This window comes from Centrocercus urophasianus, unplaced genomic scaffold, assembly GCF_019232065.1.
Source record: "Centrocercus urophasianus isolate 14NV4802_14NV808 unplaced genomic scaffold, USGS_Curo_1.0 seq_17, whole genome shotgun sequence".
In the NCBI taxonomy this organism is placed as follows: Eukaryota; Metazoa; Chordata; class Aves; order Galliformes; family Phasianidae; genus Centrocercus; species Centrocercus urophasianus.
Window position 1 is genome coordinate 27,848,687 of NW_024884722.1, and position 144,179 is coordinate 27,992,865.

At 39.3% G+C, this 144,179-nt stretch overlaps 1 protein-coding gene across 3 annotated transcripts; it reads left to right on the top strand.

Moving 5' to 3' along the window:
• The first annotated feature begins 2,383 nt into the window (after positions 1–2,383).
• On the top strand, positions 2,384–73,281 carry CCSER2 (coiled-coil serine rich protein 2). Of its 3 annotated transcripts, XM_042818165.1 has the most exons (11): positions 2,384–2,460; positions 18,351–19,827; positions 20,690–20,892; positions 32,587–32,677; positions 35,787–35,949; positions 36,586–36,781; positions 45,700–45,786; positions 46,712–46,798; positions 47,909–48,007; positions 58,201–58,285; positions 68,030–68,211. In XM_042818165.1, the coding sequence occupies exons 2-11, from the start codon at positions 18,390–18,392 to the stop codon at positions 68,122–68,124; spliced, it is 2,544 nt and encodes an 847-aa protein (XP_042674099.1). In that variant the 5' UTR covers positions 2,384–2,460; positions 18,351–18,389; the 3' UTR covers positions 68,125–68,211. The 3 variants fall into 3 exon arrangements, with proteins under 3 accessions (XP_042674099.1, XP_042674097.1, XP_042674098.1); XM_042818163.1 differs by lacking the exon at positions 58,201–58,285 and having other exon boundaries at positions 68,030–73,281; XM_042818164.1 differs by lacking the exons at positions 2,384–2,460; positions 58,201–58,285 and adding an exon at positions 2,998–3,061 and having other exon boundaries at positions 68,030–73,281.
• Positions 73,282–144,179: the final 70,898 nt, after the last annotated feature.

A 144,179-nucleotide genomic window follows, 5' to 3' on the forward strand; every position in this document is an offset into this window, starting at 1 on the left:
GGATAGTATTATTACTTAGTAATGAGGTAGTGTACAGCAAGTCAGCTGAAGATGAAGGAACAAGCAAGATTATGGCTGGATACTCTCAAAATACTTGCTTATTACAGGGAAAACTAGGCCTTCCTACTGCTCCCTGCATTTGCCGAAACCTGAACAAACCAATGGGAACATCCATCTTTGGATAACAAGTCCCTGATCTGCAAACTGATGGAGGGTGGCACAGTAACTGTGCAAATGGCACACTCTACTCATCCAGCTCTCACACTCTTCTCCGTGTGTTCTTCACATCTATTGCCACGTCTCTGGTTTTTGGAAGTAGCAGCACAGTTCTGCACCACGTGAAGCGGATGAATGAGCTCCTAGTCCATCTCCCCGGACAATAACATCACTTTAAATCAATTTAGTATAAAATCAATTGAACAGAAAGTCCTCAAGATGAAGACACATCAAATATTAAACTGATATGGAAAGATAGCGCGCTTGATCATGGCTAGATCTTAGTCTGTAGTCTGACAGTAGGACTCTCAAGACTGTCCGTTTACTTCAGTAGTCAGAAGCTCAAGTACAAGTAATGTGTCCCCTTCTGAAGTTATTCGAAACAGCTATGAGTTTTGCATCTTAATTATGAGGCTCTAAAAGCATTGTGGCAATTTGTTAAATGTCTGAACACATAGTAGAGGTTCTCAAGTCTACCCTGAATTATCTCTAGGCTATTTTTCTTTTATATATATATATAAATAGATATTAATTTAGAGTTTGCCTTCATAATAATTTTCGAATAGTATGAGTTAACAAGATGATTCTACCACCATTTCCAGGTCAGCAGACAGTGTATGTGCTCTCCTGTGCTGCTACAAGTGTTCCTGGTCCTCTGATCTGGCAGAAAAGTGTGATGATAGGGAACAATTTGTTCCTTAATCAGTTTCACCTAGAGCTGCACCACTGAAGCTCCACAGTTGTTTTCTGAGCAGGTATTTACAGTGCTGAGGATGAAGACATTACTTGCCAGGGCCTGAGAAAGGCAGTGGGAATTTAAGAATACTCTGGTCAGTCTGTGATATAATTTATCTTAATTTTGGGAAGGAAATTGAGAAGTTGAAGGAAATTGCAGTGGGAACAGTAAAGTCATTCTGTACAAAGTAGGAACAAGTCAAATCTGTGCTAATGCTGTTGATGTTTACATCATAGCTCAGAAGCTGAGAATGACTGAAAGAGGATGACTGTGTGGTTAAAGCAAGGCCGCCTGACTCAGGAAATCTGAGCTCATTTCCTGGCTTTGCTATCTCTTCAGCTTTGTGCAAGAGATTTAATCTCTCCACTTATGATTTTTTTTTTTCTTCCTGTACCATCGGGGAACAATTATGCTCCAAATTGTTCTAAGAATAAATGCATTAATGTGATGGGTACATTCAAGTTCAGGCAAAAAGACATACAAAAGCTTTGGCTGGTGTTTCTTACTTTTAAGAAGGCCTTTACGCTGCCTATGGAGCAGATGTACTGGAGTTCTCAGCCCATGTGTGCAAAGGTGCTGGTGGGGCTGACACTGCCAGGAAGGCTCACCCAGGGCAGCGTGCCTGACTGCTAAGGAGGAGGCTGTACCAAGTGATGCTTATCAGCAACAGGGCTTTTTTTCTTCCACAGGAGCACAGCTTGAAGTTACTGCATGGCCCTCCTCTTCTGGGAGGGCTGCAAAGCAGGTGTACAAGGGTTAAGAAATTATGCTAAATTTCAGCCAAAACAGAGAAATGAAACTTTGAAAATCTGAAGCTCAAGCACAGAAATGCAGATGCTGAAACAAAAATCCCCAAACAGGAGAGAAACAGAAACATGTGCCCCAAATAAAGGCACGTGTAGCAAATGCTGTGGATTATAAACAGAGCCACTACAGTCACCGAAGCAAGCGTAAGGAGCCCCAGGGAAAGAACCGTGTAGAAGCTTTGATATTGGCTGCTGGTGGGACATCAGGCCAGGAAACGCCACCAGCAGTGCAACAAGAAGAAAGGCCTGGCCCCACCTGGCTGGCAGCACTGCTTCAGGCTCCTCGTGCAGCGGGCACATCTGAGCGCTCTGTGTGCCTCCCTAAGAGCTGGGATACCTGCAGGCCTATCTGCCTACGCTGTAACACACAGCCCGTTATTCCGCCCTGCTAATGGCCACCTCAGGGCAGACGTGCAGCCCCCCCAGGAGAGAGAGCGAAGGTCAGACCGCTCACACCACCTCCTGACGGCCGCAGGGAGGGCAAGGCGCGCTCCGCCCGCCGTGACGCCGGGGTGGGGCGGGGGACGCGGAAGGGAGGCGGCAGGCATGCGCGGCGGGGCTGAGCGCTCCGCCACTGCCTCCCGGGCCAGCCGGGCGGGGCGGCGCGGGGCGGGGCGCGCGGCGGCCGCTACCTGAGCGCGGGGCGCGGTGCGGCGCGGCTTGAGGAGGGGGCGGTGGCTCCGGCCTGTGCTCGGCACGGCGGTGAGTGCCGCTGCGCTGCTGAGCGTCCCTCAGCCGGCGGCAGCGAGGGGTGGTGGGAGGGGGCCGCGGCATCGCCGGCCCCGCAGGCCGTGCGACCGGAGAGAGGGGAGGGGCGCTGAGGGCTCTGCCTGCCGGCTCGGCCCCCGCGGGCACGGCCGCACCCCGGGGCATGCTGCGTGCCGGCGGGGCTCTGCTAGCCGTCAGCCCTGCCCCAGGTGTGCGCGGGGCCGTGTGGGCGGCGGGCGGGCCGGCCCCGTTCGGCCCGCGGTGTCGGCTTCGGTCGGGCGTACTTGCGGGCTGCGAGGAAAGCGCTGGGATGTTATTTTCCGTGATATATTTCAGCTGTGCTGCGGCTCAGATTTTCCTTGCACCGTCCGGAGCGCGTTAGGCGCGTCGCAGCGATTTCTGCGCTGTGACACGGCTTTGCTTTGCATCGCGCGCGGCACGGCGCCGCTGCCCGCGCTTTGACGCGCCGTGAGCGGCCGGCAGCAGCAGCACTCGGCTCGCGGCGCTCCGGCCTGCTCGGCTGCGGCTGCACCGCGCACGCTGCGCGGCAGCTCCTTGCTGTAGCGGCGCGGGGGGAGCCGGGCAGCGGTCTGAGGTAAGAATGGGAGCTGTGGTACGACGGCTTGGGGAGCAGTCGGTGATTACTAGGGGTGGCGATTCCCGTTCTTAGAGGGTTTGTTTCTGTTGTACGTGGGCCTCTAGGCTTGGTTTAGTGCAGAACAGGAAGTTCTGTCGTTATCACGGTGTTAGAAACAGAACGAGGTGATGTCCGACGTCCCCTTTGTCGTGCTTTTGTGATGGGGAACGCTTGAGGCATTTCTTGCAAGTTGGAATATATGTTTTCTGAAGGGGTGAAGAAGTGCTTCATCATGTTAGTGTGACGCAGTGAGTATTTAATCTTGTGCAGTCGTACTGAATGGAACTGAATGGCTTCTCAAGTATCTATTGGCTCACATAGCCATAAACCGTATGGGCCCATTTAGGATTCAATACTTCCAAGCTGAAGAGGTGTCACCAAGCAGATGTTAACCTAGGATCCGTGTCAACATACAGTTTGCAGCAGCTAAAATGTGAGTTTGATCTTTGCTCACAGCCAGCACCTTTCAGAATAACAGTCTCTATGTTTGGGCTCCAGAAATGGCTGAGTAGTGTCTTTAATCATAAGACTGCTTTAAAGAATAGAAATACTTGGGATTTTGGAGGTTTCTACAGTTACTTTTTGTGCATTATGACACCTCGTATTTCTGACTTTAATTATTAGTATGTATGACTATATGAAACGTGAATAACAATGACCACAACTAACATGATGATCTCAATTAACATAGTGTTATACTAATAAGTAATCCTGTTTAATGGAACTGCTCGTGTAAAAGCTTGCTGGAGTAAAACCTATTAGTTTTGGACCTGATCATCCTTTAAGATGGATTGGTTGTTTGGAATAAACCATTTGCAAAGAAGAGTTGGCACAGGCTTTTCTCAATATAAAGCCATGGCACCTTCAGTCTTCAAATGAACTTTGCTTGTGTGCAGTTTTTGAAAGAATGCAGGTCTGTGGAAATGAAGGAGACAAAAGGGAGTGAAAGGTTACAGTTACAGGTGTGGTTGTGTTGTTTTCTTTTTGCCACTGTTGCAAATTGTAAACAGCAGTGCCATCCCTTAATTAGAAGCTTTCAAGAAGGATTAAATTATTTGCCAGCAAGGATGCTAACAAGATGAAAATACTAATGGTGGTTGTGATAATTAGGTTTAAAATCCTGTATTGTGATTCAACTGAAGCGATACAAAGGCTTATGTAAATCTCTGTGTAAATGCGTGTATGTTAAAGTAAGATCGAAACAGCGTTAAACTAATCATTCCGAAGGTGAAGCTGAGCTAGTCAGTGTGGGTCTCTGTATTTCTTCCTACTTCTGGGATGCGTATTGAAGCTTGCTTCTGAACTTATATCAAGTTAGATGCAGTTTTGAGGATGTTCTGAGCATACCGTACTATTCTCAGTCTAAAGCAGCTTGATTCCCAGAGCCTTAGAGATCTGGATTTTACTTTCTAGCTACTTTCCCTCTGTTCTAAAGGGGAGGACTTAGCTGGAACACTTCTGTTGACTGTATTGTATAGTGAGACAGGACTACTGGGACTGGGGAGTGTTTTTCTTTGATTATATGGGGAACTTGTGACACAAGGTCTCAGTGAAATGCCTTTTTCACAGTACAGTTTGTTGGGATTTTCGTGAGCTCTTAGTCTCTGTGATGATTTGAGGTAGTGATCTGCAGAGTACATTTTAATGGCTTTGATTGAAGAGGAAGTATGGTTACTGTTGGCAGTGCTTGCTCTGCTTGGAGTGCCTAGTTTTTTAGCCAGAGGAAGACAACTCTTCTACTTTTATGTGGTGGTTGAACAAGTTTGGGGTCTGGAAGAACCCTTAAATTGCAAACAATTTCTGAATTGCAAAAGAACTCCTATGTTTTAAGCTTCATTGGCTCAGATTGCTTGTGACAGCATAAGTTAAGTTTAACATCATGGGAGAATGTCCTGAATATCCTGGGTTCTCTTGGCTCAGAAATAACGTGTGTGGTTTGGGCTCTGTATAGATACAAAGATTCTCAATAGTCTATGAATTTGTGTGATACTTAGTTTCAATTTGTGAATCATATTAATCATAGGAACACAATAAGAAGAACTTTATATAGTAATGCTATTACATAGTTAATCAATATTTTTTATGAGTGCTTGCTCCCAGCTAATATGCATCTCACCAAGGCAAATTTGCATAGGTTTAAGCTTGGGAGGCCAAAGGTGCTGTTGTTAGTAGCAGGAGACGTGAGGAAAGGAGCAAAATCTTTCATCCTGCATAGCTTTGTCCATCAGGAAACAGATGATAATTAAAAAAAAAAAAAAGCACAAAACAATGCCTCAATCTCATGTAAATGTTGCAGTTGTGAATGTGCTCTGAGATAGTTTGTATAAAAATAGCGCTGTACCACAGGTGAATTGAGACGTTGAGTAAACAAAACTAATCACGTGTCCCCATGCCCTATAAATTCAAGTAAAATGTGAGTACAGGTGACCATCTCTGTGCAAATTAGTAAGCTGATATGGGAGAAATGGCTGCTTTGGCCAAGCTGTCAGTATTCATGTTCAGTTACTTATGTTCCGCATGTCTACTTCATTCAGTTTGTTAGAGAAACAGTTTTACTTTTTGGTTCTGATTGGATGAAAGTATAACAAGTATCTGCAGCTTCTTCGTGTTTAAAAGCTGACCTTGATGGGTACATTCAAATCTGTGTATTGTAAAATCAGTAAGAAAATGTCCAAATACTTACAGAAGGCTGTTAGCCTGTGGTTAAAAATATGTTATTTTTTTAATTCTTTAGCAGACTTGCTAAGTTGTTTGTTCTGGAATATTTTTCGGAGTTTGTTTTTGAGGTGGGGAGCTGATTTGGAGCTTCTGTCTATTATGTGATTACTACAACTGCTCAGCACTAATGAAATTCCAGCGGCGCTTTGAAAATCACTTTGGTTTAGAAATTAGCAGGTTTCAACTGAAAGCTATGCAGCTGATGTGGCTGCAGCATTTTTGATTAAGCATGGATTTTGAAGAGAAGTCAAATAAATACGATGTCAGAGAATGCAAGCAGTCTACTGTCATCTTGGAAGAACATACGAAACAAATGGATCCTCTTAACTAGCTTGTTTGGTGATAATGAGGGCAGAAGTCAGTGGCCAGTTTTTGCAATGTAGGCTTATTTATTTATTTTACGGTAGTGTTGAACTGGAGTATGTATGAAGATTCCTGTAGTTTCAAGTAATCTGGGTAGCAGCGTAGTCATAGTCCCCTCTGCACGAGCTGTATGTTGACATATTTAAGTCTTCAGAGAAAGTATTTTGGTAGGAGAAGTGTAAAAGGATGGTTAGAGGAGGTTTGATGACCTTTCAGGACTTCCAGCCTTGGAAGAGGGACCACTTCTTGTAAAGACACAAAAATCAAGTCTCTTAAAGGAAGGACAAATATGACCCTGCCTGTTTGCAGTATCCTCCTATATGAGAAGTAAGCTCTGTCAAATTAGTCTTTCTAAGAGTTAGCAGCAGTGCTCAGGAACTCTAAAGGCAGTCATAGATAGAATAAGGTTGGAGGCTCGAGGACAGGTTGGGCAGGATTGTGGAGGAGAGATCTGCGGAGAGTTCTAAATCTAAATATATCAAATTCAACAAATCCTATGAACTGGAAATAGTTGAAGTCATGTTATATGCTTGCTCTGTTCTTCTTTTTCCTGGTGTGTTGTTTTGAGACTAACATGGGAGACAGTATTTTCTTATTCATGGTCTTTAAAATAAGTTTTAACTGCTGGAACTGGATGGATGAGCTAGAGAATTGAAACTAGAGCTCTGAATTGCTGGGATCCAAACCCAGAGAAATACAGGCGTTTGTTTACTATTTCAAGCTCTCACAGTTTGCTTTCTTTCGTGAGAGAAGTTTTAAAGATTTCCTCTGTTCCCATATTTAGTGTTGTGGTTTTTTTTTTTTTTTTTTTTTTTTTTTTTTTTATTGAAGTAGTGTCTGATCTGGGAATATGTATCTGTTTCTAAAAGTCTGTAGCCGCAGTTTGATACTTCGTTTTTTCGAGGCCATGATCTTCAGATAAAAACTAGATTAGTTTAAAATAGCATTGGCATCTAGAAGAAATGGAATTAATAGAATTTTCATCTATCTGGCTGCTGTTTTACCTTATGTAGTCTTGTTCACTTTTCATCCCTGAACCTCAGGCTTATCTCAGTCTATATATAGTATCATTATAATGACTATAAACTGCATGTAGTCTCAAGTATCTATACATATTATTCAGCTTAACCTCTAACAAGAGGGCTTATTTAAATACCAATAGGAGGAAGAACATGCATCAGATGGGAGGAGGGAAAGGCTTATGTATTGATGGTAAGTAGAGCTTAGTTAGGAGGTTGAAACTGATGGGAACTGTTGACTTAAGATAGGTACATGGGCAAAGTGCTCAGGTACGGTTGATGCTGGTAGCAGTGCCTCCATCATTATTGTATAATCAATTAAAAATATATTAAGCAGTATCAGTTTGTACAATCAAATAGGGCTTTAGCTTAAGACGATTCAGTGTCCTTATTTGGTGTAGTTTCATCACATAAATGAGTGAATTAGAGGAGGAAAATAGGCAAGGTGGCTGTTTCTATTTGTAATCAGTTACAGTCAAAGTTTTTACCAGCTTGCCTGTTATCAGCAGGGGGAAAGCCTTCCTCGGGTAGCATTGCTAAACAAGTAGCAGAGAAGTTCAACGTGAAGCAGATTCTTCAGTTTGATACTGAGGCAATGGTGGAAAAAATCTCTCGTAGCAGAGTTGGAGGAAAGAGTGGCTGTGTTTGATTCATTGGGTGATGGGATAGTTCTGATGCAGAAGTGATGCTCCTCTTCATGAGTGTAACTTTTTGCTTAAATCAATATGCTTATTCATTAATATATGTGTTTAGGACATCAATTATTTGATGTTGGAAAAAATCACCAAGTCTTTGAGAGTAAACATTTTGCTTCTAGAAACCTTTTATTCTGGACTGTGGGCTCTGTTTGGCATTGCCCAGTCAATCTTAACTACAGAATAAAACTTGATTAGCCTTTATGACATAATCAGCGATAATAGCTTCAATCTTTTTTGAAATGCAGTTCTGTCTTTCATTCACACCCCCCACCTTATAATTACCTTCCAGGATAGAGGTCTTTCAAATACAAAGAAGTGTTAAGGCAGCATGAAGAGTGGCTTAGATAGAGGTGTGTTTTGTGGTTGCGGTGCTTGTGGGAGTGGTGCTTACATAATGGGATGGCCTAACTTTTTGTAGCAGTAGGACTTTTGTCTTTAGGTTCCAGGGCATTCTATCTGTATGGCAGACAGATGGTGCATATCTCTTCATAGCTTGCTTTTCTCCCTTGTGTTTATTGTCCTTGCAAATTTGGTATCGATTTGAACTGAGTAATGTCATTAATGAATTGAGACAAATAAAGACCCTTTATATCTGTACATCAAAACATGTATTGTTTTCAAAATCCTTGTTGAAATGTAAGCTGCCCTGCTTAAGAAACGTGGTCTACATGACTCACTCACCAGGGCTGAGTCTGTTGTGGAGGTTCTGTTCACGAAGTCTATTTCTTGGTATGTGACAAAGTAATCAGTGTATTTTAATTCCTTCTAGCATGAGTGTTTTTCCATTGGAGTTAGGTGTATCAGTCATGAGTGACGAATGTTTGAAAGAATACCTAAACTCATTGAAAACCTTACATCAGTCTGTCTAAGCCATCTGTAGTTCTTACCGAAGGAGTTGCTAAGAATTTTGACAAAACAAGTTAGCTTACAATGATGTTTCACCTCTGCTGTGAGTGGGGGAGTAGAGCTTACAAAGCAGGGGAGCTGATTACTCCGTGTTGACGCATCGCATAGCTGGCAGCTTCAGAGCAGTGTTGTGCCTCTGCAGCACTTGGTTCTGGTTGCTCAGTGGCCCCTGCCCCTGAGAGCCCGCTGCCAGCCACCAGTGTAGAAAAAGGCTAGTCTCACTGGATTTCACTTCTCGGTTATGAATGAACTGTAGTAACTTGTATTCTTCCATTCAGAAAGAACATTAAAATGGAATTGGAGTGAAATGTGTTAATTTTGGATCTATTTCTTCTATTCTTGTTCAGACCCTGAAATGTTTTTGGGAGTAGAGCATTCTCCTTTCTCAGTTTCACCTTTAGTATTTTTGTCCTGAAGCTGCTCCTGAGCTTCTAGACCTTCCCTGCCCTTCACCTCAGTAGTCATTTGTGTAAGACTGCTGAAAATCAGCACAGAATTACCTCTTTGAGAAACCCCACCAAGATCTTCCTTTTAATTGAAACTTGATTTTTTTTTTCTATTTCAAGTTCTGAAGGTCATATGATAATGCAAATCCTAGTTTGGCCTTTTTTTATTACAGTGTTTTTTTTATTTTTGAGAATGTTTAATTTCTATTTTCCTATTATGCAAAGCACAGGTGGGCAGAATAATACAAAGCAAACATTGCTGGCCAGATACCAATTAGCATCCCCTCTTCCTCTTCCCTTGAGGTGCCTGATGTACAATGTCGGTAGCATTAATAACAGAGTGAGTTGTGTGTGTGGCTCTGAGGGATGTGAATGGAGTTCTTTGATTCTGTAAGTATTCTAGTAGCTTTATCCTACAAAAGCAGAGCAGCATTTTTCTGTTTCCTTTACTCTGGTAAGATTTTATGTCCTCTAGCCATACTAAATGTTAAGAAACAGTATTCTAAGTAACAGTAACGCTTATTTCTAATGACTGCAAGGGATGCAGTCTTTAGAAATATCTTTTTGCTATATTGATTGGTGGTATTGTTCAACTTTAGAAAGAAAAAATAACAGTCTTTTTCTGATATCTTGTTCTCTTTTCATCTCTGTGTTATCATCCTCTCTTTATATTCCTTGGCTTAGTGTGTTCGGACCAACTGGAGTTGAAATTCAGCTCAACAGTAGCTTGGGTTCCCAGAATGAACTTTCCATGTCATTGGAACATCAGTGTACCTTAGGATGGTGGAGGAAGAATAGAAAAGGACTTAGTTCCTTGAAGCCTGGAAAAGGAAATCATAGAACTTTAAACACATAAAAAAGGCAGAAGAGCATTAAATGTCTTGGAATTTCTTACCATGCTTTAATCGCAGTACTCTCAAAGGACCAGCTGTCAGGAATGCTGATATGAATCGCCGTGCAGCTTGGCGCTGTAAAGGGAGATGCCAAAAATTCATGGATGCCCTTGTGAAGCATTGGTATTTGATTCAAGAGTAGTGGTGCTTCAGGCTGAAGACAAGGGGAGGAAAGAAGGCTTGGAGGATATGCCTACAGTGTAGATAAACCTTGAAGTTTACAGAAAATGCCTTTTTCAGCAAAACTGATGGTAATCTTCAGGATAAATAACGCTATGGAACATGCAATACCTTTAAATACTCAGAAGTTCAGTCTCTCTACCATCAAGACTTTTATTTGTATTCTCCTAGTTTAATCCATATGGCTCGAATGATTTTCTTAGGATTCATAGTTTTCTTTAATTCCTCAGACAGTCCAGGCTTTATCCTGCTCAGTGCAGGTGTTTGCTGGCCAGATCTTCTGCTGGTTTCTTTCAGGCTGTTCAGCTCTCATGAGTTCCCTCAAACCTGGAAGCTGACTATTGGCTGTGCTACCCATCCTGCAGTGTTCCAAAGTAGTTCCTAAGGACGCTTCTTTCTTTCTATTGTGAGGGCCCCCCTGTGTATTTTTTTTCTGACATGTCATTCAGCACCTCCCTACTTTGATAAATCAATTCATACATAGTACATATTTTTAATGTTACTTTTAAGTAAAACAGTCCTTAAGCTGACATGCTTTTCACTCAGAAACTGAGGCATTGCTAAACGTGTGGTCAGAAGATCTGTATTCTTTGTGTGTCCTGAATATGTATGCGTTGATATAAAGGTTGATGTATTAAAACAAGTACACAGAGGTTATTTCCATAAGCCACGCACAGTGTATGCAGTTGAAATACTCACAAAGAAAAATTCACAAAGAAAGCCATGTATCTAGATCCAGGAAATAATTGAAGTGCAATACAATCTTTTTCAGATGGACAATTATTTTTTGGTTCAGAGGGCATCGTAGTTGTAATGAAAAGCCTTGAGATGTTAGGAGCAGCTATCTTGAAAGCATATCTTGAATGCATTTCACAGCATTCTGAATATCTGGTCTTGTGTACCTGTTTTCAACTGGACTCTGCTTTTATAAGCGTGGTGCAGAAAACAGTTGTAACTGTTATTTAAGGTGGTAGATTTGGCCTGCCTCAAGATATCCATTTGTTACTTTCTATTTGCCTTTCAGTTATTAAGGGTGTATTTCACTCATTTTCCATGCTGCCTGGGTGTTGGTGAACAGTTCCTCTGTTTTTCGTTTTTCTTCAGCTCTAGTGTAGTGGCGTGGCTGAGGAGGCTTTTCACTAGAAGAGATAATTAAGGTTTCCGTGGATGAAATACCTTTATTTCATTTATACCTTTCTATCTGTATTGTTTTCATGGGTAGAAATCTGCTTTTATTTTCTAGGAAAAAGAATGCAGGTCCCTGGAAGTTGCCTTGCCGCATTCTTGGTGCTTGAAATACATAGATGGATTTGGATAAACTATTGTTTCAGGTCAGCTGTCACTGAGCCAATCTAGTGAATTAAGCAGTCTCTTAATTTTTAGGCTTTCTGGAGAAGTAATAGGAGTGTAAGGTCAGGCTTGGCACATGTAATTACTAAACTTCTGACTTCTGTAACATCCAAATTATAGTGGTAGAAATGCAATTAATGCTGCTGAGCTTCGTTGTAGTTGTTCTGTCAGACTGCCCAAACCAAGTATCAAACAAAACTGACTGATCTGCACTTGGTGTTTGCCATATGTGAACACTATTGAACATAATGTTTCTGGATGAGTAAGGAAGCTTGTGTACTGCAGCAGCTGTCAGCTTCTTGTAGGCTGCAGGAAAGTGCTGCTTCTGTTATCTGAAAGTAATGAGGAGATGTTGAGGAGGGTTTCTAACACCATCCTTCCCTTTGAGCTTCTTTGTCTCTAGCATCATGAAAAACTTGTTCATGCTGGAAAGGAAGTTGCTCAAATAAAAGCATTTTAAGTTAGACACTTGATAATCTCTTTATTTTTTCTACTTAAAATTTGCAGGATTGGCAAAAGTTACATTGAAAACTGTTGGTGTAGTGGTAGTTCTGTGGGATTGCTTGTCTGTCACCAATCTGCTGGCTGCATTTCATCCTGCAGCTCCTTATTTCACACTGTTACGACAGTAAGAAGAGGTTTGGTCCCACCAGTGACTGTTTGGAACTTCAGACTGCTATTAGGTCTCTGGCATGGGCTATAGGGACAGCAGTATTCTTAAGCTGTCAAAGATGAAAATGTATATAGATTGCTCTGAAAGTAATGTCTTCCAATTATTTACGTGGAAACTACAACAGATGCAACAGCGCAATAGCACTATTTGATAGAGCAAATTCTCAGCTACAGAAGTCTGTTTTTCTGCATGTTTACTGCCATTCACTGTGAATTTTTGCCTGTGATGAACGAGAGCCTTATCTGCACCAACGGAGGTGACCCACTGCTGCCACTGGTGAAATGCACCATCTGCTGCCTCACTGTGCTCACATTCACTGCTTGGTCTCCATAAGTGTTCAGCCACTGTCAATGAATGGCACTGAGTGCTGTTTCTACTGCATTTTTTACTGTTCAGTGACACACCTGTGCTTCATTCTCACTTCCATGTCAGACCCTGCCATCTGTGACACAACAACATGGAGTGGAATGTTGGTGGGAAGGTTCAACCTCTACTGGATGCCACCAGCATCCATCTCTGATGTTGTGAGCCAACATAATGAAGTAGTAGATATTACTTTCAGAGTAGCACTTACATAAACTTTGTTTGCCTCTTATGTGTAAGATTCAATCTAGAACGTGTAGGGTGGAGTCTCAGATGCAAAACCAAACTTTGCAGAGACAATTATATATAGGAAACTCTTTTTGAAGCTCTTGAAGCAGAGACTATAGGTGTTGTGTTAGTTGAAGCTTGTGTCAGAAGATCTTGCCTTGAGAAACATAATCCTACTTGGAAAATGCCAAGAAAAGTAAAAATGAATATCCTTTCTTATCACCAGAATCTTAAATATCCTTGAAAATAGGGATATAGCACCTTTTTCAGTTGCTTTGGAAGGTTTGTAGATCTTAATTCCTTTTCCCTGGATTATTATGTATGCCTACGCTCTTCATAATTAGTTTAACTCCTGATTAGACTTGTGGGATAAAGCATTTCCCAGGGCAAAATGTGTAAGGCTTGTTTGTTCAAATGTTAATTTAAGAAAAAATCCATAGATTGCTCAAATCTAAAAGTATGTTGAGTTTTTTAAGATACATAGGAACACAATGGAGATTGTAATGAACCTGAGTTTTGTGGAATGCAGAAAACAAACTGTAACTCGCAGGTACTGTGCTGCTTGTGAATGGAATCTTTAGTAGTAAATGTAAGTTGAAACTGAGGAAATTTGAGAGAGAACTTGGGAAAAAAACTTCTAGATTTTGTTGCTTTCTATTTGCCTTAAAATAACATCTGCCTGAGTGTGCTGTTAAGTTTTATTTTGATGGCATTTGTACTTCAACCAAACAAATGAGACCAATAATAGAAAATGTGACAGTAGTTATAGCTATGTAGATAATAAAACATAAGCATGTATTTGTTGTAGGCAGTATTTAATTTAATTATCTGAGGTGTTTTAAGCAATCAGTACAGTTTTCTTGAAGATAATATTTTCTCTTTTCCCAATTAAGGATAAATGAACAACACCCTTCTGAGAGAACTGAGCAGTGTTTGAATTTAATTTGCAGCAGTTGTTGGAGGATTAAAGTAATCTCATTAACTGGCCTCATTTAAATTTTATGGTCACCTGAGAGATGATAGACAGATGTCAAAAGGGATTTAGCCATACAGCATGAAAACAGCTTTCTAGTTAAACTTTCTTGATTTTGAAGATTTCTTTACAAGAATGGTGCTTTTTTTTTTGTCACACTTGGGTACCTTTTGATGGCTCTGTGTTATGTTGCTTGCTGTGAGTCAGCGCTTCATGACATTAAGGATAATGTGCATGATGTTACTTTAAATAATTATAATGTACTTTATTGACATGTATGTGGCATTAATCTTGGAGGTTGATGTTTGATTTTGATATTTCATTTTGATAAGGTATGCAGGGTACACTGTAGGCAGACTGCTTTTTTTGTGGGTATGGACACATGAGTGAGATGCTTTCAGTGCCTTCTCTTACCATAAAATGGTGATCATTGTGTCACCTCAGGAGTGGTGATGTACCTTGTGAATGACTCTGTATATTTTCTTTAAATGTATAGAAAACAGATTGGCTAGGTCATACTAAGGTACAATCTGCAGAGTGACTCTCAGACCAACTACCACAGTTGCACAGTACAGTAGGATTTTATCATGTGCTACGTGCTGTGTTGAGCACATCTAGAAATATATGGTGTTTTACTAGTTCATAGATTGGTTATGTGATGCTTAAATTCGGTATAAAATTAAACTGTTGCTGTGAATGAGGCTTGTATGTTTGTACAACTCAGTGTGGGTTATGTCTTCAGTGTGTGAGAATTCACTTAATGTTTGAAAACTGGGGATCTGTGTTTCTATCAGAGAATATCACAGAATGGCCTGGGTTGAAAAGGACGATAGTGATCATCTGGTTTCAACCCCCTGCTATGTGCAGGTTGCCAACCAGCAGACCAGGCTGCCCAGAGCCACATCCACCTGGCCTTGAATGCCTGCGGGGATGGGGCATCCATAACCTCTTTGGGCAACCTGTTCCAGTGTGTCACTGCCCTCTGTATGAAAAACTTCCTCCTAATATCTAATCTAAACCTCCCCTGGCTCAGTTTAAAACCATTCCCCTCCCCATCCTGTCACTATCCACTCAAATGCATATATGGGTGTGTTCTAAATAGGTGTATGCTACCTGTTGCAGGATGTGGATCCTGACGTTTTCATTGCATTAGGAGCCCTTAAGAAGCTGTGGTTTCTGAGTATGTTTCTTTTAATATCTTTTTAGTTAGACCTACTTTCAGAAGCAGAGCTCTGGGGCATCCTATTCATTTACAGAATCCTGGGGGGTGCCTGATTTTAATGCCACTTTGATTTTATCTGGTGTGTTTCTTATTGAGGTCTTGCAGCTTGGGGAGTGAGTCCCTGTGAGCTAATGCTTACTGTGGTTACATAGGGTATTTCCTGTCCCTCAAGTATAGCAGTACTTGCTGTGTGTTTTTTATCAGTGTGTTTGCTGTGGTTTAAGAACTTTGGTGTTTTTCAGTCCTGCCAGCGGTTTGTGAAAAGTCAAACACAGATAATAGTTTATGGGAATAGAGTAAGAACTAACAGAATTCTGTGGTGGTAACCTTGTCAGACCAGTGGGTGGAACTGACTGATAAATAAAATCAGGGTAGCAAAAGCAACATATTCTTTCACAGCTGTCTTCTACAACAGAAACCTCATTTTGCTAATACAGTGTTTAATGTAAGAGTAAACTTTGTGTTAATATGCAGCATTGAAACTTGGAGACTTTGCCTGTCCTTACTGTCTAAATAGGCTTCAATGATAATAATAACAGTTAGGCAAATTCTTTGTTTTGTATTGTATTGCTGTGCAAAAGGTTGATACAGGTATAGTTATCTGCACAAATAGTAGAATGAATATGCGTTTAAGTGTGGAAGTATTAAAGCAAGATGGAAGCTCTCAAGCCAAGAATTGTTACGGCAAAGATACTGGGATTTTATTTTATGAAGCTGTATTAAGTAGACAAAATGACATTGTCCTAACACATTTTTGGTGAAGATGGTAGTGGAATATTTCCAAGGGGCCAGGGAGCAAAAGTCACGCATATAAGGAAAGGAATAAATGCTGTAAATATCTCAGGACATGGGGGTAGGTTTTAAGTGTTCATGCATCTCTGCACAGAAATCAAGTTCATTCATGCCAAAAAATCACAGAATCACAGAATTGTAGGGGTTGGAAGGGACCTCCAGAGATCGAGTCCAACCCCCCTGCCAAAGCAGGTTCCCTACAGCAGGTGGCACAGGTCGGCATCCAGGCAGGTCTTGAACATCTCCAGAGAAGGAGACTGCACCACCTGCCTGGGCAGCCTGTTCCAGTGCTCCGTCACCTCACTGTAAAGAAGTTCTTGCACACATTTGTGCAGAACTTCCTATGCTGCAGTTTCCGACCGTTTCCCCTTGTCCTGTCTCCACTCACCACTGAAAAGAGTCCATCCTCGCCATTCTGCCCCCCACACCTTAGATATTTATAGGCCTGGATCAGGTCCCCTCTCAGTCTTCTTTTCTCGAGGCTGAACAGACCCAGTTCGCTCAGCCTTTCTTCATAGGAGAGATGCTCCAGGCCCTTCACCATCTTTGTGGCCCTCCGCTGGACTCTTTCCAAGAGATCCCTGTCTTTTTTGTACTGGGGAGCCCAGAACTGGACACAGTACTCCAGATGAGGTCTTACCAGGGCAGAGTAGAGGGGGAGGATCACCTCCCTCGACCTGCTGGCCACGCTCTTTTTAATGCACCCCAGGATGCCATTGGCCCTCTTGGCCACAAGGGCACACTGCTGGCTCATGGCCAACCTGTCGTCCACCAGGACACCCAGGTCCCTCTCCGCAGAGCTCCCCTCCAGCAGCTCATCCCCCAGCCTGTACTGGTGTATGGAATTATTCCTCCCCAGATGCAAGACTCTACGCTTGCTTTTGTTAAACCTCATCTGGTTTTTTTCTGCCCAGCTCTCCAGCCTGTCCAGGTCTCACTGAATGGCAGCACAGCCTTCAGGCATGTCAGCCAATCCTCCCAAGAAACGTGTTAACTTGAATACTGCATGCAGTTGCTATCCTGTAATTTTTCATGGGAACAAAAAGGCAACCAAAATTGGTGTCAGTTTCCATATGAAGATGAAAAATGCCTAGGGATCTTCATCCTGAATGGGAATATGGAAAAAGAAAATGCTGGGGTGAAGATGGATGATCAGGGATTTTTTTTTATTTTTTATTTTTTTTTCTTTTTTGTCTTGTAACATAGAAGTTGGGGAAACAAAATGATCAGCCACTTGATTATCATCAAATGAAAGCAAAGATTTGTATCACACAGTGAATTTCTGGAACTCAGAACTCTGAGACTATAGTACCAGGGATACAGTTGTGTCCAAAGTATGTTGACAAAATTGGTGGAGATAGAAGTCGCTGTTAAATGGAAGGCTATGAATGCAGCTTTTTGCTTGGGAAATTCTGGCATAAACAGAATTCAGGAGAAGATACTGGGGACAGGTCCATGTGGGAAGGAGGAGAAATGTACAGAGAACATTTGCTAGAAGGCAGCTTTTGCCTCCATGTCATGCCCAGGTGACAAAGATGATTTTTTTTTTCTGTTTTTTGCTGATGGTTCAGGGTGTAAATAGCTTTCTTCAGTAGAAACATTTTTCTTCAGAAGATGATCTTCAGGGCTCTGTTCTCGGGGTCAGTGCATTTGTTATTTTTACACCAGCTGCAGTTCCTATAGGCTGTGCTGGTTCTGCTGGCAGAAATCTGAATCACTTTGTTATTCTTGCTAAAAAGTTAAAACAAAAGCACCCTTAACTCTTAACTGTTTCTTTGAATCTTCTATGTGAAATGAAGAGCTAGAGCAATCCCTAAAATAGCAAACAATATTTTTTCAGGTGGCTTTTAATTATGTTTCTACTATTTTTGTTCATACTTGAGAATGTGTGGTGTCTGTCAGAATCTCTTTTCCTCTTGATGCTATGAGGGGTACAGTGTGAAGATTCTTGGCTAGGAAAGATAACTTTGAAAAGAATAGCTTTCGTCCGGTTTTTGGGATGTAGCTTTAGAAGTTTTAGATTGTTGACTACAGGTTTGTGCTATGTTTTCAATTTGTTCTTTTTTAAATATGAAGTCTTAAGTATGTAATTGAATAACTGCAGTACCGTTGAAAAAATCGTTTAGCTATTCAAATCGGTAGATTAAAAATGCGCACCCTTTATAAAGCTTACCTTTAATGATATAGAGGAAGAGAAAGAATAGGCAATTTAGGCAACAAAAGCCTAGGTGGTGGGGAGTGACGACTGAATAATATATTACTGCTCTACTATTATTTCTCTGGATATCATAAAGTGTGAGTTATTTTGTACAGTTACGGTGTAGTTGAGCACATGGATGTAGTAAGCATAGATGCAAACGCACGTGAAATTATATTGTTTTGTGTTATTGCTGATGGTCTAATGCATTCTTTCTTTTTCCTAGATTCACACACCCTCTGAGGACCAATGTACCCAATAGCTCATGGAAGAAAAAAATCAAATCAGGACATCCTTGGTTTCCAGGCTACCAAAATATGGAACGAAAACTTTAGGAAGCGTATTACAACCGACATCAAATGGGACAGCTGTTAATTTAGCAGGGAATAATGGTGGCAAAAATTTCAGCAAGCACAATGGCACTGTTAACATGTCTTCCTTCTCTTTCAACTGGAGAAAATCAAATAAATATCAGCTTCATGATCAAAATGAGAGAGAGACTAACTCTAAACAAAATTGTAATGACAAATTAATTGATTCTGAGAAGTATTCTCAGTCTCAAGGAGCATTGAGTAATGATATGCTCAGGGTGGGTTTGAACAATACTGCTTCAGTTGGGTCAAAAACAGCAAAGCAAAACAGTATGTTTGTATCTTCTACTGAGGAATCAAACCCAAAGTCTTTGCCTGGACTGTCTAGTTCAGCAAAATTCGCCAAAGGTGCCCTGTCAGGAAGGACCTCATATTCTGGACTCAGTGCTCCAAAATCACACTTAAATGGATTTTATGGTAATCGGCCAATGGTAGGTTTGCAGAGACCTAGGGCAAATTCCAATGCCTCAAGGACAAGTTCAGGAGAAAGCCTTGTACACTCTACAGACAATAGCAAGTCTTCTTCCTGTGAAAAAATGGTAAGATCACAAAGTTTTTCACATTCCATTCAGAATGCTTTCCTCCCCACTGCATCGTTAACCAGATCACATTCCTTTAATAAAGCTGTGGATCTTACAAGGCCTTATCATAGTCAAAATCTAGCTGCTAGGACATCTCAGAGGTCAGCTCTGTGGTCAAGAAATGCAAGACAGTTGGATGTACCCAATGGAAATGAATCTGTGAAGTATGGATTTACAAGGCCATACTCTAGTATATCATCTCCTTGCACAAAGAAGTCCTCGCTGTCAAATGGATCTGGGTCAGCACCTTCTTTTGGATACAGATTAAGTCGGCCTTCTCTGTTGAAGCCTACGGGCCAGCGGTTTGCTGGAAATATTATTGTGGATGGTGGCAAAAGTACAACTTCTGACACGTATATAGTGGAGAACTCTGACATATCAACAAATATAAATAGAACAATTGAGAAAAATAGCATTTTAGAGAGTAATGCTCAAAGAACAGAATCTGTTGAAGGCCTTCATGAAAGCATGGGAAAACATGGATCAAGTGTCATGTGTATGAGCGATGATGGAGACGAAATATCTATATCTTCTTTGTCGTCCTCTGAAAAAAATGACTTGAGTGAAGACTTCAGTGATGATTTCATAGATTTAGAAGATCCAAATAAAACAATACAAGTACAGCAGAAGGAGAGCTGCATTCAAGAGTTAGAGCACGGGAGCATAACATCAATAGAGCCATTCGCTTCTCTCAAGGAAAGTGAAGGATCTTGCTGTAATGCTGATGACTGGCTTGATATAAATGTGTCTGGTAAATACTTTGTTGCATTTGATTTGAAATTTTTGGTACTAAAATGAAGATTCTGTAATTGCTATTAAGTTACTGTATATGTTTAACCATTCTGTTTTTTCATACCAGAACTGTACTCACAGTGCATTTTCTGCATGATAGTCATCTTCTTCAAGCATGACTTTTTTTTTAGGAGCTCTTTGGAATAAGAATTAATGGTAGCTCCTTTAGCTACTCTCATGGTAAGGTGGTGGAATTCCTCTTAGCCTTGTTTTGAGATACACTTATTTTGGATTAGTGGTTTCTGCATCTTTCTCTTCTCTATAGGGAGAGAACAGCTGTAACTGCTTTAAGTAGTGGGAATAAGTGCAGGGTGTCTTATTTAATTAGTTAATTTTTAAAGTTGGAGTGTTACTGGTTTTCTTCTAGTGGCATGCTGTATTAACTCCTAAGGGCAATGAGAGAGAGAGAGAGAAGGTACTTTAAAGTCTTTTTCACATCTCTGATGGACTTTCATGATACAAATCTATGTTGAAAGACTTTACAGTTGAAAGTTTGCACTTAACTTTTGAACCCACTTTATTAAAATCTTTGTTAAAAAGATACAGAATTCTGAAAGATGAGTTTTCTTGAGGGATATATTACTGCATTGTAAAATGTTAGCAAAGATGTAGGTTGAAAGGATTCTTAGGTATAACTTCCAGTCCAGCCTGAACTTCCTGGGGTGAGTGGTGTTAATAATATATAATGCTTGTGTTTAGAATTTGTTAGAATATGATTTGGAAGTATTAAAACATGAATAATGCATGCTTTTCTTTCTTTATTTTGGAATATTTGATTGTTTTTGATTGTTTTTCTGTTGGCTGTTTTTGTTTTCTTTAAGCAATGGATGACAACAGTGAAAGCACAAAGCACACTGCCGAGAGCGTGATTTCTCCAGAGATGAATTACAGAGCTGGGTCCTCTTTTGAGCTTTCTCCTTCTGATAGCTCTGATGGCACGTATATGTGGGATGAAGAGGGACTGGAACCTATTGGAAGTGTCCATCCATGTGGAAGTTACGAGTCATCAGAAATGAACAGCATAGTATGTATTTGTGTATAGCCTGAATATTTGTAATTTTTTTATTGTCTATTGCTGAACTATATTTTAGAAATAGAATTAATTAATTTATTTTTACTTGGTAACTGTTTCTTCTCTGTAGCTGACAGATTTCTGAAACTTCTTGTTAAGGAATTTCTGTTTCTAGACAGATGGCCTTGAAACAGACTGTTTACATACATGTCTTCCTCATTCTCAAGTTGTAACAAAATAGATCAATCCTCATGCAATTTCATGGTAGCACTCACCATTTCATTCAGGCTTTGATTTCTTATTTTACTGGGGTTGGCTATGCTAGCCCTCAAGTCAGAACAGGAATTTCTTTATCCGTATAATGCTTAATATCTTTTACCAGTCTTTAAACCTAAGAGTGAAAAAGCAGGATAATAGCAAATATCTGTCTTCTGTTGCCTTGTTTCTATAGTATCTGTATCTGCTCATGATCCTTTTGAACACAAACTTATTTTCATTTGTCAGTTTGTTCTAACGTAGTATCTTTGAAGTAGGTACCTGGCTGTAGTTTGTCAGGTGAGCTGGACTATTTGTATGTCTGGAATACATAAGAGGAACTACTGTTTTTTTTTTTTGTTGTTTGTTTGTTTGTTTTTCCTAAACATTACTGATCTGAATCAGACATCATTCCATCTCCAGTGGATGGAGAGTAGTAGCAGTCCTCCAGCTGACATAAATTAGCCAACCTCTGGATTCTGGCAGCCTTGATGAAAATACTGTTTGTTTTTCATCCCTTTTTTACAGAAACACTGTTCATATTTACTTATCTGAGTTGTTTAAGACTGTTCAGATTTTATTAACATTACACTAATAATTTGAAACTTCTAGCAACATCTGTGTATAATTGATTGGCTTCTCATGCTTAAGTTTTAGGAGTGTTAGGTATTATGTCACCTGTGCCAATAGCAGTACTGTAGAAGCTGTGTACTGTGGAAGCTGTAGTACTGTGGTACTAATTCAGGCTTTTATTTCTTATTTTACTGGGGTTGGCTATGCTAGCCCTCAAGCCAGAACAGCATAGAAATGGCCTGTAACTAGGGCATGGCTATCTAATTATATTGTTAGGTATAACTACATACAAATTTCTGGTGTATTTTCAGCCCCTTATGGTAGAGTTTATTTTCTGTCTTAAATTATGGTCCTGGGGTGTGGTGCCTAAAAGAAAGTTTAGAAATAGTTACTAACTTCTCATGGTAATTATGGCTGGCTTCAAAAAGCGCTGAGATTTTCCCAGCATGAACTTTTTACAGGAAAAAGTTTAGTGTAAAAACAAATGCCCATCTCCCTGACACACACATGAAGGCACCAGGAAAAGTTCTTGAACTTTCTTCTTGGTGAATTTTAAATACAGATATTTGTATAAATTCCACTATGTGTATCGTAACAATTAAGTTACAACGTCCACTTGCTTTTGGACTATGGAATTTGTTTGATACACATGATCTGCATATATTAATTCATGCAAGTGTATGAACTGATGGTCAGTCATAGATGGTCTGTCGGATTAATAGAAGCTGTTGTAAGTCTCGTACAGCTGAGGTACATTAGGTTCTTCTGATATTTTTTCAATACTTTATTGAAGAATAATCTGATTTCAAATGGGTTATGAAATAGTAATTGAAATCTGGCTTGAAAGAGGCAGATGGATTTTTAGCTGCTTTGCTTAAAATTTATTTGCTCTTGATGTGAAATCCACTGAAATCTCAGAGTGAATCTGTTTTGTCACTTACTGATGTGACTAGAGTTTCAGCCACCGAGTCTAAGATGGTTGTTTTTCTCTTTTTTAATATCTCATATTTGTAGATTTTTTTTTTTGTTTTGCTTTCCCTTTGTGATTGAATTTTTGTGATAGAATGTTCCTTCCCTGGGTTTCAGAACTAGTGTGAGAGTGCAGAATGTTTTATGGCCCTAAGGACGTGGCTAGTCTGGGAAATATGCTTTTTAAATTTGCATACATGTTACAGAAAATAAGCTTGCAGAAATAACATTGTGTAATATTCAACCTGTGGTACTCACTGTTTTCTTACAGTTATCTTAGTTGCAAGTAATTGAGCATTGCTTTATTTTTTTTAATAATTCACTTTTCTACATGACATGGATAATCTTTTAAATTGACTTTTCTTTTTCTGTTGTACTTTCTGTCCAGTGGGTTAATGCCAAATCCATAGTTCTTGTTCTGTGGGAAGGTGGACTTGTAACAAAGTAATCCAGAATTTCCAGCTTTAATAAAAATACAGCTGCAAGTAAGATTAAGATAATGTACAGCTATGGAATAAAAAGGTTTTTTGGATAAATGTAAGGATTCTTTATAAAGTAGTATTTTGTCTTCAAACTTTACCATGTGAGATAAACATCACTTACCCAGTGTTTGTTTCTTTTTTTTTTTTTTTAATTGAGCTCTATGATACTTTCACAAAGTGCTAAATTTATTTTGTAAACAGTACAAATTTTCAGTGCTCATTCCAAATGTGTAAAAATTGCGTCTTCATACTGTGCTGGCAGCACTGCGTAACATCCATTGGAAATGTTCAGAAAGACTTCATCTTGAGAACTAAAAGAAGTGTTTGTAGATTTGAACACAATTTAAGTAGTATAATGAAAATGAGGCATGGTTACATCAGGGAACCGTTCGTCAAAACAATTACTGATTTAATGAGGTGTTCAGTACAGAGTATTCAGAAGGTCCCATGCTTCATTTTTCTTCTTCAAGAGGTTTTAGTGAAATGAAGTGCATGCATTTCCTCCATGTAGGCACTTTTTTTTTTTTTTTTTTTTTTTTTTTTTTTTTTTACCAACAACTTCTTGAAAAAGAAGAGCTGTGAAATGAGAGCCCTTCAGGTGCAAGCTACTTATGAGAATCACACTTAAAAAGCAGGTTCTGTCTAATGAGCTAATTTAAACTGGATTTTTTTCTGCATTTCATGCTGCAAGTGAAGTGTCTAAGATTTTAAGAAGTTGAAGGTAAAATTAAAGAAATGTATATTTTAATGTAAGGTCTACATTTCCATATGAAAGAATATATGTAATTTTAGTATTGAAACAAAGACTCTTACATGTATTTAGATTTTGATGGTATCTTTATGTAAGCCATTACTGAAGTCCCTGGATTTCCAAAATCTGAGGCTTCTCCCCCTCCCCCCATTCCTCTGTTTGCTTCTCTCTTTCCAATTTAGTGTTAAGATGCCCCATTACTAGGGGTGTGCCAGTCAGGAGCTAACTTGCATGCTGCTTGGCTTTGGCCACTCTTCCACCCCTATGAGGGAGTAGAATCAGCTGAATGTTTCTGATTGCTGATGGGTTGTGTCTACTTGCAATTAGCATATAAAATATCTCTGTCTCTACAGTGGAAAAATTCCAGCTGATCTACAGAGCTTTGTGACCTTGAGCAAGTCTCACGGAGCTCTGGGTCTCACTTGTCTATCTTTAGAATGATGGGTAAATTAAGAATGAATAATAGCACTTCATGTTGTAATCAGTATATTTAATATTACTGATGTATTTGTACCTCATGCTCAAAGTTAGGTTAATCAAGAGGAGGGATTTCTTTTGATTTATTCCCAGTGCATCACAGCTGAAGGTGAAGTGCTTATGTCCAAGTTCCACACTGACATCTCATGCTGTATTCCAGGCTCTTATAGAAATGAAACTGAGGACTCTTCTGAATAGTACTGTCTTAACTCGATATTCTAACTTCATATTTTTGATATAATTGCTTTCAGTTTTCCCATATTACAAATACAGAGATCTCTGGCATGTGTTTTTCATACCCTCAACATCAACAATTCTGACTCCCCTCTCCCTCCCCCCAAAAATTATCCCTTTCAGTTATGCTTAAAAAATTATATTTGGAGCAGAATATTGTTTATATTATATACTGTAATATTTCAGTAATATTAATTTTCTTACAGAACTAAGTGTATGTAGTTGTTTCAGAAGGTTCTGCTAGCAGTGCTGTTAGACCATTTATTCTTTCAAGAGACTTTGGTGGCTGTCAGTTTTCTGATCATGGCATAGATGAATGTCCTGGAAGCAGAAGCTGTGACTTTAGAGGTACTGCATCAGAGTGAAAAATAGCCATTGTCTGCCCTCCCACCACTGTGTGGCCTCCAGATTTAGAGCTTAATGATTACAGCAATGGGAGGCAGTAAGAAACTGCATTACTTAATGAGATGGCATTTCTGTCTGTGTCTTGTGTGATGTAGGTGTCCCTGCTGCCAAATATTATTAAGAGGCTATATGAATATGTTACAGCACACAAACATCTTGTGTTGCTTTGAAAGGCATAACATTTTATGAACAAGCTTTTATGGTAAATTAGTTTTTCCTTTGGGATAGGAGAGCACATGCCTTTGAGAGCTGTGTGATTCAGAACTGACGCGGTAAATATTCTCACACTGTTTTGGTTGGTAAAAATGAAGGAAGGCAACCTCACTTGAGCTTCCATATTTCATTTGCAGTGGCTGCTCATTTCTGTGATGGAGAGAGTGAGCAGCAGATGTATTGAGTGCAATATGATAAATGCTGGTAGAAATTAATACTTGCTTTATTTCATGAGCTTAAAGTGAGGTTTCCAATATGACTTTATAACTGTGTGTACAAGTACAATGTTGTATTTTAATGTGAGTTTAGAATGATTCCTTACAGTGGTTTTCTTTATTCTACCAAGTAGCTCACTTTTTTTTTTTTTTTTTTTTCAGTAACAGAAGAACTTCAGATTTACTCTAGTGTGCTTCAAACTAATTGTGTTGCTGTGTTTTTTCTTAAGGAATTACAATGTTTTATTTATTCTGTAAAGGGTGTTTCTGAGTACACAGCATTTTGGTGTTGTGGTGGTTTTTGTTCACTCTGAAATATGCCAGGATAATGTAGTGAGAATGTAATTTTGCAGCAGTGCAAGTCAGAGGATGGGTTAAAATAGAATAAAAACCTCAAACAATTCCTAGCTTTTTTTGTCCTTCAATTATAAGCAGTACTATTAGTGTACCTGAATAAGAATAGAGCACATTGATACTATGTAATGTTGTAGTCAAGTTAAAAAAAAAAAAAAAAAAAAAAAAAAAAACAGTAAAAAAAACTAGGGAGGTTGTAATTGTAAACTTGGTTTTCAGGTAGCAGTCATAGAATCACAGGGTGGCCTGGGTTGAAAAGGACCACAGCGATCATCCAGTTCCAACGCCCTGCTATGTGCAGGGTCACCAACCACCAGACCAGGCTGCCCAGAGCCACATCCAGCCTGGCCTTGAATGCCTCCAGGGATGGGGCATCCACAAGCTCCTTGGGCAACCTGTTCCAGTGCCTCACCACCCTCTGTGTGAAAAACTTCCTCCTAATATCTAACCTAAACCTCTCCTGGCTCAGTTTAAAACCATTCCCCCTTGTCCTATCACTGTCCTATCACTATGCATCCTTGAAACATTTTCCTTAAAAGTATCTGCCTATTTAAAAAAAACGCAACACAGAAATAAGCACTGGAATTACAAAATATTTTTAAGTCCTGGTGAAATTCACAGAAAGATAGTCAAAATTCCTTTTTTTTTTTTTTTTTTTTTTTTTTTTTGTGGTTTGGTTACTGATGGCTAGATGGCAGTAAAGGAACGTGACTGTGACTTCACTTGAGCTACATGTTTGGAAAGTACTATTGTTTATGAATTGATGAAGTCTCTGCAAAATGATTAATATTTCAGGTGTTCTTCCCCTTGATGCTATTGATTTTTCAGATCTTTTTTTTTACATGTTCTCTCATATTATGAGATACAGAAGTAAAGCACTATGCTTAGCTGCCTCTTGAGAGATGATAACATCTAAGAATTAGTTCTTATCTATGTTCTGTAAACCTAAATTAAGCATACTGTGTCTCTGTAAAAATGTTTTCATGGAGGAATAAATCTTTCAGTCTAATATCCAGTAGTTTAAATATCATGGCTTTTCAGATCAAAGGCCTGTTACACTTGTTGTCATGGCAATCTTGCTTTGTGGAGTATGAACAAAATGATGAATGACTTGTTTGGATGTTGTGATTAATTATCTTTAATATAACTTGTAATATACAGCATTTAATCTAGCTCCTTTCCTATGCTGTTTTTAGTATTCTACAGAATTCTATTCTTGCTCTCCTCCCTGTGAGCCTTCCTCTGTTATTATGACTATTTAGTTTTTCTCTTCGGTTGCTTCTTCGTCCAATTGCCTACTGAAAGTGAAATATGTTATTAACTTTGTTTTCTCCCTTCGGGTAACCATTCTGTATAGTTTTTCTTTAATGTCACCTTTTGGGAGACTTGTGTTGCATTTCTATTTCTTTAATCATCTTTTCTCTGTCTCTGTTTGTGGTGTTGTTCCCAGACCCTGGAAGACTTCCTTCTCCATACTGTTGGCCTGGAGTTGTATTGGACTGACTTCTGTAGTTCAGATGTCTGATTTACCCCCATCTGTTTATCCTTTGTTTTCAGGTCTATTTCTGTTTCTTCAGGTGATTCCAATGACACTTTGTTAATTCTTGTACTCCCTTCATATTTTTTATTGAGGGTGTTTTTTTTTTTTTGTAGGGGTAGAATTTTCCTTTACTTGTGCTAACCTTCTGCACGTTGAAAATTGTTCTGTGGTCTCTCTGTAATTTTTTCCCTCTTTTTTTTTTAAAAAAAAAAAAAAAAAAAAATGGAAATAACATTCATCAATTTTCATTCATCAATTCATCCGTTATCTTAATATTTCTTTACAGAAGTTTCTTCCCTGCTGACAGGATGATTCCTGTATTTTTGAAGTAAAAAATATTTGGATGCAGTATTGCGTGTAATGAGGTCATCATGCAACAGAAGAGCACTGATGTTATAGCCACAAGGAGCAATGTGCTGTCTGTTTTTATGTCTGAGGAAAGTACACTTTTTGTATGAAGTGCTGTTTGTTGGACAGTCTCTGCATGAAAGGATTGTTTTGATGCGGCTTGATGCTTCTCTCACTGCTAAGTGGATTAAACGAGTAACTGACCTAAGCTGTCGTATCATAGAGCCTTACCCTTTAGACTGGAATTTGAGCTTCTTATATCAGTCTCAGCTCCCTGCATCATCTCTTGTTTCAAGAGTTTTTTGGTTTTTTTTTTAATGACAACTTACTTTGCTTACTGTTTTCTGCTGTGTGATTTGAATCAAAATCAGTATTTGTTGAATGTGTCTGTTGCTCTAGCATTAGTTTCATGTAGAAAACTGTACTGTGACTTGTGCTGATAGATGTACAAGCTTCTGTAAATGAGGGGTCTTTAATAGTAGGAAAAGAAAGCTGACATCTGACTAGGATGTTTAACTTTTTTTGTGTGGAATGTCTCAAGAGCAGCTGTCTGCTGCTCTGTAGGGACATTAACAGCTGCTTTCCAAGTGTGGTGTAATTGTTTCCAAGCCTGTACACTTGCCCGTCTCTTTAGTCTTTTTCCCATCTCCCTACTAAGTAGGAGCATTCACTGCTATTAGGGCTCTCAGCTCATTCAGTTATAGCAATTAGTCATGGATCATCTGTTTCTCCTCTAGAGCTTTTGTTGTTACACAGACAATGGTGCTTTCTTCACTTACTGAAGTATTCAGTTGAAAACCTGTCTAGAGGGACAGCTAGGCAACGCCATTGTAGTTGGATGAGATTTAACACTTCCAAACATGTATCTCTTTCTAAGTTGTACCATCTTGGAAAATCTAATGCTATACAAACTTGCAAAGTTACTATAAAGTAGGATAGCTCATTTCTGAGGGACTTAAAAATATCAACTTCAGTGCTAACAGTAAGTTAAATGAATGAAAGCATTTTCCTAAGGTCTCTTGATCACTGACAGACTTGAAGCATCTAGCATCTCTCTAGGAAGCCTGTTTCAGTATTTGACACCCTCACAGTAAAGAAATATTTCCTGATGCCCAGTCTGCATCTCCCCTGGTGTAGCTCTGTGCCTTTTGTGTCCTGCCATCAGTTCCCAGGAGCAGAGCCTGTGTTTCCCCTGCTCTGGGAGCTGCTGAGAGCGATGAGGTCACCTCTCAGCCTTCTCATCTCCACTTTGTCCTCAGCCTCTCCCTGCAGGATGTCTTGCAGCTCTGCTATCAGTTCCATTGCCCTCCTCTGGGTGCTTTCAAGGTCCTTACTATTCTTTTTATGCTTTGGAGGCCACAGCTGCACACAGTGCTCAAGGTGAAGCTGCACCAAAGCTAACTGTGGCAGGGGAGCTGCTTCTTGCCTGGTTGACTATCAGCTTTTAATAGGTACTGTTTCTTTCAGCTGCACAAATAAAATGGGATTCATCTCTTACAGTAAATCCTCATAAGTGCTAAAACATGTAATATTTGGTAGGGTTCACAGTGATGCATTTTGAAATGTTTCTTTACTGTCTGTTTTGAGATTGTTGCCCAGAGTAGCATGATGATAATAGCTGCTAAGTTCTCATATTAACAGTGTTTCCGTGGTGCAGTTAAGTTCATTATGCACCAGTAAGAATAACAACTGGAGTCTGTAAATGCAGATTTTGATAAGTACTAATGAGCACATGAAGCCTGCAGGTTTTCTCAGCTATTTCAAGATGGCAGTGCTAACACTTCATTTACAAAGCGTGTCTGCATTTATCTGCATCTAAGTAGATAGCAGTAGAAAATACTTAGAGAATTCACATGCGGTGCAGCTATTGCAAAAATTCTGTATTCAGAGCTTTGTTTTCTAGCATGGAGTTTCCTCAGTGTAGTTCAGTAATGTATAATTAGAGAAACATGATGAAATGTGCTGTTGACAGAGAAGTATTTTTGGCATCTCAAGTGCTGACCTTGTTTGACATCGTTGGACTTCTGAAGCTCTGATTCAGAGAGCAAAGTGGCCTATCCAGGTTTATTAGTTAAAACTGGCATGCTTCACTTTTGTGCAAATGCTTTTGCACAGTAATATCTATGGTTCTTTAAGTGTTTTTGGGCACGGAACTAATGTGTCATCTTCACTGAGGTTCCCATAGTAGAGGAAAACAATGCTTTTCCTGCTAATTTTGATGATCCAAATGTGGTATAGAAACAATTTGTCAACTAACAAACTGAACTTGCCCCTCAAACACCTATGTTTCACTGCCTTTAAAAAAAAAAAAAAAGTTGGTTAAAAATCCTTGAGTTTCTGGAAAAGTGTAAATTAGTGGATAGAAAAATAACTATGCATCTGTAGTCTGAATGCTAAAATCACATTTTCTTTAAATTACTTCCATTTCTCTGGAAGTTTTTCTGTGTACGTTTATTATTCACGACGCTCTGATACTGTGTTCCTTGCCTGTGAATGCTTAAAGAACCACACGTAAACAATGTTATCCACACGGGACTTTGAAATACAGTGAACAGAAGTGGTTCTCTCTCAAGTATTCCACCTTCCTTTTATATAGCTCATGTTTTACCAAATGGATGTTAACTGCTTTCATCGTGTGTCACAAAGCCTTTCTCTTAAGTCAAGAAGTACATCCTGTTGCAGAAGCGGACAATGTTTGCTGTTCTGTCATGCAAAAAAAAAGTCTTAAAATATGCTTTGCTCTTTGCACATTTGTAATCAAATGGGAGTACTGTATGAATGCTATAGAACCACTGCAGAACAGATGGATCAACAGTGCAGAGATGCCTATCAGTGTTCTTCCTTTCTATCAGTACATCTGAAAAATAGCCAGCAGAGGGATAGCTTTCCATGTGAACAGTGTTTTGCACTGTGTTGATGATCTGTATGCAAGTATACAGTGAAATATTTACAGAACAGCTTATTATCCAGAAAGTAATCAGCAATACAGTATTTAAACTTAATGGTTTTCACTATTGCTCCTATGAATTGACTTTAGATGTAGTGATAAGGCTAAGAAAAATCTGCAATTCTGTTCTTAGGAAAGAAATGGATGTGAAATACATGAGTATAATCCTAGACCTTAAGGCCAGGGCTTTTATTTGTGGGATACTAGAAAACAGAGATCAAGAGCTTTAGAGCTGTGTGACTGTTAACAATTTCCTTAGACCTGCTTTGTGTAGTCACTTAGTAGCAATAAGTTTCTTTCTTTGAGCAGTCTTGTTAAACAGAGGCTGTGTTCTCTGATCAAGTACTGCACTTTGGTGTTCATGTGGCTTTCCAGCCACAAGTGCTAGCAGCATCCAGCACCTGCCTGCTCAGTTGAAAGTATTCTACAGCCTCTTGATATTTTTTTTTCTGCTGCTAGTATTTTTAGAGAAGGAGGGGCTAGCCTTTTTTGTTTGTTTGACAGACTTGGCTTTGCTGACATTACATTTGTTTTTCTTTGAAATACCTGACTGGCCGCATTTCTGAATGGAGCATGATTCCATTTGGTTCTAACATTTGATGGCCTTTTTTTTTTTGAACTACTAACATAATCTCTGCAACACAACAGTTCATGGTGACTTCAGAAACAGCTTTATATGAAGCATAGCATTAAAGACAAAGGGCAACAGTGCTTAGTGCTGTAAACTGTTTTAAGTTTTGCTGGCTGAAAAAGGTGCTGGAACACGATGATCTCATCAATACCTTAGAAGTGTGTTTGGTCAGTGAGGGACTGACATGTTTAGGTATTTACTAGGTATTGCTGCTGTTCCACACCAAAGTTTCCTTAAAAGCCAGAAACGTGTTCAGGTACTGTTGCTTTTCTTGTGGATCCAAAGATGCTTTTGGTAGCATTTAAAGGATTATAGAGGCCTCTCCATTCTTTATTTTAGGGAAATAATATTTGACTTAACTTTAGGTTATTATTTATGCTGAAATATGGCAGCTAAATAAATCTTAATCTGAAAATACTGTGTCTAGACATTTAAATTGAGTCAAAAGGTGTCAGAGTTATGACACCTGAAAGGTGCAGTAGAAGCTAATAGGTTAATGGAGTTAATCAATTATACTTTGCAATTGCGTTTTGTCTCTTGCTGTAAGATAAGTGTGCCACTGCCTGAGAAAATCTGTGATTGCTGGAAATTGTGGAATGTTGTTATTAGATTTAATGGAGGTATTTCCTTTTAACAGTATTCAAGAAAAGACAGTGTGTATTTCTGTCAAGAATAGGTGTTCAAAACACAAGTGTCTGGTATTGGCATTATGTTTAGCTTTGAAAATAGGAAGATTCAGTTCGGCTCCGTATTTGTTTAGAAAACATTCTTCCCCATTCTTTTTTTCTTTTCTGAATAAATTGGTCTTTAATCCTTCAGTCAAGCCTACATTTAGAGGAGCAGAGTTCTTAACTTCCTGATGTTTAAATCAAGATACTACAGGTTCCCTACACCTTTCCTTTGTGATTAACTTTTGATCAGTGTGACATGAGTGCTGGAACAAGATAGTTTAATAGTTTAACATCATCTTCCCGCAAAGTTGTCTCTGAATTCCAACTGAGCAAAATCAGTTTTAAAATGCAGGCAGAATAATAATGAATAGAAAATTACTTGGAGATTTGCATAGGTCCAAGGTAGGAAATTGCTTTAATCTTTCTATCTAGTGCTGTTATCAGTATCACTGACCTAAGATGAGTATAAAGATGATTAGTTGCTGTAGTCTCAGGTAAGTCTGGTCTTGGCCTTAAGGAGAAGTGGCTGTTCACTGCCTCAGATGTTGTATCTAATACAAATGTAGCAAAGCTTTGAAGTAAGCCTCTATGGCAATGGAACAAAGTATATGAAAACACCTCAATTTGTGGTTTTCTTGTAGGATATCTTGAACAATCTTGATTCCTGTGATCTTGAAGATGATGATCTCATGCTTGATGTAGACCTGCCTGAAGACCCACCTCATGATAAAGGTTAGTTGAGTACCCAAGTGTTTTTACTGTCAAATTGCATTTGTTGAATTTTATTCTTCGGACTTCTTCAGTAAGATGATGCTTGCTTCAAATTTTTTTTTAAATTTGGTTAGCTTTTTTCTTTGCTGAAATGCAGGATTTAATACAACAAACTTCAAATCTGAATCTACAAAACTTACTGCCTTTTATAAAACAAGAAATAAAAGTAAGCCAAACAAACTTTGTTGCAGACTGCCTTTAAGCTGTTGGAGGTTTGAAGTTTATTTTGTGGTAACTTAAGCCTTCAGTCCCCTGCATCAGCTATGTTTGAAAATGTTACTACAAATTTTACTACTTAGCTTTGGTGAATGACAGTGTAATTTTTTTTAGGTAGTTTTTTTTTTTTTTTTATACAAAATAACAACTATATCCTAGTATATTCTATATGACTCTGTTACAGTAGTCTTAGGTTTTAAATAGCAATATATTGAAGAATCTTCTATTCTGCTTCTGTTGTTAAGTTCTGGTAACCTTTTAATGGAGACAATAGATGCCACTAAAATAGTACAAATTCAAACCAGAATGAACTGGTTCAGGTAAATAATGCCATCATTCTTTATCAAATCCTATCTGGAGAGTTGCAGGCATTTGGTTTTGGTCATTCCTGACCTGCTCTTAAGAATCGTTGCTGGCTGTTGACCAAAGGTCTGACCTACACTTCCCATTTCAGTGGAGGCCAGCATGTCTTAAACTGAACAGAAACATTGGATGTGGACCACAGTAGTGCCCTGCCCTGTACAAATGACACTGAAAATTTTGGGAGCTTTCTAAACCTTTTTTAGCTACCTACTTAAATATCTTTGTGTGTTTTTCTAAACTTTCTAAAGGCATGAAGATATTGGGGTTTTTTGTTTTTTTTTTTTTTTTCTGTGATTTTTCTTCCTTCCCCATAGCCGTGCCTTCTCCAAATGATTTTTTTAGACCTGAAATATTACAAAGGCTGACCTAATTTCTGCTGCAGATCACTTTTAATGTGTGCTTGTTACTAAACTTGTTGATACTTAGTGATGATTGTTTGGTATAATTCAGCTTTTCGGCCCATTTGCTTAAGATTTTTATTGTCATTTTCTGGAACGAATAAAAAAGCATAGGGGATTGCTCACAGTGCCAGTGGTTATGCACTAACTATTCTTTCAATAATGGTAATTGTTATCTTGTTGCAAAAACTCAGAAGCAATTATAAGGGGAAGATCAAGTTTTTGGTAAATTTCCTTGTTTATGAAACATGCAATGCATCTGCATCAGTAATTCCATTTAAAATTAATTTGAAAACTGTTCAAAATACATGTGTTTTGAAGATGAATGTTTGCCACAAACATAAAAAATTAATTTGCCATTCAATCTAGAGACAGGTGATGTACTGTTTTTATTTTACTGCTTTCTTAATTGCATCGCAATAATAAATCTGTACTCACACTGCTATTCAAGTGTCAGTGGTGTTCATTTAGCTGGAATATATCATGTAACTACAGCAATCTGGACTGACTGAGTCAGTGGTTCAGGTGAAGAAAGTAATGTTTGGGATCAATGTTAGTTAATTACTACTTTTTTGCATTTTTTTTTTTTGAAGTGAAATTAATGTGGAATAAATTAGATATCTGTGCCATAATTGCTTCTCTGCTGAAGATTTGGTGATTTCAGAATAGCCTGAAACTGATTCATCTTATGCTTTCCCTTCAATAAATAGGACTACTGAAAAAGTGAATTTTATTCTGTTAATATTCTTGTGTTTTTATTTAACATCTCAATTTGTTCTCCAAAGCAGAAAAATCGTAAGAGTGTCATAACTTACTGGAGGGTTATTTTGCTTTGACCTATTTGGACTTCCCTGCAGTGCAAGCTGTAGAAGGATGCCTCTGATGGAAAACAAATATTCTGTTATTTTAAGTGTACAAGTTACTTTATTACCTAAATTTTGGTTGTTGTTGATCTAGTTGATGTTAAAAACAAGCAAAAAACCCAAACAAACCAAAAAAAAAAAAAGACTGAATTGTATGATATGAGCACTTGTTTTGTTTGGCAGCGCTCCTTGCCGACCCCTTTTCCATACTTGTGTGCAGCTACAGTGACGTCAGCCTATTAGACTCCCCAGGTCAACAGAAACTCCCCTTGTTTCATTTTGGAGTCCAGGATGCTGCTCGGTCACTATTTATAGCAGCCGTTCTAGTTCAACAAGTATGCAGTGTGTGAGGATGGCAGCCTTAAATCACAGGGTAAAACTGGGCTCCCTTCCCACCAAGGCGCAGGCTGGGAGCGCAGCAGGAAGGAAGGCCTGTTTATGAGCGTCTCGCGCGGCTATGGCTGAGTAGGCAGCCGAGCAAAACAATGTCCTGTTGTGTAGTTTGATTCTTCTAGCAAAGGACTGACGATGTGAGGAGAAGCTCGTTGGGTAAGTGAGAGAGACAGGGTAATGGCAGGAGAGCGTTTGCTTTGGCTTTGTTTCTAGTGGCTTACGAGCTGTTGCCAAATACAGCATTTGCTCACTTCAGAAGTTTGTGGAATTTCCTTTGCTTTGCAGAAGTTAGTGTTTCAAAGAGATGATTTGGTTTGCTTGTTTTAAATTGTGCTTATTGTCCTGGTAACTAAAGTTTAAAATTCTCTCAAGTAGAAACAGAGGAGTTTCTAGAATGAGATACGTAGGCGTATTAAGTAATTGTTTTGTTCTGTAACAAAGTACTGACCTTTCTCTAAAATTACCATATTTCTGTTTGTCAGTTGTTGTAACTTCTTAAAAACCTGAAGATACTGTCTATAAGAGAGGAATATGTTCCCTCAGATTATTTGAATATTTTTTCCCATTCCTGTAGCCCTATTTCCTTCAAATGATTGTCTTAGACCTGAAATACTTTAAAGGCTGACCTCTAATTCTGCCACAGGTTACTCTTTTTCTTCTTAAAAGTTTTGTATGCTAGTAAAATCCCAACCTCATTACAGAGATCTGCTTGACTGTTCTTGGGAGGGGGGAAAAAAAAAAAAGCACTGCATCTGCTGTCAGCAGGTAGTAAACATTTTATTTACATGATTCTGGAGAACAAATTCTATATATTTTTCTAATTTCTTTTCCCTGCAGATGAATGTGAAAATATGAGCCGTTACGATAGACAAGACAGAAATGCTAGGCAACATCAGGAAGGATTCTGGAAAAGAGCACCACAGCAGCGGTGGAATGCACAAGATCACTATCATCTTGGTCATACTGAGCACTATATTCATGGTAAAAATGATTTGAACAGGTAAAGGATTTTTCTTTTCTCTTCTTGTTTTGAGAAATCTCTTTTGTCACTAAGGAATGTCAAGTGATTCTGGGTAGTGTCTGTGGATAGTATGCCGAAGTGGGAGCACCACTGAGATTTGATGATTTCTTTGTGAAACTCAGCTAATTGAAATGAGAATGTTTTAACTTGAGCTGGAACCTACTTGGAAGTGTGGTTTGTTATTTGTCTTCACAGGGTACTGTAAATGCTTGCTTAAATTACTGTATCTGTGTGAAAATTAGTGTCTTGTTAATTTCATGTTTCAAGTGTGAACAGTTTTTTACTTCATTTTTAAAATAAATTTAGTCCTATAGATCTTACAGGCTAGCTTGCATGAATGAACTTATAGGAATAGTGATGAGCCAAGTGGTTTTAGGGTGCTGTAGTTGTTAGCCTGTGAGAGATTTATGTGAGTGGGAAGGAAAATGAAAAAGCACTGGCATTTTCTGATTCTTTTTTTCATTTGTATACTACAGCACATAAATATAGCCCATGTTACATAAGTTTGTGTTACTAAATGCTCCCTAGCTCTAGTTTGTTAGCCTTGTGTGTGTCTGTGTGTGTGCATCTATATATAAATATATGTATAAATAGATATATGTTTATTTTTATCAGGGAATCAAACTACCTAGAGTCTTCTGTTGGTCACTTTGAAAGCTATGGCACACCAAATTTTTACCAGGCTCCTAGACAGCTGGTGAGCTTACCGGAGAATACTGTGATGCTGGATGAGATGACACTTCGGCACATGGTCCAAGACTGCACAGCTGTGAAAACTCAGTTATTGAAACTGAAGAGATTACTGCACCAGGTGAGCTGCTTAAATGGAATGAAAGCCAATATGTACAGCCCAGATGGGCTGCTCAGCTGGTCCTATTAGACTGCCATTTTCTGCACACATTGATTTTTACAGTGTTTAAGAAAGCATACACTTTTCATTGCTATTTTAAAGTAGCACTTTTCTGACATTTCAGCACTTTACTGAATACAAAAATATCGGTATTCTGCTTCTCTGTGGAAATAATGGGAAATTAATCAGTAGATATGAAGACAGTCTTTTATTTAATAAGATCCTAAAAAGCTAGGAATAAAAAAAATAAAAATCAATCATATTGACTTGCCAAATGCAAATTTGTTCAGTGGTAGTAGCTTTTTCTTTTAATAATAATCATGAAAAAAGCTTTGTGTTCTTCACTCTTTTAATCATTGCTATTTCAGCAGGAAGCTCTGCAAGTCCTGCTAGGTCAGCTCTTTTGGAAGTACTGAAACTTAACCTTACCTATGTGTTGTCATAAATTTTTAGAGCTTTTTCATTTCACCTCTGCTTGACTGAGAATCTTTTGGACCCATTTACCTGTTAGCACTGAAGAATGTGTGATATTTTCTTTGTTTATTGCAGTTTTTCTCTTAACAGCACAATATAACAAAAAGAAATTTGTGCCTTAAAAGTAAAACACTGCAAAACAAAAAGCAACTCAGTTGTGAGGCTAATGGGAGGTTATGACTCTGCCTTTGAGAAATGTGAGCATTTCCTTCCCATGGTAACCAGGAATGCTAGAGATGTTTTTCCAGTGATGAAATCAGGGGTACAATTGTACAAAAAATAACAGCGTTAGGGAGGATGTGTTCTTAGGGCCTCGTGTTGGAGCAGCAGGCAGCATAGGCTGTGCTTTCCAACAGCCTCAAGCGTGTGATGAGTGTACAAGATAGCAGAAGACTTCTTAGCCAGAGCTCTTAATGCCTTTAACACAAGGATAATGAAACAACTAGGCAAATGATGTGTGCTTGAAGTTCAATGTATAAAGGTGTGCAAGTTAGAGCCAAATAGCGTGGGGGCCTTGCAGAGTACTGTATTTGAAGTCTTGGTCTAATTTATAATAGGCTTCTCAGTAAAGTGACAAGTCATCTTGTTTAAAAACAAAAACAAACTTAGAAATTAGTTATTCCTAACTTGTACATTCTTAATCTGCTGCTTCTTTTGCCAAAAGTTTGATTTCTACCACTGTTGCTGTAAAAGTTAGTATTGTAATAAGAGCACTAAAAGCTTTGCGTATTTTTTCCCCCTTGATTATGAATAAAGTTTGTGTAATTGTTCTCAAACTGAGCACTGATCAAGGACTAGAACTCAGTTTGGGTAATGTGGCAATCTTATGGTATGTAGAAAAGCAAGATGAAGTCAGAGCTTCTCTCAAGTGCAAGCTTTAGTAAAGGAAGCAAAAGTTCTTAGAGGTGGCATCTATGCTATGAAATGTGCAAACTTCACGTTTCTAGATTTGATTTTAGGAATGTTTCTAATTGGGGTGGGAGTAGAGCTATATTCAGATCTAAGGTGTGAGAAGTTTTTTTTTCTTAAAGTTGTATTTGAAGTTGTTATACAAGTGATAAACTGTGGTATGCCATACTACAGAGCATAGTGCGTAGCAAACGTATACCTAGGAGGCTCCTGGAGAGACTCGTGCTGTTCTGCATTCATTGCTGTGACTGTAGTTCATATTGCCATATTTAGAGTATCTTTAAATAACAGAGCTGCATCAACATGGTTTCATGTTGTGTTCAGCATTCTGCCTGCAAGAATAAGGGAGTTAGAGCAGTTGAGCCTTGTCTGAACTCTTTGTTACCAGGATAGCAATGCCAGCAGTTCACATGCTGTCTGCTTGCTTCTCACATGCTGCTATCATTCTATCTTAAAACACTGAAGTACCAATTAGGGGGTTTATCTTATGCAGATTTTTTTTAAATCTTTACTGTGCTAATTGTGAACTTCTGTAATTTTGCAGTTATGTTGTATCGACTTACACAGAGGGAACAATGTACCTTCTTGCACTAAATGCAGTTTAATTATTTGCAGGAAGATGTTGAGCTGCTGGCACATGTTCCTACGTAAAACTTAACTGAATCACTAACTTTCTGTTGTAAGCAGTCAGTGACTAGTATTAAGTGGCATCTAGAATTTGAAGCCTCTTAAATAATGGCTAAGGTACTTCATTTGTGTACCTAATAGTAAATATGCTTTACTTTGATCTTAAAGGTTGCTTGCTTCTTCCTTAATGTCTTAAACTTGTTGCTCTAGATTGAGGCTACAGAAGTAATATGCCACTGCTTCCTTAATTGTCTCACTCCAAGTGCACTGGAGCCTTTGATAGGTAAGGGCTGACCATCCTCTGTAGTAATTCCTCTCAGAAACAGCAGCAGTGATGCCCCCCACCTTGTCTTATCTCAAATAAGCACTTGTATTTTAAGGAGGACTAAAACATGAGATGTGTAGGCTTATGAAAATGTTTCTTTTCAATGTAGCTTTCGTTAATGGAAAAGAAATTCTGTTTTTCAAATACTTGTTGTAATATGCTGTAATTGCAACAAACTCTTGTTGTAATATGTCAGATATGAATGTTTCAACTGTATGAGCAAGTGTGAATGGGGAAAGGAAGTCTGGTGTGAAATTTCCAAGTGTGCCAGTATATTTTTGCTGAGGGATTAAACCCATAAGTCACTTGTTCCTTTAAAGTATATAATTGTGTTCTCTTTGATTCTGGTGAGATCTATCAGAGATATTTTCCTTTGTCACAGCAGTCCTGAAAACAAGACAGCTACAGACTTAATTGATAAAATAAATACAAAGGCTTCTCTTTGTTGTGTATAACTTGTAACTGTGGTGGTTGTTTTATTTTTTTCTTAACCATGAGATAGTTTGCCTCACTGATTAACCTCGGCTGGATTTGACAGTTGTGTATTTAAGTCAGCAGCTAAGTGCACTCTTTCTGGACACATCTTTAATTTTTTAATTGGAAGTTGCACTTTTTAGGAATATAATGATGTCTGAACTGCATGTGTGCAGTTGCTCAGTGGTTGTTGTGAGATGTTAAATTTTAATCATGATTTCAGTAACTTTTACTAGCATGGACACTTTTGAAAGTCAACTTTAAATGCAGTCTTACATTGTGTAATTTAAAAAGCCCATGAAATAAATCCTTCCTCTGTCAAAATACTATGTAGTAACTCACCTTATATTACACACTGGCAGTTTAAAACCATCTTCAGATGGAGTTAAGAACTGTAATGGATTTTGCTTCATCTGGAGGAAGAAACCAGTAGTTAACTAATATTTTGCTATGCTGTTTTCTGAAGTTGGCTGTTTTCTGGAGTAAATTCCTAGCTGAAATTTGCTACTGTCGTAGGAACGTAGTTATTATTTCTCTGTTACTACCCAGTAGGGGAACTGCAGAATGTTCTGAAGACTGTCATTGTTTGTCTTCTGGTTTTGTGTATTTTGAAACTGTAAGCTAAGTGATAGCAGGGGAAAAAAGAAAAAAAAATAAAAAACAAAAAACAACAAGCCAACAATGTGGGACACTGGAAATATCTGCTGTGTATTGCTGTAGGGTTGTGCTGTATATTAGGAATGGGTGGTGATTAGCTGTTACGTAGTCCTGCAACTTGTTGTTGCTAATATGAAGGGAACTTAATCATGCCTAGTCATTAGTAATAACAGTAGAACAGAAATGTACAATTACTTGAGAATGTCTTGTTATATATGCAGAAACCTTTCACACAAATTACTTTCAGAGTGCACCATCTGTATTACATAGCAGATTTTTCCAGCTGGCAAGTGAATCTTATAGGATCTGTCCAAATGCTCATCTGCTGACTCTCCTCTAAATCATTACTTTTTGCTTCAGTGGAAAGTGGAGGACTAATGGCATTAACAGAATAAGGTCTTGGTTTATACTGGGAAAATTTAGTTTGAATTTAGTGCTCTGTAGAAAAACGAATACCAATAGGAATCTGCTATACTTTGATTACAGTACAAAATGCAGCACTACTAATTTAGTTTTCCTCGCTCTGTCTGAGACATGATGGAAGCACAGACAGAAGAAATAGTCAGGACCTTCCACTTACTCAAGCAGGAACTGAATTAAAACAAAGAAAATGAATATGGGGAGCTGAAGTTTGAGAAAGTAAGGGAAGGCGAGCTTCAGAGCCTGAATTAACTAGAAGTGTTCAATTACTGTGCAGTAAAAAGGTGATCGATAAGCTGACTAATACTGGATGGTTAGACTGTCAGTACTTTTAGTGAAACACAGTGACTTGAGCTCAGTGATTTGAAAGAATTGAGCGACATTTAAAGAGGAGCTACCAAAAGAGAATGACAAGTCAGAAATGAAGTAAATTAGAATAAATTAGAAGCCTGGGAAAATCAGTAGCCAACGAGAGAGTGAATAAGATAGGGCAGAATGTGTGTAATTGTAAAATAAATAAAAATAATTGTTTTACTGTGCAGCCAACATGAGAAGAAAATTTTGACAGTGGAAGCAAAGTGGAAATTGTTGCACTGAGGAAGATAAAATGTGTGTCCCTACGTTGACAAGGTCTGCGCAAACTACAGAATAATGTGGCTAAGGCTTATAAATCAGCTTAAGTTCAGGGCTGTGCCTCACTCAGTGATTAGGAGTCTGTCTTGAAGTTAGTGCTGGTGCAGTTTTGGGTGTTACAGGATATTTCGCATTAGCTGGGTAGGGAGTTTGTTGATGTGGTTTAGATGCAGCATACTCTGTAACTCTGCACAACTACTGATGGGAATTCACAAGGCCAGTTCTGTAAATAGTCCTTTGTAATCTTTTTTAATTTGGCCAGTAAAACACTAGATGAAGGCAAGTGAATTATTTGCTTAGACTGCTAGAAAACTTGAGCAGCAATGTATTTCCATAACCACAGTTTCTAGTTGCAGATGCTCCTGCCACCATGTTCTGCCTGTATGGAATTCTCTGTGGATAAAACACAGCTTAGTGCAGGTGCTTGCTAGTCCCAGAAAGGGGATGGTGGGTGGATTTGTCTACAACCTGCCAGTTGGCTGTTCCTGTGTGCTGTGTGAGCTAAAAGCTACCTTCCTCACTGACCCACTTTGTTAAGTAACTGGTGCTAAATTATGGAATTTGAAATAAGGGTTCAGGCTACTGATGATTTGTGAAGTAGGAATGCACTTAAGAGAAAGGGGAAATGTGGTGGAGATGTGTTTGGTTAGGTGGATTTTGTTTGTTCTTCTTTAGTCCTGATTTTTTTCTAAAACCCTTAAAAACAAGGAGAGCTAAAGAAATAGGCAACACAGCAAAAAAAAAAAAAAAAAAAAAAGGCATATCGTAGCTTCAGACTGTTGGTTACTATTGGGCTGTTGTTTTAACAGTTGTTATCTATTGGGCTGTTGTTTTAACAGTGTTTGGTGATAGACAATTGAAACTGTGACATTCATGGTAATATTTTAATGAAACCAAAGTCAAATGCACATTAAAATGTCAAGTGGTAAGCAGGCAAATAGCACCCTCTACTTGATGAACAGTTTTCTGTTGGCTTATTTACAATAATGCTGAACTAGCAAATGAAGCTACTCAAGTGATCATTTTGTAGTGCAGGAAACTTGGAATCTTTCTGTAATCTGCTTGAGAATCAACAGCCCAAAAAGCCTTAAACTTTGTTATTTTTCAGCTTTTTCATGAGCTGTAGTTGTTACAGTGCTCAAAAAATTCTCCACTTGAAATTATGTTCCTGGCAGTATGTTCTTTTAAAATCCTGCATGTTGAAAACACAGCTTACATTGTAAGGAACCACAAGATAATTACTGAAAATTAATTTGCTTCTAATGAATAGAGTTTACTACTTAATAGAAGAATCCAAAATATGTCAGTGTAATGAAAGCTATGGCCTTCAAGGTTTGAGCTTATTTTTCTGTGAGCCAGTGTAGGAGTTGTCTTCTAGAACACAAGAGAGAAGGGTATTCTTTCAGGAGTTCTACCTGTGATCTTACATGTACGTTTAGCTGAAAAAAAAAAATCCTGCATGGAAGATAGTGCAGAGAAATACTAAAATGTTACAGATGTTGTAGGAATGCTGTAACATCTGTTGACATCAGTTTTCAAAAAAACAGGGGTAATTTTTTTTTTTCAGGACCAACTTTGTTTTGAATGCTCAGTGATTATAGGGAGTTTGTGTGGGTGTTTTTTCCCACTCCCTCAACCTGTTTCCTTTAAGTAATTGTTAATAAGTTTGGGATGATTTTCTAAATCTTGCTGTTGTATTTTGTAAGTTTCCAGCTTCAGACTTCCAGCTCTAATTCTGTAAGTCACTTTTAGACACTTCTCAAAGCTTGTGGTTACCCCCAGTTTGTTGCACAGGGACCACCCAAAACTGGGCACTTGCTGCAGTGGATGCTGCTGTTGACTGAAATAGTGAGAAATTCCAGTAAATGTGACTGAACTGAAAACCACTGTAGATTCAAGTAGATTGCTGATAAAATATCAAGCAAAAGGTGTAATCTGACACTGCATTGATTGTCAATTGCTTGATTGCTACTTGAGAACCAGCTCGATTAAATATATAGATACATATTTCAGGTTATGAAAATGAATCTCTAGCTAAAGACTCTCCTTACATGGCTAAATGTGTCAACATGTACAGCATTAGTCTCTTAGCCTCATGCCTACAGTGGAAGTACTGTTTGATTGTAACTGTAACAAGAGAGTTAGATTGTATTGTTTGATGTTTTAATTGATATTGCAGCCTTAAATCTGGGAAATAGTAACAAACATTGCTATTTCTTTTCTCCCCAATGCTGCTGTTTCACAAAAGCAGTCTTCTGCTAAGGAAATTAAAATGTTTTATCCTTGCTTGTTTAAAGTTGTAGCTTATTTGTCAGTATGCTTGGTAAGCATTTGATTTTGATATGCTTAATAAGCCATCTTGAGTTGCTGTTTTGCTGTTTTTTGCATTCATTGTCCATGTTTGGCACAAATGAAATTAGTTCAACTGTTCTCAATGCGAATTCATAGTATACTGAATTATGTATTCTACTATTGTAAAAACAAAACAAAACAAAAGCCAAAACCTAAGCACAAAATAATGCCATACAAACACAAACAAAACAAAAAGCAAAACAAAGTCAAACAAAAGCATCCAGTTGGGTTAAAAGCATCAGCTTGGAAGCTTTTATAGGTAACTGCAAGGTGTAAGGTTTTTAACTGTATCACAAACCTAGGGTTTGAAGTGATATGTTCTGTCCGAGTTTCCCGAAGTTGATGTCTTGGTGCATAATTTCTAGGCAACCAAAAATAACAAGCATTAAACCAGTTACACTGTTTTGCAAATTCTTCTTTGTTCTAATTCCTGCCCTTTTTCACGGTACTTGGAAAGCCTTCTTATTCATACTGCTTTCTTTCTCCTTTCTTGTTGCAACACAATTGAGAAAAAAGCAAAGCAAGGAGATCTGCACAGATTAGTCCAATATATGTTCACAATGGGGTACACAGTGATGGTGTTAGATCTGTGTTCTTTCCCACTTGCACTGAGATTATGGTATGTAATAAAATGATTAGAACAGGGGTAAGGGAATTGGTGCGGATGGACTTGGCTCTTGCTTTGCTGGTGAGTGTCAGGTGCAGTGTAGGGTGTGAGTGGTGAACTGCCAGAGAATGTGTGACTTACGCTGTTTGCATTGGGGTCATAATCTGCTGCTGTAGAACATTTTATTTGTCCAGTTTTGTGCATTGTATTGGTATTCTACAAATACCAGCTGTAGAGCTTTAAATGCTGTGAGGCTTTGTGCATTTATTTTGCTTTATATTTTCCCATTCCCACAATGAATCCTTCACAGTTCCAACTGTGACACCGGTTATATTTTTTTCTGTGTGTAGTAATTTAAATAGTTATTTAAAGTTGACAGATTTTATCAATGTTTATTATTGTTGCTCCCTTACTTTAGCATTTTAGAGAAGTTCGGGATGAAGTAAGGTTCTTTAAGATATTACTGTGCAAAATAATGAAAAATATCTCAAAATGCTGTAGAACTATATATTGCAAATTACTGCTTCATCAGTCTGTCTCCTGCTGGTGGTCTGCCCAGGGGCACACAGCTGCTTGTGGATTGAATTAAACTGCATGTTGGAAGGCTGAAGCATATGTCTTAAAGGGCATAAATAGGACTATCTTTTTTTTCCTCACAGTTGATCTTTAGTATTTGAGCTGCAGTTTTATTTTGGTGATTTTTGAGGGTGGACTTGCTGGCTCAGACTTGCAGTGGTTTCAGACAGGTTTTGAGATGTGATCATCTACGTGTTTTGTGTTTCCTGTGGATGTGCTCTTAGTGTCAGTGCTTCGCAATATATCCAAGTAAAATTATCCTTTGATATCATTGCTGGTTTTTGCATTTCTCCTTATTGTGATTAGTTTCAGAACGAGAAGAGGAAAGAGTGCTCTTTCACACTAATAGTTTTTTCTAATTGTTATTTAGTTCTTATGACCATGAAATAGTTTTGTATTTGCTTGCACAGTAGTAAATGTTACTACTTTTAATGAAGAACATTTAGCTGAAGTATCTTGGCTGCATATTTTGGTGTTACTTAGACATATTTGAAAGGATCTAAAGGAAATGAAGCTTTTGAAATGGCACAGCATCACTATTTCATCCTGATTTAAAGCATTTAAATACAATGGCCAATTTTTGCACAAAATCAATGTTTTGACATAGCTGCAGCTACTTCGTGAGGAGAGGTTGTTCATGGCTCTGGGCAGTATACATGCACTGCTGCAAAGCAGGCTTTTATATCAGAGAAAGGAAAACAGGAGAACTAACAGGGAGGGACTTCAGGTGCTGTAACAGGCTTTTCAGAGAGATGATGTATTTATATCTTTGAAAAGGGGTTATTTAAGCAAATACTTTGACAGTTTGTTCTTGTTCTCTGTCAGAATGATGAGAATGTGTCGCTCCAGGACATCTCACATTCGATACCATCAAGTCCAGAACCACAAGAACCTGAATCAACTTATTTTAAGGTAAGTGGCACCGATTTACTCCTCAGAATAAGGGATACAAACTTGTTTGTATTTGTCTTGTGAAGTAGTGCCTCTTCTATCTATGAAAACCTACCAGATATGTGTGTGTCATAGAATCATAGAATGGCCTGGGCTGAAAAGGACCACAGTGATCATCTGGTTTCAACCCCCCGCCATGTGCAGGATCACCAACCACCAGACCAGGCTGCCCAGAGCCACATCCAGCCTGGCCTTGAATGCCTGCAGGGATGGGGCATCCACAGCCTCCTTGGCTATATCTATAGATTATCTGAGTTTTCTTTAAGCGGAATGGTTTATTCGACCTTCTAAAATACTCACAGATGGCAGTACAGTTAGGTAGTTAAAATAACTTTGCTTTTCTATGTTAGTAGCAGTCCTGGGAATTATCGGCTTTAGAGTAACATCTGAAAGATTTTTCTCACTATTTGTTAACTGTTAAAGTTTGAAAAGGCCAAGTTTCCTTTGAAGCATAATAATACTATAATTATGTACTTTGATTTTCTGTTGGCTTGTATTCCATGTTCCTTAGATGGTCTAATATTACTCATGCAAGTACCACTAGAGGTAGTGTTTGATGGTTAGGGCTTTTTTCTCTGTGATCCTACCTTTTCATACAACAGATGAGTCAGCATCAAAACATCAAAACTGCAGATGATTTACTTACACAGGCTGCAAATTGAGTGAGTTGGCTAAATTTTTTTTTAAAAAAAAAAAAAAAAGACTTCAAGTTTCTTTGTTCATAGGTTGTACTCCTTACCACATCTCACCATGCAAATAAGATGAAGAAAGATTGTGCTAATGTTACTGCTAGGGTTCCATGAATCTCTGCTGTATATCCTATAGAGCTGTTGATTTAGATTGTGGCCCTTAGGGAAAAACTCATATTGCCTAATGCTTTTTGTAGACAGAAGACTTATTGAATGAGATCAGGCAGCTTAAAGATGAACTGAAGAAGAAGGATGAAACAATCAACCAATTAGAGCATCAACTGGTAAGTATAATTTTTAATGCTTAACAAAATCCTAAGGAAGCACTGCAGAGTGCAAAGTGAATAGATATTTCTTATGAAGGCTTTAAAAGGGATAACTTTGTAGTTTTTACCCTTTTCTGAGGGGGTCTTTCATTCAGGAGGCCAGTCATGATTTGTATTTTTTTAATATTGAGCAAATAAATACAAAGTGTTGCTCTGAAACCAGGGGAAACTTACAGATCAGGTTCAGACGAGCAAACATTCTTAAGCAAAAGTATAGCTATTCACTTTTTACTCCTGTTCTAGACTAGTTTTGGATTTTGCCCTGTGTATTTCTGCATTATCTTCTGTCAAACGAGTCCACTGCAAAGTAGTCCCATTTTCAAGCCATTTACTAAAGTTACTTAAGATAAATTACTTTTTAAATTTACTTCAAACTGATTGTCTCAACTCAGTCTCAATCAAAAACATGGAGGAACAGCACGGAGGGAGGGAGTGTATGAACCCACTTAAGTGTATTTTGGCCTTTCTAAGAACATGGCACATGGGAATAACTTTTTCTTTGAATTTCCTGTGCAGTCCATGCATTTTCTATGACAAATGATACTGTATTCTTATTGTTGCTTTCAAATACCTACACATACTTTTTCAGTTATTGATAGTGAAACAGACTTGCACCACAGAATGTGCAAGACTGACATGGGGTATGAATTGTTCATTTTATAACAAATTTTGTAGTAGTTGCCGTGTAACTTCCTTTGTTAAAATGCAGAAACCTCTACAATGTTGTTCCAGTTTCATCTCTTTGCATATGCTGAGTAAAGATTTTGTATGTGCTGTTATGTAGCCATTCATCTTGATATGTGCAGTTACTGTTTTTAGGTGCATATGCATATATATGACAAATCTTCCAAGTGCTTTCCTCAGAAAGAGAAACAATCCAGGGGAGCAAATTGTTTGATAAGCAAACTAACACAGGGACCAGTACTTCATTTTTATCAGTGCATAATAGACACAGTAACCAAATATTGCCAGCAGGTATTAGGTGCTGGGTTGGAATGGTGCTTTCCAACAATCTTAATTTGCTATTTTCTAATAGTTCTCCGTTTTCTTTCTTGGGGGGTGTTTAAGGCCAGTAGATGTAATTGCCAGAAGGACAGCCAAAAACCCACAGTGGCAAAGTGCGCGTATGCTGATAAATTCACACAAACTTCCTGGAGGAGGAGTTCTGTGAGTAAAACTTGTGACTTTTTGAGTTTCATTCCTCTATTTTATAGTTAGTGCATATGCATGAGTTTGCCATACTTAAGAGATTATGTATGCTGTTTATTAGTTTTTTTTATCTGTATGTCCTTACTGCTGTGCTTAGCTTAAACATTCTTTTGCAGACCTAATCATGTTTGAAAAAATAATTACAAACGTTTATTTTAATATATGTAATTAAACTTCAGAATTCTCTCCTTAATCATTTTCTGAACATTTGTGTCATATTCAACCCAAGCTGTATATCTAACCATACATTAAGACATTTTCTTATCTTGATTTTGAAGTTGGTTTTGTTTGAAGTTTAATCATTTCTGTGTGTGCATCTGAGGAAAAGTAACAGCATATTCTAACCTTAAGTCCCTAGATGTAAACAATGAAAGTTGCTTAATTTCTTCATAATCACATATTTGGAGAAATGGTCAAATTAAAAAAAAATTGTTGGATGAATGTCAGCTTGACAGAGGACATCTTTGTTCTCATACGTTGTTGCATAGAAATACTGCTGCCACATACAAAGTTATTGCATTCTCAGTATAACTGTAAGGGAATACTTCAGATGGAATGTTGGTGGGGGGAGACAACATTTTTGTTATTTTATGGGAACAATTTTTTTCTGAATGATGAACAAGGCTTTTCTCAATCGCCAGCAAGTAGTCTTCAGATTGCACTTCAGGCACTACTTTAGCTAGAGAATCCTGAAAAATCATCTTTACAAGATTAAAAATGGGTTAGACTCTTTAGCTTCCTTTTACCCTGCCATAAGTTTTTTGATACCAAATTGTAATTAAGATGAATCAACCTTGCCGCCCGTCTAAAACTATTCTAAATATCTAGTGCTAGGGTAGAAATGCCACCTTATGGCATGCTCACCACTTCCTAGTGAATCTTCTTTTCCATTGAGACCATGCTTTCCAACCTTCTGTTGTGTGATTAGAACCCAGGGTAAACGAAACATGACCTGAAGTGGCTCTCTTTTTTTTCTTTCTGTGGCACCTCTGTTTTTCCACTAAGCACATGGAATGTCCTTGATGCTCATCCCATTCATTTCTGTTCTCCTGTACCTTTGGAGCTCTTGAGCTCATGTTTTTTTCCCAAGATTTAGTTTCGTGTATGGTGACATGCATGTGATGTTTTTCCATACTGATAATGTTGCTAAGTTAGTGGCTATTGTTGTTTCCTTGGTCTTTTTTTCCTTATCTCATTTTCTGTATAAATTCAGAATTAGATTAGTAACTATTAGAAGTTAATTGCTAGGTGCAAAAGCTTTAATTTGAGCAATCTGTAGCGTTAATTGTTGAGACCAAGATATCGGGAGATGGAGGATGGAAGAGGCAGGTTAGTATTTCAGCTAAGAGCATTCAGTAGGCCCAATTATCTCTTTGGTCAGATAGAAGTATGTGTCTTCTTCAAAGTTCAGTACTTTTGTTCAGAAAGACACTTCATTGCCATACAGAAACCGTCAGGTTGTAAGGGAGAATGTCTATAAATTAAAAGAAAAATAACATAACCCATGCTGTGTTCATAGCTGGGGGCGTGTGTGTATGTATGTACACATGTATGCACAAACTTATGCAATATAAGCTGCTTTTCAGGAACTGTTACTTGTAAATCATACAGCTCAAAGTTTGGGGCACAGTGTTTGCTTTATCTTCTGGCTAAATATACAGTATAAATATAGCAAGCCTTGGCACGAAGTCATTGTTGATCTGGAACTCAATGACAGTGTCACTTGCAGTAGAAAGAAGAAACAAAAGACTGCATTTTCTTGAGGGATGAATACAGTAAAAGCAAATAGCAGGAGACAGGTGACAAAAATGTATTCTCACTAGAAGAAAGAGTCTTAAATTTTTTTTTTTTGCTCTATTAACATTTTGTTCATTTTAAAATAATAGGCTTGACCTGAGGGTGCAGGCTGGTTAAAAAAAAAAAAAAACAGCCAGCTGGTAAAAAAAAACAACAACAACAACACAACAGGTTCATTGCATCTAAACATGATTTAAATCACAAATGGATATTGTTAATGGAAACCATGAAGGTTTTGTGTAGGCTATGGTTTTAAAAATGAAATTATAATTGAATTTTTTGTAGTAGATGTAGAAATCAGAGGCATAAGCTTTTTGTATCTTTTAGTGTATTAATAATTAGCGAAGTTGATATTCAAAACAAAACTGTTTTGTTTCTTTCTAAGCTCTGACCTGCCAGTTACTTTAAATGATGTCAAATATCAGAAGTTACTTCAGTTACATTGGTGTAACTTTATTCAGAAATTCTAGCAAAACTGATACTATAATTCAATTCATGAAGCACAAGTCCTTGTACATACTGTAATTTGCTGTGTCAGAAAGTACTTCGTATTTGTACTTAATGTAGTATTTCATAAAGAATGGACACCAGAATGAACTAGACAATACTGAGAGTGGAAATCAGCTATTAAGAGATCTCAGGAATATAAAAACTATATGCAAGTTATTCCAAGTTTAGTCTCTGTTTAAAATAGCTAATAATCTTGCTAGCATTATGGTTTCCCTAATTAATAGACTTATGTCATTAATCGTATTCTTTCACAGATGTTTTTGCTTCTTTCTACGTTTCTTGAAAATGGCCCATCCTGATGTAGTAATGAATTTATCTGTGATCACAGTTTTGTGAAAGTAGCTTTTGGGTTTTTTCTACCTATTCAAAGATAAACATGTGTGTAAGTGTAAGCTATATAAGTTTAGGTTCACTCTTCAAACTCATTTTGAAAGCTGAGCAATTGAGATTTGCTAGTTAGCTATCTGTTGCCCAGCCACCCTCTGTTACATAGATGTTTTCCATGTAGTGTCCTGCTCAAAACTACATTCTGTAGTTTTATTGTCTGTACAGTCAGTGATAAATTAGGGAGAGCCATTATTTTTGGTTAGCTATCCTCAAGAGTAAAGTCTTCTGCAATTATTGACTGACAGAGCTGGATCATGACATTTCTGGAAGGACTTTATATGGATCTCATTTAATTAATTCACTTCCAGTCAATATGTGCCTCTTCTTTAGTTGTGATGAAAAATAGAAGTAAATAAAGCCTTGAAGAACATACTGAATATAAATTTGCCTGAAGAATTCAGTGTTGGTGGAGAAAGCTTACAGTGTGGCATCTGTTGCTGCAACTGTCTGGCAGGCTTGCAGCACTGTTTCAGTAATAATAAATACTTCTCCAAAATCAGGTTTATGTATCAAGCTTTGGCTTTATATTGACAAATTATTTGGCTTCTAGGACTGGAAAGGTTGTTTGCAGATGCTGAAAATCTGAGCAAATAATGATAAAACCTTGAATTTAAATGAAGATGCCTGTAAAGGATTCTCACCCCTGAGATCAGTTCCTTAGCATCTTCTTAATTTGAATGTTCCCCCATGCCCTGGAACAGTAAATATAGTGCGGTAAGAGTTGATTTCTTCCTTTGTCTCAGAGAAGTAATGATAAGATCAAGTTTTGTTTCCTATATAAGCTCATTCACGTCTCTTTTAAAACACTGTGTGGGAGCATGTGTATTCTTGCTATATTTCTTCTTCTGCACTTTGCCTTTCATTAGGATATTGTTCCAGTGTACTTTTGCGAAGCCTCTCACACAGTTTTAGTAAACCTTCATAATCATTTGGCTGCCTCTGTGTTCTGTTGTCATCTTTGAGTTTCTTCTTTCACCTTGGCCTTAGATTTTCCTGTATGCTTTGACTGCAACTGTTCATTCAAACTCCCAGATGCTGAAGCCTAATCAGTGTGTGTTTATCTTCACATTTAAGACAGGTTTCTGCCATTGTCAAGCACTTCTCTATTGTTCACTTGCTCTTCTGTTATACAAAGGTTGCTCTGAAAGTAATGCTTCCTATTTATTTTCATGGAAACTACAACAGCTACAAAGGGCACAATAACACTTTTAGATAGAGCAAGTTCTCGGCTACAAAACACCTTTTTTTTCTTTTCAACATAGTTACTGCTACTAGCTGTACATTTTTGCCAACAACAAACAAAAGCCTGCATGCCATGCTCATAAAAATCTGCACCAATGTAAGTGGTGCACTGTCTCACAGCTGCTGTGATAGCTTTGTTGCTAAGAAGATATTGCCCACGCACTCTGTCATTCATTAGTCTGACCAGATAAAAGTCAGGAGGCCCCAAATACAGACTCATATGTTGGATGTGGTGGGACAGCCCAGCCAAGAATTGCAGTGTTCTCCATGGTCTTCAAGCTGGTATAGGACCTGACTTTATCATGTTGCAAGAGAAAAGTTGCCACCTTCTCTGCCCTGACTCTGGAAATTTGAGCATTCAGCTTAGTGTCAAAATGTAGTAGTCAGAATTTATGGTTAGTCTCTGTTTCAGGAAAATCCAAAAGGATTGCCCCTTTCCTATTGCAAAAAACAGTGCACATCCCTTTACTTGCTGAGGGCTGAGCCTGGAACATTTTCTTTGACGGAGTTTACATGTCGTCACTCCATCAACTGCTGTTTTGACTCCAGCTTGTAGTGGCACCACATCTTGTCACCAGTAATGGCGATCCAGGAAACTCACCTTTAGCCTCATATTTGTTGAGTAGGTTCTGACAAACTTGCATATGCTGTTCTTTTTGTTCCTGCTGAAATGTTACCGCCTAGCCCCTCATTGTGCTCACATCCACTTCTCATCTCCGTCAATATTAAATAAGCATCAGTGAATGTGTGCCACTTGTTCCACATGAAGGAACTGAGTTCCAAACCTGTGCTTCATCAGCACTTCCATGTCAGACACCATTCTGTCAGACTGCCCTTCTGCTGCCATCAGCTGCAAAACAACAATATGTAACAGAATATTATCAGGAAGGTTCAACCTCTACTGCCTGTGATTTCATGGGCCACCATAATGAAATAGGAGATAATACTTTCAGAGCAGCCCTGGCAGTATTACTAATACACTTTGTTGGTAGCACAGAAAGTAAGTGGACTATGTAGTTACGTTGTACATCTGCTTCTTGCTTTGTTAAAGTAACACTGTTACACTGTGTAACACGCAGGCACTTGCCCAGAAGTGGGCTGTTAAAGCTCTCATGGATGATTTTTGTTTAGTGAAAAACTACCACGTGGAACTTAATGTATACTTTCAAAATTATCATTGCATGCCAGGGTTAATTATTTGCATCTTCCTGCTGCTGGGCTAGCAAAAGGCAACTGATGCAAAAACATTTGGTTTACGCTGATGCTTAAAGTATGTTGTATGTTTCTTTATGATGTGTTCTTGTAACAACTGGGGCAACTGGTAATGCTAGGTGAGACAGCAAAGATCTTATTAATGCTCAAAACCTCCAGACATGGATCTTTCCTGCATTTTTTCTGTGCAGTAGGAAAAATTTCTCTTAATAGTAGTAGCTTTGAATATTGGTGTACCCATGGAAAAAGAGTTGCACTATTTGGCTGATAGCCTAAGACTACTAAAACAGGAGTAGCTTAGAAGTTTTTCTCTTCTCCTGCTGTGGCAGAAGCATGTTATAGAATCATGAAGCTTGGAAAAGACCATTAAGGTCATCTTGTCCAACCATTAACCCATGTCCTCTAGCTGTATCTCTCAGTGCCATATCTACCTTTTTCTTGAAGACCTCCAGGGATGGTGACTCCATCACCTTCCTGGGCAGCCTGTGCCAATGCATCACCATTTTTTTTCTGAGAATAGAATGTTCTTAATATCCAATTTGAACCTCCCCCTGTTGCAACATAAGGCCATTACCTCTCATCCTATTGTTAGTTACCTGGAAAAGGATGCTAACCCCCTTTTGTACTTGTCTAGAGTGATGATATCTTCCCTGAGCCTCCTTGTCTCCAGACTAAAACAGTCACAGTTTCCTCAGTCGCTCCCCATAATGCCTGTGCTCCAGACCCTTCTCTGGACACACTCCAGGGCCCAATGTCTTTCTTGTAGTGAGGGGCCCAAAACTGAACATCAATGCTCAAGGTATGGCCTCGCCAAAGCTGAGTACAGGGTGACGATCCCTGCTTGTGCTGGCTGCACTGTTTCTGATACAAGCCGTGGTGCTGTCAGCCTTTGTGGCCACCTGGGCACACGGCTGGCTTATGTTCAGTTGGCTGTCAGCTAACACCCCCAGATCCTTGTCACTCTGAACTCATGCCTGGTAGCAATGTATGAGGTTGTTGTGAGCAAAGTGCAGGACTCAGCACTTGATCCTGTTAATGCTTACACAGTTGCTTCTGTCCAGCTAGCCAGCTTGTCCAGATGACTCTGTAGGGCCTTCCTACCCCCAGGCAGATCAATATTTCCTCCTAACTTGGTGTTATCTGCAAACTTCCTGGGGGTGTGCTCAGTGCCCTCATCCAGGTCATCAATAAAGATAGTGGCCAGACCCCAGTACTGACCCGTGGGGCACACCACTCATAACCAGTCACTGGCTGCATTTAACTCCATCCGTCACCACTCTTTGGGCCCAGCCCTCCAACCAGCTCTTTACTCAGCAAGGAGTGCATCTGTCTAAGCTATGGCCTGTCAGGTTCCCCAGGAGAATACTGTGGGAGACAGTGCCAGAGGCTTTGCTGAAGTCTAGTTATACTACGTGAACAGCCTTTCTCTCATCTACCAGGCAGGTTACCTGGTCATAGGAGATGAGGCTGGTCAAGCAGGACCTGCTTTCATGAACCTGTGCTGCCTAGACCTGATTTCCTGGTTATGCTGCATTTCCTTTTATTCATGTGATGGGTTATTCCAAGGTTCAAGTCTCTTTATAGCGCTGGAAAAGTCTGGTGGTGATATTTTTATATTTTTTTAAGGGTTTTTTTTAGTATTTTTTACTAAAATTTAAGAACAGCAACAACGAACAGGTTTCCCAGTGCATTTTGGTTTAAAACTTCACAAAGCTTTTAGCAAGAATGGTACAATTTGTCAGGATCTATGGAAGCCGTTCATCTTGTTCTGGTTTGTGTGGACTTTGTTTTGGTGGATAGTTAACACTCTGAGTCACTTTTCTACTTATAGGATGCTTTTACTGTTTTTGTTTGCTTGTTTGTGGGTTTTTGTTTTTCTGCTGTTTCACTGTTTCAATATCTAGGGAATGAGAGGAATGGGATTCAAGTTCAGTGCCTTGATGCACATAATAGCTGAGGGGGGAGGATCTGTTGAGGCTTCTGCTTAGCATTGAGGTGCAGGTGAGAAGACTTGTATCACAGCTGCAGAACCTTGAAAAATCCAAACATCTTTAAGTTAATTTTTTAAAATAAAAATGTAGGTAAGTAATATTCTCATCTTTTAATTCTGCTATTGCTTGCTTATTGGTTTTAGAGACTTTCTGATAACTAAGATATTTATTAAGGAACTGCAGTTTTCTGCATACGTTAAATATGTTCTGTAATCTGAAGAGACATACGTATTAGTGTGTATATGCTTATTTTTCTTGGACATCCGAGAAAAATCCATTGTGTGTTTGGCTAATAGAGGGAGATGAGTATGAGGCTTTTTTAAAAAAAGAAAAAGCTTTGTAAATTTCTTTGCTGGAGTCTTGTACACTATTAAAAGAAAAGCCATCTTTTCCTAAGTCAGACTTAATGTCAGATAACTATCTCTTAATGTAATTTACGTAGAGGATCAGAGTAATATTTATCACTTGTAAAATCAACGCAAGTTATAATACATTAATAAATCTCCAGCACTGTATTTCCTGTTCCCTATTTGATTCCATTGATGTTGATTTTTAATTACTTTCTTTTGATGTACAATTAGGCAATGCTTTTGATTTTTACGAAGGCGAAATTCAGCTTTTGTTTGAGACTTGTCCGTATGGAGCAATGTGAACTTTGAAGTCTGCTGCCAGAGTAATAACTAGGTCTGCTTCTCAACTTATGAGATGTTCCTTGGCATTTCTGAGAGGGGAACTGAGCCATGCCTGGAGAGCAGTTCAGTCTAGCAGGCAAGACACTGAAACAAGTTAATTGCCCATTCTCCATTTACTTCAGTCAACCAATAATGATTAAATACCACGAATAATTACTGAGCAGACTGGATTTAGGGCTGTTCTTTGAAGTGTTAATATGGATGCCTAAAAGGTACTGAAATGTATCAAGACATCTAAATATTTCTTCACTTTTACAATAGTATCATAGCTATTAAGTAGCTCAGCTGGCTTGCTCTTAATCTCTCATTTTAGAGAGAGGAAGGAAGAGGGTATAAAACTTTAGCCACTCTTCCTAATTTAATACATTAAAATATCAAAGAAGTCTGGGGAGGAAAAAAAAAATACAACAAAACAAAAACTAAACAATCAAAAAAAAAACAAACCACCAGCAACAAAAAACCACGTTACCAACCTGAACAGTTCTCTACAAGATGAAACCGGTGAAACTGGCCTTTTTACTGTTTGGAGCCTGGACTATATTTAGAGAATGAAAGTCATTTTCTATTGTTCCTCCATGCTGACATAATGTAGGATGCAATGTGAGCAAACTGTATACAGATGGCCTGAAAAATGTGGTGTTTTGTACAGTGCTGCGGATATCCAAAGCTTTTCTTCATGTCTCATCAGTCAGGGATCAATTTGTCTTGTGCCTAGGAATATTTGTTTTTTAATACTAATCTTGGTGCATTATCTTATGTTGTTTTGTCATACTGCTAAAGCTAGGAGCGTTCTTTCATGCAGTAGTCTAAAAATTGTGTGAACCCTAATGGCTACTGAGAGCAGACTGTGAGGACATGTGAGAAGTAATCAGTATCTCCATCTAGAGTTTTTCAGATGGCAGTGAACTTTTTCCTGGTGATTTCTCTTAAGTAATTGTTACAACTCTTCTTCTGAAGAAGAATGAAGGAGTCTTCTCTACTCTGTCTTTGTTTTCTGTTCTAGTTCAAGAGTATTCTACCTGGCAAGTTCCATGACTTGATTTAGAAGGATATGTTAAGTTACATCTTAACAGTAACGAAACTTGGAATAATGATGTATGAAGTCTAGCTAGATGTAGAAAAGTGGTGGGTCAGGGAAATGTTTAAACTTGCACTAGGATTAAAAAAAAAAAAAAAAAAAAAAAAAAAAAAAAAAAAAGGCAGACTGTTTATTTGTAGAAATCATATAGTGCTTAATAAACTTTGAAAAGAATCGTGGAAATAAAATACTATTTCTCAACCATGGCAGTGAGATGTGCAACAGGCTAGCAGAGAAACTAGAGGGGAGGGGCAAACCATTGTTCTGGTTCTTTTGATAGAGATGTTTGTTTAGGTATGAAATTCCCGCTATCTGAAGAAATAGCTGCAAATGGTTGCTGTTGCAGTCTGCTGGTTACTGGTAGCTGGAAGCAAGGGAAGGCCTTACTCTTGGAAACAGTGTTCCAGAACCCTTGGTAACAGATTTTCCACTGGTAAACAGTGAAGGGGCTGTAAAGACTTAAAGCTGACTTGCTGGAATGGAACATCAAGAGTATCCAGTTTGAGAGGGCAACTTGGATAGGCATCTTTTAAAGGCATGGGTAGAGAGAAAAATATACACATGAAGTTACTTTTTCCTCTTGTCAATTCTGTGATGATCTGAAACATCTGATAGGCAAACCTGCAAGTAATCAACATACACAGTCACAGTTTTCTGATCCTGTAGTAGGGGGCTCAAGCTCCTAAAGCAAAGTGCAAGGCAAGCAGGTCAGTGTCATGCCTCCTCTTTCACAATCAGTAATGCTATCAAAAAATGGGCTCAAAAGCATTGGGATTTATTGGGCATTTTTTTTTCTGATAAAGTCTTTTTAATTATAAACTGTTTGGTTTTCTAGAGGATCAGTGTTGTTAGCCAGTGTACTAATTGGTAAGGCATTTAAGAAACATATTGAAACCTGTAAAAATAAAAATTTTAGCATGCATTTTCAACATGAAAAGTTCAGCTACTGTATTTCTTCCTGGAAAAAAAAAACAACCAACTTTAACAGATTTGTGTGCATACGTAATGAATAAAAATGGAGGTGTATTACAAGAGTTCTGGCTAGGTTAGGGTGTCACAATGCCATCACGTCCTGTGGACTTGAGTAGAATCTCACATTTACCTCAACAAAGTAGTAAAATTCGTAAATATATTGATGCCTTTCTGGGGGAAAACAGAAAAGAATGGTGTGGCTTTTTGGTGTCTTGTTTTTCTCTGTTCTCTTTTTTTATTATACTTCTCCCCCTCTCTCTTTCTGCACAGGGTGGGTATTCTGCTCCCTCCTTCTCTCCCTGGCAGGGCTCATTCCAGGGCATCCCTCGGACTGTTCCACCGCACCGCAGACAGAGTGAGTCTGTACTTCTCACTCATCTCCCTCACCGTGTTCCAGTAGAAGCTTCCCTTTGCACGCACTGTTCATCTTGTAGTATCCTCCTTTCTCAGGCAGATTTACAGGCATACACAACAGTCTGTGGCTAACCAAAATGCTTCCTTCAGCCAGCGTATCAGCAGCTACAACTTAGAGCTTTGTAACGGTTACTGAATGCTGATCCACTTCAGCAGATCTTCAGGCAAACCGGAGTAGTCCCATGTTTCCAGTCTTGTCTTAACATAAATCTTGCTTGCTGCATTTTCCCTTTGTTTTTCATGGCCGTAATATACTATCCCATTTGCATTTGTTCTGTTTGCTCATAAGTCTGCATGTATGCGTATGTGGATGTATTTACATGAATATGTTGTGGATGTACATAAAAAGATATTGGTGACAGTGTAGTTGTCATTGCCTCTCACAATAATTTTTTCTTAACTTTTCAGAATGGCTTTCCTGAAACTAGTATTTTTTTTTCTCTCCTGGTGCTTCTTGTAAAAATACTTCTAATACATTGAAGTGGCTGTTGCAAGACTTGCATGATTTGCTAACGTTGCTTTTGTGCTAGCTAAAGTGTGGGCTGATATAAGATGCTTTTGTTCTCTTGGCTTGGATCTGCAAAACAAAGACAATTGCTGATTTTAAAAATATGCACTTACGTAGATGTAGAGAAATGGTAAGTCTTATTTTGTGCTTTGGATTGCATTGTATACAGATAATTGTTCAAAGAAATATAACTAGTTAATAAAGCAAAGTTATATTTTTTAAATTCACTGTAATTTGAAAATTACAGTGTTTGTTTAGCAATGTCCAAGAGTGTATTTGGATGGGAAATGCAGTATAATTTTGGAAAAAGTAAGATTTCCAGGGCTGGTGGAGATCTGAAGAGTAAGCTTACATTTATTTCAGTTTGAAATAATCCTGACAATTATTTCAACTGTAAGAAAAGAAAATCTTGTAAGATATCTCAAATTGTATTTCAAATACTCTCTTGACGTTTGTGACAATATTCATTTAATCAACTCACCAGGAATGCACTTCCTGTTCCATAGGCTATTCTCTTTGCAATAGAAGGTTATGCTTTGTTTGTGTGTTTGCCTGTGTGTAAATGTAGTGAATGTAGAGCTCCCAACGCTGATCATCACGTGTTCTGTTTCTGGCTAGAGGGCAACAGTAGCACATCATGGCTTGTGTGCTGCCATATCAGCAGGGAATTGAAGTTTGAAAAGATTGGTCTTAAATCTGAGGAGCATGTACATACCACAGTTCTGGAACTTAATAATCATAGAGCCAGAATTGACGGCAGTATCTGAGCTCCCAGATACGCACCTCTGTGTCATGTCATTTTTCTACTTTCTTAGTGGTTCTGAGCTCCTGCTTTTTTTCCACCCACTGCAGCAGCCTCTTATTCAAGGATTCCACAGTGAACTTCCATTACTAAAGCTGGTTGGATTTTAAGTATACATCCTACACATTAGATTCTATAAATGAATAGTTACTGGAGTTATCACTAGCATCTTTGCTAGTGATGGATCCTCCATACTAGGTTTCCTTTTGGTTCAGACAGATTTTAGGTCTTCTGTCTTTAGTAAGGAATGCCAAAGGGAGGAAATTGAGGCAAGATATGAGCTGGGTATCACCACTGAGAAGAAAAAAAAAAAAAGCAGTTCTTTTGCAATAATATTGAGATGGTGATGGGAACACAAAGGACTGTTTTGGCAGTGTTTTTTCATCCAGAGATAATTGGAATTTAGCCTTTTGCATAGATAATGCACAAACTTGAATGCTGGAATGTGGGAGGTTCTGTCCAAACATCAGGAAGCACTTCCTTATTGTACTGGTAGTGGAGCACTGGCACAGGCTCCTCCTTGGTGGTCTTCAGAAGCCTCCTGGATGTATCCCTGGGCACCCTGCTCTGGAGGTCCCTGCTGTAGCCAGAGTTGGGCCAGCATCCAGAGGGCCCTGCCAATCTCAACCACTGTGAGATTCAGGATCCCAAACCTAAGACAGCGTCTGCACTTGTGAATGATGCAAGTATTTGCAGTGTTATGGATAGAAGATAGCTACTTAGAAACACTGTAGATCAAGAATGTAAGTCTGTAAACCAGTCATATATAGTTGTTTGATATAATTTTACTTAATTTTATGGCTGCTGGACTGCTAATTATAGAATCATAGAATGGCCTGGGTTGAAAAGGACCACAACGATCATCTAGTTTGTGCAGGGTCGTCAGCCACCAGACCAGGCTTCCCAGAGCCACATCCAGCCTAGCCTTGAATGGGGCATCCGCAACCTCCTTGGGCAACCTGTTCCAATGCGTCCCCACCCTCTGTGTGGAAAAACTTCCTCCTAATATCTAACCTAAACCTCCCCTGTGTCAGTTTAAAACTATTCCCCCTGGTGCTATCACTATCCATCCTCATAAACAGCCGTGTTTCCCCTTCTGTTTATACGCTCCCTTCAAGTACTGGAAGGCCATAATGAGGTCTTCCCAGAGCCTTCTCTTCTCCAAGCTAAACAGGCCTTTTCTTATAGGAGAGCTGCTCCAGCCCTCTGATCATCTCAGTGGCCCTGCTCCAAGAGCTTCACGTCCTTCCTGTACTGGGGGCCCCAGGCCTGGACACAGCACTGCAGATGGGGCCTCACAAGAGCTGAGTAGAGGGGGATGATCACCTCCCTCTCCCTGCTGCCCACCCCTTTTTTTAATGCCCAGAACACAGTTGGCCTTCCGGGCTGCAGGCGCACACTGCTGGCTCGTGTCCAGCTTCTCATCCACCAGGACCCCAAGTCCTTCTCTGCAGTGCTGCTCTCAAGGAGATCTTCCCCCCCATTTGTATAAATACCTGGGATTACCCTGACTCAAGTGCAGCACCCTGCTCTTGGCTTTCTTGAACCTCATTAGGTTTTCATAAACCCACTTCTCCAGCCTGTCCAGGTTCCTCTGGCTTCCCTTCCTTCCTTCTAATGTATCAGCTGCACCACTCAGCTCGGTGTCATCTGCAAACTTGCTGAGGGTGCACTCGATGCCATTGTCTGTGTCATTGATGAAGGTGTTGAAGAGCACCAGTCCCAAGGCTGACCCCTGTGGGACACCGCTTGTGAGCAGTCTCTGCTGATCACATGTGCCCCTGCTGTCAAATATTATAATACTTTTGTGCATATGCTTCTTCTGTAAGCACTGATTTCAAGGTTGGTGTGCTTCCAGCCCAATTTGCCCTAAGATCCATCCATTCGAGGGTTTGTTATTTATTTATTTTTTTTCCATGCTTTGGAATTATGTGCATGTTTTGTACTTCAAAGGAGAAGGGTTTTTGTAATATTTTGTTGCTTCAGCAGCCTTGGAGACGATTCAGCATTCCATATTTCATAAACACTTTCCCAGTAGTGTGTGGATTTCTTTTTAAGAATGAAACTGGTTTTGTTATTCCAGTAACTCAGGTGTGCTGAACTTGATTCGTATATTGTGTATATAGGATATAATTTGATGACATAGCAAACTTTCTCCAATGCCATTCAAAACTTTCCTATTTGTATCCTGGAGTTTTAACAATGCATCTCTAGAAATACTACATTTTCAATAAGCCAACTATAAATTGTTACAATATAAGAATATAATACCAGTGTATCTCAGCACCTACCTACATTTTCCTTTCAGAATAGAGATGAAAGCTGTTCTTTTGCTCACCTGAAGCTCTGTAGTTGTCTACATTTGTTTACTAAGCACTTCATGGGAAAAGTATTTAGAGCTTTTGTATATAAGAATTACAAATAAAGGTAACGAAAGTAGTTCTAGCAGAATTTCCACGATAAACACATGAATTTCCTGATCAGTTTAGGTTCTTGCGATGTCTTCATATTAACAGAACAAATTTGCTTCAGAAAATTAACTTGGAAGTTCTAAGAGTGGTAAATTATTACAGATGTCCTGGAAAGACATTATTGTCCTTTATGCTCTCACAACACAACTAAATACATACAGTGTGCAGTTACACAGCCATACTTTTCTGTTAGTTGCCCATATATCTGAATTTGTGGACAAAAAGCCTGCCTTGATGTACTATATTATTTTCAGCAATTCTTTTTTTAGAAAGTTCTGTTTATACATGCACTATGCAAAAGAGTCCATGCTATGCCATATTATTATTTTATTCCCTCACACAGTGGTGAATGATGGTCTGAAGAAAGGGGAGAGATTCGGTCTGTTATGTCTCATAGTCTGTCATACTCCATCCTACCAAATGCTATTTTATGATGCTGGAACACAGGTTTAATACAGCTAACTAAAAGAAAAAGAAAGGGGAAAAAAATCAAAATATTAACAAATGCTACAGATTTAAGGTGTGAAATCTTGATCATAGAAAGTGACAGCTGTTCCATGTAGCCTTCCAGCAAGGCTGCATTTTCAAATGGAGGTGTGTGAAATGACAGTTTATCCTGTGCAATGGCAAAGAGATGTGATGTCAGAAAATGAAGCATATACGTGGTGGAGTTTGTGTTCCTCCCTGCTCCTTTTCCAAAAAGAAGACATGTTAGTTTGGTGTCTCTTCAGACTCATGAGTGAGTTGCAAGGAAGATGGATGCAGTCAACAAGGTTGCAATATGTAATGCAGTTTAACTTATGATGTTGTTTATTGTTAGGTATCTAGCATATATGTGTTTGGATGCAGGTATTTTTGATGTATGTGCTTATAATCATACACAAATGCTGGTTAATATTCTGAAGGGTATTTGAGGTGTAAGAGATTAAATGTGCTAAAGACTTGAAGTTAAAAGAGCAGAGGTATTCCATGTGGATTTTGCTGTAAACATGGTTTGTGCTGCATTACTTAAACATTATTGCTGTCTTTATTTCTGGAAGATGGGTGAAAAACAAATGTGGGATGTGCTAATTGCAATTTAAATGATGAAAAGTTGCAGTTCTGTCATGGCAATTGCTCAATGTTTTGTCTTGGTCCTCTGACATCATTGTCCTTGTCTTTTTCTTGTCTCTGCTTTCCCATTATGCCATTGGCAAGGAGTTGAGAAGTTAGTCCATTACTTCTGTGATAAAGCGTGGTACAGTACAACTTCAGATTTCTTCCCATCTCCTCCTCACGCATTTTATTGTTGTTCTTTTGCCCTATGCATGATGCATGTCTATTGGAGATGTGCATGTGGTTTTTATTTCTCATTCCTTCATTTCCTTTGTTTCTCAGATTACTGCAGGGAGAAAATGTCTATATTTAGTTCTGCAGAGATACTGTATGGGTAGTTGAGATGGGTATTCAGATTGGAGAAACAGTAACCAAAGCAAAAATGAAGGGAATTTTAAAGTAGAGATAGTGCAGTGCCTGTAACTGTTATGACTGCATTGACATAACTGCTTATCAGTATAACATGCTTATTTACATCTTCATTAGTTTTGTATCAGAAAACTATCTCAGTGGTTCAATACCTTTATACTAATGATAAACCTCTTCATGGATGTTGTTGGCATTTTTCAATAGATGATCAGAGAAACAAGGAAAAATCCCCGAGGCTGATGTGATAGGAACTCCAATTGAATGATCTTGATTGGTGCATCAATATATCCAAGCAGTTGAAGCTTTTGCCACTACAGAAAATTCCGTTTCTTCGTCTTGCAGTGTGTTCACAAAGCATTTTGTCTGCTGTACTTTCTGAGGAGAACTTACTGTCCTCAGTTACGTGGTACTAGAAATGAGTTTGAGCATCAAACTTTACATTCCAGGAACATCAGAAAGGAATGTAGGTGGTTTTGTCTCCCTGGATATTTTTTTCTTTGGACAAAAGAAGAAATCTTAGCATGACAGTCTCCACCAAGTCGTGGTCCATCTCCTTGAAATACTGTCTTTTAAAGCAAGATAGGTGACAAATTTTTAGGAGTTCTATGAACTGAAGTATTATTCATAGGAGGGGAAATGCTTTGTTATCTTTTAATTCTTCCTCCTTGTGGCAGATTTCACCAAGCAGCGTTCTACTGGCTTTTAGATTAATAGCTTAGTCATGATGTGTTAAAACCTCATGAACAAGAACTTGCGTGTTTTGGAAGTGGTTTTCTACTTTCATTGCCATCTTAGATGTGTAACAACTTGAGATAATCTGTATTTCTGGTAACTGACCAGACTTTGAGTAAGTGGAAATACCAAGTTAGGAAATAGTGCAGTATTTAAAAAAAACTTTGCAAAAATGATATAATATCTTTAGTGCCATCTTTGTAATTTTGGGCTCGTACCTGTCTTCTGTTTGAATTATGAACCTCACGGATCCTATGTTGCTTGTACCCTTTCAGATTATGAAAGGTAACAAGGGAAGGATGTATTTGGCTATTTTTCTACATAAAGCATTAATGCAAAATAGTCCAAATTAAAAACTCTAAATAATACCTATTCTACTGTTAAAAACCTTGAAATAACAGCATTATCAAAAGCTTGTTTCTCTGTTGTTTCTATTAACTTTCTTTTTCAGCAAGTTAATTTTTTTCTGATTAGTATAACTAGCATAATTAGTTTCTAAGTTAGGATTTGTAGTGTCAGGAAAAATTTGCATTTTTTAAGACTGGCATTTAGAAGCCCTTTCCACGAGAAAGGAAAGGTTTTGGTGTTGTGTACATATTTGAACTCGACATAATATTACTTGCTATAAACTTTTTTTTTTTCTTCATTAGATGAGAAAATCAGTTATTTAAGTATTTGTACAGTAATAATATGTGCTTTGCTTTGATTTCTGTGCACGTTTTTAGCAATTTTGTTTTTGTAGATGTCCTCTCAAAACAATAAGCCAGTTTGGCTAACATCTCATAAGCTGGAAGGATAATAATTTCTGTAACCCATTACAGAAACTCTGAAAAACAGCATTAATATCTGTAGGATTTCTTTAACAAAGCTGTAACTTTTAGAATTTAGAATTACTTCTTGTTTTAGTACTTCCTGTAAGATTGGTTGATTAAGAAGGATGGTTTTGCATTTGACAGCACTCAGAAAAAATAGGTTGTTATGGAAAAGTACATTCATTCTAGACTGTTCAACATGTTTCTCACTTCACGTATTGATGTCACTGGTCCAACTTAGGTGTTGCCTTTTCTTACAAGGACTGGTGTATTTTAAGTGGAAAAAGGTGGCTAGCAAATTGGAATTAGATTAAAGCACCTCAGTATTTCATTACCATTAATTTTTCTCATTATGATGACTGAGGATTCTGTTTGCAGTAGAAATATTACAAGATGAAAGATGAAAATCTAAAGAATCCTGGAATGTGCTCTTGTTTTAGAAACATTATAGAATTTTAGCGTGCATTGATATCATTATAGTCTCTGCTAAACCTGAAAAGAACAAAAAGACTGAATGAATAATGTTTCACATTTTGAAGCTGAGAATAATAATTCAAGAGAGTGCCTGAAGAGATAGTTGTACTCAAATCCCTTAGGACAAATGTTGCTTCTGTTATGCTGACTGTATTTTACTTGTAAGCAAATGCATTAAACATGTTGACTATGTGCATACACACTGTAATTTAGTCAGGATTCAGGTAGTTTCAGCAAATTTCATGGATAGGACTAGCTTGTTGCAGTTGAGTTCCTTTATAAAGAAGATGAGAAAATCACCCAAACTTGAAGCTTGTTAAAAAGTATAGTTTAAGTTCTAATTGGTTTTGGGGTTTGCCATGCATTGCAGGCTTCAGTAATTCTCCCAAGACCTGTGTGCAGGTTTAAGGTTTAGTTTGTGTTTGTACACATGTTAAGGTCTTTTTACAGGAAGGAACAAAGAAAACATACAAATGATAGAATTGTAGAATCACGGAGCAGCTCAGGTTGGAAGGGACCTCAGAGATCATGTAGTTTCAACACACTGCCATGGACAGAGTTGTCAGGTTTGAATGTGCTGCAGAATTTCTCAGTGGTTCAGACAGTGAGGTCACTTCAGACATGGAATAGCTATAATTTTTCTTTTTCTCCCCTTTTTTTTCTGATTTTTGTGCTTCTGTCTCCTAACCGCTACCAGTGCAGCAATCGCAGTAGCCACAATGCAGTTCATAGCCAAAGGTGGAAGAAGTGTGAGAGAGAAGTGTGTCGGATTCGCACTGGACAGGGAGACACAGCAGGGTTCATGCAGTGTGTGGAGGCTGCAGCAGACTGTAGCTAAAGCCAATTGATATACAAGGGAAAAGGCCCTGCCAGCCACCTGAGCGAGCTTCTCTCATTCACAGGCACTGCTGGTGAATATTAGCATGGTTATTTATTATGGATGAAAGGTATCAGGAGGTATACTGACTGAATTGTAGATCCCCAGAGCTTACCCTGTGCATAACATTTTCTCTACATAGTCAGATGGGAATCTGAGGTAGACAGAGGAAGAAGGATATGCAGCAAGACTGTGAAGTAATAGGAGAGCTGTGGTGTATCTATTTGGTGGAGACAAAACCTGCTTATTCATATGTTTCAGAGCCTGATGAAGAAACTCCGAATTCTCACAGTAATTTGCCCTCCACAGGTGTTTTCTTGACACTTGGTAGTTGGAAGCAAGCTTAAACCTTGCTTCCAACTGCTATTCTAAACCTGCTATTTACCTTACACCTTAATTGAAATTGAAGCACTGCTGTTATCCATAAAAATGACCTGTCCTTTTTGGACTTCACTTTCTGATCCAGAAGAAGTACTGGCAATTTTCTTGTCCAGTACTAAAATGTCTCTTCTGGCAAAATACAACGTCTTTGTTGTGTTATTTTTCTCTCTTTGGTTATTAGCGTAGCACTATGTGATCTCTAGCTTAACATATACTTTGTTATACTATTTTGTTGAAGATCATTTCTATACCAGCCCATCTGAATTCACTTCAAGATCAAGCAGTTTGCTGCATCTATTCTGTAACCTAATTATAGCATACCTGTATCCAATTTTCTGGCATCAGTTATGCAAAGAAAATGTGCTGTAAATTCGTTTACTTCCCCTCCTTTGTGCTGGCTTAGTCCCCAGCAGTGGTATTTTGTGAACTTCTGCTGCCCTTGGGCCGTCCTCTCCCTGTCCCGGATTTCACCCAGCAAAGCGGCTTATCTCTATTCATGAGGAAAGAAAGATGCAGTGTCAGAAAACTGAGTGAGAACTGTAAAGGGACACCTTCCTCATGTTTATAGCTATGTAGTATAACTCTCTGGACTTCACTGGATTTGTTGTTTCTGCTTACTGTTCTGCATGTGAAGGAATCAGAAGTAAACCACTGTCCAGTACAGGGAAACCTTAATGCAAATGAATATATTTTATATAAGCTCTGTTCCTGTGTGTACAGTATGTAGCAATGATGGAAGCTTTGGGGTAGCTAATTTGAGTACACAGTGTACAGAAGCTAGAAGATGGATAGTCTGATAGCTGTTGCATTTGTTTAAGGATTTCAAATCAGAATTTAAACAGTATTTTTGTGTTGTTGTTAGGATGTCCTGCAGACTTAAGGTAAAACCATCAACCAAATCTTTTTATGTCTCTTACTTTACACTTTTTTTTTTTTTTGTCATTATTGTTGTGTATTCCAGTACTGGTTTAACTTTTTCCACCTAAGTTACAAATCACATTTGTTCATGTCCCATAAACCATCCTATTTTACCGAAGTAAAATGTTTTACTTTTATAAAAGATATACAGCTGTTACCAAGCATCCAGTTAGCATACTTGGGGTTCAGAGCGTTATCTGGTGCTTTCTTTGCCTAACATATTACTGCATTCTTTTCTTTTTACAGCCTCAAGTACTACAGCCTTCCAGCAGCCTTCCCAGTTCCACAGACCTCGTCCAGGGAAAACTAATAAAAATGCCACATATCGAGGCCCCCAGTGAATATTCTAAACATGGTGTGCATGAAAATGGCAATCATCAGAATCAAAATGCTGCAAATATATCTCTGAGAAATAGCCTGAATAATGTAAACACTTCAGTGAACACACAATTAAGCATAAAAGATGAGAATACATTGCATTTGGAAAATGTGAAAAATAAATATACTGAAGATCCTGGGGAGGTGGCTAGTGATAAAAAAGGTATGTTACTATCATGTTCTCGTCTTCAGACCTCTACACGAATTGATGCTAGAGAGGTGCGGACTGAGGTAGCTGTGAAAGGTCAATCCTCGTTCATGTACCAGGCTTCTCGGCCAAAGACTTCAAGAATTGCAAAGCCCCCAACTGCTTTAGTGCCTCCTACAATGGCCGTACTCGCAAGGTCTGCAAATCATTCCTCTGCTTCCAAGGAACCTGAGCTTCTACCATCAAGTAGTTCGACTCAACAGCCAACGTCTGGTCCAGAGGACCTGAAGGGTAAACAGAGTCAGAAAGCGTCCAAACTTCGCCCTCCAACTATATCCTTTGTTAAATCTAAGCAAGTGAGCAGTCAGAAATCCACGTCGGTGTCTCAAGAGCCTCAAAGCACCAGTCTGAAAACTAACATCCCAAAGCCACAAGTGCAGAGAAAGGAAAATGTGCAAACACAGAACACCGCTTTGCATTCTGGGGACAGTTTGCCCTCTAGTCGGCTTTCCCGCCTCCCTAAGCCAAAGACACATTGAGGACATACCTACGTCTCATTGGGTGATGTCATAAGTTAAATTGCTTCCTCTGTATTGACGGCCATTGAGGCTGTTTCATCTACAGCCTGAGTGAATAGCAAAAAGAGCGTTTTCCTTTAGTGTTTGCATATTCTGTTTTTTTGTTCTGAAGCTCACGTTACGAGCTGTGCAGCAGTTCTTGAGAGTGTTAAATTATATTGTAATTCTGTATTAATTGTATTGCACAGTGATCTCAGTACTGAAGCCTGGTGGCCGTGAATACCAGAATGCTGCACTATGTATTCCAGGAGGGCAGAAATGATATCTTACCTCTGTTAACTTGAGTAATTAGACAATGAAATTACTATTCAGTTAAACTTCTTGGTTCTTATTCAGTTTAACTACTTGGTTCTGAGGACTCGTTAGGTTAGAGTGGTAGAAAGTTAGAATTATTAGCAGATGTTTTATTGGCCATAATTCTGACTCTGTATTTCAGAGGCCTATGCAAAAATCCTCGTATTTATCATTATCTGAAGACTGACATATTTAATGTTATTTAATCGGATGGGTTGAGTGGTTTGTGTTGTTTTTGCTGTAATCTGAAGTTGCTCTGTTCTTTATTTATCTGGTTTTCACTCTTCACAGACAACAGGTTTCACATGGTGAAATGGATCTTCTCTCTTAAACAGCATCATTTGTTAAGATATTGTGGTATGTTTTTATTGTGTAATAGACACATCACTGGGTAGATTCTCAAAATGTAGTGCTAAGGATATTTGTGCAAAACCTTGCAATGCAGGCTCTTATGAATTGGTAAGTAAGGAGCCCAGGGGAATTAGGGGTCCATAACACCTATGTTGAGGTTGCACAACATGCATTTTAATGGATATATTTTAACTTTTATTGTACTGTTTGTATTTATTGATTTCTGTTTAATATTGAAAGACTCTGAAGTACCTGACTTGAAACGTTTGCACAAATTTTGCCATATGTGTAAGGATTTGAAACTATTTTACGTAATAAAACTTGTATTGAAAAAGCAACTATTTTTAAATAATAATAAATTAACCCAATTTATTTGTCCTTATCGAGAGCTGGTACTCTAAGAGTTTTTCATAGATGTGCATTTTGTTTTGGGAGTTTTTCTGTAAAATTTTTTTTCTGTAATTATTCAAGAAGTGCATGATAACTGGCAAGGAGCATTTGGGGGGAAATAAAACAGAAAAATCAACATTCTTCGGCTTTATAGGGTAAGTTTTTTTTTTTTTGTTATTTTTTTTTAAAGTGATGTGGAAATGTGCCCATCATGGTGCAACTGTGGGACCATAACACATGAGCTGTGAGTTGAATATATGCATATCCAGTCACGTGTTCTGGAAACTTAATGTGATGTCCCATCTGCTATTCTCCTCTTTCCCTTCACTGAATAGTAGATGTTAATGTTTTGGGGTTGGTTTTTTTTTTTCTATTCTTGAGTTGTTTTTAAGATAAGCAGCAGAAGGCTGTTACAGTTCACTTAAAATCTGTTTGTGTACAGCATATGATGACAGAAAAATGAAATACAGTAAAAGTTTGTTCTAGGCTTTGGCCTTAGGACATTGGCATATTGCAGTATTTTCTTTGAGAAAATGAAGTGAATGGGCATAGACATTTCATAAATATTTTCCACAATTACGTTGTGTTACATCAGCCCTTCAACTCAGGATATCCTTATGGATACCTTGGTTGGATGGGTAAATGAAGAAAATGCATGCAATTTGAATTTCTTGCTACATAATGAGTGTCCCCCAAAGGTTTGGATTCATCGTGCTGTAAATTCTTCAAACGGTCAAAGTATAGAAAAATGAGAGGTTTGGAGGAGGAAGGAGTTAGGGGTGGCTTACATTCCAGAACTGCTTCTAAGAATCTGAAGTAAGAGGCCTACAGGACTTCCTAGTAATTGAAGGGGCTATGTTGAGGATAATGTAACCTAAAAGGAATGAGTAACAGTAAGTGCTGTAGTTGATACAAGATGAAAATAGATGCAACTCAAGATGGCTGTTACAAATACTCTCCAGGAGAAAAAAAAAAAAAAAAAAAAAAAAGTTTTTTCTTGCGGAGCATAGAATTAGATGGCCTTCAGTGTAAACGTGTGCTTTTGATAATGATTTTTTGAATATCTCCCAAATGAGCTCCTGGCAGCTGACTTTGTTACTCAAGAGTTGAAAAACTGCCAAGGGAATGGTCAGGTTCCCAGTTTGTTTTCTGGTCCGTATAGATTTCTGCGGAAGGTTTTTATGTTCACTTTCCTTGAAGAGAGGCTGATTTTATTTTTGGTTGTATGTGTTTTTATGTAAAAATAATAATAATTCTTTTCACTTAATCCAACTGATGGATATTTCACCATGAATTTTGTTGCTTTTTATTCTGGAATTGTCACCAGTCTGGTTTAGTGATGTTAAAGTTTGTATGTTTACATTTAAAAGAACAGACATCCATCTGACTGCACCTTTACTGAAAACTTGGGAACGAAGCAGAGAGATTACTAGGATTTTTTGGAATACAGAAGGTGGCTCTTCATTTTATTTTTAGAATAACAAAAATACATTATTCGGTGGCTTTTCTTCCCTGTTAAAGGGGCATAAATTGATTATACTTTTTGATGTTAATAAATAGCACTTCTCCATTTTGTTCTGTTGAAGATTAGAGAGACATTGAGCTGGAGATACTGGGATTTGCTCACGGATGAGACAGATGCTAGTCTGAATTGTTTGTATTCAGCTGCTAACCTCACATCCCTGTAAAGTATTTTAGCTCTTCTGACTTTCCCAGGAAAGGCTCTGTTGCACGTATAGTAAGTCCAGAGTATGAGCAAAGCCTGTCAGCAGATAGGCGAGGGGGAAGAGTAGCAGTGAAGTGAAGTTTGAAGGCTCACTTCGGTGAAGGATAGGAGTTGGGGGGGAGACAGGTAAGAGGGTTTTTGTACAGCTTGTAGAATGGGATTAAGTAAGTATTTTCGGGTAATTTATCTACCTTATGGAAGGTGCAGATATATAATCAGTACTTGTGCAGATTGTTCTAAATGCATAAATTATTTTATATCTTTAAATTTTTGGTTTTTTAGATTAGTGCATTTTTTAATGTCTTATTCTTTTGTGCAGTATTCACAGAAGTATTAAAACTACTGTTCAGTATGTGTGTACAGAGGCAATTACATGTTTTAACAAGTGAATAGACACAAAAGAAAAAACAGAATTGCACTTTAAATGAGCTTTATTGCTTGGAGTTGTGCCTAAAATAATCTAGATGCCTCCTGCTGTGTGTGGCTTTAGTTTGAAACTAATTTCCCTGCTAGCGTTACTGTTTCCAAGATATCTTCACATCACTTTCACAAAATTGATATGCACTCTAGCATGTTTGAAAATAGTCATGTAGTGTACTGAGTTTTTGTTGTGCAATGGCTTTAAATTTTCTGTGGAGTTTTAACACTGCTGAAGCAGCCAGTTACCTTCCGCTTCCCTGAAGCCAACACTTCATTTTGCCAATCTAGGCCAAAGGCAGCATTTTCTTAGGACTAGCATAGCCCTTCGAAAAAATTATGATCCCAGCAAATCTTTTTGCTGGGGAGAAAAAAAAAAAAAAAGTGCAATACTGACTGTTAGAATTGCTGCAAATGATCACAGAAGCCCAGAAAATCCTAAATTGCACTGAATTTTTCATGTAGTTCTGAGAAAGGTGGGTTCTTTAGACTCACTGCTGTGAGAGTCGAAGTTAGACGTAGCAACTAGACTGCACCATAGCTCAGTAAGATTTACTTCATCCTTGATCCAAATGCCCATGTGTTGTAATGATGCTGGAAAACTGGTTACCATTTGCGTGATTTACTTTGTTTGCATGTCACAACCATATGCACATCCTATTCTAAAATGTCATATTGGGTAGGTTGCATGTTGCGGGGGGGAGAAGTATTTGTTTTTGCACAGCACATAATCCTCTTATTGTGGACATTTTCTTGCCATTCATAATGGCATTCTGTTCTTGAATTGGGCTTCCGTAACTATTTCTTATCTTGTTATAGTGGCTTTTTCTGAGCAGAGTGGATTTAATACATGATTCTGGTGGTAGGCCTCAGTATAGTAATCTTAACAACGCTATTGAGGAAATTCAGTCACTGTTGTGGGAAAGCTTCTAGCTGCCTACTCAACTATAAAAGCATCATAATAAAAAACAGTATAATTCCAGTGTCGATGAAATCTTAAATTCAGTACTAGCTAAAACAAGAGGTACCCTTACTATATCTGCTTGGTTGGTTTTGTTGGTTTTCTTTTTTTTTTTCTTTTTTTTTTTTTTTTACCCAGACCAGAGTAAATATTGTATATTGGGATTTGCTTGTAAAGTTGATTTAAAACCCTGTATGTAAAAATTCCTTCCTCAATGTTGCTCTAGTGAATAAAAATAAAAGTCAATTCTAATCAGTCGCTATTTCTCCTGACTGTTCACTTCATACATACATATATATATATATGTATTTAAATTGTCATTGAGTGTGCAGAATTATGCAATGGAAAGGGAGTGGTGGCAGTGGTGGGAGATTCTTTAAGCTTACAATTGTTTTCTCACGAACTTGTCTTTCTTCAACAGACTTGCAGCTTTTTTCCTCTGACTTAAAGCTTGAGAGCAATTAAAAACAGACAAAAGGCATAGAAAAGCTATGAACAAGGACTGATGTGGTTAGTTTTTGAAGGTATGTTATTTCAATTCTAATGCACAGTTGAGGAGAGCAAATGGTCAAGTCGTAGTTTTATTGTGTAAACTAAATTGATCTCTTATGATAATAACTTTGAGTATGTTGCATATGGCTTCCAAGTTCAAGCATAAAATATAAACCTTCCTCATCTGAGGCCCATAAAGCTAGTTATGTACTGGTGGATCCTCCTCCCTTGTTTCTGCTGGGTTAGCCTGCTTTTCATTGCTTGATGAACAGCACTGTATTTTAGTGGCGTCTGATCCTATCCGTGTGATCACCAGAAGATAAATAGCTGATGCAGTGACTGTGTTGTTAGCATACTTAAAAGCTGGAGTTCACATGGCTCTCCCATTCTTTCTTCCCTGCCATCTCCTATCCAGAGGCGTAGGCCCTACAGCTGTGATGTGCTTGGCCTTAAAACAGTGTTCTACTCACACTGGAACAGATCTGCTGTGCTGTCATTGGGCATAATGCTACGTGTGAGAAGAAAGTGTTAGGTGATGACACTTCCCTCCTTTTGAAACCCAGAATCAACATCTTTGTCGCCTTTGGTGGTACAGAAATGGCATTTTCATGAGTACACTTGAATATTGCTGAACCACAAGACAAATTATTATTGACTGGTGAGGTGCCAGAAGACTGGAGGCTTGTCAATGTGACTCCCATTTACAAGAAAGGTCGTAAGGAGGATCCGGGGAACTACAGGCCTGTTAGCCTGACCTCGGTGCCAGGAAAGGTTATGGAGCAGATTGTCTTGAGGAAGATCATGAGGCATGTGTGGGATGACCGGGGGATCAGGCCTAGCCAGCATGGGTTCATGAAGGGCAGGTCCTGTTTGACCAACCTGATCTCCTTCTATGATCTAGTGACCCATCTGGTGGATGAGGGAAAGGCTGGTGATGTGGTCTACCTAGACTTCAGCAAAGCCTTTGACACTGTCTCCCACAGCATTCTCCTGCAGAAGCTGGCAGCCCGAGGCTTGGATGGATACACTCTTGGCTGGGTAAGGAGCTGGCTGGAGGGCCGGGCACAGAGAGTGGTGGTGAATGGAGTCAAATCCAGCTGGCGACCGGTCGTGAGTGGTGTTCCCCAGGGGTCGGTGCTGGGGCCTGTCCTCTTCAATATCTTTATTGATGACCTGGATGAGGGCATCGAGTGCACCCTCAGTAAATTCGCAGATGACACCAAATTGGCTGGAAGTGTGGATCTGCCTGGGGGTAGCGAGGCCCTACAGGGGGATCTGGACAGGCTGGAGAGCTGGGCTGAAGCCAATGGGATGAGTTTCAACAAGGCCAAATGCCGGGTCCTGCACTTCGGCTACAACAACCCCAGGTGACGCAGCAGGCTTGGGGCGGTGTGGCTGGAGGACTGCGTAGAGGAAATGGACCTGGGGTTTGATTGATGCTCGGCTGAACATGAGCCGACAGTGTGCCCAGGTGGCCAAGAAGGCCAATGGCATCCTGGCTTGCATCAGAAACAGTGTTGCAAGCAGGAGCAGAGAGGTGATTGTTCCCCTACATTCAGCACTGGTGAGGCAGCACCTCGAGTACTGTGTCCAGTTCTGGGCCCCTCACTGCAAGAAAGATATTGAGGCCCTGGAACGTGTTCAAAGGAGGGCAACAAAGCTGGTGAGGGGTCTGGAACACAGGCCATAGGAGGAGAGGCTGAAGGAGCTGGGAATGTTCAGCCTGGAGAAGAGGAGGCTCAGGGGAGACCTCATTGCTCTCTATAACTTCCTGAAGGGAGGTTGTAGTGAGCTGGGGGTCGGCCTCTTCTCTCGTGCCATTAGTGATAGGACCAGGGGGAATGGCTTCAAGCTACGGCAGGGGAGATTCAGGCTGGACATGAGGAAGTATTACTTTTCAGAAAGGGTGGTCAGGCACTGGAATGGACTGCCCAGGGAGGTGGTGGAGTCACCGAGCCTGGGGGTGTTCAAGGAAAGACTGGATGTTGTGTTGAGGGACATGGTTTAGTGGGAGCTACTGGGAATAGGTGAACGGTTGGACTGGATGATCTTTTAGGTCTTTTCCAACCTTGGTGATTCTATGATTTTATGATTCTATGATTATTGAACCATGTAATATTAACCAGATTCACGTGGTTGCTGCTTTCCCTGGGTTACAAGTATCAGCTGTTCTTTCAAATGAGAACTGACTGCGCAGAGGATGTTGAATGTAAGTACTGCAGCTCTGAAAATATGAGTCCCTAAAGTATGTAATGAGAACTAGGCAGTCTGAAAAATTACAGTAAGATTTTTTGTTACTAGTTCCAGTTGTCTTCTGTGAAACCATAGCCATGTGGAGTCTTCGGGTCCCGTACAATAGGTGGAGTACTTCTATATGCTTAATTCTGATTATAGTTGGGGATTTTATATACAGCTGAAGACAGGAGTAATTGCTCGTATACAGAGCAGAAACTAACTTAGAAGGATTCCAGTCTTTGGTTATTCCAAAGCAGAGCAAAAGCTGATAACTTAAAAGCTATCAAAGTAAAATTCTTCCCTTCGTCCATCGCAGCCTCATTTCAAGTTGTCGGAGGCATTTCCTCATCACAAACCTCAGAAATCCCTGAACCATTAAGCATGTAAAAACAAGTGCGGAGATGGGATGCTCCGACAGTTGCTTACATTATTTTCCAAAATATTTTATAGAAATGTAGCAATTTCAGAGAAATGTTCAGATTTCAGTGGAACCTCTCACTCTGATGGAGAGGTATTAAGGAGAGTACGTTCCAATCAAAGGAATTGTTCATATTTTACTCTGAAGAGGCCTAACACATCATTATGGGTGTTACAGTTAGAAAGATCCTTGAAAATCAACCTGGGCAAATTTCTGTAATTTCCTTATGATCATCAGTCTAAACATCTTTTGTGCACGAAGAGTGATTAAGTGTTCATGTAGTAGTAAACAAGTTAGAGATATCCTAAGTGTATGCATATAAAATGTATAAGCATCTGAGGTCTTGGGTGACAGTCTGATAAATTTCAGTGTGTTGTAATGTTGAAATTCAGCAATTCTTGCAGTACTTTGCTCCGTTGTAATTGCTGTTCACTTTGGCCAACTAGACAAATCATTCCATGCTACCTTTAGTCTCGGTACCTTAGTTTTCTTACATAAAAAATGAATACCGGTATTGCAGTCCTTGACTTTATCAAGATTCTGTGCTGATGGCATGACAACAATTCCCACTAAAAGGTGGGATCACTGCTGGCTTTTGAAGATGGAGGCCAAATTTCATAGACTTCACTGGAGCTGTCGCCACCAGACCCAGAAAGTGTCCATCTTAGTAGGGTTTCAGAGCAGTTATTTGCAAGAATTCTTAAATGTCGATGACTGGCAGTAGTTGTGACAGTGTGACAGTGTGAGTACCACACTGGGCAAATTATGCTGACAGTATCACAGGGCAACAGGAACCTGCTTCCCTAGCTTCCTAGAGGGTCCCAAAGACTTAAATTAAGCTTACACCCAGAAAAAGCTGCAATTTCATGGTGATTTTTCTTTTATATTATGGTTCTTACTCACCTTTTGCAAAGCAGCTTCTGTGTTGTTCAGTCTGCTGTAGGTAACTCCACGTTCAGCCCTGCCCCTTGTAAATTCTATTCTGTTAACTGATTTGGGTTGTTGCATTGCAACCCAGCAGACTGTAGTCATAAGGGAGAGCCCTTTCTGAGAGATGTATCAAAATATGGAGCAGAAAAGCAGGTATTGTTACAGCAGAAGGTTGTCAGGCTGAGTTGATCCTGCCAGGATCTGAACTTGTGTTTCTGGGAAGTCTGATGTTCAAACCATATGCTTATAAGCTGTTGCAGATTTGGTAATTCTGTGCAGGGAAGCTTAATGATACACAGACTCCTTGCTAATAACACTCTTGTGCATTTTGTGTTGGCATTCAGCTCCTGATTTCAAAAAAGTCAGATTAAGGGCTGTGCATGCATGTTGCATCAACTGCTGAATGCTGTGTGTGGCATTCATGGCATGTGCACAGTACTGAAAAAATACTGCATTTCTGTTTTTGTACATGAAAACGATGTGTTTCCTTTAAAGTGCACTTGTTTGTTAGCTCCTTTGTGAACGTTAATTTCTGAATGGCTTATCTTTGACAGTTATTGTCCTGCTGTCTAATGTTATCTGATTTACGTATTTCTTCTAACGGAGAAATGGGGATAACAGGTTATTTTCACACTGTGGTATGATGTCTCTTGCACTGCTGACAGCCAGGCCACTGAGTCATGTATGTGTTGTATGTTTTCCAGTCTTGTCCTGGGATGCAACTATTTGAGGTCAAACTAAACAAGAAACTAAGTGCAAGGAGGGGAGTCAGAAATGTACCTGAGGATAAACCTTACACAAGGGCTTTTCAAATGTTGCTGCAAGCAACAGCAAGTGTCACTACATTGCTAACTGCATCAGGTGCAAGTTGCAAATGACTTAGCAGACATTTTTAGTTGTCTACAAGGCAACCATGTCCAAACAGTATGCCTTTTCCTGGTAAAGCACTTGCAGTTTTACTGATGAAAAGGACAACAGTTGTGTCATTTTAATTGTAAATGTATAGGTAACAGGTGGATAACAAGCAAAACTATACACTTGCTGGGAAGTCTCATGGAAAATATACTCCTGTTTGCCTCCTTTGCCTATTCTGATCAGTTCAAACGTGAACTCGTATTGTAACCTCTCTTGATAGCAAAAACTTGTTCTTGCCTTTCCTCCTTGAATGCAGATAGCAGGCTGCCTTTTGCTCCTGTCAACAGCAGAGGGCAGTGCAATGCAAGCAGCTGAAAGATGCACACGTACAAGCACGCTACTATGTCAGAACGCCTTCCCGGGCATAGGTGGGGCTCTCTCTTTAACTAACATACTGAAGTTCATCACTGTCCCGTTTGCTTAGATGGAAAGGTCCCGAAGAAAGCAATACTGATTCGCTTTGTTGTTGTTGGTTTTTGTTTTGTTTTTTCTTCTTCAGTGAGCAGAAGCAACATTGCTTAGTCAAAAGAAGCAATCATCTGCTTGGAGATGGAGAGTACAGCAGACATTGATAACCTGAACTGAAGCATCTGCTTCATTTGAACTGGAATAACTGAGTTGGTTTTCCCTGCTTGGTCTCTGTGACAGGCTCCAGCCACTTGTATTTATCACACAGTTCACTGTCTGCTTAGGCTGGAAATCCACAAGGGATGTGGGAGATAAAGACTAAACGTGCAAATGTGTTTGCAGCTCCAAGCCTTTGCAGAATCTTAACTGCTCACTTAGTGCACAAGGCCTCTTTTCTGGAGAGAAAGACCTGCCTGGGAAGAGTCCTTCCATTCACTCCAACAGTTTGCTGTGCTGGTCATTACTTCTGGAGAATTATTTAGGGAGATTGTGTGTGTATTCTTTCTTGTCTAATCTGACATAAATGTTACCTACTGCATATAGTGCAGATTAAATAATCAGAAATTACTATTGCTTTTGGGTCCTCAGTTTTCAGTGCTCTTAGAATGACCCTGATTTTTGGAGCACACCTTTGTTAAATCTGTTTTTGTTAAAAATAGAAATAAGTGCTCCAAAAGTTTATTCAATTTGTTACCTAGTGGGTAACACTTCCTGATCAGACCTTGTCTCTGAAAAACAGCTTTTTTTTTTTTTTTTTGCTTTTTGCTGAGAGCAAGCAAATTGCTTCAAAGTATTAACATACATTAATTTTACAGTAAACAATCAGAGCTTTATGCCTGGGGTGCAAGCTCTGTAGAAATACAGCATAGTATTCAGCAAATACAGTTTTTACCATTCTATCTGTGTGATCTCAGGGCCATAGTGCTCTGCACCACTGCTGAACAATAATAGATTTTTTCATGCTGAATCCAGTAGAGGGAGTTTTGGGGTCGTTTTTAAAGTAGTGATGGACTTTTCTCTTATGTGTTTCCAATGTGCTTTAGTATGGTGCATACCTCCTACCAAATAAGCACAAAAAAAAAAAACAAAAAACAAGAAACTGCCAAATTAGGCCACTATAAGAAGTATGAAAATAGTACGAAATTTCCTGCTGCAGGCAGGAAATAAGCTGCCTAAGTGAAGCTACAGAAGAAAGCTTTAATGCCAAATTTTGTGAAAAGGACTCTTGAAGGAAGGACTGGGCTTGCAATCAGCATATATTTTGCACAGCAGAATACAGTGCAGGCTAACCTGAGACTGTAGTAACTCCAAGAGCAGAGTTAATAGCTTAATAGCTGTACCTGCCCCATCTATAGAACACTGCGTGTTAGAGTGTAGGCACTTGTTGACAGCACTGTGTAGGCATATACCTGCCTCTTGTGAACAGACATTTATGTCTCCCCTTTCTACCCTTACAAAATCTGCCACAGAGAGCATGCAGGAATTTGTATGCTTATTCATTCTAAAGGAAGTATACATGCAGAATGTACCCAGCCAAGCTGGAGCACAGCTGTAGGTATGTGTGTATATTTGCTAACAACAAAAATTAAAATGTTGGGGATGATTTTTTTTTCAGTCCTTCAAGTATTGTATTCTGCCTACAGAAGTATTTTGACTGTGCTTTCAGATCATCATCACTTCTCCTTTTACATCTCCAGTTTGATTACATGCCCAGTCTCCCCGAGTTGGAAGAATGGAGGAGTGAGGCAGCTGAGATGCTGCAGCTCTATGGATGTGATTGTACTAGGTTAATCCCTTGTCTTTTTTTCCCTTTAGAATACTTTCTTACACATACACAGACTGTCACCTGCCACACATCTCCACAGTCCCTCTGGCTGTTAGCAAAATAAATTCATTTTAATGAATATTGTAATTTATTGCTACATACAGGTATTGGTCCAATTACTTTAAAAAGTCCTAAATCTTTTCCCATCATAAATAAATAAATAAAAATAAAAAAGCTTTTTTCCCAGCAACTTTCTTAGCCTTTGATTACATGTGGTCTTGACAGTTATTTGACTATTGCTAGTAACTTCCTTGCTCCTCTTTTCTGTTGTACCCCAAGGACAACAGTGGATTTCATCATGTGACTACAGCTGACAGAAGGAAGTGTTCTGATAGTATAGAGTGACAATGAACTGACTTGCTCCTGGAACTAAGAAAGTCACTTTTCAGTCCCGTGTCTGCTCCTCAGAGGTGGTTCCTTAGAATCATAGAATACTCAGAGTTGGAGGGGACCTTTGAAGGTCATCTACTCCAGCTCCACTGCAGTGAACAGGGTCAGGCACAGCTCTATCATGTTGCTCAGAGCCCTGTCCATCCAGGCCTTGAATGTCTGCAGGGATGGGGCATCCAACACCTCTCTGGGCAACCTGCTCCAGTGCCTCACCACCTTTCCTGTTAAAGACTTCTTTTATATCCAACTTAAGTCTCCCCTCTTTAGGTTTGAAACAATTTTCTCTTAACCTGTCACCACAGACCCTGCTAAAGAGTCTGCCCCCTTCTCCTCTGTAGCTTCCCTTTGTACTGCACTGACTAAAGTCATGTTGTCAGCTTCTGTCCTGCTGAAGGAAGGGGGTGGGGGCTGTTTCATGGAGACCTGTCCAGCGCTGAGTGCCCTGCACATGGAGTGTGCTTGTTCAGCAGCTATGTGCCGCTCCCGGTGGCAGCGACCGCCTGGCACAACTGACTGGAGAGCCTTGTCACCAGCAGCACCGGGGCCAGTGAGTACTGGAAACTGGAAGGGTCTCTGCGCTTTGTTTCACTTCATAAAAATCTTTTTGCAGCAGACTGACACCTCGCAGAGCCTGTGGCTTTGCTGGAGGCAATCCTGGAACTTCTGTGATCCCTGGGAGTACATTAGGCACTATGAGGGCAGCCCAGACGCTGCTCATCACAGCGGGGCCACGGGAGCACAACCCCGGTTCAAGTTCTGCATCTCCGCAGGTACGACGAGTGTCATCCATAGGCATTACTGCTAACCTGCATACCAGGTAAAGAGCTATGAGTAACTTTGTAACGGGCGCTTCCCCAAACAGCCGCACCAGCTGCGTTACGCTGCCCCGCAGCCGCCCCGCCAGCCGCGTGCGCCCTGCACACCTCGCTCTGGAGCCGCGCGCGTGCAGCTGCTGCCCACTTAACGAGACCGGACGCGCGGCGGTCAGCGCTCCAGCAGCGCCTCGCGCAGCCGGCGGACCGTTGCCGCCTAACGGCCGGAGCGGCCCTCCGCCATTTTGCGTGCGCTCCGACGGCCGCGTGGAGCTGTGTGCTGCGCGAGGCGGGGCGCGGGGAGCGGGCAGAAAGCGCAACAAGTCCTGTGAGGAGGAAAAAGCGTGCATAGGTATAGGGAAAGGGTTGGGCGACAACGCCTGAAATTTGGCCTGCTGATGTTCTTGGGGAGAGAGGATGATGGACTGATGTTGCAGCACCTGGGGGAGTTTTTCAGCCTCAGCCCAACGGGGCAGAGCTGAGACGCCTGATGTTGCATAGGAATGGAGGAGCTGGATCCCTGGAGAAGATCAGCAGTGTGCATTCCTGGACATGGGTGTGACTCATGTGCTATTAGAAGGACTAAAAGCCTCCTGGCACTTTTAAATGGTTGCTTCCTTGTCCCTGTAAATAACAAGAATGGAGAAAGAAAAAAAAATGTGTTCGGTTCTGAGGAAGAAAACACGTTTCGTTTTCTTGTCCTGATGCTTGGGATGCTCGGTGGACACCAGTTCGTTTTCCTTTCACTTTCAACAGCATCAGTCAGCCGGAATATGTTGGTGTTTACTTCATCACAAGTTAAACAGGACCTTGTGGACTCTAAGGGAGGCTCTGGGGGAGCACAGCCCTTCCTCTGGCCTGAGCCTGGGCGAATTGCAAACACAAACACCCAGATCAAAAGGCGATGCTTTTCCTTGCTTGGGCCCCAGCGTGCAGTTGGATCCAAGCGTAATGCTGAGTGCCAGGATCGCTGGCAGGCATGGAGTTTTTGCTGGTGGATCTCTGGGGATGGAGCTGGTGACAAAATTCTGACCCAGCATCAGCTGCCTGTAGTTCAATGGGTTTAATTCTGCAAGCAGGCGATCCAAGGTATGTAACATGCTGCATGTCCTCAATCAGGAGCCAGAACAGTTCTTGCCTCACTTGAGTGTTCAGCTGCCATGCACTCTACATTTGTGATGGAAGGTTTTTGCATTATGCTATCTGTTTATGTGATGGCCTCGTTTTCCCTCTTCCTTTTCTCAGATTCTACTACAGAAAACAAAAGTTTTGTTTCTCAGATACAGTGAACTGTTTCTCACTAGCCTGTGATACCTTATTTCCAAGCTACGGCAGTTCGACTTACAGATAAAATTATTTTGAGGTATGAGGTAGTTTTATGGTAAAATCCAGAAAGGTTGCTGGCTTGCTTTTTTTGTTGTTGTTGTTTTTGTTTTTGTTTTTTACAACATCAGTAATAAAATAGACAAACATCAAAGAACATGAATGCATCTGTTTTAAAAGCCCTTCCTTGCTAATCTCTTGGTGGTTCTGCTTTAGGCTGAATAGTTGCCCACTGAGATTCCTACTTCAGCTGGTGCTCCTTGGGGGTCTTACAAGTGTGATGCTCCTGAGCTAGAGCTCATTATTATTAATTAAGAAACAGCTCCCTTCTTGACGACCTGAGGCACAACTTAATGAATCAAATGCTAACTGTGCTGAGATGATCAGTGAGGAGGGGGTTCTGTTGCTTTGTGAAAATATAACTAGCGGTTTAGAGTGTAGTGAAGATTTTGGGTTATTTGTGAGATAACTGCTATAAGATCAGCATTAAAGGGTCTGGGAAAATCCATTTTCTCCTCACAACTTTATGCCGTATGATTGTTCTTTATATTTGAATGATTGGGAGATAAGTGCATAGTTTTTAATTTGTTTTTAATTCTCTCTAGCTCTGGGGGGTGGTGACTGAACACATCTCCAAATGTATTTATTGATCTCTCTTCACAGCTCCAAATTATTCTCTTATCAGCCTTTGTTACAGGTTCTTCTCCTCTTCTATGTAGGTGACGAACATTGCTTTTTTATTATTATTATTTTAATGGAGAACTAGTGGGAAACTGTAAAAGAGCAGATGTGAGTTTTGAGCTGTTGCTGAGCTGTGTTCTGAGCTCTTTTTTTTTTCTTTTTCCAAGTACCATACTCATGTATGAACACAGCTGGTACGAAAAAGCCAAGGACCAATGACTTCTTCTGGAGCAGAGAACCGAAGGGTCAGATTGTAAATTCAGGCAAAGTGTTTGCTGAAGGTCTCCTACCAGAAAGTCTTAATATTTTTCCTAATAGACTGTAGTAGCTTCTGCAGGTGCTGCTTATTGTACTGCAGTCTGAGATCCATAAAGCTGCTACTTGGAGCTCATTTTGAATATTTAGAGAGCAGTATTTTCTCAATAGGATTCCACTTAGGCTGGATACACTGTTCAGATGCACTATTCAGAGGACTGAATAGCATTGGCTCACTTTTCTATCTGTTATTGCCTGGCTTTTGTATGGGGTATGTCATTGCTTGGTGGTCTTGCAATACGTGAGGTGTAGAAAAGCATACCACGAAGAGCAAGAAATGATTTGCAGTTTCTGGCTTCTAAATGCATTGCTATGTTTGATGTGGACAGAGCTGGTCTGTCTCCTGCCCTGGTTAGTTTTTTTGCAGGCTGAGTGGTGAGTCAGACAGGGACTGCCAGAAAAAGTTTGCCTGCAAGGGGACAGTTGGGTTAAGCCACTTCTGATCTACTGCAGGTGATAGATCCAAATTTTCTTGAGTCCAAACTCTTTCAGTCCAAACTCTTCTTTCGAGGTCCAGTTAGAGATAACAAAGTTTTCATCTTGAATTTAGCAGACCATGCACATCTAGTTCTTTCTCATGGACTTGATCACCTCTAGCAAATACTACTGCTGTCCTGGAAGTGGCTGTAGCACAGGTCTGTGTGCCACCCTGCTGAGTGTAACTGGTCAGGGATGCCTATCAGCAGTGGCTCTCAGTGTCCTCTCCAGTGCCAGCACCAGTCGTGAGTATAGTTCAGGAAGGAAAATGTATGCCATCGCAAGTCTGAGAGGTTTGTATGTGAGCCACTGAAAAGTCTTTTAAATATTCTATCCCACTGCAACGGGAATTGCAAGGAGAGAACCTGAGAAGTGGAAGAGAGAACCAGTATGGATTTTTGTCATCCAGAAAGCTGCAAAGGTGTTCGTTGCTATCAATACACTCCAGCTGTGTGGGTGGCAGCCAGCTGTTCTTATGTAGGAAGAGTAATAGGCAGAGGCCCTTCTGCCCAGTCCTGTAAGTAATTGCTTTTCCTGTGCTTTTTTGAGTGCAGTCAGAAGATGGTGCTGTACTGAAGATGGCTTGTGTCAATGAACAGCATCTTGTGAGAGGTATTGGCTCTCGCTACATTGGGCCAAGCTGGGTCTCTGTTGGGGTGTGCTTGGTAATTAAATCTTGGAGGAGCAGCTAAGTTGTTTGACCTCTTGTGTGCAAGTAGTAATTAAAAGAGCTTGTAATTAATGAAAACCAGGGAGGGAAGTCAACTGGAACCTGTCAATTTCAGATGTGTTTTGATGGTGAAGATTTACGCAAGGAAGCAGCTGGAGTTGCCTTTTACTGCTTCTGTAGCTCGAAGCTTTACGTGACCCTACAAATGGCCAGAGAGGCTTTGCAGCTCTATTAGATGTACTTGCCCTGCCTAGCCAGCAGGAAATAAACGGAACTCATTAACTATGTTGAACAAATTTAGATTTTTCATTTTACCTGTAAATGTTTGAGGATGCCTCTTCAGTGGTACAAGTAGCTATGAATTTGTGCAGGGGAGGGAATCCTTGATTTAGATACATATGCATTTCCTTGGCAATGAGAAAAGCCTACTATAGTAATTAAACCCAATAAATTCCTCCCTTCATTTTTAAGACTGCATTGCAGAATACTCATTATTAACCAGCTGCTGTAGTTAGTCTAGTTAGTCACCTGTGTAGTCTGTCAGGTGATGACAGTCTTTTTTTTTTTCCTCCTCTGCTGCGGAGATATTGGAAGGCTGGTTCTTGGTCAGCAAAATTCTGTACTTCTTTAAATACTGAGAGCTCAGGCTCCCCTTCTTCACATTCCTCAAACCCTGTGCACGGTGTGGAGTTCGTGGCTGCCTCCTGGGCTTTCTGTGGAGCTCCCTGCCACCATCTAATCTTGGAATATTATTAGGAGGCTACAGAATCAAGTATAAGGAGGAGAACTGTGCATAGAGGAGGGGTTTGCTTTAGGTGCTAGAGGTAGAGGGTAGTGAAATCAGTGCAGCAGTTATTTTTCAACAGTTTAGCTAGTTCCAGTGGTGGTTTTGTGTTTTATATTTTGTCTTCTATCAGTAGTGTCAAGTGTACATTACACAAGATAACACAGTATAATACAATTGAAGCTAATAAATAAAATGAGAGAGCGTCCAAAAACCTGAAGGCCTTACTCTAATGCTGAAGACTGGGATGCGCAGAAAGGGAAAAGAGAAAATGTCTCGTGAGCTGCAGTTTTATCTTTCACTCTGAATGGAAAATGGAAACAGAACAACGCAAAGTCTCTTAGGGTACGTAGGAGTTCTTTTCTTCTGAGAAACAGGTACCCAGAAATATCATCAGTCCATGGAACTGGAGCATGAACTCTTTAACTCCGAGTGCACTGCATGATATTATGATGTGGAATAATGGTAACAGAAATCATAAAACCATGATATAGCGTTACTGCACTCTTTTTTGTATTGTGCTATTGATTTCCATGGAAATAAGTGGGAGGCAATATATGCAGAGTGGCCTATGTAATTGAGATGTACTGACCAAGAGACAAGGAAGCTCCAAGGCAATGAAAGAAAATGTGTTGACTTTGTCCAGGACTTTGTAGTCTTGTCTATGTCTGAGATAACCGCCTTGTTGAAGTGAAATGTCTCCTCTAGAATTTAAGTGTTACCTTTGAAGATACTTCTCCCTGCTCTTTGCGGACCCTGTGTAGTGAGAACCCAGGGGCTCTTAGCCAAGGTAGGAGTTGCAGGATTTCCATGTGATGATTTGCAGCCAGGTACGTGATGATTTGCAAGGTACGTCTTGCCTTGGGAGTCTCACAGAGAGAACAAGTGTAAAAATGAATGATGTAGTGGGCAACAAGCTGGAAAAATAAAAATATCAATCTGTTTTTGAAGATCAGAATAAACTGCAGCTTTGGAAGTTTTAGTACCTTTACCCCCATCTGGGAAGCTTAGCAGGGTTACAGAAGAATGGGGCTCCATATAATGAAGTGTGAAATGGAGCCGCCAATTTTTTTTCTTATATTCTACCCATCCCCTTTTATGTTCTAACTGTTCTGTCATTCGTCAGCCTCTTTCTCCCTTCCCTTTTTGCTTAATTGTTGAGTCATGGAGGAAAGGTAGTTTTCAAAGGCTTTTTAAGGACTTTAACTGCTCAATTCTTGCTGTTTCTTATGGAGCTAAGCAGACAAGTCTTGAACCCAGAAATCTGAAAGGGTCAGGTGAAGTTAAACTCCACCTATGTGGTGCTGCAGGACTGTCCCTCTGCACAGCAGGAGCAACAGTGACCATAGGTTTAGTACCAAAGCTATCTGTCCATTGTATTATTGCCGTTGTATTATGGCAACCATTGCATTATTGCCTCTGTGAAACTGTTGTACTAATGTGGCAGTCATCTGTCCTGCTGCTGAAAGCAGCACACTTGCTCATAAGATGCTGAGGATATGCTATCTAAATGCTAGAATGCCCTATTGTACGAGAACTGTTGAGTCACGGCCTAAAGCACCTGGGGAAAGGACCAGCTCAGCCCTGGAAGCACAGGTGAAGGCAATTCAGCTGTGTGACTGGAAGGGGTGGACACTGGCTGGACCTCTCTTAGACCCCATTTAAGGGGTGAATGCCTGTGGGAAGGATCTCTGTCTGGAGATCCCTTTTGGAGTTTTTCCCCGAGAGCCTAGATCTTTGGATTTGAGTGAGTATTCTTTTCCTATTTGTTCTTTCTGCCATTCCACCATGCCAGTTTTTCCAACTGTAACACCTATGGAAAGCTTTTTTGCTGAAAAGGCTGTGAGATGTACTCACTAAAAAGTGAGCAAGAACTTCCTAGGACAGATCCCCCTCTGTTAATGGACTCAGTATTCTTGACAGGTAAGTTGTATTATCTGCCCGTAGTTTTCATCAAGCAGGTGAAGGGCTGGAGCAAGAAAGGCTGAGGGAGCTGAGTTTCTTCAGCCTTGGAATATCTATGAGGAAGAGATTGTACTGCCACCTAAAAACAGAGAGAGTCTGGATTTCTCCCAGACTAATTGTTTTCTGCTTTTTCTTCTAGCATTCCCATGAGTGTGGTGTACAACCTGAATGCAGATTGACAGTTCCTGTTCCTTTTGGCTAACCAGTATGAAAAGTCCAGTTACCAAAAACAATCTGATGTGTTGAATGAAGCCTCTTCTGCTGTATGAACAGTCCTGAGGCAAGAGCTATTGCAGAGCAGGAGGCGTGCTGCTGGGTCTACTGTGAGCAGGTTCCAACTGTTTGTCTTGTAAGTAAGTGATTGCACAGTGGTTAGTGATAAAGCAAAGAGCTCTGTGAAACACAGACAAGAACAAGTTGCACTGTAGTTTTAGCCTGTATCAATAAGAGTGAATCCTCCCATAGGGTTAAATGCATCCATGTAGTTAAACTTAAGTCTGTAGCAGCCTTCACAGCATTAAATACAATGCTGTGCTTCTTATGCTTTCATTTTATTTCATATTATAAGCCCAAAAAGAAAATGGTTTCTCTGATGTTTGCAGATACTCGGTAAAATAAGTCAAGACCTTCATGGAAACCATATGAAAAGGAATTTACAGCATGGAAGTGAAGTCTCTCATTATGTCTGTGTATGCTGAAACTAAGTTAGGTGGACTGGATATGACAAGAAGAGCAGAGTGGCGTAGGTTAGTTCACATTGTTTTTTCTACAGTGTTTCTTGAGGCAGGGTAGAGGTGTGCTGTCTTTGGGTTCCTGTTTGCAAATTATTCATATAACTATTTAATTTGCATGGGTGTTGTCCATCTGAATGAAGTTCCTCAGTAGCAGGTGGTACTGATGCCCATGGGGCTAGAAGGGAGCTGTGCTGGATGTGAATTAGGAAGCAGTAAGCAATGTTAAGGTGGTAATATCAAATCTGACTGGAAAATGTGAAAATAAAACAAGCAGGAAAACAATAGAAAAAGAAAACTGTAGTCTGAATGATGGAAAACAAAGGGCCGTATTGGTTATGGATGAGTTCTGGTCTGATGGGATTTCATTTTAGGCATTCTGGTATGGTATGAGTGGGGTAATGGATTTTTGAGATAGAAACCATGATGTTGTTTCTTTTGCTGATTCCCAGTTTAAATCATACAGCACTTACCACTGCCAGCTTTGGAGGACTGCTGGTTTCCAGTCCATTAACAAATAGACATAATGTCCCAAAGCTGAAATAAAATATTAATTGGAGCTTGTTAGGCTGTGTTAACAGTTAAGGATGGAGACTAATGAAGGCTCTCTGAAGTTGTGCAGCAGCTGAGACTGGGCCCAAGATCCTTGGCTTCTCAGTCAACAGTACTACAATGGAGGTGGAGAAATGGCCCTGTCAGGTGTGTGTCTGGCAGAGATTGTGTGGCACTGCCTGCCTCTCCTTCCACAGAAAACTGACAGCAGGATCAAGGCTAAAGCAGAGTTTAGTGGGCAGTCACTCTTATTTTCAAGGAAGTACAGACTACTCGTAACAGGTCTTGTCCTAAATACTGCCCTTCCAATGTTTCTCAAGATGTTTGTTTACTGATATTAGCCAATTCATTAAAGTGTTGTCTTTGAGAGGCAAATGTATGTTGGAAGATTCCATTGGCTGGTAGATGAGGAAGTTTCCATGTTTGGACCATGCTTTAGATTTGTGTTTTGCTTACTGGCAGTGTTCAAATGTAGTATTTGGTAAAAATCTGATGCATTGAAAGTAGGATGAGCTAAATTCTGAGTAGGTGGGAATAATTTAAAGACCTTCTGAGCTCTACTACTCCACAATTAACCTTTCTTACTGGTGCTCTGTCCGTGGCGTATCTTTGAAACATGGAGACATTATAGCTGGTATCTGTTGTGTTGAGATGCTCTGAGCAGACAGACTATGGCTGTTACTTTCTGAAAATCCCTGTACTTGTGATTTGAACTAACGTTGGTACTAAGTGGAGCTGATGAGAATTTTTCACTTTTCTCTGTTTATTTAGATTTCTGTGGGAAAAGTTGGGAAATGGGAGAACATGTTACAGTGTAGTAGCATTTTTTCACGTTCTCTCTGAGCATTTCTTGTCCAACTATGTGGATGACAATTTGTATTTTTAGATTTTTTCAAACTAAATTTTTATTAGCTGTTGGAGCAGGACAGAGATCTAGGTATAATTTCAAACTTGGTACATTTAAACCCCACTTACAATTTAATATCATGCAATGACAAAGTTGTCTTTGGGCAGCGGGCTGTGGGTGCATTTGCTTCAGGGAATGATGGAGAATTCTTGTTTCTTGAGAGGATTTATTTTTTGCTAGTTTTATTGCTTGCCATAAGAATAATACGTAGCTAGAGACAGTGTACGTGAAACAGCTTTTCTCTGAATGAAGAACTATCCAGCAGAAGTATGTGGGCTGTGCCCTTACAAAGCAAGTTTGAATTTCAGATCGGGATAGGAGCAAGTTCCTGATGGTTTTGGCAGCATAGCAATTTGTCTCTGCCAGCAAAATTCCTGTGTCTTACTTTGGTCTTTCCTCTGTTTTGTTCACGAACTTTCCTTCATTGGGAATGAGAGAAACCTTGGATTTGTTTACATTAAAGGTTGTTTTGCATTTGCACTAGTCTTTCTGTAGGGAATTCTTCCCTCTCTCTCCTCTAAAACGCTAGCATTTTCCTTTCCTTATAGTAATCTCTTGTGAAGAGCTTTTTCCTATGCTGCATTATTCTATATAGCATAAATTGTCCCAGACTATTGTTGTCTTGCAGCTCAAACCAGCCTATACTCCTGCTAGGAGCAAGGCAATTTCATGAGAATCTAGTGCTAACTGTTCAGTGTTATTTATTATTACAGGCAGAAAAATAGGCTCAGCCTTCTGCCAAATGCCCTTTCCTTACCACACCCTTCCTACCTTCTTCTGTTTGAATAAGATTAGTGAAGTATAGAGAATGTTTAATTAAGTTTAATTGCATGACAGCTTAAAAGTGGGAAGGTAATTACTCATTTAATTATTCTGCTGCTTCGTGCTTAAAGTGTGTATATAATTGCTCTTTTTATAAGGACACTCAACTTTGCAAGTTTGCATGAAATTATAACCTCATACTTTTTGTTATTGTTTTAAGTATAACTGAACAAGTGCCATCTATAAAACAAGAGAAATGTGTTCTGTTACCTCAGCCATTCTCCCCTTTCTCTGCTCAGATGGTGTCATCTTCCCCTCATCACATCTCTGTGTTGGTAAGGACTATAACATTAATCATATTTAAACACACAACCCACTGTCACCTGTATATTTTTCATTAACAGGTGTAGAACACGTTGAGAACTTGGGATTGAAGACATGCAAGTGTAATTTATTATTTCTTACACTGTCTTCATTATTTCTACAGTGGCAACCTGATAAATCACTGAACGTGATTGCTTGAAACAGTCAGAGGTTAAGAGACATCTAGTTATGAGTGCAGATAGAAAACAAGGAGTTTCTCAGTATGCGTAAGTGCTCTCAAAGAAATCTAAGCAAGTGCCCTTTTTTGCAACAGGCCATTTCTCTTCTCTCTTCAGTTGTACTAGCAGTAAGTTTGAGTTGTAGAGTTCTGACAATCCAATAACTCCCAGAGCAGCTAACAGAAAGTTGCTTTTTCTGTAGGAGTCACCAGAGTGGAGAGAAGCAGAGCTCAGTGGAAGGAGAGCCAGTTATTCAAACAGCGATTTGCAATTGCAAGGGGGCTCAAAGTCTGAGGTAGCTACAGGCTCTATCAGATTATTTTTTGTTTAAATAGCAAGCAGATTACCTGAAAATACAGTGCACAAAGTCCCTTCACGGTCATTAGTCAAGCAAAAGAATTTCCCCAGCTCTCTCAAGGTGACTGTCAATTTTTGTAGTGATGAACTCTATTTCCTCACTTTCCCAAGTAGAGGGAGCCGGTGTGCACGTGTAAGGGGATCAATATGACAAGTTAGTGCTTTGGTAATTCTGAATGTGACACATCTAAATAAAATCAAGGCCAGTACTCTGTGACCTTCCTGCCAGAAAGTTAAAGCAACTGCACAAACCCAGAAGACTGCATGTGTCTGGATTTTTTCCCCCCCCGCTCTGCTGCAGTCTGCAGCTATGCCTGTGTGTCACCTTTTGTGGATGAGGATATCTAGAGTAATTCAGGATATCCTTCTTCTCCTGCACAGGAGAGGCTATTCCTTGTCACTGTGAACTGCTTCACTGCCTCTTGGTACCTATATCCATGTTACCTTTCCGCATGTCGTCCCAGCCTTGGCTACTCCTAGAACCCTTCTACTGTTTCAACATTCCTTCTGTTTCACTGTTTGAAGGAGATGATTTGACCTTCCAGTAAATCTTTAGGTTTACTATTTGCTACTCAGGCTGTATACTTCTCATACTGGATTCTGTGGCTGTTAGGGAAACTTTTCTCAGCATGGTGAGGTTTAGTGGTGTGGCTGCCTTGTGTGAATGATGCAAGTATCCTGATTTCCATAAGGCTGTAGTGTCAGCCAGCAGAGCCTGAATGTAAAGGAGGGGCCTAGCGAAGCGTGTTTGCAGCCTAGTACTGCTGTTTAATCAGTATTGCACTTAAGAGAAACTGCAAAGTGGAGTAGATAGAAGCAGGCTGGAGAGTCTCAGCTGTGGGAAAAGGAATCTTTGACTTGATTTTTAATTACCTGCAAAAAAGCATAGCCACAGGGTGCATGGATGTGGAGACAAAAGTTGTGCATAGCTGATGCTGAGGTAATTATATATATCAAGAAGAATTGGCTGAAATTAGTAAAATATGACTATTGACATTAATGCTGAATTAAGCTTATAAAGAGGACTGATTTGAGAATAACAGTGTCTTCATTTGATGAGCTCCAGATGAGCTTGATTTTCTTTTATTATATGTGAACTGCTGATTTCCTCTGCTTATTTGGTTGTTGGTTTGGAAAAGCAGATAATGAAGTGCTGATTTCACGAGGTGTGTGTCATGGAGATTCATAGCCTATGGAAAGTTCTGTTGACCATCCAGAGGCTATAGTTCTGCACCTGATACGGGCTGATACAGCATCACAGTGAAAACAACTACAGGTAAGCAGCAGTTGCTGGGAACGTGTGTGAATGTTTTGCTGAATAAGTGCCTGACTCCTCTACTCAACTAGTTTGAACGAGTTAATTTTACTTTTTACAGGGGGAAATAATTATAATTTTTTTTTAGTTAGCATTTTCTAGCTAATAAATTCACAATATCAATAAAGATAAGAATGTTAGACTCCTGAGGTGCTTTTTGATCAGAAATCCTGTTGTTAGTTTGTCACCCAGAGGGTGGTGAGGCACTGGAACAGGTTGCCCAAGGAGGTTGTGAATGCCCCATCCTTGGAGGCATTCAAGGCCAGGCTGGATGTGGCTCTGGGCAGCCTGGTCTGGTGGCTGGTGATCCTGCATGTAGCAGGGGGATTGGAACTAGATGATCACTGTGGTCCTTTTCAACCCAGGCCATTCTATGATTCTGTAATAGCAATTTTGATCATTATTATATGTGGTTTCTTCAAACATTTATAAACAACGATGGAAAAGGAAAAGTCAGGGGAAAATGATTCTTAGAAAATGAGTCTTAGGAAGTATGAAGCGTAACTGAAACTTCCAGCGTTCTCCTGGAAGGAAATTGTATTCTGTGGGTCTGAAAGAGCATAGAGCATAGGGCGTGTGTTGAAAGGCATGGTTTCCCACTGAAAAGAGGTTAATCTAGCACAATTAGCCGAGATTTATTTGTAAGAAGTAAATTAGATTTATTGTGTCTGTTGTTACTTCTTATTCTGAAAGGCTTCAGGGACATCTGATGCTCTAAAATATTCTCTGAACTATCTCATGATTAAGTGATTCTGCCATACATAAGCTGATAAAACTGGCTTACACCATAACTTATTGGACACAGCAGCTTGGTACAATCACAGGTGAAGAAGTATTTGCCTTCTTAGATGTTGTTAGCAACTGGTAGCTAAAGATGTCTGAGTGGAAAGCTCATTTTCTCAAGAGTCTTTCTTCTTCCCCTTTGTCTTGGAAGATGAATAAGAAAAATGTTTAGCTGGACGCTGGGTGTGCAAGTCCCTATCAGATCACCAGCACTGGCAGTGGTGCACACTGAGGCACACTATGCCCTGGGAAGCACCAGCACTGATATTGCTATTGAACTGGCAGTTCCCTTGCCAGTATGGACTGGAATTAAGAAGCTTGTAGCCACATTCTTTCAGAGTCTGTAGAGTTCTTACTTGACTTCTGCACCCAACAAAGAAAAAATGGAAATGAAACTGAGGAAAAGATGTTTTGGAATAGGTGCTTTTAAGATATTTTACCGTAACTTGGAAATTTTTCTACTGAATATCTCTTCTTTGGATTGATTTTGGGTAGAGGCCATGTACTATGACAAAATTACTGAGGCTTTTAGTCTGGAAATGCAGTTAAATTGTACTGTATTGCTGTGAAAATGGGCGCTGACGTCATGCTCAGTAGTTCAGAGTGCAGTTGTGTAGTGATGCTGTAGTGATCTAGCTGCTACAGACCTTAATTGCATAGTCACACAGAGTTGCATCTATGTACTCTAGACATTCTTGCTCCAGTCACAGAGTGAGTAGAAGATCTGGAAGTGTTGCAGGTGATACAGATCTGCTGGGAGCAGGTGTGGGAGGCTTGTGAAGGCTCAGCCTGGACTTTCTTTCCTGTTCAGAACCTGAGGATTCTTTTGAATGAAGCGGTTAGTGAACTGTGGGATTTCTCAGAAACTAAGTCTGCTTGTTTGTTTGTTTGTCTTGGTGCTTTGAGCTTTCCAACACTTCAAAAGACTTCATTACATGCTATGTAATAAAGTCTCTTGAGCAATGCACTCTAAGGGATGCTCACCCACCATCAGAGCCTGTGTCTTGAACTCAGAAGGTGATGCTTCCCTTTCTCAGCAGAGCAGTAGGATGTTCCAGCATGCCCCTGCATTGGCCTATCATGCTTCTATTGAAACAAATCCTCTCTTCTCAGAAAAGCAGAATAAATTATATGTAGAATATATTAGATATGATGCATCACCTCTGCACTGTTTGTTTGTGGAGGTACAAGCATGCTTCTTCTAGCACAGACTCTGTAACATGTGCCATCTGTACAAATGTCCTTTCTTCAGGTCAGTCCATTAGGCATACTTTTTTTCCTTCAAAGGGTAAAGGAGAGAATTTGATTCTTTATTTGGAGTCTGTCTATTGCAGAGAATACCCTGCTCTAATGCAAATTCTTGCTCTTGAAAAGTATTTAGCATATTGCTTTAGGATATTCCCCCTCAGCTGATAGTGATTGTCAGTGTATAGCTATGCACCATGCTTGTGATCTGTAAGTGCTGTCTTCCCCCAGCCTGAGGCTTTGCATAGCAGAGGGTTATTTGACAGATGAATTCATGAAACATTTTGTAAAGGTGATAAATTTTCTTTAATTTTTTTTTTTTTTCACATTTCAACATATTAAACTACAAGCCAGGCTTAAATTTATCTTTATTCAGACCATGACCAGCAAGTAACAGCCTTGTGTATTCTTTTTATCTGGGGGCACTGAAAGTGCTTTCCAGAGGAAGGTGTACAAAGTGAGACAGTTGGGTAATATGGGTGGTCCATTGTGACAGAAGGCACTGGTAGCAGAAAAAAGGCTAAGAGCTCTCTTTCTGACACCATTTTTATTATATGTTACTTATTGGATGTAGGTGGAGATGTCTCAGAGTGAGCAGTGGTTATTTAAGTGAATCATAATATATACATATTTTTTAAACTGTAAATAGAAATAAAACCCTCAGAATTTCCTTAGACAAGGTCATAAGACTTTTTTTTTTTGTGTAGAAAATGGAATGGCAGGGAGCTGCAGTCCCAGTTTAGGTTAACAGCAGATTTTTTATTTATTTATTTTTTTTGTAACAAAGAGATCAAGAACATTTCGCAGTACTTTTTATTCAGCGTTACAGACATTTTGATGTTCCAGCAGAATTCTAGATGATGAAGAGCTGTGAGTGAGATGTATACTATGGTGTGTATATGTATATATAAAATAAAAAATATATAATATATATATATTATATTATATATATATTAAAAAATAAATATATAAATATATATTTATATATTAATAATATATATATAAAAATATATATAAAATAAAAAATAAATATATTGTATGATGCTTTACACTCACATTTACACTCAGGTGACTGAGCATGTGCTGCAGGAAGACCATTTTGCCTTTATTAGGAACATAATGGGTCCTATTTTGGCTTGTGTGCTGTAAGTATTTAGCATTGGGGAACACTTGATCACGGAACAGCAGGCAGAGTGCAGTGATGGGAATATTTCTGGTGAGATGATAGGAACATCTAATGCCAACAGTAATGCCAGTCTGCTGTGATGAACTGGTAGGGGAAAAACTCTATGCAATTTGACTGTCAGGCATCACCCATGGCTGATCCCTCTTCTTCAAGCACAGACAATGAGGGAAAGACAAACGGTAGTGATATCTCTGGAAACAGGAGAATGGACAGGTATGGCACAGCTGCAGTGACTGGTTGGAATGTAAGGAAGGGAAAGAATGGGAAAAAAAGCCAGTCTTCAGTGCAGGAGAATCTGGGAGATGTAGACATTTCATTTTACTGTGCTGCTATCTTATATCCTGCAATGCTGGTAATGACCTGAAATAAGGAAATATATATTGACTGTGCAGATAGGATTCTCCTCAATATCAGAAGGCCTTAGGATTCAGTCTGTTCTGAATGTCTTTTTGCCTGATGTTCTAATTTTCCTATGTCAGCCCTAGTGCCCAAAAGCGAGAATCCATGACTTTGAAACCTCTTGAAGTCATGTCACACCTTCCAGACCAAGTCCACACTAGTACCATTTGCAATATGTGACAAGTGTATACATTCATTCTTGTGAAGAGAATATTAATGGATTGTGTCTCCATATATTACTAAGGGATTTCAATTTTTAGAATAGCGAAGACAATTGGACCTTGCATCTATATTTCTTCCTGAAATATTCAAATAAACTTTTCAGCATGTATCTGTCTGGAAGAAGGAGTTGATTTTACTTGGTTACTGAGGTCTGACTTGAATATGCATTGACTCAGCTACACCATAGAAATGATCAGGATCCTGTTGACTGCTTATACCTACAGGATAAATATTGTTCTGCTGTAGTTGGTGATGCTTGCCATGTAATTAAGTGTAGGTTTATTAAACTGAGGTAGTGCTAGCATAGCCTTTTATCTAGTAGCAAAGTAACTCCAGATCTGAGGTGAGTTATGTGCTACTAGGTTCCTGTGTTTTGATCTGAACAGCTTTTTGAGCACATTACTTTAACAGCAGTTTATACCATTCAGTTGGGCAAATTCTGATTGGTTTTCTGGATACAGAGCACACAGCTAGGAACATGTCTGTGACAGCCCTGGCCTCCCAGAATTGTTGCACCTCAGGGTAAAGCTGGTAGTCCCCAGTACTGCAGAAAGGAAGAACTGTGAGAAGGAGAGCAGGGCTGGGAGAGCCCTCCCCAGCAATTGTTTGTGAGAGGCTGGAAGAAGCTGCTGAGCAGAATGTGCAACAGAAGAGCAGAGGTGATTTGTAGAGAGAAAGATGAGAGAAATCAAGATTTTTCAAAGGGCAAGTACTTGCAAAGATTAAATGTTACAGAGCTTGATCTACAGCTGGTAAACAGGAAAATGCCAGGGTGATATTTCTGATGCAAATGTTTCTGCAGATTAACAGTAATTAAAACTGGACTTAGTCTGCCTGGGGCTTCCTTTTCCCTCAATGACCACATGCTTACCCATTAGTGTTGAGAAACAAGCAATATTAATGTTATTTTTAGATTTGTTTTTTCTCCAATAAATTCTCCTAGATTTATGAGTGAATGTGTAATCCCAGTTGTACCAGTGTGTGTCTGTGTTCTTCTGTATGTTAGAGAACTTCTTTTCAACTGCACCTTTCATTTACAATCACATGCTTATGTCAAATAGCATTCAAGCTTCCCCACATAAATGATTCCAAGGTCACTGACATCAGTGGGTGATGTTTGTACAAGTTGCGTACAGCTTGGTTATTTGTTAATAACATCTACTCTTCAGTAGATCTATTTTGGTGCAGATTTTTTTTTTCCATGGTTTTTTCATAATCACCTCAGTACAGAAAGGATGCAGAGGTACTGGAACAAGTCCAGAGAAGGGCAACGAGGCTTGTGAAGGGCTTGGAAAATCAGTCCTATGAGGAGAGGCTGAGGGAGCTGGGGCAGTTTAGTCTGGGGAATAGGCGGCTGAGGGAAGACCTTGTTACTCTCTTCCAGTACCTGAAGGGTGCTTACAGTAATTGCAGGGTAGGTCTCTTCTCACTGGTGACAGGTGACAAGACGAGGGGAAATGACCCTTGAGGTCCCTTCCAACCTGAGTGATTCTATGATTTTTATTTTGGTCCCTTCTGTTTCCTACTTTTTTTCTTTTTTTCCAAGAATATTTGCATTAAGGAACATGCTGCTGTCTGGAAGATGCTATTTTCATGCAAGAAAGCTTGCACTTGGGAATATGGAATTCATGAGGTTGCATGCTTGCTTTGTCTGCATAGGCTTGTTACCTGCAGGCTTTCCTTAAGAAGCATAAGGTTGTGTTCATCTCCTAGACCTTGCCCCTTGTGTAGTTAAACTGAATCTTTATCTGTCCCCAATCCCTCTGCCTCCCTGCCCCAAGGATGAGGAAATAAGACTCAGTCAACCTAGATGCTGTGTGTTGGCTTACATGCAACAAGGAATCAGAAGACTAAATGTAAGGACAAGAAGATTGTAGTCCAAACATCTGTATTATAAGCATGGTATTGCTTATATGTATTCTAGCACCATTTAAGTCGTCTTTAATAATAAAACACAAAATGTGGTATTCACATAACAAGTGGTAAAGCTATGAATGAGAAGAAAGAAAGGGAAGAGGAAGATGAGAAAAACAGAAGGAAAAAAAAAAAAAAAAAAAGGAAGTCTGGCTTAATTCAGAAGAATACATTATTTTGGAATTGTTTCTGGAGGCGATAGCCATCCAGCAAAGACATGGCCACAGTTCATGAGGGCAGAGAGAAGAACAAACGCTAGAAAACATCTGGTGTTTTCACTGTGCAAATGGCTTTGAGGAAAGTCTTACGATGATGTGCCTGGTGACTTGTGCTTTGTCTGCTCATGCATTAGCATGAGTGGGTGGTTCCCTTTATCAACAAGTTCTTGGTTTGCTCATGCAAAGCCTATACACAATTTTAATCTTAAGAACCTGTTAGATCACATTTATTTCCCTTTCTTGCTAGTACATGTGGGTGGTGGGAATAAGACAGTTACAATCTGTTAAACGCTGCTTGTAAGCAAAGTCTTAGTACCGAAGTACTTGTACTTTTCAGAACAGCTCTTTGGCCGCTTTACTTTCTTCTATGTGACTGTGATGCATCAAATGGAAGGTGGTATTCTGAGGCATGACAGTGCAAAGCTAAAGTTCCAGTAATGCAAATCCTTTCTGGAGATGCAGTGGTGTCTTTCTGATTGTTGTCTATTCAGTAATGCTGATATGAGAAGTGCTCATTGACAGCATATCCAATCGAATGATTTCCTGCCTGCTTCTTCCTGCCCTCCTCCAAGGTGACGTTCTGTTACCACATGTGCATAGGTGCTCATTTCTATGATCTAAACTGCCAAAAGTCTGATCTCACAGAAATCATTTTCCATGTGGGGAACATCAGTATGTTCCATCAGAGTTGTTAGACTATAATTATCTCAGGATGGGGAGGAACATCAGTGGATTGACTCTATGCAGCACTGTATCAAAAAGTAACTAATGTACAAATAATTGCACGTGACATAGGATGTGAAGTGAAGCCCTCAACAAATTAAAAGGCAGTTTTTTATTCTTTGTTTGTTTTCTCTGCTGAGCATATAATACTTCTGGGATCTATCCTGTTCTCGTTTGTTAAAGCGATATTTCATAATAGCTAATAAAAAACTTTAAGGAATAAATGTTGTAAACAAGCATAAGGTACAGCTATGATGTTTTCTGGGTATGAGGTTAACACAGTCACAATGATTGTGTAATGATTCCTGTTCTTTCTGTAAGTGAGTGCAATTCTATTATTTCCTTTCACACTGCTAGTCCTGAAAATAGTAGCATCAAAGGAACTGCAGTGTTCTGCTTTGTCTTTTGGGCTGGAATAGGAACACCTGAGTGATGACTGAACTTTTCCTTAGACTGAATTGCAGTAACATTTTGGATGTGGTCTTTAGAACCTTTAATCCATCCCAGTAGATAGGTTATGATCCTGTTCATCCCTCCAGAAATAGAACGTATTTCTCATATTTGTCCTGCTTGTGTTACTGTATGTCCCTGTAGTTCCTATAGTATGTATCTAAGAATTATCTTCTCTAAAACATTGTTTGTCATAATGCAGTGTCTTCTATCTGAACAACTTAAGGAATAAAAATCAAAACCTTCAGCTTCAGAAGAGTGATCATTGGTTGTGCTTCCAGGCCCTCTGCCTGACCAATGCCTGTAGATCTGCTTACATACTGCTGCTTCCAAAACTGTTCAAACATGCTGAATGTTACCTTGCTGTTAATTCCCATAGCACAATTGAAAACGTGACAAGCTTCCAATTTCTAAATTTGGATGGGACGTGAGATGTCGTCGTTTTTGTTTTTTGTGTGACATCTTACTGTGTGTGAGGAAATGAAAAGTATGTGCTTTAAATCTAAAGAACATCTGGAAGCTGACTGTCATGTTAAGGTATTTGTGCCTCTGAGACTGTTTTTAGCACGCTTGTGGTTAAATTCTGATATCAGGTATAGTTTGCCTGGATGTGTTTGCCTGGACCTTACAAGACTACAAGAGAAAAAAATGCATTTATTTCCGTGAATTGCGAAATATCAGATGACTTTTTAGGTGTACCTGTCTGGGAAGGGAGTAAACACACCGGTTTTCCAGAGGAACCAAGGCAACGTGGCTAGTAAACCTGTATCCAGGCATCAGGTTAGGCCAAGGTCTACATTCAGCTCTCATTCCTCCACTATCTTAGAGACAAACAAATGCAATTTATTTGGTATATCTGATTTCCCTTTACGCAGTTTTGATCTCTCTTGTAGAGGAGATTCATTAGGTCGTGGGAAATTATCAGAGTCTGAATTATTTATATAGTCTTCTGTTCCAAGCGACTTCCAAAAACCTAATGGCTCTTCCTGCTACATCCATTATGAGTGTTCTGCCCCTCATGTGGTATTGCAGTGATTTGCTGTAATTCAGAGGCCAGAACTTGTTGGGAGGATTCCAATGCTGTGTGGCCTTCATACTGGGGTTCCCAGAAGTCTGAAATCGGTTTCCACATCGTTGGACTCTGTGATGTGACAGTGATACATTACATCATTTTTCCTGACTCTCGTTTCTGTAAGAACAATTTTTTTTTTTTTTTTTTTTTTAATCTTGCCTGGTTAGATTATGAGAAATTTTGAAGCAATGGAGCAAGTTAGCAATGGCATGTGTGAACATGAAGCAGTTTCACTCCTCTGAATGGCTACTAGTCACTATAACCTGAAGAAATTGAAGGTGGCCAGATAGGAACAACAGTCACTTTGCTCCCTTTTCATACTGGCTCCAGTAGCTGGTATGTGTTAACCTCTCTAATCAATTAAATCATTCTGGCTGAGGAATATCATGTTTGGCTGGCACAACTTTCTAGGTATTTTCACATTGTTCAGTACAGATAGGCTCTGCTTTTGTTTGGGACCTTTAGACTGGTGAGAAAAGCTTGAAGTATTAACTAAATAGTTCTTCAGTAGATTGAGTCAAAGTTAATGAATAAAATATTTCATAAAATGCAGTGCCACTGTGCATGCTTGTAATGGTGTGGATAGCTTTGCCAGTTTTACCAACTGGAGTTTGTTCTGTTGTTGTTTTGTTGTTTGTTTTTTCTCTCCGTAGTTTCTGGTTTAGTTGCTACCTGGTTTACCTTTGATCTTCTCCAGTTTAACAGTCTCTGGGGTGAATTTACAACAATCAACTCAGTGAAAGGAGGGATAAGAGAGCCTCTGACCTGTGTCCCCAGAGTAACTTCAACAACCTGGAAATTGACATCATTACACCTTGCGTTAACTGCTCAGATAGACACAAGATTACATTCAATAGGAAGTATGTACCAGAGAGTAAAACTGTACAAGCAGCATCAGGTGTCGCTTAATGAAACGGAGACTCACTATGAAATGTTTCTTATTTCCCAGGTACCGCACTAAGAAGGTCAGCTTTGGAATTAGGAGGGACAGAGAAAAAGAAAAGGTAGCAGGGAACAGTACAGGCAGCTTTCAACATAGAAATTTCACTCAAATAATAAGTGAAGTGACCCGATTCCTGGAGAGTCCTGAAATTTATGAGACTTAGCTTAGTTGTCAGGGAGTGACTTGAAGAAGCTATGCAGCAAATGTCGTGGCAGCAGTTAGTGAGTCGATCCATTGCAGAAGAGTTTTTATTAATTCTCATTCTAAAATGAAATCAAACTACAAGTGATGCATTTAATGCCTAACCTATCTGAGACGCAGCTTGGGGTAAGATGCTCTCTTATCACCCGCAGAGCAGAATTCAAAAGATCTATCTGTATTGCATTTTGAAGACATTTAGATGAATGGTTGCTGTGAGACTGCACAGATGTTTCGCAGGAAACTGGAGTTACAGCTGCAAATTCATCCTGTGCTTTCAGACATTGACGAGGCTGTCAGTGTGGGATGAATCCCAGTCAGATGGGCCATGGTTAAAAGCTTAAGGAGTCCTGCTGATCAGAGCAGGACATGAGCAGGTGGATGATAGGGTGGAGTATTACTGTGTACCACAGGACTGTTAAAAACAGTATGTCTTCTATTAGGGTTTGGGCAGATCAATTTCTTTCATTAAAAACCTGATCATTTAGACTTGGTGTTTAGACTTTTTTCTGGATTCATATCCCTTATTGTAGGGATACGTTTTTAATATGTAAGCATTTGATAACCTCTGCTCCTTTGCTTTGCAAAATTAAAACTAAAAGGACCTGAACACACATTGGTACTTCTGATTTAATGTTGCCCAAAGTGCGCATTTGCTTCCTTTTGGTTTCTAACAGATTTTATTAATATAATAAAGAATGTTATTAAAGGATGTTATATCCTTACTGTACAACAGCTGCCACAAGTCTGGCTGTTCTTTTAAAACTGAAATTTCTGATTAAAACAGTAACCATTTTTCCATTAATTTCCTGGTAATTTGAGGCTGGAAGAAGAAGCTGCAAAGAACTGATCAGACTGTCTGATGCCAAAGATACTCTCCTACCAATCTCTTGACACTGTAGTTTCTGTTTTAACTAGAGCATTTCTCTCGAATGGATAGGTTTCTGGTTGTTGTTGTTGTTGTTTTAAGTATTCTGGTAGCAATAAAATATGTGAATTGTGTTCCCTAGAAAGGAACGGTTAAATACACAGCATTAATACGTTACTCTAGCTTCTCTAGATCCTAATTTGGAAATGGTGGTTGCAAAGGGAGGAGAAGGATATGCAAGATAAGCATGAAGACCTAATTTAGTCATACTTTTAGAAATGCACAACTTTAAGCATATATGTAGGTTTACTTAAGTTGATGGAGTTATTTGTTTCTAAACCATATATTTTTAAAAGTCCAATTGAGTAAGAAATGGAGGGGTGGAATTATAAACAGCTTCTTGACATACAGAGGACACAAGCAATAGGACTCTATCTGAATTACTTTCTAAAGTGGAGTAGTTGCTTCCTCTTAAATCTTCTGTGGAGGCTCTCCCACAATTAATTGGACTTTAATTCCACTTGTCTTGATTCTCTTGCAATTCCATGCTAGAGATGGAAAATTTTGTTAATGACTGAAACTTGGGCATAAGCTTGTTTAGTGAATGGTTGTGTTGTGCTGTTTCCAAAGACCGCTTCTATCCTGCTACAGAGAGAAGTGCCTTGTGGCCTCAGAGGTTCAAGCCCTAACTGTAATATGAGCTGATTTAACTAACCTGCTAGGGAATGCTGGAACCTTAACCTAAACTCCAAACTGCTCAAATAACACCATCATCACTGTCTTACTTGCTCTACTGCACCTGTTTTGTAAAGACTGTTTTGACAGCTTATACAACTCTTTTCAGTCAGTGCAGCTAAAAAGATGAGTGGTGCATTTTAAATGTAGTGGAAAATTTTTAGAGGTGGGGGAAGACAAAAGTGACATGGTAACATTTAAAGGATATTGGAAAACTTCATTGGGACTTCAGCTTTTTCTCCTATATCAGTAAAAGGAGAACAAGCAGTTTTTCAAACTATTCCTTATCTGGCTGCTGTTACCTCCCAGAAAACCAAATGAGCATGTTGTCTGGGACTGTAACTCTCTGAATTTTGATATGCAGGCAATGAGTATTTTTGGTTATGTATTAGTTAAAAATCTAAGTGGCAATTAAATGAAGGCATTAAAAATCTATTCTCTATATTATGTTGCATCTTGAAATAGCTACTTTCATCTTCATGTAATCTTTGTATTGCTGAGGGTTGCACTGTATTACCCTTAAGAAGTGAAATAATTTAAGACAAAGCAAATAAAATCAACTAAACAGTTGTGGCATGGAAGTGGAACTACATAAGAGGAGAATAACCTCTTGAAAGATTTTTCAGAAGCTGTTCATCAAAGACTGAACAAGTGCTAAACTGAGACTCCTTAGTATTGTCATAAAAATATAGAGGTAATTTCTAGACGTGTTTGTTAAATGTGCCTTTGCAGATAAATAGGTAATTCTGATCATTCTGACTGTGCTTATTAAAATATCAACCTTGGAAGAGCAAACTTCTGCAACTTCTTGTGTCATAGTCCATTGTGATGGCTATTGTCAGACACATTGCAAATGCTGCTAGCGTACACTGTTTTTCTGTGAGTTATTATTTGCAAGTACTGTTATTATTGGGTAAGTTTCTATGGTGATAGATGGATAAATGTCGCCATCGCTACTGCAAGGAAGCAAACTGGATCCTTTAAACATTCTGGTGTTCTTTACCTTTGTCTATTAAAAATCAAAGGCTTGCCTTGCTTCTGTAGGTGTAATACACAAGTGGACCTCGATTTAAACTGCAGTAAAATAGGAAAATGTGGGTTTTTTTGTTTTGTTTTCATTTCTATCCTTCTTGCATATCATTTGGATGACTAATACCGGTCTATTTATTCCTCTTAGGTTCTTGCAATGTTTTCTCTTTCCTATTTCTGTTGCTCTTTAGGGTGCTCTGAGCAAGCCATTGCTCATCATTGTTTGACCCTCTGACCAAGTAAGGCATAGGCAATGTTCCAAAGGATTTCATTCTCAGAAATGAGTTCAAGAGTAGAAAAGTTAATTGAATTAGAGATGCTTTTGCTGTAGGCTTTCAGTGAGCAGTGTACATGTTAATATTTGTGTCTGAAGACTGACTTGCAGAAAGTTAATAATAAATATGTGGAACAGAAAGAACACTAAGTCAGGATAAGATGATTTTAAGAATTAGATAGCTTAGCTACTAATTGTGATATGTAATCCTTTAAATTTATGACAACTAAAGGAAATGGAATGCTCCTAGTGGGACATGAATTAGAAAGTCTCTTTCCAAGAAATTTAAGGGAAATTTCTAATCAGTAGCCTCAGTTCTGCAACAAACTGATGAAACAATGAAGAGGTGGGATGGAGTTGGTGAGCACATACATAAAGTGATGGTGTTGGCAAAGCATTTGCATGGGGGAAGGAAGTTGTGCTCAGGAATTCTCCAAGTGTTTTGGAGTAGCCAAAAAACAAGTAGATAAGGGCAATCCCAGTGATAAAGACATTCTTAATATTGAAGAAGCACTTCGCACTTACTGATCACTAAAGGTGGTTCAAGAAATGAAGGTGCTGAATGAATTGCCACAAATTGCATATCCTTGCTCTTGTGTGGATAAATGATCAGTTAAAAGATGGAAGGAACTTAGAAATGAACAGTTTTCAGAGTGTAGAGAAGTATTGGTGTTAGAGGAGTACGTATTTGAAGCAGCACTGCTCAACATATTGTCCTGAGAATGGCATGAATAGACAGGTGACAGTTACTGATAGTACCGAGAATCTCAAGATAGTAATGATGAAGGACAGCTTCAAAGAATCTCAGAATTTTCATGCACCAAAGTCATTAAGTGCAAGAAGTGGCAGATGGAACTATAGAGGGGAATGTAAAGTTGTGCGCGTAAGACAAAAACAATCCTATCTGTACATAGATAATTATGACTTCTGAGCTGTTTCCAGTTAGGAACAAGATCTTAGTATCTTGATGGATGCTGTGATGGAACCACTAGTTCACTTCTCAGAGCTCTCCTAAAAAGCAAATAATATATTAGGAGTATGAGAGGAGAAGAAAAAGAGAGCAAGCCAAAACTATCTGACCGCAGTGCCTGTTCCTGATTCCCTCTCTAGAATGTGGAAATAGACTTCTAGATATATCTGGAAAAGATGAAAAGATGTAGAGCAGTGTGTTAAGGACCTCCTTAACTTCTGTGCTATCAAGCGTGCAGAGGAGGATTCTTCAGCTTGGAAAGGAGATGGCTAAGAGAGAATATAATGGAGAGGCAGAAACAGGGAACAGTTTGTTCAAGTATTTTCTCTTCAGTACAAGATTTAGAAGGTATTGAAGAAAATCAGCAAATAGTCATTCCAGCACTAATAAAAGGCAGTAGTCGATCATACGACGTACAAAATGTTCAGAATGATGAAAGTTTGCTTGAGTCCACTGAGGACTTGTAAATATCAGGGCAGTTCTTTTAACTTGAGAGATCTCTGAGCCACAATCTGCTGCAGAGTGAAAGAGTATCTTGGGGGAAATAATACTGCATTTGTCCTTCCCATACACCTTTTTCTCTGTGATATAGTCCTCTGTCAGCCAGGCTGAATTGAACAACTGGACGTGGTAGAATTTTGATATGATCTCTGTTATATCTGGGTGTATATGCAAAAAAAGTGAAGTGCCCTGATTCCGTCAGTCAATATAAGGAGAACAGATTATGCAATTTCTTAAAAACATTTTCTTTTTGGAGTGTTGCAGAATTGATAGCTACATGAGCAATGGAAAAAGCTGACTCCAATTATTTTTCTCCTCTAAAAAAGACACTTCTGAAAGTTCGTAAGCGTTCCTGCTTTGCTGGCTATGCTGGCAAATGCTATCTTTAATGGAGCGTAGATCATGTTTCATAAATTCAAGTTTAAAATTAAAAACTGAGAAGGTAATTTCTCCTGTCTAACCCACAAGGGAGTGATGTTTGTTCAGTATGCTGGAACAGTCTTTTTCTGAAAGCATAGCAAATCTGAAATACAATAAGCTGTATTGTTTCCTATTCAGTTCTGCTTGCTGTTTCATTAGATTGTTCATCCTTTTACATCAGCATGCTAAGAAAAAAGAATTGAAGTTTAATTGTACAGGGAAGATCATTTTCACACAATTGCTTCATTTAAGTGAAGTGTGACTTGTTCTTACTGATGTTCATTTCTTAAGTGTCTTTTCTTTTCTACAATAAGCTGCGTGCTGATGCTAGACTTGAACTTACCAGTGACTTCAGCAGTAACAGTCTGCTGCTTGATGATTATAGGTGTGGATGAGCAAAGCATGCCTGACCGTCATTGCCATCTGATCCTGTTTGGACCAATGGCTTATTGCATATCATCATCAAGTAAGGCAATCTTGCCAACATGGCAAAATGGTTCTTCTCCATCCTCCTCTTGCTCTATCTTGTGATTTGACTGGAAGAATTGTTGCAGATGAGCTAAACATTTGTTTTCTCCAGTTTTTCTGTCTTCAACAAGCAAGAATGTAAGCTAAGAAAAGCCAGGAATAATTATTTATTACTATTATTACTGTTACTTTCCAAACTGTGCAATCAATTGTCCTTGCACAGCCTATCTCTATCTTCTCTGAACTTTAAACTTAAATTCAGTGGAATTTAAGTTTCCTTAGAATTAATCCCATATTTAAGGTTTGTTTTTTTTTGTTTATGTGAAAGTGCAAGCATGCTATCTAGGCCACCAAATAATTAACAATATTATAGAAAGTGCTGTGGAAAGGCTTATTACAGAGCCTTATTACACTTCTAAACTTTTCCTCTATTTTTCCTGTTTTTCTGCCTTCCTTTGTGTCATCTTTCGCTTGTATTTGACTCATAGAATATACTGAGAGCTGGCATTTCAAAAGCCTGTATGGACTTAAAAGGCCTTATTTACAGAAATTTAAGCTGTATTTCTCCAAAGAATGAATAAAATGAAAGAAAAAGAGGGATTTGATAAGTTTTGTTGCTGGAGTTGTTTATACTGTAACTTTGGGGAGCATATTACTGTTGAAGTAGACTGAAGTGTATACTTTTCTTGTTGCTTTCTTCCTTGTGTGCACACCCTTGATTCTGGTGACTGCCAGAGTAATTACGTCTTTGTTTGCCAGGAACATTAAAATTGCTGTGTTTTCTAAAGAAAATGTGCTCAAATTTCTGGAAAGTAAGTTCACAATAGGCTATCACAGCTGCCTTTTCTACTGGAATTGTTTTAAGTAATAGTAGTATGTAGTAATTAACCCTTTGTGCTCATAGTCTCAATCAATGGGCACTTGAAGAATAAAGGGAGGAAGTATGAACAGTTTAAAGATTCATTTTTGAAAAGTGTATGGTTGAGCTGCCTGTATCTTCAACAATAGGCATCGTTCAATAGCATATTGGATTTCTCAGACCATTATCTCATGTATTAAGTCAATAAAACACTCGGTTTTGCTCACTTGGAATAGCGTGTGGGTGAAGATAGAACTTAAAAATTGAGATACTGCATCTGCTGCAGGAGACAGCTCTGTCATAATGGTAGATGCTGTGCAGACTTTCCCAACTTACAGCCTTGCCTGAAACCTGGCCTAATCGCGGGCCTCTGCATACCTGTGCTAACATGTCTTTGGCACACAGATCACTTCCCATTTCTGGTCACCTGAGCAAAGGTAGCGTTTTGCTCAAGTATTTCAATTTTTGTTGTTGTTTGTTTATATGGGGAAAAAAATGAGACCAAGATATTTCAATCCAAAGCTGAAAATGATGTTGATTTCCAGGGTTTCAAAACAGGCAGGGAACCCCATGGTCTACACAGACGTGCATCCATTATTTAAGCTTTACACCAACTTTAGCTGATATCAATTGATTGACTTGCATGGTCAGTTTCATGGAGACAAACAGTGTTTTCTGTGGTACTGGTAAATAAGCATTTAGCTGGAACATACCAGAGAATTCTGGAAAAACTTGCTCATGTCTAGTGCAGGAGACTTATTTCTTTTAATGCTTTTTATTGTAAAATGAAAAATCCTGTAAGCAGACATTGTGTGATGCCATCTGACTTACTAGGAAAAAAAGATGTCTTATGTGGTTAAGTTCTTACTTACGTGTATGCAGATGTTGAGAGAGCCTCTCATTTTTGCTCTTCATCTTAAATCACTACTAGTATTGGCAATTGCATGTCCTTGTTTATACTTTCTATACTATAATTTTCTAGAGAAAGAATGAGTAAAGAAGCATGAAGCCTGGTTACTTGGTTGAAGTTTCTTAGTGCATTGAGTACGCTTGTGTCTAATATATTGACAACTCCTTTCTAAGTCTGGCAAAACTAGAGTTTGTATGCAATGACAGTTTCTTTTTTGTTAAAATTAGAGCAGTGCTCCTCAGAAATTTGTGGAAACTAAGCTCTGGTACAGTTGCCCAGATTCATTGCAGTCTTCTCCTTGGCAGTCCTCAAAAGCTGCCTGGATATAGCCCAGGGCACCCTACTGTGGGTGTTCCTGCCGGAGATGGAATGGGGCCAGAGGGCCCTGCCAGTCTCAGCCATGCTGTGATCTCTATTTGTTCATTGTTTTTTTTCTTCTTCTTGTGTTTTTTTTATTTTTTGTTTGTTTGTTGTTGTTGTTGTTGTTTTTTGAAAGAACAATCAGCCAAGAATTTAGTTGCATCTATTCCTTGGCTCTGGAAAACATAATCTTTTTTCCTGTATTCAGTGCCACTTTGGAAATCCAATCAACAGGTCATAAAATGCAGGAGCGGGGCAGTGAATCTCTTAAATAATGAAATAAAAGTTTCTCACTGTATGTAAATATCCCATGAAGAATCAACTTTGGGAAATTAATTTCATACTCATGCGACTGTTAAAAAATACTGTAACCTTTGAAGTTAATCCTGAACTTATCTGTCATGCTAATGCAACAAAGTGTTGGATGACTTCTCTTGTGGAGGTTGATAATTATCAAGACTCCATGAAACAATCCTTAGGAGATGTTCCCAGTTGGTTGGCCCTGAAGGGGGCCACCAGAATAGAACACCAGAAGGGGCAGAAATTAGTCCAACCAAACGATTATGATGTATATGAGGGAGAAATAATTGGCTTGTGTGTGCTCCTCAGATAAGAGGAATGGTCTTTTGCAGCATATTGGCTGCAGTTCAGAGTTTGTGCCTAGAAAATGATGAGAAGCGCTGAAGAATGTCCAGGTCCTGCTCATTTTTGTAACTATTCGTGCACTGGGAATTACTGCTTTGTAATCACTGTGAGATCTTCAGTATTCTCAGCATTCAAAGCACATACATCTTGGAGACTGAAAGAGAGTAGTTCAGTCCTGAAGTTCATATGCAGGTCCTATAGTTGTGAATTATGTATCTCTGCGAGGCAGACAAGAAAAAAAGATCTTACTAAGATAAAAATATATTGTGGTGGTAATTTTGAGAAAGAGGATCAAAAGAAATCTTGATAAAGCAGGCCAGATATCTTCTTCCTCTCGATCTTTCACAGAAACAAGAGCGTATGATGAGTGTGGAGAGGCTGCGGTTTAATACATGAAGTGTTCTTTGCCCCTCAGAGATCTTGTAGGCAAAAGCCTTGTCATTGCTAACGTGTGATAGCTTTGCAAGTGCTCTGGAATACACTTGAAGTAAAGCCAGAATAAATTTGAAATTAAGATCTGAATGTTATGGAAGGCCCCTCAAGCTCTCATATTTCAGTGGTAAAATATTCAAATGAGGTTATTTCTTTGCTTCTATCTGGGCTACAGTAGATCCAAAGTAATGTATTGATGTAACGTATAGGTAGTTTGTTGGCAAGTTGAGATAGCTGTAGCCATCTCAGCATTTGCTGTGTAATAGCATGTGTTTTACAAGACAGACAACATTTTACTTACGTCTATACATCTATTTATACATTCGAGCTCATTTGCATTTTATCATAATTTACTGATAATGAAAAAGATCACTTCTGATTATTTTAGTCCCATCTGTTTTTACGTTTATTTGCTTTCTTTTCTTTGTTGTATTCATCCTTTCCTCCTTTAGATTTTTCTAGTTTTATCTGTTAGATTTGTAATTTATCATCTAACTCATATTTCTAGTTCTTCTGTTTAATTCTTCACCTGTTTTTCTCTATTATGACAGTACGTACACTTCTAATATTGCCTTTCCATTTTGCCCTTCCCCTTCTTTTAAAAGCAGCTTTAAAGCCAATTCTGTAAAACAGGCAGTATCTCAGAATGCAGTGTATCCACTCAGCACTCCCAAACGTGTGATTACTCTTTTCAAAGGTGAAAGGCTACACTGCATTTTCATCCCCTTTTGCTGTTGTTGTTTGCTTATTTTTATTTCCTTTTTGTGTTGCTTCTTTTGTTTAAACAACTCTTGTCAGAGGCTTGGATGTTATTGGGCATTGACGTTAGACAGGAGAAAGGTACCTGAAGCAGTGCAGCTAAATGTTGCTGTTTCTAGAAAAGTTCATATCCTGAGAATTATTGTGATACAGCAGTACAAAATCACAGATCACAGAATCACCTGGGTTGGAAGGGACCTCAAGGATCATGTAGTTCCAACCCCTCTGCCTAGCAGGGCCACCAAACATACACATTCAGATCAGGTTGCTCAGGACCCCGTCCAACCTGGCCTTGCACACGTCCAAGGACGGGGCATCCACAACCTCCCTGGGCAGCCCGTTCCAGGGCCTAACCACTCTCCTTGTAAAGAACTTCCCCCTAACATCCAACCTAAATCTTCCCTCCCTCAACTTGGATCCATTTCCCCTAGTCCTGCTGTTGTCAGCCCTTTTGAAGAGTTTACTCCCCTCCTGGGTGTAGGTTCCCTTCAGGTATTGATAGGCTGCAATGAGGTCACCCCGCAGCCTTCTCTTCTCCAGGCTGAACAAGCCCAACTCCCTCAGCCTGTCCTCATAGGGGAGGTGCTCCAGCCCCCTGATCATCTTAGTCGCCCTCCTCTGGACCCTTTCCAAAATCTCAATGTCTTTCTTGTACTGAGGGCTCCACACCTGCACACAGTACTCCAGATGGGGCCTCACAAGAGCCGAGTAGAGAGGGACAATCACCTCCCTTTCCCTGCTTACCACCCCTCTCCTGATGGAGCCCAGGATCCCATTTGCCTTTTGAGCTGCCAGAGTGCACTGCTGGCTCATGTTCAGTCTCTCGTCCATCAGGACCCCCAGGTCCTTCTCTGCCGAGCTGCTCTCAAGGACCACTCCTCCCAGCCTGTACGGGTGCCTGGGGTTCTTCCGGCCCAAATGCAAAACCTTGCACTTTGCCGTGTTGAACCTCATCAGGTTCACCCGAGCCCAGCCCTCCAGCCTGTCGAGGTCCCTCTGAATGGCATCCCTTCCTTCCACCGTATCAACCGCACCACTCAGCTTGGTGTCGTCAGCAAACTTGCTGAGGGTGCACTCAATTCCCTCATCGATGTCATTAATAAAGATGTTAAAGAGCACCGGTCCCAAGACAGACCCTTGGGGGACACCACTTGTTACCGGCCTCCACCTGGACATAGAGCCATTGACCACCACCCTCTGTCTGCGGCCTTTCAACCAATTGCTTATCCATCGGGTCGTCCACCCATCAAATCCACTTCCCTCCAATTTGGAGATGACGATGTGGTGGGGGACCATGTCAAAGGCCTTGCTCAGGTCCAGGTAAATGACATCGGTCGCCTTCCCTTTGTCCTCCAATGCCATCACTCCATCATAGAAAGCCACAAGATTAGTTAGGCATGACCTTCCTTTGGTGAAGGAAGTAAAACAAGTAAACAAAACAAGTAAACAAGCTCATCAGGCTTTAGTACTAGAAGAACCAGATCTGCAAACAGTATGTTGTGGCTCACGTATGTTGTGAATTCCAAGGAGAAGGTGAAGGATTATCCTGTTGCTGCACTCTTCAGAACTATTGAGAAAATGGTTCCGAAAGACATAATCATGGAGGAACTCTTCCACTCACTTCCCCCAGAAAACTTGTTGGTTAGCTGTGGGTAGTTTTCCTTGTCAGTGTGAAGGAGATGAAGTCAGAGCACTGCAAAAGTAATGATTAAAGACACATAGCCAAATCTCAGTGTCTGTTGACAGCAGTGTTCTTTAAGGATAGGCATCATGTTTTTTACCTGTGTCTGATTTTCACAGCTTTGGGGTAATTTATATCTTTCATGCTATTATTTTGCTCTCTCTCCTTCTGTATGCTTTGATTCGTCACAATGTGCTTTGTTTGATTACTTCTGCTGTGTTTGTCTCTTTGTTCTGATTTCTCCTTGTTTCTACTGGTTAATGAGGAAAAGGCACCGAACTTCACAGCTCAATCAGTTTGGTTATGCAAGAGCAGTCATGTGCAGTACTGTAAATGTTTCTAATATTTGTCCCTATCTTGCAAGGATATAATGCAGGATGAAAATCTGTATAGAGCAACAGCAATGGACAGACTTAGAATTGGGGAAAAAAAAAACCCGAAGTTTTTAGTTCCATATTTTGGACTGTATTTCTGGGTGTGAAAGCAATCCATTAGTTTCCTATAAGTTGTAGAATGAAATGAGCTTGCATTGTGATGATGAAGTGCTTTGATCTCCTGAATTAGCACTATCATGCAAGAGCAGCCGTGCAGACAATGAGAAGTGAATAAGCATAACTAAGAAAAACAGGCAAGCTGCTAATGCTGCATTTCGTCTTTGATTCTGCAAACAAGGCTTCAGCTGATGTCATTGTGAAGACTTCATATGCCCAAAACACAGATTGTGTCTCTCTAATCAGAGACTGAAGGCTGCAGTAAGGTACCAAAGTGAGAATGATCACTGGAAAGACCTACCAAAGGCAGACAAAACTTTGTGCTTTGTTTAGGGCAAGACAAACCAATTTAAACAAGATTAAAACAAACAACACAGTAATAATAATAATGCCTGTGCTTAAATTGGGTAGGAGTTGACCCCAAATAACTTCTGAACTTTGCAGAGCTTCCTTTTCTTCATCATATATTTAGCTGCCTGTCCTGAATGGAATGAAATTGATGAAATGGACTAACCCACGGGAGAGAAGGAAGTGGTTGCATTCATGTTTGAGAACTGAAAATCAAAGGGTTTTTCTGACAAGTGAAATTCAGGAGAGTGTCTTGAAGGTATTGAGGAATGCCCCAATAATGTCATCTTAATGCTAGTCTTTATCAGAGACCTATTTTGTTATTGCAGTCAACATCTCTTGCTGGGTGGGTAACTGCATTTAAGCACTTTTGTTTTTGTGTGGTGTTTCCCCCTCCCCTTCCCCGCCCCCACCCCCCCACCCCCTCCATGAAGCAATCACCTTATCAGCTTAAGGAGAAAGTATAGGTACTTAGAAGTAAGTTTCTTTAAATAAACTGCTTTGTGCATGAAGCATGCAAGTAACTCACTGTGTAGGATGAGTTCTTTTTGTAGATAGTATAATACTACTTACAGGCTGGCAAAAAGGTAAATGCTTTATTTTCCCTCTCCATGCGTTAATTGGGAAGTCTTTCACTAGTTCCGGCACAGGACTTACTAGGGATATGAAACTTCCTATGCAAATTGTCTAACTGTATTTTATTAAATGATAACGCTTGGAACCACGAAATGCAGCAAAAAGCAGCAGCCACGTTTATGTTCTGAGTTGACAAGGCAGTTGATTATTTAATCTCCCAGAGTTGGTGTGCTGCTATGGTACTTGAGTATTGTTCTTCTTTCAATTATGGAAATAATTCTTTGTTTCAAATGCAAATTTTGCATCTTTCTCAGAAGTCTTTAAATTATTTTTGAACACTGACAAATTATTGAGCATTTTAGAGGCTCTTACCAAAGCCAAGTGTATCTTTAAGGAGTGTGATCATGCTGTATTTCCTCTTAATTGAAAAAATCTCTGGAAATGGAAGATGTATCAAAGAAAAATATAGATAACAAAGGAGACCTAATTTGCCCCATTTCCCTCGACTCTAGAAGGATTTTCGTTGTTTGGTATTTGGCTAATTAAAAGATGAAGGAACTGTGAGGGGAGAGGAAGATTAGGATAAAGCCTACACCAGCCTGAGTGCCAGAGAATATAAGACTGTTCTAGTCTTATTTGCTAAGTGTTCCAACTTTCTGTGCTTGTACAGTTGTAACTTTGTGTCTACAAATGTATTTAAATATGTAGGCCACTCTTCAAGTAATGCCCCTTATTTAGTTCCGTGTGAAACTGCAACAGATACAAATAGCACAATAATGCTATCTGATAAAGCAAATTCTCAGCTACAAAGCACTTTTTTAACATAGCCACTACTATTAGCTATGTATTTTCTCCAGTGATGAACAAAAGCCTGCATACTGTACTTGTAAATATCAGCGTGGCTGTTTGGATTGTGTCTATCTTTCACATCACTGTTGCTGCTGCTGAAATGCACTGTTCTCCACCTCTCTATGCTTGATCTCCATAAAAGTTTAGCTACTGTTGGTGAATATCAGTCGGTGCTATTTTTTTCAACATGGAGGAATTAAATTCCACTCCTTTGCTACATTTGAACTTCCATGTCAGATACCACTTTGTTGGACTGTTCTTCTGCTGTCATCTGTCACACAACAACAAAATATAAAGGAATATTTGGGGAGGTTCAACCCCTACTGCCATACCACCAACATCCACATCTGGTGTTAAGGGCCACCATAATAAAATAGAAGGCATTACTTTCAGAGCAGCCCTCTTGCGTATGCCTTCCTATTTCTTTTTGCAGGCACTTGACTGTGTATGTCTTTAGCTCCCCTTCTGTGCAGATTTTATAGCAAGGAAAAAGTAAGTCCTATTCATTACTGAACACTAAGGAAATAAGACATAAAATACTAATGAAATACATAAAGTTTTTAGCCTGTTCTACAGTAAGTCAGGGTTGTGTCAAGTAAAGAAAACCTTTTCTCTTGAGAGTTGGTGGCAAGTGTTTTCTTTGGTGTCTCAAATGGTAATGGGCTTGTTTGTAGTCTCTGTCAATCTTAGCCAGTTGATGTGTTGTGATGGTATTTGAGCTGTGCTTATTCATGTTGATGCAAAGCCAGAGAGATTATAAACTTTCAGCTTTCCTTTTCCATAGCAGCTTGCTTAGAAGTTTGCTGTCTGTCCTTCCCGTTCCATGCGACTTAACTGGCATTTCCAGTTCCTCATATCTTTGATCCAGTTGTCCAGCTTGTTCCCACCAAACAGGGAAAAAATCTTGAGAGGCATAAGTATCAGTGTCTCTTTGTATGCTTATAAAGAGATTTTTTTTTCCTGTTTATGTCAGCTTAAATTTGAAGGATGAAGTGGTTTTATCCCCCCCCAGTTTTTGTATTGAGGAATTATACAACTCTTTAAGATCCCCACACACAGAGAAGGAAACAAAAGTATGAACTGTAACAGTTAAAACCTGTTGCCAGAGGAGTGGTTTTTAGAAAGACAGTTTTGTTTCCTCAATGAATATCACAGTTATTTTCCCTTGCCTTTATCAATTCTGGGATGCTTACGGTAATAAATAATGATACTTTGCCCTTATGCAATGCTTTTGTCCATAGATCTTGGAGAGGTTTAATGAGAAACAAGTTTTGATTTTTGTTTTTTTTTTTTTCTTTTTAAGAGAGAAACAAAGAAGTGAATTGAGTTGTTGAGGGTTATCCAGTGTGGGAACTGGCAGAGAAATCTTTGTCAGTGTCATTTTTCATTAGAAAAAGCTGATGCACTGAAACTGAAAATTTTCATGGAAATAGTAGCAATCAGGAAATTACAGTTTCAGAAGCAGCAAAAGTGGCAGACACTATGGCACAAGCGCAGCTAGAAGCCTGGTGGCAAGGGCACCCAGTACAGATAAGAAAGACCTAGATTTCACTTTCAGCAAGTGAAAAGAAATTTGAATGTCTTTCCCAAGGGAATATCTCAGTCCCTAGACATGGTATGTTGCTAGACATGCCTGCCTGTCAGCCACAGTATCACTTTTCAGGAACATAGTCCAATGAACAGTGAGTCTAGTGAAGCTTAGTCTTCTAAAATAGTTTCTCTGGTTGATCACTGGTGTGGATTTTCTGGTGTTTATTGAGGAGGGAGCTTATTTTATAGTCTGCATGTCTTTAGTGTGTAAGGAACAAAAATTCCTTGCTGTCTAAGATTTTACAGGTAAGAAGACTCTCTGTCCTCTGTGACTGTCATTTTAATACAATTTCTTGGAATTGCATATTTCAAACTTACCAAGGGATTAAAAGTTCCCTTTGAGGAAAGAGAAGAATGGAGAGTGCGGATATAAATGTACTTGTGAAGTCTTGTGATGTATTTCTACAGGCACTCCATGTGGAGTCATCAGTTTGGGTTTTACCATGATCCTTATAAGGAATTTCAGAAACAATAGACAAGCAAGTATCCTATTTTTCAGTCCAACATCTCCTCCAGCTGATGACTTTAGAGAAAGGATCTTGGTTATGTGGAGAAAGGTAGTGGCATCTCACCAAAGAAAAGCTGAAAGTAAAAATCCAGAGCAAAACCCTCTGGCTAAGTATTTTGTATGGGAAATTCACTCAGGTTTGAAAGTAAAAAATGCAGAATAGCTGGGAAGTTTTTGTTAAATTAATGTAAATAAGCATGAAGGCAAGAAAATCTGTTTTGCCCAAAGGAGGCTGAAGCATATGTCAAGCTTTGGAATGACACTTAGAGGCTGCTTGACTCAGCAGAGAACAAGAAGATAAATAAAAAATAGCAACATTTTAAATAATTTAGATTGAAATTCTGATGAAGGGCTTTATTTCTGAGCGTGTTCTTTGAAGAAGGGTTGGCATTCTCACAGAAGAGAGAGCTGGGAGGTAGTTCCGCAGATCAGAGAGGCAGCCTTTGTGCACTATTTTGTGCTGAGCTGGAGTCAGAAATGCAAAGAAAAGGGAAAGAGGATTTTGGGCAGTAGAGAGAAAGAAGCCTCTATCCTGAGGACATCATGAGTTGTGGTATGCTACAGTGAGTAGGTCAGTTGTTATCCTCCTATGTTGATTCTGCCTCTCTTGTTGATTCATCCTCTGTTGATTCACACTCTCTCAGTGAAATCGAAACCCACGTGCACTGTGCTTTATGTGCATTTGTACCACTTGGTGAGCAAAGTGCAGTGATTGCCGGTATTGATATTTCAACCTTCCTACACGTGTGTGTACCTGTGAAGATGTGAATTTCTTGTTATTAAGCAGGTGTGTGTGATTTCCTATTTAATTCTTAAACTTAGGCTTGTGGTACTTCGTAAAATAATACATTGATACCTTCACTGTGGACAAAATATTCAGAGTAGTGTTTTGTATGTGGCCCAAGACAGTTTTTCTCCACTCAGTGTGGCCCAGGCAGGCCAAAAGATTGGATACCCATGGTTTAGATAGTGCCACAGTTGTTGAAGATTCAGTTTAACTGTCAGAAAAAGAGCAGAAAAAGAGAAAATATTCACTCTAATGAGTGGGATGGGGATGGGTAACAAAAAAGGCAGGAGGAAAGAAACCTGGTGGTAGACAGGAAAGGAAGGAAATTAGAGGATGTTTTAGTCCCAGTTGTGGGCCTAATCTGTTCTGTGTGCTTGCAGCAATGCCCTGTGCTTCCTGGCTATCTTTGTTCCCACAAGAAATATGTCATACCAGTTAGTATGTTCTCATAGTCCAGTTGATGAGAAGTGCTGGTGGATGTGGGCTGCCATAAGTTAATGTGTACAGCCCTCTAAACCATTTTAACAGGAGGCCTCCGTTGCCGGAAAGCCCTGCTATGCCCTCTGTGCCTTCTGTGAGATCTTTCCTATTACCTTGGTCTGTCATAAACTGGCCAAGATTTGTAGGCAGTATAACAGCCTCCATGACTGTGTCTGTGAACCTCATTACACCTTTTTTTCCCCTGTACTGAAAGTCCACATCTTCTTAATCTTTGCTTTATATGTATAAATATGTTCCTGTCGTGGGACAGTATTATAAAAAATTTTGGAAAAAAAAAAAAGTGCAGCTGCATTAATCAAAGGAATATTGTGCTGAAGGAAATGTCAGGCCTAATAGCTTGTCAGTGATCAGTGACAGAAAAGCTGCTTTCAGCTACTTGCACGGTTTCTTCGATACTAATTAAAAGATTCAGTGCCTTTTTAAAATATGATGAAAGGCGAGGGATAGGGAGAAGAAGCCCTGAACATGCTGTACAGGGAGTGGAAAACAGGTCTGCCACGTGTGAGAAGCTTTAGCTAGAAGCACTCTTGTCTTTAAGGCTGTTTATTGGTTAGCAGTACATGTGATTCCTAGTGAGTCAAAATCCTAAGCTGATTGTCAGATGTTAGTTTGTTTTTCTTCCCTGGCCAGACAGGAAGGCAGTGCTTGGTTATGAAGTGGCTGTACCCATCTGCATGATCAAGGTATCATAATAGCATCTGACTATTGTTACACTTGGGACCTAAACTGTAGTTCATTGGAATGTACCCAAGTTTGACATGAGTTGGTTGACATGGGTTGGGGACTCGTTAGAGAATCTAATCCACTGAGCTTCTCCACCATCATGGTGCTCTTCTCTTGTTTATTACTTACATGAGAATTCGCATGTTGTGTCCCTGGTTCTTCAGCACAGTGGTTCTGTCTCAGAAAAGTGAAAGAGGTGTTTGGCATTTATCGTGGCTAAGCTGTGGGAAAAGACAACGGTGCACCAAACTGCAGCTAAGCAGGATCATATGTAATTTAATTTAAAAAAAAAAAAAAACATACCTGAGAGGAGTTGATCTGCAAGGGACAGCCAAGGGTAGTGATGAGTGGGTTTTAAGATGACCCATGGTCAGAATTAGGAATATACCTGAGAGATAACTGTAAAATACTCTTTTTACTGCTAACTTTGTTGTCATTCAGAGGTCTCTTGTACTCCATAGTTCAGTTTACAGAAAATCCTGAGTTTTCAACACACAAGCAAACGAACTTCAGAATGAAAGTGAGACATTTTTCTTTCTCTTTCACATAGAGAGACAAACTTCACTAACTAATAGTTCAAAGAGTAGGCAAATAATTTCAACAGTAAGAAAATAAGAATATAATTATTCCTTTGCCTTAACTGGTACAGTGTCTTGTATCTCATAATGGGTGATTTGTTACGAGTTTGGCAATACTCTTCCTCATTTTACCCTCATATTTGCAATTGAGTATCCTTCTGGGGATTGTTGATTGCTTTTCTTTTTTTTTCTTTTTCTTTTTTTTTTTTAATTTAAGCAGCCACATTACAACAGAATTTATTTGGTTTTGACTGTCTTTTTGTGATAAACGTTTGGCTGAAAACCTCTGAGCTGTTCCAGACAGAAAGCTTTGCCAGCACTATTGGGTAGTGAAGCTGACCTTGCCTCCTCTTCTGTTGCTGCTTATTGTGCTTGTTGTCCTGGCAAAAAAAAAAAAAAAGAAAAAAAAGTGAAATTGCAGATTCTAAGCTCTTTTAAATTCTTGCTTTTTCCCTGAGATCTCAAATTGACTGAAATTGTGTTTCATTTGCACCTGTGTTTTGTGAGGAGAGGGAGGTTGTCTTGCTTTGCTTTTTTGATTGGCTTTGGAGCTGCTAGGATGTTTTCTGTATTCCTTCCAACTTTGCTCAGCAGCCAGGAAAATCACGGCTTTTATAATTAAAACCATGGTATTTTGTTAGTATGATTTCAACCACCAGGGCTGAGCTTTAAGACTAAAATACTGAAAAAACAGGCTACTTGCAGCACAACAGGGAGCAAAGACAGTGCTAGAAAGGTCTGCGCATCATCTGTCTTGACAATATGATTGTAGTAAAGTATGGTCCAGTGTTTTGAGCAGGTAGCTACTCCCAGAGTTGGAGATGTCACACTATGTGGCATTTTTACAGCAAGAGAAAGAACTGGAGCTGCTGATTTTGATATGCGGGTAGGGAAGAGGCTTCAGGAGTGCATCAGAAGCTGAAAAATACGGAGAGCTCACTTACAGTCCTGGCCTGGGGGAGCCCAGAGCCTCCCAGTGAGAATGTGACTGAATAGTGGAAAGCCAAGCCCAGTCTTTTAAAGAAGGTGATGTGGAAGAATATCCATAAAGTTAAATGTCAGGAAATCTCACTTTGTGTCTTCAGGCAAGCAAATCTGTCTGCCTATCTTTTTTTGACCGAGATTTGGAGCTATACCTGCTGCCTTAATTTTAGGACCCAGTTCCTGTGGCAGTGATCGAACACAGTTGTACAACAAACAGATTCTTGATAGGCCTCTGGACTACTCACTTCCCTTGTATGACTTCTGTCCTCTTTTTTCTGTTAGGACAAAAAAAAAAAAAAAGTATTTGCTTTGGATGAACTTACCCAGAGGAGATTTTCAACCACTAAATGTAATGGAAGAAAATAGAATTGAATCAAACAAATCCAGCCTAAAGTCTTTAATTTGTGTTGGCATTTGGAAGCTTTCAAATAATAGGTCATATTCACAGAGAGGCTGAAAAATAATAAATATTGTCAGGTGTTCGCTCTTCAATTCAAGTATTTTCCCTGGGTATGTTAGTACTAGTATCTTTTACAGAATTAAGCTGAAGCTTGCAAATCATCTAAAGCATCTTGTTAGTGTGTCCAAGCAGTAACTCTGTGGGAAGAATACTATAGCATTAATTTTAACTCACTTTTCCGTGCTTAGTATTACAAGCTCTTTGTGATATCTTTTACAGATCACATAGAGTTTATTTGAAAACATTTTAGCTGTTAAGATGTGTAGCTGTAAGAGATCTATAAAAACATCCAGAATAAAATCCTTTATTTTCCATGTCATTGACCTAAAGGTCATTCTGGTGCCATAGAGAAACAAATGAAACAGAGTTCAAATTTTCAGCTTTCCATTTGATTAAAATGTAGTGTCTGAGATGTAAAGCTGTAGCTGTGCTATGCCATTAGGTAAATGTTCATGAATTACAATAGTGGGTCCTGAGAGAAAGTTTTAAATGTGAATGCTCCGGTACTTGTGCGTGCCGGTTTTCAAATATGGCTCTGCAAAGCACATTGTTGCAGAAATATTGTTTCAGAAGGATGAGTAATATGATTGCTGCTTACTTGTTAGATGTAATAGGTTCCAGAGGGAGTCCTTATAGTTAAACTCATGTTTAATTGCTTTTGCTGGATGAACGTATTCTCTGGTCTGAAACTGCACATGAGCTGTTGTTCAGTTTGTAATGGCAGTTGTATTTTCAGTATCTAAAGGGGAGCTACAGGAAAGAAGGGAAAAGACTCTTTAGGAAGTTTTGTGGTGGTAGAACAAGGGAAAATGGTTTCAAGCTTGAAGAAGATAGATTTAGGTTAGATATAAGGAAGAAGTCTTTTACAGTGAGGGTGGTGAGGCACTGGCACAGGTTGCCCAGACGTGTTGGGTGCCCCATCACTGGAGACGTTTGGGGTCAGGCTGGATCAGGCTTTGGGCAAACTGATGGAGCTTTAGGTGTCCCTGTTCACTGCAGGGGAGTTGGAGTGTACGTTCTAATTAAAGACTTCCAACTTTAAGGATTCTGTGAAGTTACTGCACTTATTCTTCATTGTGAGAATCCAGAAAGCTAACATGAATTACAAAAAGTTTCTATCTTAAGGTCCTTGTTTTTCTGATAAATTTAATAGTCAGAAGTTACAAACCTTGTGATCTCTAGCTCTTGCCAGCTAAAATTCTACGGGTAATCGATCAGTGGTTTTATCCCAGTTATTAATAAAGGACAGGCCATGCTAATACATGCTTACATCAATCTTATAGTTTTAAGCAGAGACAAGAGGTTTTCAAAGGATACTGAAATTAATCTTTCCCTGTTGTCACTTTAAGTGATCTTTCCATGCCAGTTATGTACGATATGCCCTATAAGTGTGACTATGCTGGAGTTTTCCACTGCCTCTGCTCATTAGAGCCTTGTTCTACTTCACCTCCAGGACTGACAAATTGACTCTTGACTAGTTATTTTCAATTGGGCTTTTTATGCAGTTACGTTTCGATTGAATTCAAGGTTAAAAAAACAAACAAACAAACAGGAAAATTGGGAAAACCTTCAAAAACCAAAATGTTTTATTTCACCTGTAAGAGAATACTGGCACTGCCTAATCTATGGGACATAAGTTAGTATTTCTATTCTCCCAGATTACTCAGTGGGGGAACAGTTTTATCACAAGGGTACTCTGAGGCTCTAGGGTAGGGGACCTGAGCTCAACTACTCTTCAGAAAAATTTTTTTCTTTCCTAGATCTGCAGAAGTAATGCCTTCACACAGAGCTGCCTTTTGGCATCCTGAAACTGAGGCAGTAGAAATAACTTTCAAGGTGATTAATAAAATTATGCAGATAGACCTGCTTGCCTGACAGGCGAGTGAATGTCTAAGTCTGCTATTGATTCCACCTGGGCTTAAGAGAATGCCAAGTAGAAGGAGATAATTAGTGGTGTTATGTCAGTTAGTAGTTAGTGTTTTGTTTTGTTTTTTTTTTTTGTCTTCTCTAAATTTGGATAGAACGCCAGGTAAATTATAAAAAAAAAAAAAAAAGGAAAAACATGTTTATTTCTTAAAAGTATTATATTTTTCCCAACTTAATGGCTACTGCAGTAGTAATTTTCACTTAGCAGCACACTTTTCCAGCAGCTATGTCTAAACTGAAGTTTGCCTCCTGCTTCTGGAAGCAGCATAGTACAGTTGAGTGATTTCATAGAAAAGGTATACCTGTAACTTGTGGCGTGCAGATTAAAAATGGTCAGAATTTAGAGCTCTTTTGTTCTGGACACTGTCAGCTGCCAAAATTCCTGCAAATGTTGAATCCCTGGGGATTACTAACAGGGGCAATCCAATTCGTGCTGCACTTTCAGCTTTGCAGTCCCACCTGATTTCTTTTAGACCTGCCTTGTGACAGCACAGGTGTTGAACCTCTATAGTAGAAAAGCTCCTATTTCAGCAGATTAACTGATGACCAAAGTGCTGTGTTCCACCAGCTCTGTTTTCTCAGGTGGAAGAATGCAGATTCTTGGTTATCTCCGGGCCTGCTGGGAATCTGCTCTGGAGTCTTTCCAAAGTACAGGGAGCCATTTGCAATGGCTGAATCCTCCAGCCACTAGGGATTGTGCTGAGCTGTTAAAATAAAGTCAGCCTTTCGTGCCATGGGGAATTTCTTGAGTTGCTGCCCATGCTAACATTTGTCCCCTGTAATGGCTGCTATTTTGGGTAAATGGCAGAGAAAACCTTTGGTTTATTGCTGGATGATATTAAGCTGCAGATAAGTCACTTTCTTGCAGAGTAGCTCTGAAGTATCTATGTGTTCTGAATTATGCCTGATCATTTTGGTGACAGAAATAAAATTTTACTGCTTTTTATTTGTCAACCTTGCAGATTCAGCACAGCTGTGGATGAGTGAGCTGGAATTTATTCTGCTTGCAGGTGGCTCACAGAATCACTAACTATTTGCTGTTTTCATTGAGAATTATTAACTATTTCCTTATCTTTATTGTTGTGGCTAATACATAAGCCTGAAAGACTTGACTGGAGTCCCAGAAAACCATTTGAATATTTCAGTACTGGCAATTATGAAAAACATATCTTCTAAATTGAGCAAGGTTGATGTGAAAGACAAAATAAACATACACTGCTATTTCACAAAGTCACCTTAGAAAATGTAGTCATCTTTTAATTTGGAGCAGTGCCTTTGGAGGGCAGCAGGCAGCACTTTATGGTGCAGTAAAGGGTACTACCCTTTCATCAATTAGAGTTTGACTCTAAAAATTCAATGATTTTAATGTTTGTGTGAAGCCAAGAAACAAAGTGAAGAACAGAAATTCACTGTGTCAAAAATCTGTGTTCCTTCTCCTTTCAGGATAAGGAAAAATGACTGTAAAAATACAATTTGCTCTCATGCACAGGTGTTGTGTTGCTGAATGGAATGAAAGTATTTTTTTGAAACTGTGTTTTGTTCCAAATGGCTTAACTGGTTGGCAGAGGATAAATCAATGACAAGAAGTTCTTATAAGCAACTAGCATAAATGTATCCAGCGCTTAGCAGTTTATCCGCAATTCTAATGGATTGCATTACTGATGAATTATTCCACCATAAAAGTTAGTCTCTGCCAAGATTTCAGTGGTGACTTTGGCTTTCTGGGTACGAAGGAGACAAGTGCAAGTTGGAAATAAATTTCAGGTATAGTCTGCTATTGAAAACACTGCAAAGCACAAGAAGGGCAAAGAACAGACGCACACTAAAATTCCTAACGATTAAAAATGGTAATTTCTGGGCATCTGCTAGTTAGGCATATATAGAAATATCTGTAGGTGTCCTGAAATAGGTTTCTTCCAGAGAAAGCATTGGATTAATTGTTTTTTGTTTTTGTTTTTTTAAATCTTGCTATTTAATGTTGTTGAGAACTGTAAAGAGGTAAACTTCTTTTTTAGGTTTCCTTGATATGCTTCAGTCTTGTTCTGCAGACTCTGTGCTTTTCTTTTTTACCTTTTTATATTAAGGCACCTATTAGTTTTTCTGGTCAGAGTGACATAATCTGAGTTTCTTTTGAGTACCAGCTCTCATGGTGCCTGTGCTTTATGCATTCTGAACAGGGATCCCTTTTAAGGTGTATGCCCTTTCCAACTTGTTGTATTTCCCATTTCAGATCATAAGGAATATTAACTCTGCCTGCTTGTCTCAACATTCCCAGGAGATATGAGGCAGATAGTGATTTGATACCTTCTTTTCATCTTCTGTAGAAAACTGTTTTCTTAAAGCTTACTTAAGTGCTTCAGCTGAGGGAAGCACCAGCAGTTGAACTGCTGTAGTTTTTAAGTGACAGTAAACTTATTACTTGTGATAATTGTTCAGCATTGGCCACGGCATATTATTTGCAGATACACTGCTTATAATAGCTGTACACTGACAAAAGATCACCATCATGCATTAATATTGTATTTTCATACTTATTTTACACTCTGACCCAAAGCTTAATTTATTTTTAGAAGAAAATCTAGAATGTTGTTTCTTCTCAAGGCCTCTGGCATGGGAAGCCATTTGTTGATGTGGGTGCTTAGGAGAACTTTTTAGAGTTCAAATGAGGTATTTTTGTAGCTATGAAAAGCATCTTCCGCTGCAGTGGAGAAGAACAGTTATATAAAACATGGATAAGCATTGTCATAAACCAGCCTTTTGAATGATAACAGTTAAGAAGAAGCTTTTTCTGTGGTAAAATAGTGCTCTAGTTTCCCACATCACATTGTATGGCTATGGTCTCTGACAGAGATCAACAGAATCCTACAGGGGATGGCAGTCATCATTTCCCTGAGTCAGAAACAGCTTGAGTGTTTGCTTTGTAGTTGAGATGCTCAAAAACATTTGTTGTGATCTGTTGAAAAATTATTTGTAGAAACTTCACTTTTTTAGTCTGAGGTGGAAAAGCAAACAGCTATTCAGGTTTCTAACTGAAGGCCAGAGGTTTATGAATATCATGTATGTATTTCCTGAAAGGAGTTGGATCATCTCCAGGTGGGGCTGGACACCCAGTCAGGTCCCTGACTAAACTTGATCATCCATCTCAACAAACAAGCTGTGTTTCACAGCAAGCACTGTCTGGAAGAGCAGGAAGGCCTCTTATCAACTGCCGTGCATGCTCCCAGGCTGTAGTACTTTCTGTTCTCAGCTGCACAACAGTAGATTGGTACTTTGCTGTCACACGTGCACATGATTCTCTGTGTCCTCAAAGGAGGTTTTTCTCCTATGGTAAATTGCCAGACTCCTGTTCTCATTTGTCAGTCTCTTCTGACAGGGAAAATATTTCAAGAGACTTGTTACAAATTTGGGATGAAATAAGTATACATGAAAGTACATCTGAAAGGCCGGATCCAGTGGGGGAAAATAGTAGTAGTGAAAGTATGAGTTACTGGGAAGCTAATAGTTGACTCAGTATAGCATTGTGGAGTGGGCTTTTCAATAAATTCAAGAATGTTCTATGTTGCAGATTATTTCCATCTATTCCATTTTGGACCATTGGTACCCTCTTCCCCTGTGCTTGGCATCTGGGCATACCACTGAGCCTTTCTGACATTTTTTTTCATCATCAGGGAACACTGAAAGTTTTGTTTGAAAGCAAATGGGAGTTGTAGGTCTTCACAGTAAAGTGATACTTCTGTGCTGGAAGTATAAGATTTCTCAATTTTCAGTCATGGTTTTCATGGTTTTGTCTCAGTTTTATTACCCTGCAACTTCATTTTGCTAAGCAGACAGCAAATACCATTAAAAACATTGAAACGTATTGAGTTCTTTTTGCTTCTCTTGCCAAATGTGTTTCACAGTTGAACAGAAAGCCATCTGTATGAAGAAACAGTTCAAGTTAAACCTTGGGATCACAATTTTGAATGAGTTTTAACTGATTATGAAAATTGATGAGATCTTTCTATGGTCTTTGAAGGCATTTTCTGTGGATGACATATCTAGTGAGTGTATTCTATCAGAAGTTTGCGAACAATTGAAATATGTGCTGCTTAAAATGTCCAGTAAGTATTTCTGATATGTATCTATACCTATGTGTATTTCTTAATCTGTTTTTTTTTTTAAGTGTCCTGGAATCCTGGACCTTGAATGCCTTTCGTTACATGAAGTAGCCTGAAGCACTGATCCTGAAGGAACAATCTATATATATACGTATATATACACATATATATATAATGGATTTCATGAGTACTAATGTAATGTTCAATTATAGATTAATGTTAGCCAATGGACACACTGAAGTGCTGTGTTGTAATTTTGGTAGGTTTGCTTTGGATTTTTCCTCCTTGGGTAGCAATGGCAATCACACTAATTTATTTAGCAACATGTCACCTGTATGAGTGCAGTCTTTGATGATGCTATAATTTATTCATTTCTCAGTTTAAAATTTGAGTCACTTTAAGTATAATTGATGGAATTTCTCTAGAACTTCTGCTTTTTGCTCTTCATTTTGTTTGCTCTGGACTCCTACCTGGGAGAGATGTGACCTGTCCTGCAGAGATGTTAGCTTGACACAGGTGCAAAAGTTTTGCAAGAGTGCTCTTGGTTTCCAAGTTCTTATCTTATTGCCTTTAACTGCAGTACTTTTATTTTCACTATAGGGTAATTTTACAGGTTTCCAAGCACTCTGCTTTGTCAGACTAGCATTGCATGTTCTTTTGTTTATCCCAACATGAATATAGCCCTGGTCCAGTGGTACTGAGTTCTCCCCCTTAGACACACTAGAGAATCCTAGCAACGTAAGAGCACTTTTCCTCTCTAGTTTGAGAAATGGGTGGAAGCCTTTGAATTTTGTTTGATTGATCTTTTCATTAGCATTAATTTTGATTTTCTTTTCATTGCAATGCTCGTAAAATTGATCTTCATTCAAGAAATGTCTCCATGATACTGTTGCTTCAAACTCAGTGGTGCATGTTCATGGAGAGCTATACAATTTCTGTTTTTTATATACGAATTAAGAAGAATTGTACTGTTGGACTGTGCCAGCATAGAAGTTTAAATAGCTGAAATTATCAATTACATATTGTAAATATTTAAATTTTAAAATACTCAGTGATGCCTGATAAGTAGTTGTAGGAAAATGTACCTTCTGTCTTTTTTTTTTTTTTTTTTTTTCTCAAAAGGATGGTAGGGGTCATATTATAAAGCACGTATAACTCCCAATGAGTTCATCTGGAGCTGTGAGTGCTCAGCACTTTCTAATGTAATCAGCCCTGTGTCTCTTGATAATTATACCCTTGGAGCTTTCTTGTCTTAATTTTTTTATAATATAATCCAAACTATATTATCTTATTGGGAGACTCATTTTTAACTCCAACAAGCAGCCTGCACCTGTCTGTTTACCAGAAACAAAGCAGTAACTGTTCTGCCCATTTCAGTGTTAAAGGAGATAATTCAGTTTGTAAAGTGGGGAGATTGAGCCAGCTTAGTTAAAAATAAGCACATTAAATTTTGAATGGAGACATGTTTTATGCTTTTGTTCCTTCATTATTTGTTTTATGTATATTGGGTGTCTCTGGCAGATGGGAAGAGAAAGGCTGTTTTGGAGTACAATTGGAGAACTTCAGGTCCCTGTTTGGAATAGATTCTTATAAATTCTTATCACAAGCTATGGTACATAGCCTTGGAGTTCAGAAGGGTGCATGTACTCTGGTTGGTTTGTTCAGGGTGGGGAAAGGATGACATTAAAGAGGAGCTACTATTACTTACAAAGTGCTTCTACATTATAATACACAATGAATTACCAGTCAGGCATAATGCAGAGTTTGAGCTAATGGTTACTCCCTTCACAAGTAAGTATAAATACAGCTGCATTGTCAAAACTTTGGGTTGTCCCACACTCTTACGAAAAAGAAGTAAGGAGTGTGTTACAGCAAAGTATTTTTCTTTCCCACCTCCACGATTAAATCTTTTCTGTTACTTCTGTCACGGAGTTGACCAGATCAATCTATGTCCATGACAGGGGGGACAGGCCTCTGCCCTCCCCCCCCACCCCAGTCCCACAAAAAAAGGGAAGGAAGGAAGGAAGGAAAAGAGCAGTGGCAACAATCTATGGAGGAAAACTTATTTTTACTATAATATTGGAATACAAAATAACACAATATATATACAATTTAATTGAAATTGAGATTAATAAATCAGACAAGATGAGAGAGAGAGTTCCCGGGACCGATTCAAACCTGAAAAGCTTGGAACGGCCAGGAAAGCACCTCCAGCACCCACTGCCAGGCAGCAAGAGAGCGCCCCCCCCACCCGGAAGGGCCAGATCCCGTGACTGCTGTAATGTACAGGGATAGGTAGCTGGGATTGGGGCAGTGACACTTTAATGCCCCGTACACTACATGATGTTTTGATGTGGAATACTGAAATACAAATACAAAACAAAACAAAAAAAAAAAAACAACAACAACAACAACAAAAACATAGAACCATGACAACTTCAAAGCTAGGTGGTTTGAAGTGTTTTGTACTATTTTTGCTGGCATCCTATTGAGTAAAAATGGAAAAGAGAAGTGATATTTAGGAGGTGAGAATTTAGCCAATGGAAAATTTAAGGAAAAAGTGTTGTCTTTAGCAGTAAAAGATCCACAACATGATATGTAGCATAGAACATGTGTTCAGGTTTTCACAGATGAGCTGTGAATGAAGGTCTTTCTCAGATGTTTGAATAGCCAAGAAGCCACTGAAGCTTCCTCTACCTGCTGTGAATTTTGAGGAGTGCTCCCCAGAATAACTTTCTTTTTGCTTGTGTGTGTGCATGATAATATAAATTCCTGCTTATGGAGCTGAAACCTTTGGCATATTCGTGTGTGTTACTCACAGAATGGCATGTATGTGCTGCTTGTGTGTTATGTTGGCATAGATGTTTGATAGAGTGGAGACAAAATCTTCAAAATACTTTCATTTTGGGGGAAAATAACTCAGCTTTCAAGATCAATAGCTTTCCTTTCCCTCTCCCTACTTCTTTAAGCTTGATAGAAAGGCAGATTGATGGACGTGAAGAAAAGGCAAGTGTAACAGTCATGAATTTCTTTGAAAGATGTTATTGCTGTGAGCTCATGGTAGATGGCAGGTCCATCTGGGCTGAGGACGATTCATGTTTATTTTCTCTGCTTGGTACTCATCAGTGCAAAGGAAAACAAATTATATCTGAGGTCCTCTGTTTCTGTCTATCGGAGTGAGAGTGATGGCAGTTAACCCATGATGAAGTGCCTCTTGCATAATGAAATATCTATGGTGAGAATCCTTTAATTATATCCTTGCCTCGACTGTGGCACCTTCCTGAAATCACTCCTCTGTTCAGCTATGCCTGGTGCAGCAGCATATATGTGAACGTTGAAAGTCGCTGTCAAAGTGTTTCCATGTCATCTTGCTCTTGTTCTCACTCTTACCATCAGATGAAGAGGGAAAACACTGCTGTTTTAGATATGCCTTTGTTTATAGTTGCCATTTGGTGATGAAACAGATCACAAAATACTTGACACAGTCTTTGCTGTGAGAGGAAGGAGCCAGTGGGCAGTTTGAAAGTGCATGATGGAACTTTCAATACTTTGGGGCATATCTGTACAGAACTAACCCAAGCCTCTTTCAGCTGTCACTTAGACCCACCAGCTGATGTGCAGTTTTTGTGTTACTCTTCAGGAGGCATCTCAGTGGCAGGTTGACAGATAACTCTTGCCAAGTAATAGATCTTTCAATGTCTTTGTTTGATGTGAAATAGTTAAGCAGTCCTGATCTTTTGGCTTTGAATGTTTCTGCAAAGCAAGAAACAGCCTATGCTACCCAGATAAGACTGTGAATGAAAACCTGAACGGTTTTCAGCAGTCTCTTGCTGAAAACTCTTGCGCTGGCCATCTGTTCTCTATCTCTGGAGAAAATAATGTAGAGGTAAAGCTGGTGCCTTAGACAAAGAACTTTTGAAACATACTTGGATCTTTTCACTTTGCAAATTGCACATAGAATTCTTTAAACACTTTCTTAAAAAAAAAACAAAAAACAACAAAAAAAAAACCATTTGAAGTGTGGATGACTTTTTTTTTCTGTATATAATTTAAACATAGATATTTCAGCTACAGACTGTATGCAGCATTGCACAGATTACTCTTCAGTCTATGTTTTTCAGACATCTCAGCCCCTACAAGCAGGGATAGGACTTGAAATACAAAAACTTTTTCGTATTTGCAGAGGTGCTAAAATCGTAAGCAGGCCATTGTGTTGTGGGTTAGACACCTGGTGTTGGGATTTAACACCTGAAAATCAGTTTCTGTGGGAACTCCTGGAAGTGGTCTTCAATTCTTAGGACTTTTTCTCGGAGATGTGTGTCAGTGTCCTGACAGTGGAAGAGTCCTGGGTTCTGCCTATTATATGGCCAAAATAAGTACTCTGGCCTCACGTTACAAACCGAAGTCTGTGCATCTCTGCAACATATTTTACATGACTCCATTTGATTTTCTAGATTGAAATTGTTGGTTTTTATAATCTTCACCTGCCTCAAAGTTACTTCTGTACAGAGCATAGCAAAAGCATATGCACCACTGAAAGTTTAAAGTTATAGCTAATGAGAGCCACATGAAAACTTGTGCATCAGCTTCTGAACAAAAAATTTCACCTTCACAGTCCAGGATCAAAAGTGCAGTGGAAATCATTGCTCTGATGTCTCCATTGGAGAGAAGAAAAAAAAAAAGTACTAATGGTATTGTCTTTTAAGTGCTATTTCTCTCTTGTGTGCATTACCATTAGAAGTTCCAGTACTAAAATCTACATTCATTTCCTTTTGAAATGAGGGTTCATTCTGTGCTTTCCCTGGTTGCTTGAACTATGAATGATTGGCTCTGCATGAAGCACTTTGTAACCCTCCCGGTGGTGGAAGCCATATAAAAATAAATGTTACCATCAGGTATATCTTACATACTGTAGCTGTGTGTAATTACCCAGTCTGGGATTCACTATTCTGCTGACCCTGAATTCACCAATGTGCTTTGTGCAAGTTTTGTGGCAGTTTAAACAAATGTAGTTTCAAAGGATTACAGAGATTACAATAATTTTTTTTTCTATTATCTTAGATGGAAAAATAGGCAACTGGAATTTAATATATCCAGTGTTATTAAAGCATGTCCTTTTTTGAAGGACAGTCACTTAAAGGTCTGTCCTTACAAGGTTATTAACTCATCATTTTCAGATTATGCTCTGTGGATCCCTTGAGGTCTGTCATCTGTTTCTAGGAGATCTGAGAAAGGTAATTAAGAAAGGCGAGGATATTATTAATGTATTGACACTGGGAGATCTGCAAGGAAGTACTTATGGGTCTGCAAATAAAAAACTGAAATGTAGTGAACTAGAGTTTCTAGGGAATACATGAATATGCTCTGTATTTTTTCAGGTCATTTTAGTAGGAAACATTTAATCTCTCAACAGGTTTTTAGTTCTGTAATCTCATAGTTTAGAGGCAGCTTAAGGGCAGTTGTATTAAAAGGGGCATATTAACTTGTATATTTTTTTGCAGAAAACTCTGGATAACTGCAAGACTGGCATGGGAAGTTTCTCTGGTTTCTGTTATTGCTGAAGGTCATTAGCCATACTCTAAAATTGTTTCGCAAATCTCTAGTTTGTCAGGAAGGTTGTTTGTGTGCCTATGGTAAGGATGAGTAAGAGGAAGAAAAGCAGCACTGTATGCTTATCTCACAGAAATCTATGTAGCTTTTAGGGAGGTTTTCAGTGAAGTATACAAAGGTACAGTAGCAGGGTGTGACCTCTGGGACAATTGAAAAGCTTTTGATTTCTGGTTGTGTTTTGAGGAAAGGACAGGTTTCAGAAACCTTGGCTGCTTCTGTGTGCTGGAGAAGGACACAGGAAAGTATCATAACATTCCTGACCTTGGTCATGATCTATGTTGTTGGCTAGGTCCAGAGCAGTTTCCCCTGTGAAGTTAATGCTGACAGTGCAATTCTTAGTGATTTCTGAGAATGGTGTTGCTATTTCTGTAGCTCGTATACGGGCATGTGCATTCAGTGTCTCGTGTGTGTACCCTGGTGCTGAGGTGAAAACAGCATGGCTGCGGATACTGACCTCGCCAGCTACCACAAAAAGCACAGTTCATGTTAAGGGATGGTAGAAATTGTCTGGACCTGTGCAATCCAACATCCAAATCATCATCTGTCTGGTCTCCTGTTGTGGCCTGGGAAAGTCATAGAGAAAGTACAGTACAAATAGGTACTATCTGTTCCCAGATTTTAAAGACATCTCTTCCCCACCCCCATCCCCCACCAATATAAGCTCTTTGTTCGAGTGAGCCTGAGGAGTTTGTATAGCTCCAGAGCATTCTTTACGGTTGCAGCTGAGCATTTCTCAGCTTTGTCCTCTTTGTATTTGCTGTTCTCTGTAAGACAAATTTACCAAGAAGCTCAGCTTCTGACTTAGAAAAAGCCTCTGAATAAATTATCCACTGTGAAAGAATGATGCATATTCTACCTAAGAGCCAGAAAAGTGAAACAACAAAGAGTATTCTTAGAATTGTTTCTAAGAACCTGGGCTCCTTGGAGGAAAATGGAGATTCTGGAACATGAATCAGAGACTCCATTTTAGGAACCTGTCTCTCTTTAATAACTCTGGAAGTCAGGTATCAAATGGAGTTTAACTGCAGCACTAACTAAAGATGATTGGTGTGAATGCCCCTCAGTCAGCACTTTTCAAGAAGCTGAGCAGTGCAGGTGTAGCACATGGTGGCTCTGGCTGGGTTGGGAACTGCATGGTCAGGGCACAAATATGTGCACAGATATGTGCAAATCCAGAGCAGAACTAGCATTTCCCATTGTAGGTGCTCTGGTCAGCAATTAAATGGATAAAATTTTTCAATTTTTAATTGTTTCTGGATGATTATAATTTCTTCTAATTCTCTGTCCCTTGGTGTACCTTTCCTGAAAGCAAGGATGAATTCCTGTTCCCACATAAACTTAGCAATCCTTTACCTGCATAGGGAGTGTAAAAGGGCTGCGGCATCTCACTAATTCCTTTCCATTGCCTACAACATATATGTAGCTGGATCCAAACTTGTTTCTATGTTGATTTTTTTTTTTTTTTTAATGTATTTCTTTTCAGAAATCAGTAAATGTTTTGTGGAACACAAGCACTTGTGGACACTTGATCAAATTCCTAACATTAGTATTTAGGAAGCACTGCAGCCCACAGGCCAATGGGGTTCTTGGTGTGTCCCTGAAAATGAGCAGTTAATTTGTAGACAAAACAAAACCATTGATTTTGAAAACCATGTATTAAGATACTGAAAACAAGGTCTCTATTTTGGGCTGATAAGAAGCTCGCTTCATGGAAGGCTGGTTATTGCCAAATGTCATGAGAATTACTTAAACATGTCACTGAAATACGTAATATGAGATCCTTTATGATAAAGTCTCAGATAAATTGGAAATACCTCAAACATGCATCTTGGGTAAGCCAAAAAATTTTAAATGGAAATGAATGGAAATTAATTCAAGGTTTAGACTTAAATCCAGCCTCTAGGGACACAGTAATTGTGCCTTTTAGAAAATGGTCTCCTACTCTTTGCATTTTAACTGTCTATAATTACTTTTGTGGTTTGTTGGTTGTTGAGGAACTTGACAAGCTGGGAATTGGCAGATTCAGTGTTGCCATTATTTACAGTGCTTTTGCCAAGTCATTAAGTCAGCAATAGGAGGCTTTGTTCTGACAAAACTAATCCATTGGTATGGCTGGACACTGCATTTTCCATTTAACTTAGTGCCACCACTTTAAAACTATTTTGGCTAAAATTCAGGTAAGCAGGAATTGTCAGAACACCACCAAAATTGGTATAGATAAGCTAGGGATTTTTTCCTCTGTCCCTGTCTTTTCTTTATCATTTTCATTTTTTTTCTTCAGAATGAGCTCTGCAAAGCTGATTAAGATGAGGACATTCTATAGACCTGGCTGACTTTTATTGCTTTAGTGAGCCTATTCTTACGCTGCCAAGGGAATGGGGAAAGAAAGACAGTCATTCGACGGCATAGAAAATACCAGGTAGCCCCAAGAGCTTTCAGGGGATTTGCTTATTTCGTAGGGGATTTGCTTATTTCATAAATGGAACAGTATTGCTTGCTGTTCATTTAGTTCTGTTTCCCTGATTCTGCCAGTACTGTCCAGCTCTGCCAGTAGCTGCCTTTAGGCAAGGAAGAAAGGCTAAGTGTGCTGTGTTGTGCCACTAGCATCAAGGATTGCTGGATAACCATCATGGGGCAAAGTCTGGAGATGTGCTGCGTGAAGTGCTCAGGAATACGATGATGTTGTGTGATAGAAAGACTGATTGTTATTATTCTTTCTTAAAACATCAGGGCATGTTTCTGTCCTCATTCTGCAGGACTTAATGTCCCTGTACAATTAAGCTCTGACCTCATCGGAATAATATTTCGACTGAAAATGAGCAAATATCTCAATCTTTACACTGAAAATTTCCCTATTTTATGTAACCCTGGATGCACTGAAAAAAGTTGTTAGCGATGACTCTAGTACCAGCAGTCTTTAAGTGCCTTACACTTGCTGCAAAACAAGCATGTAGCAACTAATGCTATCATCACAGTATAGTGAATGTGTAAGAAACCTACACCTTAAGAACTGATGTGTTATTTAGCTGCAAACTCAATGCATGAAACTTGAAGTCAGGATGTGGCCAGGGAGTATTTCTGATAAAGTGTCTGATCTTCTAACATGAAGTCTATACATTACCGTGAAGTATAAATTCTTTGGGCTTTACAATTTCACAGTGAAAATTAACAATTGAAAAAATCAGGTTTAAGTCTTCCAGAGTAAGCTGAATTGTATGGGATGTGTTTGACTCAAATTGTCATGGCCGTTATCTGCAGATAACTGTTCACTCCAAGAATAAAAGTTGTGTTTAATCTAGAGGTGATGCGCAGAGAAAGCTAAACTCTACGAGAGAAAGGGTGAAGTTCCAATGACATAATTGCATGAATTGGAAGGGAATCATTGCCTTAAAAAAAAAAAAAAAAAAAAAAAGTGAGTTTGCAAGGAGGGATCCGGGCCAGCACAGTTAGGACGGGGGCTGGAAGCAGGATGTGGGCTCCAAATTGGCACATGAGGACAGAAGCTAGGAACAAACCAAAGGTCTGGAGCTGGATGTGGAGCAGAAAGATGAAAGTGTAAAGGAAATGGTGGAGAGTAAGGAAGAACCATCAGAAGGGTAGAAACATTGGGGTAATTTGAAATTCATCCCCTGTGAGTACATATTCATTTATTATCACTTTTATTATTACATAAACCAACCACTCCCTGTACTGATTTTAGATGAGCGTAAAGATTACCATGGTGCAGCTACCATCAGCATGGCTAAAATTTCTGTGGAAAAGAAATGTCCTGGAACAAATTTAATACCAATTTAATATCAATACCAAATTAAATACCAATAAAATTGTTATTTAAGTATCCAATGTAATCTATGACTCAGGGATGTTAGATTGTATGGCAGATTACCTCTGTGAGTACTTGATCTACATTTTTTCAGTGAAATAAAGTTTTGTTCATGCAACTATGAAGCATTATTAGGTTGTAATCACCCACAGTAGTCTTTGGTATAGAGTACTGTTTAATTACAAATGCTGTGCAAGCTGTGGGCCATCTATTGTGGCTAATTATGATGTCACTTTCACACCTGTGTCTGAGAGTGTTTTCCTCTCTAACTAGGACTCATTCTTTTGACTCAGCAAGGAGCTTCTCTTGATGGTGGAAATAGCTCATTTGTTGTCTCCATGGGTATAGAATAAGACAGAAGTGAAAACTTGGAAAACAGCCAGCAGTTGAAGCAAGCAGTAAGCCTGAAGCAACTGTGTGGGACTGTGCAGCAGAGAGAGCATGCCTTGAATGTAATATGAGTAAAAACTAGGAGAAATTTGATGCTGGAAATAAGGTACTATGAATAAGAATCAGAAACAATGGGCTTAGTTTACCAAGCTGGACTGGAAATTGTTGTGGCTTTATTTTGATTTTATAAAGGAAATCTTCATGTCAGCTTCTGGTAGTGGCAGAAATACCGGGAATTGGCATGTGAGGATAATGTGATAATACAGAGGCACTAGGGAGTATGTGTACACAAAAATGCATCTCGGCCAGGCAGGAGGCCATGCTGTGATTTCAGTAAAAAGCTATGACAAGAAATCAATAGCTTTCAGAAGGTCTTGCAGTAAAGCAATAGCATTATCCACACTTCCTTCATTCTGCCTCTCCTTTCCTCCTTTCCTCTCTTCATAAAGATACAGAGCTGCATGATCTCATATTTGAGTTTTGTTAACTCTGTTCCTTGGTGTACCTCAAGCAGTGAGGCAATTCAGGGAATACAAAGCATTTCCAAACCATGCTGGAGGGATGGAGGATAGGGATGTCATACAGGCTATTGAGTTTATTGACAGGCTTTGATTACCTCGCAGGCAGTCTGTGTGGACTGCAGTCTTCTGCACAGTTCCTCCATCACAACCTTGTTTTGTTCTTTACAAAAACTTCTCAATGCGTCTTAGTGCAGCCTTCACTCAGGTGTACATTTTCTGATGTGTGGATTGACAGTAAATCCATTTTACAGACTGCCATGTAGGGCAGGATGTTCTAGCAGGGTGATCTAGCCAAGTAGTCCCAGATTATGGAGTTTACATTAGGCTTTGGCTTTGCAGAGCTTAAAAGACTTACACTGCAGTCTTCCAAATGGCTTCTGTTCCTTTAACTACAAAGATAGTATAAGAAATGTTAATGAAAAGTAAAGGAAAGAGTAAACTGTTTAGTATTAGCTGACATTCTATTTCAATTTATGATATCATCTCTGCATTTCAGATGTACACGTGCAATAGATACACAGGTAGAGCTGCATATGCTTTTGGTTATACATTTCATTGTTTCTTGACATTTATATGATTAATCACTCTATGCTAAATTGCTCAATCAGCCTGCAGAACCTGAAGCACAATACAGGGTGAGGAAGACTGACTTTCTTAAATGCCCTGTTAAGGAGGATTTGAAATCAGTTCAAACCGGCACAATGAAGCTGCAGAATGAATCACAGAACAGTTTTGTTTGCACAGTGGACGTTGAAATGCAGAAGAGAGGATAGCTGGCAGGTAGATCTCCTGCTCCTTGCTTTCTGTCCATGTGCAGGTTTTTGTGCATATGCATATATAGTTTTGTTTCTGTGAAAAAAAACTTGCTAGGCACACTGGAAATATTTAAGTCAGATATACTCCTGTGAGAGGTCCACCAATAGCATTCAAATGCAAGACTCTCATTTAAAGCTACTGAAGACAGAACACCAAAAGGAAAGTTTGGATGAGAGTACGGTCAGTGAAAGGGGTGAGTCTGTTGCCTGACTGGTGAACAAGATACAATTGGAGTTTTATTCTTGTTTTCTTGCTTTCTATCAAAAATGATATGTCTTGTAGATGAAGTTAGCAAGCCAGGAACTTTCTACAGTGTTTTTGTTTTTACTGTATCTGTGTGCTTGGATATGTGCAAAAAGCATTTTGGAATTAGGAGCTCTTTTCTGTTTTGATGTAGGGTGGCTTAACACCAGTGGGCAGTCACAGCGCTTCCTCACTCCCCGTCCTCAGAAGGGCAGGGGGAGAAAATATGAAGAAAAATGTCTCATGAGTTGAAACAAGGGCAGGATGATCACTCACCAATTGCTTTCCAAGGCAAAACAGAATTACTGTAAGGACATTTAATTTATTGCCTATCAATAGTAGACTAGAGCAATGAGAAGCTAAAGCAAACTAGAACTACTTCCCCACTGACCCACCCTCTTCTACCTCCTCCTGCAAGCAGCGCTGCACTCTGTAACACTTTGGCTCTGCTGGTCTTTCATGGTTTCTCTCTGCCCTGGATTCACTTGGGGTCTCTCCCAGAGAACACAATACTTCCCAAGCTGATTTGCATGGGTTTTTCACAAGGTGCAGCTCTTCATGCATGCTCTAGCATAGCTCTGTACCGTGGGGCCCATCACACAGGAGCAGATTGCTCCAGCACGGGTCCTCATGGTGACGGCTCCCTCAGATCTGCTGCTTCACTGCTGACTCCTCTACATGGGCTGTAGCTCTGGGCCTGCTTCTGTGTAGGCTCTGAGGGCTATGGCTTCCTATATCCACATCCAGCGCTGCACTATGGGCTTCTCCATGGCTGCACATAGAGATCTGCTCCACAATGTACCAGTGGGCTTTAGGGGGACAGTCTGCTCCACCATGGGCCTCTTTTGACTTGCACCTGAGTACCTCCCGCCCTCCTTCATTCTGCACTGATATTGGTGGCTGCAGGGCTGTTTCTCTCCTGTTTCTCACTCCTCTCTGCCAGCTGCTGTCAAGCAGCAATTTTTCCCTTTCTAAAATCCGTTCTCCCTTAGTACAACCAGCTTCACTTGTGGTTCAGCTCTGTCCAGCAGCAGGTCCCTTTTGGAGCACCTGGAACTGATCTTATCTGACATGGGGCTGCTTCTGGACTCTGCTCACAGAGGCCGCATCTAAATCTCCTGCTACCAAAACCTTGCCATGTAATGTAGAGAGGAAATGTCAGCAATCTAGTGGCATTAAGTAGTGATTCAGTTGATTTCGTTTACTAACTGTTGACACTGAGAAATTTATGCTTTTCTAGCACAGAATTGAATGATACTTAGGAGAAAGTGTGAAGGTTGTTTGTTTTGTTTTGTTGGTTTTTTTTTTGCTAACACTTCTAAGTGCTTCTGACCTTGCCCAAGGGTTCAGTTCTTTCTCTATAGAAAGGGAAGCAACCGTAGAATTTAATTCTTAGAATAAGATGATTCTCATTTGACATTTTTCCATGAAATCTTTTTTTTGTCAGAGCTCAATGAGTCCATAGACCAGTACATAAATGTTATTAAAAGTTATTCAGTGAAAAACTCAGAGCAAGAAGAGGTCATTCTGCAGCATTTAAAAAAAAAACCTTCCATAAACAGATACTAACTAACAACCACTTTTTCTAGGTTGGAAACAAAAAGTTCAGGTGGACATTTGTTAGCTGGAAAAGACCGTTACAAGGAAAAGTATGTTAGTTGTTTTCTTAGCTGCAGCTGAGGTACATAATATACATGAATTACATAGGAAAGTATGTTATCCACCAAATCATTGTATTTTTTTGGGTGCTGGGTTATTAACCTAATTGCCTGTGGGTCATAGTTCTGCCATACAGTATGTCACTCTACCAATAGGAAAATTACTTCAAGTACAGAAGTGTCTTGATGACAGCAAAGGTGCAAGGTGTACCTGAGAGATTAGAAGTAGGTGATGAACAGCACTTTCAGGTTTGTATTTTAACTGGACATCTGTTCCAGCCTTCCAAGTGCACTGAAGTTCCACCACATCTGAGGTGGAAACTGAAGCCTTCTACGTAAACTGATCTTTTCCTTTGTTAGCATCTCAGCTTATCATGACTTGCTACTCTTGAGCTCCTAGGGAAAGGACATGGAAAAAGTTACAGATGGGAATTCTTGTAGCAGGGAGAACAACTTAGTGAAAAGTTTTCCTCAGAGGGGCCATTGTCACAGGGTGAATCACAGTTCAGGTCAATTCTAGCCATAGCAGCCTAAGACCTTCCTTTGGGAAATGGAGAGCTGAGAATTAAATGCATGGGGAAGCAGCATACAAGTCTTTAACTTAACTGGCGTGAAAGCCCCAGGGTGTTATACTAAAGTGTGCCAGGCAAGATTCTGAGGTCAGGAGGTACTGTAATGGGGCATTGCTCCCTGAGGACACACGTGGAAGATTTCCGCTTTGTTCAGACTTAAAACAACCTGCTGTTGATGCATATGTATGCTTCAGATGTGTTATGCCGTTGGTGACAGACCTTGACTCTTCTTAGAACTTAATTGTAATAGGCACTATGTATATATATGGTAGGAGATGGCCTCTGTTCACAAGATTTTGCAGGCTATGCAATAGAAGGTGTAAAAAAGGGATAGGAGGAAGGAAATATTGACAGTAGGACTGGGAAGGAAAATTCTGAGAAATTTATTCATGAAACATTTTTATGGTTACAAAATGCAAGGAAAACTTGCTTAGAATCCTTGAAATGAAAATCAGTTCTTTTACCTATTAATGTTTTAGTTTGTGTCAGTTTGTGCCAGCAGTGTGTCCTTGTGGCCAAGAGGGCCAATGGCATCCTGGGGTGCATTAAAAAGAGCGTGGCCAGCAGGTCGAGGGAGGTGATCCTCCCCCTCTACTCTGCCCTGGTGAGACCTCATCTGGAGTACTGTGTCCAGTTCTGGGCTCCCCAGTACAAAAAAGACAGGGATCTCTTGGAAAGAGTCCAGCAGAGGCCACAAAGATGGTGAAGGGCCTGGAGCATCTCTCCTATGAAGCAAGGCTGAGGGAACTGGGTCAGTTTAGCCTTGAGAAAAGAAGACTGAGAGGGGACCTGATCCAGGTCTATAAATATCTAAGGTGTGGGGGGCAGAATGGCAAGGCCGGACTCTTTTCAGTGGTGAGTGGAGACAGGACAAGGGGAAACGGCCAGAAACTGCAGCATAGGAAGATCTGCACAAATGTGTGCAAGAACTTCTTTACAGTGAGGTGACGGAGCACTGGAACAGGCTGCCCAGGGAGGTGGTGGAGTCTCCTTCTCTGGAGATGTTCAAGACCTGCCTGGATGCCGACCTGTGCGACCTGCTGTAGGGAACCTGCTTTGGCAGGGGGGTTGGACTCGATGATCTCTGGAGGTCCCTTCCAACCCCTACAATTCTGTGATTCTGTGTGTAAATGTTTTGCTCGGGGAATTAAAAGACTTTAGATTTTTCTTCTTTTAACATTCTTAATACATTCATTCCTATTTCAAAACAAATAATTTGAAAGCAAGGCATGAAGGTGAATTTTGACACTGGTGGTTTTAAAAGAAAAAGAAGCGTTTGGAGTTGGTGGAGCTGAAACATTTAAATTTTAGTTTGTTTTTTTTTTAAAGTTATCAAGGTGGATTTTGTCCTTGAGGAAAAATTGTTTTTTACAAATTGTAATTTGCCAGCTAGCCAGCAGTCTCTCAAGAAGATACAATCTAGTTTAAAGGAGGAAAGCCTGAGACACAAAAATCAGGGGCATCAGTAAGCAATTCCCAGAACCAAGCTAACTGGTAATGGCAGGAGCTACAAAGTCCTGTACTTGCAGCTTGCCAAAGCCTGATCTAAGTTCATGAAGACATCTTCCTTTCGTTAGGTGGGCATAACACTTCACTAGTGCTTCAGAGCAATGTCAGTCTATTTGTAAACCTTGGGAACTGAAAGACTGTTATTTACCTAGCTGCAGAAACCACCATACAATCCATGTGTTATGAGGGTAACATAAACACTGTTTGAATACCAATGTTGTCCAAGCAGCCAACAGCTTTCATTTGTAATTAGTTACTTCAACAGAGGTGTCAGTTGAATTTCACCACAGTTTTTTTTTTTGTTTTTTTTTTTTGTTTTTTTTAATACTGTATTATGAACCACAACACTGCCACCCTTGCTGCTGGCATTGAAAAATAAAAGTCAAGACATGTATAGGTATATAATATACCTATTAATAATTAATAAGGTAATACCACCCAGTTTGACTCGACTCTGAGAGCAGGCCTATGAATCTGTCCTGTTAGTGCACAAGTCACTCATGTAGCAGTCAGAAAGAATTGTGCCCGGTATCACTTGCATTATGACAGACAAAGAGGTTTCTTAAGGAGGTGAAATTTTCAGTCCACTTATGCTAAGTTAATCACTTGCTTAAGTTAATTGCTGAGCTGCAATTTTATAGGATTTTGCTGTCTTTGCTTATTTGATATTCTGTCTTGTAGAAAAGACATAGATTTCCTGTCAGAGATGGTAGAATATATCCAGCAGAACTCTCGTTCATCTTCTGGATGATTCACAAATCTTCTGTGCAAAGGACCCTCTTCAAGGATGCTATCATTTCATACTAAAACTGGCACAATTTGAATGAAATATACTTCATAATTAAGAAAAAAAAATATTGATTATCCTATGGTTTATCACCTTGAGAAAGCAGAATGTTGCAACCAGAAATGTACAACCAGCAGAAAAGATCTATGTTTGCCAGCTTGCCTGAGAGGTCTGATTGTTCTTAGAATCACATTCCAATCTCAGGTACAGAAAAATGTTGTTAAATGTGGAGTGCTTTTAGCCATATCAGAATGATAGGAGCCTTGTGACTGAATATATGCTGAAATATTCCACTTGAAATGGAATTTGCGTTATCATGGTGAAAAAAATGTTGCTTAGAAATCTAAAAGGCAAAGGCAAATCATTTAACTGTAAGCAATTTAGCAAAGGTCATTTCAGTGTCTGACTGCAGGAAATATCAACCACTTACAAAGTAGAGTAGACCTATTAAAGCTTATAAATATAGTGTTCCAAGGCAAATCTTTCTACTCAAAGCTCAGTGATGCAGTTCTTAATCTGTGCTTTGCAAAAGTTGTTTTGCTTTTATTTTTTTTAACTCTGCAATATGATCTACTTGTAATGAGCATTAAGACAAGCTGTCAATAAACAGGGTAGTTTACATTAGGTAAATAATGTTTAATTAAATACAAACTGTAAAAACCATGACTTTCTTGTTTCTCTGGCTTCCTTTTTTTCCTGAGGTATTGCCATTTGATTGGCAATCTATTTTCACTTA

What these genes read in the sequence shown, in the direction of transcription:
- CCSER2 (XM_042818163.1), top strand. Translation starts at nt 18,390, where the DNA reads ATGGAAGAAAAAAATCAAATCAGGACATCCTTGGTTTCCAGGCTACCA. An exon ending in CTGAATCAACTTATTTTAAG is followed by an intron (nt 45,787 to 46,711) that starts GTAAGTGGCACC and finishes TGCTTTTTGTAG; the next exon opens with ACAGAAGACTTATTGAATGA. An exon ending in CTTCCTGGAGGAGGAGTTCT is followed by an intron (nt 48,008 to 68,029) that starts GTGAGTAAAACT and finishes TTCTTTTTACAG; the next exon opens with CCTCAAGTACTACAGCCTTC.